The sequence below is a fragment of the Bubalus bubalis genome, chromosome 4 (assembly GCF_019923935.1).
Source record: "Bubalus bubalis isolate 160015118507 breed Murrah chromosome 4, NDDB_SH_1, whole genome shotgun sequence".
In the NCBI taxonomy this organism is placed as follows: Eukaryota; Metazoa; Chordata; class Mammalia; order Artiodactyla; family Bovidae; genus Bubalus; species Bubalus bubalis.
In genome coordinates this window covers 158,089,542-158,233,720 of record NC_059160.1, presented here as the reverse complement: position 1 = coordinate 158,233,720, position 144,179 = coordinate 158,089,542, and the positions used below count along the sequence as shown (strand labels likewise).

Here is a 144,179-nt window from a genome sequence, read left to right as displayed (position 1 = left end):
CTTTATCTGATAGGATCCTTACTTAATGCAGATTTCTGAGGTTTCCTTATATGAGAAATGGGATGCATAATTCTTTATCTTCTTGTTTTGAATCACATATTCGCCATCATTTGCACTTCCTTTGACTTTCATTATTTTTTATCTTCATCATCACTAGGGATCATGAGTGCTAATCACAATCTAATTTCTACTGTCAGCCATCACTGGGGACTACAATTATCGAAATAAATTCAGCAAATACCTATTGATTGGTATTGATATATCCATTATGAAGATGGAGAGCCTAGCAAGGTTTTGCAGCCTCAGGAGGATCAGGGAAGATGAGATGCAAACCCGTAAATAAAGGTATCAGAAAGGAGCTAAAGTAAAAAGCTTTTAGAGTTTAGAGAGGGAAAAGATTAAGTTTATTTTTGCCTGGAAAGATCAGGGAAGGCTTTCTGGAGTATGTGGCATTTGAATTGGGCTTTAAATACTGGCTTAAAGCCATTTAATGCGGAAGAGGCACATTCAGAAAGTATAGGCAGGCTCTAGGAACTGCCCAGCTTAAAGGTGTGTGCACAAGTGCATGTATGCACGCCTGTGTGTAAAGGGAACAGTGTAGATGAATCCAACAATCCCAGTTGGATTCTGACCGAAAACAAGACATTTCAGAGTTTATTAGTAAAGTCTATAAGAGAAAAGGGTTTCCAGGTGCTTTCGTGGTAAAGAATCCTGCCAATGCAGGAGACGCAGGTGACTTGGGCTTGATTCCTAGGTCGGGAAGATCCCCTGGAGGAGGAAATGGCAACCTACTCTAATATTCTTGCCTGGAAAATTCCATGGACAGAAAAGCTTGGTGGGGTGCAGTCTGTAGGGTCGCGAAGAGTTGGATACAAGTGAGCATGCACACATGAGAGAAAAATCATTCAAAGTTAGTAAGAAAAGCTTTACAGAGAAATGTCATGGTCACACAAGCTCTTCCTAGTTGGCAGCACCCTAGTGGGGAGCACACCTGTACCAGGCTGGCTCTGTGGGACAGGCTGCCACAGTGGCACAAAGCCCGCCTGGGGAGGTGCCCTGGGTGACCAGTGCTCCCGGCTATACCAGCAGACCTAACCCATGCTTCTTGGGGCTTTACATATGTCACCTCCTCATTGTGAGTCCTGCTCTGCCTTTCACTGGTGGGGTAGCCTGTGTGCCCTGATACTGAACTGAATCTCAGAGACACAGTTTTGGGTGAAGTAGAAAATAATAGCTTTATTGCTTTGCCAGGCAAAGGGGGGACACAGTGGGCTAATGACCTCAAACCTGTTTGTTCCAGCCTGAAAGTGGGCGTGAGGCGTTGTATAGTAATGGTTCAAAGAGGAGGGTGTGATCAGCTCATGGACATTCTTCTAACTGGTTGGTGCTGAGGTGAGTGGGAGTCAGCATCATCAACCTTCTGGTTTCTACTGGTCTGGGGTCTCTGTGCTAGCGGGCAGCATGCAATTAACTTCTTTCACCTGGCGGGGCTTTCGGGCTCTTCAAATCAAAGGTGCTGTTCCCTGTATCCCTCGAGGGGAAACCAGGATCCTGCCCCAAAGCTGCACGATTGTTTTTTGACACAGCCCAGCTTGTCTCAGCATTCCTCTTCCTTCCCTGATTAGCAACTCTGTGAACCTGCCCTTTGGAACTCAGGGAAGGTCACGTAGGCTGAATGAAGCCTATTTCCTGCCAAAAAGAAACTCCGGGGATAGAAAGACTTTTGTGCCCAAGAGCCCCACAATGTCCTGTTTGGCTTCGGTAGGGCTAGGCACCAATCCAGGACGGAGAGAGAGAGTTTTGCAGTTGAGTCTTGCTTGTGGTTTTATGCTAAAATCAGCAGAAGCTAGGTCAGGAGATCAGACTGTCGTGGTCTGTGGGTGGGTTGGAAAAGAATTTCCAGACGTGAGGCAGAGTGAGCGGAGAATTAAAGTTTATTAGAGTGGGAGATGCTGTTAGAACAGCGGGTTGGCTCAAGGGAGAGCTGACCTTGTAAGTGGGTCCTAGGTCCGTTTTTACAGCTAGCAGACAAGGAGCAGGGCAGGAGTCTTGCGAGTCATTTGCTGATTGGATGAGGTAGGTATACCCGGTGGGAGAAGAGTAAGGTAAATGCCTCTTTCTTATATGAGGTAGAAGGGGAGACAGGCCTTACAACTCAGGAGGGTTCAAAAATTCCACAACTGTTCCAACATGGCGGAAAGGGTGATAAGGGTCTGGTTTTTTTCCATTCCTGCATTCCAAGACACTTCTCGTTCACCTTGGGGCACCACACTTTTCATCCTGGGAAGTGAGTGAGCATGGGTGTGAATATGGGCTCCAGCGCTTAGAATCTGCCTGATTTCTGGCAAGTAGCTTAGTCTCTGTTTCAGTGTTGTCTCATCTGTAACATGGTGGGAGCCATACTGTTTTCTCTCTGTGTTAAGTTAATAGTATAAAGTGTTGAACAGGCTTGCTGACTTTTGTTTTCGCTGGTGCAACAGAGCATGGGGAGGAGCCTTGGAGGGAGGAGGGGCACTGACGGACCTGTGGATGGTCTTGCATGTCAGGCCAGGAAGCGAGGCAGGAGCCGTCCTTGCAGCAACAAAAGCTGGGCCTGGGTGAGCGTCTTTATTTCTGAGCTTGAGGTATTTCCAGCAGACTGGGAGTGAAGCTAATCCCTTTCTAGGTGCCGCAGGAAAACTGGGTCCCTCTCCCATGGTTTCTATGGTTACTGGAGGAGGGCTGTGGACACAGTGTCCTGCAGAAGCCTGTCATACAATGAAATGGCCAGCGATTGAACGAGTGGCTGGTGGGGGCATATATATGACTCCTAAGGACTCAGCATGTGCCAGAAAGTGTCCCTTCTAAGGCAGGTCACACAAGAGTGCCAGGGATTACAGGATACAAACACTTGTCTGGGGAGATAGGCTTGTCAAGCTTAAAAGCCCAAGACCGTGGTTAAAGGAGTAAGAAGTGAAAATTCAGGTTACTGTAAATCTTTGAGCCATTTTGTGCATCGTGAAGGTATTGCCTTAGTCAACACAAAAGGCTTACACTGCTGTTCTGAACAAGTTTTGCAGAGCAGAAAATGTAAAAAAGTAAGATTACCTCAGAGAAAATCAGTGCCCTGGAGCCTGCAGAGCTGCCCATCAACTGCAGCTCACTGGCCAGAATGAGCTTGGCCAGGATGAATTAGCCCAGGATGAATTAAGCTCCTGCAGTTCCTGCGGGCTGAGTCTGAGTGTCCCGGGAGAGAGCCAGCCCAGGGTTCAGCGGAAGGACTGGGAAGGGACTGAAAGCCTGGGAAAGCATTTGAGGTGAGCCGTTGGTGAACATATATACAAGGGCAGGAGAAAGTTCCCCATCAGTTCTGTCCTGGGTGAGCACAAGGCTCCCGGCCCCCAATCTCTTGCCCAGGAACCTCTCACGAGAAGATACCCGCCTTTAAAGAGTTCTTTATCCAGTGTTGACTCAAAACAATTGAGGGAGTGACAGCTTCTGAATATGACAAGAAGCCACATTGTCCAGTGGTTGCTATTTTGTTTTTTTCTAGGAGAATAATAAAATTTAGAAAAGTTGATGAGGGCTACTGCGTATTTTGCCTCCTTGTGAGGGTAGCACTAAGTAATGGTATCTGTCCAGCCATCTCAGCCTAAGAAGCTCTTGTCTAATCCAACCCTCTTATTACAGAAGAAAGATGTTCCAGAGAGAGGGAACAGTTTACCTGCAGGTTCTCAGCTCAGCCTGTAAGTGGCAGAGGTGAGACAGGTACCCAGGTTCTCCCAGGTTTCGATTTTAGCATCAAATACACTTACCACAGCAATGTGCTCTGATTCTCTAAGTTGTTTACATATTGTAATTGCCTTAATATTCTCTTCCCTTTATCTGTTTAGATAAGCACCAAAGATTATGGGTCTCATTCTGTACAAGCTGGCTGGCATCACTTGGGATATTGATATCACAGAAGGGAAATGGAAGTAGGTAGCAGCTTTGTTTTAAGTTCTTTATGTTTCCAAATGTCTCCAGTGATGAGCATTTGTTTGAAGAGAAAAGCGTACAGTAGGGCACAGAGCATCTTTCTTTCTATCAGGAAGATGCCAACAGCTCACAGCATCTTTCTTAGGGTACCTGACATTTCTCAGTTCAGTTCAGTCGCTCAGTCGTGTCCGGCTCTTTGTGACCCCGTGAATTGCAGCACGCCAGGCCTCACCGTCCATCACCAACTCCCGGAGTTCACTGAGACTCACATCCATCGAGTCAGTGATGCCATCCAGCCATCTCATCCTCTGTCGTCCCCTTCTCCTCCTGCCCCCAATCCCTCCCAGCATCAGAGTCTTTTCCAATGAGTCAACTCTTCGCATGAGGTGGCCAAAGTACTGGAGTTGCAGCTTTAGCATCATTCCTTCCAAAGAAATCCCAGGGCTGATCTCCTTCAGAATGGACTGGTTGGATCTCCTTGCAGTCCAAGGGACTCTCAGGAGTCTTCTCCAACACCACAGTTCAAAAGCATCAATTCTTTGGCGCTCAGCCTTCTTCACAGTCCAACTCTCATGACTTGGACAAATGAAGGACCTTAAACATTTTGTAGTACCATGATTCACCAAATGCATTACACTCATCAGTGGTTTGTGAGATGATTTTAAGTAGGATAAAGATCAGACCTTTTATTTTATTAGCAGGTATAAAAAGGTATTTATTTTAATGTGTGTAATAAATCTATAATGCAAAGATAATTAGTACAACAAACCTATAATGGTTTCTTGCTTAGAGTGAAGCTAGTTATAAAAGGAAGTTGATTTAAAGAAAAATGTTAAATAACAGTATAAGTTTAAGTGGTACTCAAATTTGGCAAAAATTAGAGCAGACATTACACATCTACATACACGTCTATAATTTGGGAAATACTCATTGAAGCCTTATATAACTTGTATGAATTGAACAGTTGTAACAGTCTGCAAAACTTGAAAGCACAACAAATGTAACCCACAGTTAACTTATAATCGAGACTTTTATTCCCATGAATGGGGGGAGCTTCATCTCAGCCCTTTCACAAATAGCAACTGTGATGCAGTGGTTTGCCCAGGTGGATTTGGAATTCTAGTCCCAGTGTGGTACCCTACGGCTGCCCTCATGCCACTGGCTTCCCCTGAAGGGCCTCCTTTGGTGATTGATTAGGGTTGGGAAGAGGGGAGAGGGGCTTCCTCTTGTCCCCCAGTGTTTCTCTTCTGGGGTTATCTCTACATGCTTAGTCAGCCCTGCCTGGTGCACCTGTGACGCAGGTGGTCTGCTCTGCCTACCTACACATCCTGGGTGTACAGCAGTTTCCCCTCCTACTCCATGAGTGTATACACACACACACACACACACACACCCTTCCTTCCTTCCAGTGAGTGTTCACACACAGACCTCAGAGAGAGTTTCTTTGCTGTTCTGAAAGGACCTTAGAGCCTCATGGAGGTTTTCTAAGTTGATTCATTCTGCTGGACCCAGGTGGGTCTGGGGTTGTCTGCCCGTCCTGTCTGGCTGCACCTTTCTGCTAACTTTCCTCTCTCGTTCTCACGTCTTGTGGGTACGAGATGCATCTGGGGGGGTTGCTACTGAGCTGGACTCTCTCTAATCACACGACTGCGGTCTCCCTAATGGGTGAGGGTGAAGGCACGGGGGCCCCATTCACAGTCTCCATGCGTTTCCTCTCTATCCATCCCTTTCCTCCTTGCCTTAGAGCTCTTCTTTCTTCTACCGGGCTCTCTAGGTGACATCCAGCCTCATGGCAATTAGCAATGAACAGGACAGAAGTGCTGCCTGCCCTCACTAAGCTTACATTCCACTGAAGCTAGAGATTCAAAAGACTGGAGAATTGACAAGTAATATAAAATAATACAAATTATGATAAAGTTTTGTAAAAGGAAGGAGGCTGAGATATAAGTAATGCTGCTGTGACTATCTCATGCCTCAAATTTTGCTCATTCTTCAGATTATGATAGATTCTTAAAAGTGGAATTGTCAGGAAAAAGGTGATCATTTTCCATCTTCTGAATACATATTTTCAAGGTTTCTTAGGTGGAGATTATAATTCAGAGAAGTTTAGGATTTTGGGGGTTGTGTGTCCCTAATATTTTGAGCTAGGAATTAAAGAAGGAAATAGTAATTAAAAAAACAATTGTGGGACTTCCCTGGTAGTCCAGTGGTTAAGAAGCTGACTGCCAGCGCAGGGGATATGGGTTTGATACCTGGTCTGGGACGACTCCACATGCCGCAGGGCAACTAAACCTGTGGGCTGCAGTTACTGAGCCCACGTGCTGCAACTGCCGAAGATCCTGCACCCTAGAGCCTGTGCGGGGCAAACGAGAAGACACTGCATTAAGCCCACACACTGTAACGAGAGTAGCCCCTGCTTGCTGCAACTAGAAAAGGCTCTGGCACAGCAACAGAGACCCAGCACAGCCAGAAATAAACAAATACAAAAACAGTTATGGGACTTCCCTGATAGACTAATGGTTAAGACTCTGTGTTGCAAATGGAGGGGGTGCAGGTTCGATCCCTGGCTGGAAAACTAAGATCTTACATGCCATGTGGCCCAGCCAAAAGAGTAAAAAAAAAAAAAAAAAAAAAAAAAAAAACACCCAAAAACTCACAAGATAAAACAATTTTGTATCAATCAAAGTCCAATAAGGAGACTGTAGCCACACAGTTATTTAAGTAAGAAAATTTTAATGTAAAGAGTTAACGATATCAGAGTCTTACCTACTAAGGAGTAAGAGCCATATAAAACACATGGATGACAGATAAAAGGGAAGAGTCACCATCCCTAGAGCTGTGACAGAGAGCTAAGGAATAAACGAATCTTGAAGAGATTCCCCATTAGGGCAGAAGTCTAGATCTCACTAGAGAGGGTGTGGCTGCGTCCACGGGGTGGTGAAATTTGCTGCGGTGTTGCACCTGAGGGACTCCCTGGCCACCTAACCTCTAGGGTACCAGGGGAAGTTGTCCCCAGAGATGTGCCTTGTGCAGAACTTGTCAGGGACCTACTTGTGAGTGGATGTTGCTGAGACTCTTGGGGGCAGAAGGGAGTGCAGTGTGAGTGCCTCTAGCCAGTGGCTGCCCTAAAGGAGCAAACTGGAGGGGATGACGCCAGAACCAGGAAGAGGAGGCCATTCCTCCTCCAGGCCCCGCCCAGTACCCTTCAGCAACAAAGTTTTACGTTTTGCCAGTTGATAGGGAGACAATGTCTCAGCATCCTAGGAGGCCAACAGAGGGTGGATTTGGATCTGAGAGGCAAATACATCAACTCCTGTTCTTCTTTGGTTGAAGATCACTTCTGGGACATTAATTCACCAGTACATTTGGCCACATCCTGTACAAGCCAGTGACATGTAGCTAGAGAAAGCCCTCAATTAATTGACCTGTGATAAGAAGTGCTGTTTGTACTGAACAGTAGATGCCCTGGGGATATGGATGTAGCAACCAAAGCATCTGCAGTGGATACTCATCACTCACAGTGTGTATATATTTTTTTTTAAAGTTTTTTTTTGATGTGGACCATTTTTAAAGGCTTTATTAAATATTGCTTCTGTTTTATATTTTGGTTTTTTGGCCATGAGCCATGTGGAAATCTTAGCTCCCCAACCGGGGATCAAATCTACACCCCAATGTGCTGGAAAGGGAAGTTTTAACCATTGGACCACCAGGAAAACCCCAGCACACACAGTATATATTTGCTCATCTATTTTCTGTATTGTCTGTATTTCCACTCTAGAATGTAGGCTCTATGAGGGCAGGAGTTTTGTCTGATTTATAGATTGCAGCCAGAACAATGTGGGATGCATAGTATAGGCTCAATTCATTTTTGGTGAATTAATGAATTTCCTGTGAATATCGGTGGCTTCAGTGTGCCTGGGGTATTACTTTATGGGCTTCCGAGGTCTCCTTCCCTGTTCTTGAGCTGGTAAACATAGACGCATCTGGAGCAATCTACACCTTCCTGTTCCAAACGACTGCGTGCACACCAGCTTTAAGTGGGTCAGGCAGAACACAGTTGCTAGTAACACAAAGCTTGACATCGCTCATTTTTCAAGGGTGGTTGCAAACCATAGCAGCCACACTGGCCCAAGCTCACTGGGCATATTTCCCTGCAAATGGGAGATGCTCATGACTGTTGCTGACAAGGGGAGGCAAACTTAGTGCAGACAGCCTTCCTCAAGGGAATTAACCCCATCTCCTCTCATCAGAATATTCTTATCTCCTCAGCTGTGAATGTTCAGGACTCTCTGCCCCTTCACTCCTTAAGGCATTCCACACTACTCTGGTTGCGTGTCAGACGAGCATTCGTACTCCACGTGTTTCATTTACTGTTTTGAGAGAGGTTCGATATTTCAGGATAATTTATTTTACTTTGGAATGAAAGTTTCTATATTTATCAATTTTGTCTAACATCAAGTTATCTTGGACTGTAATATAAAAGGTCACATTTTTAATCTTACCTTATACTTTTATACATCGAGATTTCTTTCTTTTTTTTTTTTTTTTAAATGCGATTCAGGGGCAGACCCAGAGTCAGGATCTGGACTTTGGCATCTAACTAGAGGTCCAGGTAACTCAGGTGGAGACAAGTACAGATTCCAAATTAAGCTGGTGATAAATTTAGAGAACAGCATCGAATTTATCACTGAGCCTGCAGTTGGGGCTTTTAAAATGATTGAGGGTATGAATGCATGATTCAAAACTAATCTCAGGAACCAATACAAAGCTCAGAAGCTTTATCAATGCTAGCTAGATCAATGGGGTTTGAGATGAAATATTATAAATCAAGTGTGAGCAGGTGTTAATCCAAATCCTGCCTCCAGCTTGGAAGGTTTTATGTGAGGTGAGAGAGTCTCAGGGAAGAAGTCACTGGAAGAAAAGACACTTTTTTTTTTTTTTCCCCCAGGGAGGGCAATGTCTCAGACGTAGGACCCTGGAATTCAGGAATCAAGTCTGTCAGAGAACATCCCCTTGTCTGCCCTGCAGTTCTGAAGGGTTTTCACTTCACCTTCTTCAGATTTAGATACCAGAGCATATGGGAACATAGAAACATGGTGTTTTCAGGGTCTGGCTAAGGACTGAAACTTTCAGTGTGATGTTTGGGAAGGCAGCTGGTGAGGTGGAAGGCTCACTGGTTGCGAGACTGTGAGGCCGTCCAAATGTCCACACGTGTTCCCCAGGCAGAGTGCTCTGGAGATGAAGAACGATGGCTCCTCGGCCTAGCAGATCCTCTGTGGCATGGTCTGCAGATGCCTGACCATGCCTCTAGCGGCAGGCCAGGTGCATGTCGGTCAGATGGGCCAGTCTCGGGGGCTGGAGCTTGCCCCAAGACGCTTCTCCTGGGATGCTGAGGGTGAAAAACGCCTCCAGGAAGTGCTTTTCCAAGTGTTTATTAAAGGAGCGTCTGGCTTTCATCTTCGAGGAGGCACCGTTTGTCAGTTCATCTTCCAGATTCTACTTCTCATTCTCTCCCATTCTTTCTCTCTCTCCCCTTTATATTTTCTGGGTACATTTATTGCAAGACTGCTATCCCCTTTTTTATTTTCACCATGAAATGATGGGGAAAAGTATGAATCAATTTTGGAGAACTTCAGACTACTTAAAACCCAGAGTGTGCTCCACGAAAGTGAAACAAAGAAACCAGAGGATCCAAAACACGCTCACATTGTAATAGCTGGTGAAAGATCAGGCTTACACACAGAGGTAAGATAACCAAATGCTTACGGCTGGTTCTTGCTGGAAGTGGTACCTGGGGCACGGCGCTGGGCTCTGCGGTCACAAAGCACAAAATCCCGGGGGATTTTGGAAAGCATCTGTTTACTCAATGGTTTCCTTCATCCAGGACTACCCTTTTAATTCATATATTAGACATGCCAGTGGGCTCCTGGGTACCAAAAGAATCACATGATTAAGGGGTGTTGGGCTCTATCAGAAGGAACACAGGCTTTGGAATGAGATCTGGATTGTTCAGTGGTTGGTTCTGTAATTTTCTTGACATATGACCCTGGGTTGGTCTTTGCATCAGTTTCTTGAGCTATAAGATTGGAATAAATATATCGGATTTGTAGAGGAGTATGTATATCTCCTAAAATAGTTACAAGTGGCTTAAGATATAAGGTGTCACCATAGTGGATCACATAGGACAGAGGTTAATCTGCACACTCATTCTTCAGTTGCAGACCCTCAGTAGTCCCCATAGGCATTTTATATATCAGCTACCTATTGCCATGTAAGAAAGCACTCAAAAGTTGGTGACTTAAAGCATAGGATTCTACAACCTGGACAAGGCTCAGTGGGGACAGCTCATTGCTGCTCCAGGTGGCAGGGGCTGGGGTCACTCACATAGCTACAGGCACTTGAAGCTTGGCTGGGCAGACACAATTGCTTTATTTACTCATCTGGTGCCTCTGCTGTGCTGAGTAGGACACCTTGGGGCTGGCCGGGTCCCTTTCTATGTGGTCTCTCCAGCAGGGTGGCCGACCTTAGTTGGTGGCTGAGAACTCCAGGAGAGCAAAAGAGAAAGCTGCCAGGCTCTTTAGGGCCTAGACCTGGAGCTGGCATGGCATCTCTCATGCCGCATTCTGCTGGATCAAGAAAGATCTCCCTGTAGCCCAGATTCAAGGGCAAAGGATATGCACTCCATGTCTTGATGGGAGGAGAAGCCAGAATTCATAGCCATCATTTAGCGATGACAATCATGGTATAAAATTAATCACTTTTCCCAGCTCTATCTTGACCACTGGCAGTGCATGTTGGCAAATCCTAAATTAGGAAGATATAATTGCTGACACCTGCCAGAGCAGAAACAGGTGCTATTAACAGCCCCAGAAATATGTCTGGGGTTCTGGGAGCAAGGTGGGGGAGCAAATCGTTTCTCCCTGAGCCGTCTTCCAAAAGTGGCACCTTTGCAAACATTTTGAATGTAATATGCTGACATAATGTTTGTTACAGCTGTGATGAAATGAAGCTGGAGGAAACCATTTAACAGCAGCACCTTAAGATATATAGATAATGTACTGAAAAGGTGACCACTGTCTGTACTTTCCTTCCTTATAAACAACGCAGACCTCTTTCCCTGCCCCCAGCTCCTGGATAAATATGGATTTCCTTAATACTAGGACCCACTATGCTTCTCACAGGGCCAGAACACCGTGGAAGCTGCTGTTGTGAGGTCATGTGTGCACATGCATGTACCTGTGTGTAAATGAGTGTGTATAGGCATGTGAGTGTGTGCATAAGCATGTAAAGATGAGTGTGTGAGTTGTGTGACCGTGTGGATGTGCACATAGGTATGAGTGTGTGTGAATGCAAATGTGTGCATGGGTGTGGAGACGGAGAGCACGCGAAAACCCAGAACTGGGCAAGGAAAGAGAGCACATGGAATCCTGACTCAAAGCCATGTGACGAGGAGCTGCCAGCCACTTGGAATGTCGCCTGGCTCCAAAGCCTGCAGCTCCTGCTGCTCATTGCTGATGGTGACACATTGGAGTCTTTTTAAGTGATTGAAAATAAATGATGTGATTCCTGCCAGCCCAGGATTGGCCGAGTCTGGAGAGTCTGCGGCCAGCGCTGGAGGGAAGGGAAGACACTGAAGGTGCGGGGGTGGGGGATGTTTGGGTTTGAGCAGGAGGGTTCCGTGAAGCAGGCACTGGGTTCAGAACCTGCCCTGCTCCCGCTCTATCCTCTTCATCCTGGCAGTGGGTATCCTTGAAGAGGGGAACATAGTGCGCTGTGAATTGGCATTTTTCTTTTGGTGTTTTGGAGCGCAGTTCCTGCCAGTCTCTGAAGACCCTATTGCATTCGTCCCAGGCTCAGACACATATTCCTGTTTCCTAACCACTGAACGTCCATCGATATAGAAGCTAGAAGGAGTAAAGAGATAAGAATCTTTATGTACCAGTTGTCTTTCTTTCTTTCTCCCCCTGCGACATCTCAATATCAGGATGAGATTTTGTCTTTGTAGCTTGGAAAAATAGTTTTCTCTCATCTTGGTTCCACTTTTAAATTCCATATATTTCTTTTTTTATTTTAAAGCTTAGGATGATTGATGGGTTTTCTGTGAAGGAAATAACAAAAAATAACTCACACAGCACTTTCATATACATACTTACTGTAGTACAGGGATATTTGAGAGGTAATTTCATGAATGATTTGTTAATGATTATTAACATGGATTTGAGTATGTACTTTGTGTCAAGCACTGTTCTAAATATCAGTACTATGTACATGCTGTTCTAACTTGCAGATGAGAAAAGCATGGCCCAGAGATAGCAGGCAACTCTTCATGGTCCCACTGACGGTAAGTAGTGCGGCAAGGTTCCATCCCAGGCTTTCTGTCACCATGAGCACCCAAGGCCTGGGTCAGTAGGCTCTGCTGTGTCAGTTAAGAGTGTGATCCAAATACTCAGCTGTCACTGGTCAGAGAGTAAACTTATTTTGACACTGCCATTCACCTTCCATTGGCTCTTGCCCCTAACTCTCTTCAAGTCCTGTCTTTTTCAGCATCAATGACTTTGATTATTTCAGGGAACCCCTCTGGTGCTCTCTTGTGTCCACGAATTAGCTCTAGTTGTTATTCTCTTGCTGGGACAGCCGAAATTAAAATCACTCACTTCCACTGCATATCCTAATGACTTAGCTTTAAGTTGAACATTAACACACAGGAAAAGCTACCGCTGCCAATGTGTGACTGCAGCCGCTTCCTTATTTGAGTTCCAAATCACCCTGTTAGGTGTGGCAGGATGTCATTATCACCCCCACCCCCGTTTTATAAATGGGAACCTGTGACTCAGTGAGGTTGTTTGTCTGGAAAGCCATAGCCGGTAAAGAGTGGCATTAGGTTGATCAGAGCTATTTGTTTTTGTTGTTTAGCCACTAAGTTGTGTCTGAAGTTTTGTGACCCAGATAGACTGTAGCCCACTAGACCCCTTTGTCCATGGGATTTCCCAGGCAAGAATATTTGAGTAGGTTGCCATTTCTTTTTCCAGGGGATCTTCCCGACTTGAGAGATGGGACCCACATCTCCTGCATTGGTGGGCGGATTCTTTACCACTGATGGGGGAAGCCCGAACAGAGCTATGATTGATCCCAAATGACCACATATTATGAATCTCTGGAAGCTCTCCCTTATTAATCCCTGGAAGTTCTCATATATACTTGCCACTATGGGTGTCCATAGCTTTGATGCCGGGAGCCAGCGTGAGGAACTCCGCCCGTGGCAAAGGTCATGAGGAAGGAGGCTCGGCATACACAAAGGCGGGATCGAGCCTCAGGAGTCCCCCTGGAAATTCTCGAGCATCTACCCCCCAAAACCAGAGTCTGCCTACTTTACTGCTTTGTGCTCTCACCTACACCTCTGACTTTACGGGGGGCTGTCCCCCACCACCATCTCTCTCTCTCTGAGAAAGAGTTAACTTACAGCTCCAGTTAATAAAGTTCCTGGGTGTGACAAGAGTGTTTTAGTTCACAAACTCCTTTGGGAGTTCTCTAGCCTGCCTGAACAGGTTCTTTCAGCCACATGTGATTGTTCAGAGCCTCCCAACCGTGAGAGGCATGAGATGTTCTAAACTTTCTAAATACAGATTACTTTGAGCAGTTAGAAGATTATTAGTATAGTATAGTGGGTTGATTAGAAATTATATTGGTGAAGGGTTTTCATTTATTGGGCCAATGTTTGCTGCTAAGTCTCCACATCCCCTGCCCTTATATACGTTAATGAATATAACTAGCATATAGGAGAAATAAGTATTAACCTTTGATATTAATCACATCAGACCTTAAGCTAAGCAAATTCTTTTCTTAATTAGAACCCACTGCACCCTCACCCTATAGGAATGCAACTTTATCTGGTGCCTTTGGAATGTGGTGCCTAGTTTAGGAATAAATCACCCCTGGAAGAATAAGTTTTCTGGTTGACTGACCATTATCACAAAGAAAGGGTCATAAAATGTTAGCAGGCTCCCTGGCCAGAAGATGATGTAACACCCCTAAGACCTTTGTATACATTTGTATGAAGCACCTGACTTTGATAAAAGTCAGGACTGCTGACCCCACGTGACTTTGTATTCCATGTGTATATAAGCGGACCCAAAAAATAAAGAAATGGATCAGTTCCTGGAAAGACTGGTCTCCTCATGTTGTTCTTTCTCTCACCTCCTGGCTGAATTCCCATCTGGACCGTGGAGGCTCGCCAAGCCTATTAATTTTGCCTGGGCTTCTAAGATCTGACCAGGGAGGCCTTAATGTCTCCTCTCCTTCAGGAGAACGGGAGGATGCCTGCGGCCTATGTGGGTGGTGCAAACTCCTTGTCTTGGAGTTTTATTGGTTTTCCATGTAAACCAAGTTATTCAGCCTCTTTTCTCCACTGAATTTTCTCACTAAGCTATCCCTATTTAACCACTCTTTATATCTCTAATTAACACTTAAGTAAGCTGTTGTCTCCTGATCGCTGACGCCATCCCCTCTTTGAGTTCCCTGGTCCACCAGGGCTGGACCCCAGCACTTTAACACTTATTTTTATGACAAAACGTGTTATCTGTATGGTAGAAAGAACTAACCCATTGAAACTAAGAAGCACTCTTCTGACTAACTCTTGATTCAAAGAGAAAATAAAATCAGTATGACAGAGTACTTACAAATGGACAGAAAAGAGAACAAAACATATGGGATAAGGCTAAAGATATGCAGAGAGGAAAACATGTTGTCCTTAGATGCTTTTATAACTTAAAGATTAAAAAATAAATGAAGTAAGTTTTCAGGAAGCTAGAAAATGATAGCAGAATAAGCTAGAAGAAAATGAGGGGTATAATATTTAGGAAATATAGAAGAAAAATAATAGGCATTATTAAAACTAAAAAAAAACAAAATAGGAAGCTCCTTGTGTGTTGGGGGGAAGAAGAGGAGAAGGAGAGGGAGAGATATTAGAAAGTGGCTATGACCAAAGCATAGAAAAATATTTCTAGACGTGTAAGAGAATGTTACATACAGCTTTATAGAAATACATTAAAAATGTATATAAAATGGACAATTTTCTGTGAAAACATGCATTACTAGTTTTGATTGAAGAAGAGACAGAAAACTGAAAGGGACCAATAATACAGGATAAATTGGAAACTTTAGTAAAAATCACCATTTAAAAAGGCACCAGGCTCAGATGAGTTTATCCTTGAAATATATTTGTGTATATATACATATATGTATATACATATATACGTATACATATATGTATATATACACATATATGTATATACATACATATACATATATATACACACATATATGTATATGTGTATATACATACATATACATACACATATGGAGAAGGCGATGGCACCCCGCTCCAGTACTCTTGCCTGGAAAATCCCATGGACAGAGGAGCCCGGTAGGCTGCAGTCCATGTGGTCGCTCAGAGTCGGACAGGACTGAGCGACTTCACTTTCACTTTTCACCTTCATGCATTGTAGAAGGAAATGGCAACCCACTCCAGTGTTCTTGCCTGGAGAATCCCAGGGACATGGGAGCCTGCCATGGTGGGCTGCCGTCTATGGGGTCGCACAGAGTCAGACACGACTGAAGCGACTTAGCAGGAGCAGCAGCACATACACATATATATGTGTACACACATATATACACATATATATATATACACACATATATGTATATATACATATATATATAGTTAACAGGACTTTTCTAGATAATAGGAGTTTTCTTTTTAGTTTATAAAGCTGGTGCAAGCTAATGACAACAGCTGAAAAAAATAACACAAGAGATAAAACTATACGCCAGTTTCACTCATGACTATATTAATAGATGTAAAACTTCCATCAGATCAGATCAGTCGCTCAGTCATGTCCAACTCTGCGACCCCATGAATTGCAGCACGGCAGGCCTCCCTGTCCATCACCAACTCCCGGAGTTCACTCAGACTCACGTCCATTGAGTCAGTGATGCCATCCAGCCATCTCATCCTCTGTTGTCCCCTTCTCCTCCTGCCCCCAATCCTTCCCAGCATCAGAGTCTTTTCCAATGAGTCAACTCTTCACATGAGGTGGCCAAAGTACTGGAGTTTCAGCTTTAGCATCATTCCTTCCAAAGAAATCCCAGGGCTGATCTCCTTCAGAATGGACTGGTTGGATCTCCTTGCAGTCCAAGGGACTCTCAAGAGTCTTCTCCAACACCACAGTTCAAAAGCATCAATTCTTTGGCGCTCAGCCTTCTTCACAGTCCAACTCTCACATACATACATGACCACAGGAAAAACCATAGCCTTGACTAGACGGACCTTTGTTGGCAAAGTAATGTCTCTGCTTTTGAATATGCTATCTAGGTTGGTCATAACTTTCTTTCCAAGCAGTAAGCGTCTTTTAATTTCATGGCTGCAGTCACCATCTGCAGTGATTTTGGAGCCCAGAAAAATAAAGTCTGACACTGTTTCCACTGTTTCCCCATCTATTTCTCATGAAGTGGTGGGACCAGATGCCATGATCTTCATTTTCTGAATGTTGAGCTTTAAGCCAACTTTTTCACTCTCCACTTTCACTTTCATCAAGAGGCTTTTGAGTTCCTCTTCACTTTCTGCCATAAGGGTGGTGTCATCTGCATATCTGAGGTTATTGATATTTCTCCTGGAAATCTTGATTCCAGCTTGTGTTTCTAATAGTCCAGTGTTTCTCACGATGTACTCTGCATATAAGTTAAATAAACAGGGTGGCAATATACAGCCTTGACAAACTCCTTTTCCTATTTGGAACCAGTCTGTTGTTCCATGTCCAGTTCTAACTGTTGCCTCATGACCTGCATACAAATTTCTCAAGAGGCAGATCAGGTGGTCTGGTGTTCCCATCTCTTGAAGAATTTTCCACAGTTTATTGTGATCCTCACAGTCAAAGGCTTTGGCATAGTCAATAAAGCAGAAATAGATGTTTTTCTGGAACTCTCTTGCTTTTTCCATGATCCAGTGGATGTTGGCAATTTGATCTCTGGTTCCTCTGCCTTTTCTAAAACCAACTTGAACATCAGGAAGTTCACAGTGCTAAATTATAAACCAGTTCTAACAACACATTAAAAGAATAATATATCAAAAATAAATAAGCACAGGAAACTATTAATATATTCAATAGCTGGTGATAAACCATAATGGAAAAAAATATAAAAAAAGAACATCTATGTGTGTAAAACTGAGTCACTTTGCTGTAAGGCAGAGTCTGGCACAACATTGTAAATCAACTATACTTATAAAAAAATAAGATTTCTTTTCTATCAGTACAAGGAAGTTTCAAAATTAAGAGATCTGTTAACATAATTCATTGTACCAACAAACTGTGACCATGTTCTTAATTCCAGAAAGCCATTTGATAAAATTTTGAAGAGCTAATTATAAAAAAAAAACAGAAAATGTAAAACCAAAATAAACCAAAAGGACCTAGCATAGGACATAGACTATTTACTAGAAACTAAGAATAATCGCTGCTGATACTACTGCTAAGTCGCTTCAGTCGTGTCTGACTCTGTGCGACCCCATAGATGGCAGCCCACCAGGCTCCCCCGTCCGTGGGATTCTCCAGGCAAGAACACTGGAGTGGGTTGCCATTTCCTTCTCGAATGCATGAAAGTGAAAAGTGAAAGTAAAGTCGCTCAGTCGTGTCCGACCCTCAGCGACCCCATGGACTGCAGCCTTCCAGGCTCCTCCATCCATGGGATTCTCCAGGCAAGAGTACTGGATTGGGGTGCCATTGTCTTCTCCAAGAATGATGGCTATACATGGTGAAATACCCAAGTCGATGTCCTTAGAATCATTCCCAGGACATGCTCGCCTGCTGTCCTCTCTGGCCAGACACCTTGCTTTAGATGCATTTTACATGCCAGTGACTCACAAGTGGAACTTTTGGTTTGAGCCTCTTTCTTTAGAGCAGATTGATAACTGACTACTCTGAATAGTCAGTTGAATGCCTTGTTGTTGTTCAGTCGCTAAGCATGTCTGACTCTTTGTGACCCCATGGAATGCAATATGCCAAGCTTCCCTGTCCTTCACTGTCTCCCAGAGTTTGCTCAAACTCATGTGCATTGAATCGGTGGTGCCAACCAACCATCTCATCCTTTGTCACCCCCTTCTCCTCCTTGAATGCCTTACAAGTGTTCTATGGCCACACTGGAGCTCTGGATCCCTGCTCCTCCTCTAAACTGATCCTCCCCTGCTGTTTTCTCATCTCAGTAAATGGCACCACTTTGACCAGAGCCCTCTCTGTCCCTCACCTTTTAATTTAATTTATTAGCCAATTCTGTCTTTTCTACTTTAAAAATGTATCTTAAAGCCATCTCCCCTAGAGATTAGGGGACTGGTGGGGAGATAATTAACTTAGAACACCCATATTTGCATTTTACAACTTGTTACATGCCTAGCTTTTGTAATTTGAGATCTAATAAAGTAAAAGGTAAAAGAAGAGAAAAAAAATCACTTTGACATTGAATCATGAAAAGTGCTTCTCATTGCCTTTTGAAGCCACATTTCTGAGAAAGCTTTCTGACTGGAATAATAAATTGTGCATGAAAAACATAGAAACTGAGGAGAGGGCAAGGTCACCATTGAAATGGAAAACTAAGCGACTCATGGCTTGAAAACTCTCCGAGTCACTGGCATTCCCCTGATTGTTGAGTGGAACAAATAACTCCCCAAACAAAATATACGTCAAGATTTCTTTGAGAATGCCACAAGTGCGGTTTCTTTCCTTTCTCCCTTTCCTCCTTTTCTGTCCCCCTTCTCTATCTCTCTCATAATTGGAGAGAATTTGTATCAGCCTATCAGGTAAGTGGTTTTCAAAAATGCAACAATGTTTTCAATATTGTACTATGAAATATGACTGTAATATTATATGCCATAAAGTTTTATAACACTGGTTCACTAGTGTATAGGCTAGACAACCATGAAGCAGTTGTATTGCTGCTGCTTATCATTGCTTCTAATTGCTGTTATCAATGCGTGAATACCTACAATAAATATGAGTTTCTTTTTCTCGTCATCTTTTAATTTTTGATGTCCAGTGTTAGTAATATGTATAACATCCATAGTTTGTATCATACAAGACAACATTTGTGTAGGTACTGACAGAAGATTCTTCCTGTAAATGGTGATGTAGGGTTAGGACATCCATAAATATGGTACAGTCCTATAAGTGTATCTTACATATGATTTTCCATTTTATTTTCTCTAGCTTACTTTATTGCAAGAGTACAGTATACAATACACATAAATTACAATATGGCTTCCAGTCAAAAGTCAAAGTCATTCACGAGTTTTTGATCGCATGGGGTGTCAGCGACCCTGACCCTTGCGTTGTTCAAAAGTCAACTGTATTGAAAATGAATTTGGATTGGGCTTGGTGTCCTGGTGCTCTCATGTTTTCTGATCTGAATTTCCCTTTTTGTCTCTTATGTTAACAGCAGGATTTTTGTTGTTTTGTTTTCTTTTTTGACTGTGCCACACCCACATGGCTTGCATGATCTTAGTTTCCTGACCAGGGGTTGAACCCAGTCCCTCAGAGAAAGCGTGGAGAGTCCTAACCCTTGTACCACCAAGGAATTCCCTGCAGAGATTCTTTTATTTACTGGTTTCTTTTAAGTGCTCAAACCCGTTCTCCCTAAGCGATCCCATTCTATCCTCTCCTTCTGCTTTTTTTTCTCTATAGTCTGTACACTAAGGATCAGGACTGGTGATTTCTACTTATAGCAGTGTAATTTCTGCATCTAATGACTCCTATTTTTGAAAGCATAATGATGTTTTTACCCTAGGAAAATTTCTGTTTGAAATTTCCATAAAGCAGAGCCCCCTAGGCCTGAGACCTGAGGACCAAGCAGGCACTCAGCCCAGAGAATACCATGTTGCCTTCACAAAGAGTTTCCACAACACTGGGCTTCCAGGTGGGCAGGTTAAGAGCCTGAATAAGATTTGTCTTGCAGGGAAGTCAGCATGAATAATTGAAGACACCTGCCTTGCTAAGCCCCCTGGTAGCACAGGAAAACTCAAAATAGCTGTAGTCTTGCACGAGGCTCCTCTTACACACGCTACTCATGGTCCCTGGAGACCCACACTGGCAGAAATGCCATTCAACAATCTTAAATGTGGGGAAAAAGCTACCAGTGGGTTTGCAAATGGGACCGTAGCAGAATTTCATTCACCATTTACTTTAGCAAGACATTTCTCAACTTCCACAGGTTACTACAAAACATAAACTGTAATAGTTTTTGTGTTTTCTCTCTCGAACCAAAAAATCAGTGGTTGTTATAATTGCTTGAAAATGTGAAGTTGCTTCTTAATAGGTATCAAGAGGCATTTCAGGGATCCCCAAGGATTGTGGCAGTATCCATCTGACGTTGAGCTAATCTCATATTCCTATTTTCTAGAACAGCCTCACAGAGTCTGGAGAAGTGAGGTGTCTTTCCCAAAATCACGTGGGGAAAGGAACGGCAAAGGAGGGGTATCAGTTGGGGCCACTTAGGAGATGGAGGCCGAATAGGAATTTGCAAAAGGAAGTTTCATATAAAGAATTATTTACTGCAATTTTAGTAAGGGGGATAGCAAAGAACTCTAAAATAACTCTTGGGCTCTGGGACAATACCCAGAGAAGACTAACTTAGAAGGGGAGAGGGACTCAGACCTCATTGGAGAGGATGTGGCTATAACCCACTGAATGGGAGAGAATTTCACCAGGTTGCCTGGGCCAGAACTGGTCTATAATTGACTCTGGAGCTATGGGCTATGGGCCGAGGCTGATAAACTGGAAATACCCACAGTGGGGAGCCAACCGCCCTAGACTGACAGGAAACTAACTGCTGGGATGCTGATGAAATTTCCTGGGAAGCTACCTATGGAGGGGTGCTGCTGAGCTCACCACAAGGAAACCAGCTGGGGCACCATGGAACTCACTGGGAATCCATTTGCTGGGCAGGAATGCAGCTGAAGTCTCCTTTAAAACTTCTGGGAAGCTACCTGAAACACCCTAGAACTCACTGGGATTCCATCTGCAGAGCTTCCACTTATGTTTGCTAGGGGAGAGCTTCATTTGGTGTCATGACTCCAGCCCCACATTACAAGAGCAAGAAGCAACAGCAGAAAAGGTTGCTCTTATCCCAGTGTTCCTACAGCGCGCTCTACTGTCAAAGGTTATTATTGTGCTGTAGGTGGAGGAGATAACACCAGCATCTCAGGTAGGGCAGTGATTTGAAGCTGAGAGTAAATGGTAGGCTGCATAGGGGACATCGAGGGTTTCCCAACTGACTCAGTGGTAAAGAATCTGCCTGCCAATGCAGGAGATGAGAAATCCCATGGACAGAGGAGCTGGCGAGCTACAGTCCATGGAGGTTGCAGAGAGTAAGACATAACCACGTGACTGAGTACTATAGGGGACATTGAGACTCAGTTCTTTTACCTTCTAGTGAGCTCACCCTTTTACTACATTATGTGGCTTGTATGTGTGTGTGTGTTAGTCATTCAGTTGTGCCCGACTCTTTGTGATCCCATGGACTGTAGCTCACCAGGCTCCTCTCTCCATGGGATTTTTCAGGCAAGAATACTGGAGTGGATAGCCATTCTCTTCTCCAGGGGACCTTCCTGAGCCAAGGATTGAACCTGGGTCTTCTGCACTGCAGGCAAAGTCTTTACCATGTGAGCCACCAGGGAAGCCCCTTATGTGGCACATCCTTTTATTTTATTTATTTCTTATTTTTGGCTGTGCTTGGTCTTTGTTGCTGCTTGGGCTTTCCTCTAGTTGTGGCGAGAGGGGAATACTCTGCAGTTGAGGTATGTGGGCTTCTCATTGTGTTGGCCTCTCTCATATTGAGGAGCACTGGCTCTAGGGCATGTGGTAGGTACAGCTTCCGGGTTCTAGAGCACAGGCTCAGTACTTGTGGCACATGGGTTTAGTTGCTCCACAGCACGTGGGATCTTCCTGGATCAGGGATGGAACCTGTGTCTCTTGTATTGGCATGCAGATTCTTCATCACTGAGCTACCAGGGAAGCCCAGCATGCCCTTAATGATGATTGTTCTTTTCTTCTATTTAATTATACACCAAGAGACAAAAATCATGATAGAATATTGGCATAGATATTGATAGACAAAAAGGGATCTAGAATTTATTCTAGATTTTATTACATTCTCTGATCTGAATACTTAGGGCAGTGATCAAAATTTAACACCAGAGGGAATTCCCTTGGTGGTCCAGTGGTTAGGACTCCACATTTTCACTGCCAAGGGCATGGATTCAATCCATGGTTAGGGAATTGACCACAAGCCATGTGGCATGGAAAAAAAATAGCACCAGCCACTTGGGCTCAGTTCTGCACTGACAAAGAAATACTAGGAGAATTGAGAGAATTAAATAGGAAATTCAGCCCCCATTTTTTCCCCCAACATCACAGTCAAAGCAAAGTAAAGGATCTGGGGGAGAATATCTGGTGAATTTGTCAAGTAGAGACCCTTACTGTTCAATAGACTATAACTAGCCATATGTGGCTTTTGACCACTTGATACATGGCTAATGCAATCAAGAAGCTAAATTTCTAATTCAGTTAATGAATTATAATTATTTAAATTAAAATTTTCAGAATGAAATTAAAAGATGTTTACTCCTTGTAAGGAATGTTATGACCAACCTAGACAGCATATTAAAAAGCAGAGACGTTAGTTTGTCAACAAAGGTCCGTCTAGTCAAGGCTAAGGTTTTTCCAGTGGTTACGTATGGATGTGAGAGTTGGATTATAAAGAAAGCTGAGTGCCAAAGAATTGATGCTTTTGAACTGTGGTGTTGGAGAAGACTCTTGAGAGTCCCTTGGACTGCAAGGAGATCCAACCAGTCCATCCTAAAGGAGATCAGTCTTGGGTGTTCATTGGAAGGACTGATGTTGAAGCTGAAACTCCAATATTTTGGCCACCTGATGCCAAAAGCTGACTTATTTGAAAAGACCCTGATGCTGGGAAAGATTGAGGGCAGGGGGAGAAGGGGATGAAAGAGGATAAGATGGTTGGATGGCATCACTGACTCAATGGACATGGGTTTGGGTGAACTCTGGGAGTTGGTGATGGACAAGGAGACCTGGCGTGCTGCGGTTCTTGGGGTCACAAAGAGTTGGACACGACTGAGTAACTGAACTGAACTGAAGTTAAAAATTTCAGAATGATATTTAATTCAGTTATTGAAAAACTTTTCAACTTTGAGGAACACATGGGAGGCTTTATGGGCTAGGCCTGAAGAGGGTGAACTTCATTTTTGCTCCCAATCCATTGGCTAGAAGTCAGTCAATTTTTCACGAGGGAAACTGTGCCCCTGAGGAAAAGGAAATCCCTTTGGTGGATGACTAGCCAGGGTCTGTCCCCTGAGGGTTAGATAGAATTAAACCCACCTGGGGTGCCAGAGCAAGGCCTTGTGTCGTTTAGAGCAGCAGTCCTCAACCTTTTTGGCACCAGGAACTGTCTTTGTTCACGATTTGTCCACAGAACCAGCAAGCGGGAAATGGTTTTGGGATGATTTAAGAGCATTGCATTTATTGTGTACCTTATTTCTACTAGTATTACATCAGCTCTGTCTCAGATCATCAGGCTTAGATCTAAGAATGTCCCAAGGACATTCTGAATGTTCTTACTATGGTGGTTTTGTAACTTACTGTGTGGTATACCCATATAACTCTATTTTTGATAACACTTTTATAATTTGCAGTCATTATGATTGCCTAATTTGAATAATTATTTGTTTCCTCTTTCATTCTCAAAAGTGTCTCAGTTTGGATGGTAAATTTTGTGGTCACCCTTGTTGGGAGTCCACTTCACATCCATTTTTTAGTTTCATCTCTCTGTGTTAATGGGCTCATTCCTTTCTCTCTCTTTGTTTCTTTCTAAGCTAAAATTCCAGGATGTCTGGCTCTAGGTCAGTGATGATACCATCGTGATTATCTGGGTTGTGAAGATCTTTTTTGTATAGTTCTTCTGTATATTCTTGCCACCTGTTCTTAATATCTTCTGCTTCTGTTAGGTCCATATCATTTCTGTCCTTTATTGAGCCTATCTTTGCATGAAATGTTTCCTTGGTATCTCTAATTTTCTTGAAGAGATCTCTAGTCTTTCCCATTCTATTGTTTTTCCTCTATTTCTTTGCATTGATCACTGAGGAAGGCTTTCTTATCTCTTCTTGCTATTCCTTGGAACTCTGCATTCAAATGGGTATATCTTTCCTTTTCTCCTTTGCTTTTCGCTTCTTTTCTTTTCACAGCTTTTGTAAGGCCTCCTCAGACAGCCATTTTGCTTTTTTGCATTTCTTTTTCTTGGGGATGGTCTTGTCAAGGCTATGGTTTTTCCAGTGGTCATGTATGGATGTGAGAGTTGGACTACAAAGAAAAATGAGTGCTGAAGAATTGATGCTTTTGAACTGTGGTGTTGGAGAAGACTCTTGAGAGTCCCTTGGACTGCAAGGAGATCCAACCAGTCCATCCTAAAGGAGATCAGTCCTGGGTGTTCATTGGAAGGACTGATGTTGAAACTGAACTCCAATATTTTGGCCACGTGATGTGAGGAGCTGACTCATTTGAAAAGACCCTGATGTTGGGAAAGATTTAAGGCAGGAGGAGAAGGGGACACTAGAGGATGAGATGCTTAGATGGCATCACTGATTCAGTGGACATGAGTTTGGGTAAACTCTGGGAGTTGGTGATGGACGGGGAGGCCTGTCGTGCTTTGGTTCATTGGGTTGCAAAGAGTCAGACACGACTGAGTGACTGAACTGAACTGAAGCTAAAATTCCTTAGATAATCTGTTTGGCCCAACTTGTGGGAATGCTGGCTTATTTGTCATTGGTGACCAAAGAATTGTCTACTCTTTTTTTTTTTTTAAATATTTTATGTATTTGGCTGTTCCTGGTCTTAGCTGCAACACGCAGGAACTTCAACCTTCATTGCGGCATGTGGGCTCTTTACCTGTGGCACATGAACTCTTAGTTGTGGTAGGTGGGATCTAGCTCCCTTCCTGGGAATCGAATCCAGGCCCCCTTCATTGGAGTGTGGAGTCTTAACCACTGGACTGGGGGAGCCCCTGAATTGGCTACTTTTGAGCCGAGAGCTTACACTAGGTCCAGTCAACTGTGGTGGTCGCATGTTGTGCAGGTGTCATGTGATAGAAAACATGTTTGTCCACAGAGAAGCACATTTCACTTAAAAAGTGATGTGGGCATCGTCATAAATTTGAATTTCTATGTAAAAGCACTTAAAAACTATCAAAACTTAGACTGAAAAATTGATACTTGAAAGCTGAAGCACTGATTACTGTTAATAATATCACTTAATAGAATTAATAGAATCACAGTCGTGCCCCCAGCATCTGTAAAAGTGCTGGATTCATATACTAGTTATTCAATAAATATATGTAATAAAAGAAACTAAGTAAAGTTTAGATGTTGGGCTCGGAAACAAGAAATTGCTGTCTGCCTTGGAGGAACTCGGACGCATTGTTCATCATATGTTGTTGCTCCATTGAGTAGTGATTCTGTGGAGTATGGCAGCAGGCTGAGTGTCAGCTGTGATGGAATTGGGGTAGCTGTGATCCATATTTGTCTTTTGTTTCAGGTTTGCTAAGTTACTTCAGTCGTGTCTGACTCTGTGCGACCCCATAGATGGCAGCCCACCAGGCTCCCCCGTCCCTGGGATTCTCCAGGCAAGAACACTGGAGTGGGTTGCCATTTCCTTCTCAAATGCATGAAAGTGAAAAGTGAAAGGGAAGTCACTCAGTCGTGTCTGACTCTTAGCAACCCCATGGACTGCAGCCTACCAGGATCCTCGATCCATGGGATTTTCCAAGCAAGAGTACTGGAGTGGGGTGCCATTGCCTTCTCTGTTGTTTGAGGTGTAGATTTCCTAAAAATCTGAAAACAGAGTCAAAAAATATCTTTTAAGAGCACCCTATAATCTGATCAGATCAGATCAGATGAGATCAGTCGCTCAGTCGTGTCCGACTCTTTGTGACCCCATGAATCACAGCACGCCAGGCCTCCCTGTCCATCACCAACTCCCGGAGTTCACTCAGACTCACGTCCATCGACTCAGTGATGCCATCCAGCCATCTCATCCTCTGTCGTCCCCTTCTCCTCCTGCCCCCAATCCCTCCCAGCATCAGAGTCTTTTCCAATGAGTCAACTCTTCACATGAGGTGGCCAAAGTACTGGAGTTTCAGCTTTAGCATCATTCCTTCCAAAGAAATCCCAGGGCTGATCTCCTTCAGAATGGACTGGTTGGATCTCCTTGCAGTCCAAGGGACTCTCAAGAGTCTTCTCCAACACCACAGTTCAAAAGCATCAATTCTTCGACACTCAGCCTTCTTCACAGTCCAACTCTCACATCCATACATGACCACAGGAAAAACCATAGCCTTGACTAGACGAACCTTTGTTGGCAAAGTAATGCCTCTGCTTTTGAATATGCTATCTAGGTTGGTCATAACTTTCCTTCCCAGGAGTAAGCATCTTTTAATTTCATGGCTGCAGTCACCATCTGTAGTGATTTTGGAGCCCAGAAAAATAAAGTCTGACACTGTTTCCACTGTTTCCCCATCTATTTCCCATGGTAATAAAGCCTAAACACCCACTTTGGCAAAAAGAGCAGCTTCTTCACAGTCTTGTCCATGCCCATCTCTGTAGCCCACTGTACCCCATTCTTTCTGTTGGCCTTCCTCTAGACAAGCTACTCCTAACTATTCATGTTACCTAAAAACTAGGTTTACCTCTTGGTGGGTGTAGAGCCAAAAGATACAATCAAGCCAAAGATTGGGAGAAAGAGGGATTTATTACTTGCAGCAAGTAAGGAGAACCCTGGGCTTCTTTCCCAAAGCAGTGTCTCCCTGAACAGCAAAATTGAAGGCATTTCAAACCAAGGGTACATGTGTATTCATGAAAAGGTCAACATCATCTTCCCTTAGGTTCCAGTTGATCTGGTCATGGAGAACTTGAGGTTAATATCATTAAAAGAGAACTAGGAGTCTTTACAACAAATACATTATCTTTTCTACTGTTGCTTCTCTTGCCTAATAGCAGGCAACATTCCTGCATTCTTTTATTCTCTTAAGATCATTAATTACTGAGACCTCTTCAAGGAAAACCACTGTGGCCAAGCTTAGTTTACAAAATAGCTTGGATCAGAAATGGCTTCTCTTATGTCAAGAAAGCCATGTCTGGTTCTCTTTCTTCAGGGGCCCCATACCGTATCTGCTTACACTCACAGTCGCCCAAACCAGCCAGGATTTTCCATGCCCCTGTGCTATTTCCTCTGCCTGGAGAGCCTTTTTCTTCACACTTGATGAGATCATGTTCTGTTTTTGATGCTCACCTCTCACATTAGGCTTCCCTCATAGCTCAGTTGGTAAAGAATCTGCCTGCAATGCAGGAGACCCCGGGTTGATTCCTGGGTCGGGAAGATCTGCTGGAGAAGGGATAGGCTACGCACTCCAGTATTCTTGGGCTTCCCTTGTGACTTAGCTGGTAAAGAATCTGCCTGAAATGTGGGAGACCTGGGTTCAATCCCTGGGTTGGGAAGATCTCCTGGAGAAGGGAAAGGCTACCCACGCCAGTATTCTGGCCTGGAGAATTCCATGGACTGTATAGTCCAAGGGGTCACAAAGAGTCGGACATGACTGAGTGACTAACACTTTCGCTTTCTTTGCTCTTCTTCAACAGAATTGGATTTCCTGCACCTGTGTTTCTCTCTTATTTTACCCATCCTGCTGTTACAAGATAACCTGGAAAAGCTTAGGTCTCCGTGGGTGACCCATGGGGTCAATTTGATTACATCATCAATTCCTTCTAAATACAGTTATATAGTGAAAAACATTGATGGCTCAGAGGAGGCTTTGTGAGGGGAGGCTCATAAGGTACCTTGCACAGCAAAAGTTATCCCTCCATCCCCTTTGAATGTCTTGGCTTCTTTCCCGTGTCTTAACCCAGGGAAACTCCCCTGCTCTCTGCTCTTCCTCCCTCATTTCTCTCCCACTGCTGATGTCTCTCTTCTTCCCTTCAGCTCTAGCCCTCTCTTGGCCACATGTGTTCAAGTCTTTCCTCTATATGTCGATCTTCCCTTCCAGATTGCTTTATCACTTTTTTAGTGTTTCAATGCAACCTTCTTCTCTTTTATAGCTTATGGGCTTCCCTAGTGGCTCAGCTGGCAAAGAATCTGCCTGCAGTGCAGGAGACTCGGGTTTGATCCCTGGGTTGGAAAGATCCCCTCGAGAAGGAAATGGCAACTCACTCCAGTAATCTTGCCTGGAGAATTCCATGGACAGAGAAAGCTGTTGGCATACAGTCCATACGTCACAAAGAGTCCAACATGACTGAGTGCCTAAGCATGGAAGATAATTTATCTAGACAATTCAATGCTATGCTATGCTATGCTAAGTCACTTCAGTCGTGTCCGACTCTGTGCGACCCCATAGACAGCAGCCCACCAGGCTCCCCCGTCCCTGGGATTCTCCAGGCAAGAACACTGGAGTGGGTTGCCATTTCCTTCTCCAATGCATGAAAGTGAAAAGTGAAAGTGAAGTCGCTCAGTCATGTCGGACTCTTAGCGACCCCATGGATTGCAGCCTAACAGGCTCCTCCATCCATGGGATTTTCCAAGCAAGAGTACTGGAGTGGGGTGCCACTGATTCAATTCAAAGTACCCCCCAAATTTCCACTTTGGTTTTACTTGCTTTATCTTTGGCCTGAATTAACACAGTGCCTTGGTTGGCATCCCTGTACATCTTGGAACCATAGAACCTGCTTGGGGAAGACTCTCAGGATGACCTTGCTCAGCATCAACTCTAGTGCTTCAACTCCCTCTGATGCATCCCTATTTGGTTGTCTTCTGCTGTAGACAAGTCATCACTTTTCAGCTTTGACGGGTGCACTTCCCTCCCACAGCTATTTTCAGCTTTAACGGGTGTCTGCTGAAGAGAGTATTCATGCAAAGGGCTTAGGGTAGGTCATGTGAAAATATGGGGAGGGTCACTGTGGTTGAAAATAATGTCATTCAGAAATATCTCAGTTCTCCCCTCCCCCCAGGCACATGGTAGGATGGGACTTCTTTACCCCCTTTGAAGAGAGGTGTTGCCATGTGACTGACTTTGGCCAATGAGACGTGAGTGGGAGGGACGTCTGCCACTTCCTGCTGCAGCTTGAGCAGCTGTGTTTCCTTCTGGCTGTGATGGTTGTGAAGCATGTGGGGAGACGAATCCTCTGCCAGCCTAGGGGCTAAAGTGATGCAAACTTCCCCTGCCCCTGACCTGCATTAAACGTGTGGTGTGAGTGAGAATTAATGCTTGTTACGTTAACCCTTGAGTTATGACTGCAGCTTAGCCTGACGGATACAGTCACCGATAATCAGGTTTGCCAGGTGAATACAATTCAACTCATTCTCAAAGTAATTTGATAGAATCACATTTTCCAATCTTCGGAGGCATACACAGAAGGTGTTGGATGGGATACTTTGGCTGACAGGATAGCTTCTGCTGACAGGAAATAAATTTGCTTTTGGCTCTCCTTTTGTCTCTTTTTGTTGGTAATCTTTTTCTAGGATGCAGTGCCTCTAAAGAGCCAGTGGATGTAAATCCTTGACATCGAAAGAGTTTGGAAGAAGCAGAGGAGAGCACTGCATTGCTGCTCCTTGGTGCTGAAATGATGTGCTCACTTTCTGGCAAGATTCAATTTCCCTTCAGGTGCCTGGGTCTCAACTCTTCTTCTTTCGCTTACACTCTTACCCTTTCTTTCTAAGTTGTGAACTCTGCGTTTGGAGGAACTTCATTTAACTTGGAGAAACATCATGTAGTAAAGGATGTATTCTTCACCATAAAAAAGCCCTGTATCAATGTTTGTAGTCTACATGTATGTATTTGAGCACTGGGTGGAAGTCTTATGATCAGTGCGGCCCATTGAGTCTTGCATTTGAATGCGAGCAGAGGCAGGACTGAAGTTGATAGAAGGGATGATGGGGAAATGAGCCCCCAGGGCCTCCATCTTACCCCCTCACAGTATCCGAAGGGCCAGAGGAAGGATGGCAATTACTCTCTTTGGCAATCCAATTGTCTGTCTTTGGAAAATGATAGGATGAAGAGTGGAAGGCAAAAATAATACCTTTCCTACTGCCCGGGTATAAAGAGCTATTTATGATCCCTGCTGTTTTTTAGGTTTGGCTTTTATTTTTTCTCTGCACTAAAGATTAAACCTTAGTGGAGGTTTGTAATAGAAGAAGGGGATGCTATAAAAAACAAAAATACTTGTAGACATCTGCAAACAGCTTTGTATTTGTCCCCTTCAAAGGAATCTCCTGGAGAGATTGTACACATATCTAAATAGCCTTGATGTATCACAGACTTTTAGAGCTGCTTTAAAAAAAAATCATTTTTCAAACCTTCTTTAATATGGTTCATTCATCCATTCCTTTAAAAAATATGTTGAATTCCTATTATGTGTTAAGTACAGTGATAGAACTTGAGAAATAATAATGAGCAAGTTGATCCTAGCTCCTCCAAGATTTTTACCAGTTATTTGGGGACCATCAGTTCAGTTCAGTCACTCAGTCATATCTGACTCTTTGTGACCCCATGAACTGCAGCACGCCAGGCCTCCCTGTCCATCACAAACTCCAGGAGTTTACCCAAACTCATGTCCTTTGTGTTGGTGATGCCATCCAACCATCTCATCCTCTGTTGTCCCCTTCTCCTCCTGCCCTCAATCTTTCCTAGCATCAGGGTCTTTTCAAATGAGTCAGCTCTTCACATCAGGTGGCCAAACATCAACATCAGTCCTTCTAATGAACACCCAGGGCTGATCTCCTTTAGGATGGACTGGTTGGATCTCCTTGCAGTCCAAGGGACTCTCAAGAGTCTTCTCCAACAGCAGTTCAAAAGCATTAATTCTTTGGTGCTTAGCTTTCTTCACAGTCCAACTCTCACATCCATACACAACTACTGGAAAAACCATAGCCTTGACTAGATGGACCTTTGTTGACAAAGCAGTATCTTTGCTTTTTAATATGCTGTCTAGGTTGGTCATAACTTTCCTTCCAAGGAGTAAACATCTTTTAATTTCATGGCTGCAGTTGCCATCTGCAGTGATTTTGGAGCCCCCCAAAATAAAGTCAGCCACTGTTTCCACTGTTTCCCTATCTATTTGCCATGAAGTGATAGGACCGGATGCCATGATCTTAGTTTTCTGAATGTTGAGTTTTAAGCCAACTTTTTCACTCTCCACTTTCACTTTCATTAAGAGGCTTTTTAGTTCCTCTTCACTTTCTGCCATAAGGGTGGTGTCATCTGCATATCTGAGGTTATTGATATTTCTCCCGGAAATCTTGATTCCAGCTTGTGCTTCGTCCAGCCCAGTGTTTCTCATGGTGAACTCTGCATATAAGTTAAATAAGCAGGGTGACAATATACAGCCTTGATATACTCCTTTTCCTATTTGGAACCAGTCTGTTGTTGCATGTCCAGTTCTAACTGTTGCTTCCTGACCTGTGTACAGATTTCTCAAGAGGCAGGTCAGGTGGTCTGGTATTCCCATCTCTTGAAGAATTTTCCACAGTTCATTGTGATCCACACAGTCAAAGGCTTTGGCATAGTCAATAAAGCAGAAATAGATGTTTTTCTGGAACTCTCTTGCTTTTTTGATGATCCAGTGGATGTTGGCAATTTGATCTCTGGTTCCTCTGCCTTTTCTAAATCCAGCTTGAAAATCAGGAAGTTCATGGTTCACTTATTACTGAAGCCTGGCTTGGAGAATTTTGAGCATTACTTTACTAGCATGTGAGATGAGTGCAATTGTGCGGTAGTTTGAGCATTCTTTGGCATTGCCTTTCTTTGGGATTGGAATGGAAACTGACCTTTTCCAGTCCTGTGGCCACTGCTGAGCTTTCCCAATTTGCTGGCATATTGAATGCAGCACTTTCACAGCATCATCTTTTAGGATTTGAAATAGCTCAACTGGAATTCCATCACCTCCACTAGCTTTGTTCATAGTGATGCTTCCTAAGGCCCACTTGACTCACATTCCAGGATGTCTGGCTCTAGGTGAGTGATCACACCATAGTGATTATCTGGGTCATGAAGATCTTTTTTGTACAGTTCTTCTGTGTATTCTTGCCACCTCTTCTTAATATCTTCTGCTTCCGTTAGGTCCATACCATTTCTGTCCTTTATTGAGCCCATCTTTGCATGAAATGTTCCCTTGGTATCTCTAATTTTCTTGAAGAGATCTCTAGTCTTTCCCATTCTATTGTTTTCCTCTATTTCTTTGCATTGATCACTGAGGAAGGCTTTCTTATCTCTCCTTGCTATTCCTTGGAACTCTGCATTCAAATGGGTATATCTTTCCTTTTCTCCTTTTCTTTTCACTTCTCTTCTTTTCACAGCTATTTGTAAGGCCTCCTCAGACAGCCATTTTGCTTTTTTGCATTTCTTTTTCTTGGGGATGGTCTTGATCCCTGTCCCCTGTACAATGTCACAAACCTTCATCTGTATAGGCAGTAAAGAAGGAGATTTCACTGTGGGTTTGACATTTGCAGAGTGTGCTATGGGGAAAAAAATAGGAAGGACACCCAATCTAGACTGATACATGGTCAAGGAAGGATTCCTGGAGCAAATGGCTCCTCAAATGAACTTTGAAGAAAGCAATAGGAGTTATGTGGACAGGAGGGAAGAGGAAGTGGGCTAAAGTCTGGAGGTAAGTGGTATGACCAATTTGGAGACCAGCAAATCATCTGCATGCCTCGAGATTATGGTGTGTAAGAGGAGTGGCGGGAAGGGAATTATGTTCAGTTTGAGGATCTATAACATCCAAGTGAAGATGTAGAGTAAACTTACATATACACATACACTTGTGTGTGTGTGTATATATATAGCAGTATCTGTATATCTATATGGAGGTAGACATACAGTTATTACATCAATGTTTAAAATCATGAATGTGGAAAAGATCACAGAGGGATTGACTATAGACAGAGATAAGGAGCAGTCTAGAGATGGGGACCTGGGGCATTTAAAGACCAAGAGGTGAAGGAGAAAGAGATTTGTATTTCTAGTAAGTGAACTTGGTTGTTCTGACTGACCCTTCTATTGAAAACAATACAAAATGCTGGATAAATTATGAAAAAAAAATCACCTTGCCCAATTTAAGGGCATTAAAGACCTGAAAAGATAGTCTAAAGTCTGTGAGAAGGTCTGAAGTTAGAAAGATAAATGCATTGTTGGAATGCAAAATCTGCAGGACTTTTCTGTTACTGCAAACTTGGGCTTTGGGTAGGTGACCTAAAGATCAGAGGAGACAGATGTCCAGCGTCCACTGCAGGTGAGATGTCTTAAAAGAGCCTTTTCCCTCATTATACTGAGACTCCCAAAGGGTAAATCTAAGGTATGGATAGTGTTTGTGTGCTAAGTCGCTTCAGTCATGTCTGACTCTTTGCCACCCTTTGGACTGTAGCCCACCAGGCTCCTCTGTCCATGAGATCTCGAGGCAAGAATACTGAAGTGGGTTGCCATGCCCTCCTCCGGGGATCTTCTTGACTCAGGGATCGAACCTGTGTATCTTACATCTTCTGCATTGGCAGGTGGGTTCTTTTTTTTTTTTTTTTTGGCAAGTGGGTTCTTTACCACTAGCACCACCTGGGAAGCCCAACGTAAGGATAATGTATAACCAAACCTAACTGCCTCCCTGTTATCCAATGACAGGGGTCTATGGAGAAGTTTGTTTTTCTACTAAAGAGAGTGGGAAACAAAGAAAGGAGTAAAGACAAAAAAGCCTCCTTGCTTTCCTGAAAAACTGTGACAGCAGATTGATCTTTGCGTGGATAGGCATCATGTATATACACACATCCTAGGTGGGCCAGTCCACCGCAGACTGTGAGGTTGGCTGAGAGCGGCCCTCTTCCCTGAGGATCTTTGAGAAGCAAGCTAAACGGGTCTCTGGGGAAGAGCACATTCATTTGAAACCTCACTTTATGTAAAAAATTTCTCAAAGGCAGTGTCCAGCACACACAGACGCTCACAAAGAAAGAAGGCAATGTAAGTGAGAACCAGCTAAAAAATAATTAAAAATCAAGTGTAGAAATAGATTACAAATAACTCAGATAACTATCAGGCACAGATTCTAAAGCAAATATGTGTCCTAGTTTAAAGAACTAAATGACAAGCTCAAACATATTAACAGAGAATAGGAATCTATGAAAATGACAGAGAAGAACTGCAAAAGAACTACATGGAACTTCCAAAAATAAAAAGTTTAATAATTAACATTAAAAATTCAGTGGATGTCTTTGGCCAGACTAGACTCACCAGACAATTAGTGAATTACCATATATATATCAGAAGAAACTAACCATAATGTAACATAGAAAGAAGGAAAGAACAGAAGTTGAATGTGCATGCTGTAATTTCTAGAGTAATCGCTGTGATGAACTGAATGTTTGTGTCCCTCCCCTACGAAGTTTATATGTTGAAGCCCTAACCCCCACTGTGACAGTAATTGAAGATGAGCTTGTAGGAAGTAGAGTTAGATTAGGTCATGAGGGTGGGGCCCTCATGATGGGATCAGTCACCTTTAAAAAGAAGAAGAAATCGCTTTTTCCACACACATGTACATGCACCCAGGAAAAGCCGTGTGAGGACATAATGAGAAGGAGCCATCTGCAACCCCAGGAGAGAGCTCTCCCTAGACAACAGTCCCGCCAGCACCTAGATCTTAGACTTCCCAGCTTCGTCGGCCTGAGAAAACTAAGACAGACCCTAAGAAATAGATCTCTTCACTCACAGAAGGGATAAAGGAGTGAAATGAAAATATTGTCAATCCATATGAATGCAAGAATGGAGAGAAAAGGAAGCATAAAACTGGTGGAACAAATACAGTGTGAAAAATAAGATGGTAGGTCCAAACTTCATAGCGTTAGAGTAAGTGTACTGATCATTCAAGTTAAAATACAAAGATGATCACAATGGATCTTAAAATTGCATGTAACATCATGTGATGCTTATAAGAGATATACCTAAAATGAAAAGATTTAGAAAATTCAAAAGTAAAAAAGATGGAGATACTAATCAAAAGAAAGTTGTTATAACTAAATTATTATCAGGTAAAATGGACTTCAGTGCTAAAAGTATTACTAGAAATAATGAGTGACTGCAAAATAATGTAGGTTTAGTTCACCAACATGATATGGAAATTTAAATTTCTTTTGGTTCTAATAATTTAGTTTCCCAATACATAAAGCATAAGTTGATGGACCTTCAAGTAGAATAGAAAAATACACAATCATGGTAGAGATTTAAATGTGTTTCTTAAGGAAGAAGTTGTTGCCATTAATTTAAGACTGCTGGTACATTTGGGGGAGAGAGAGAGGTTTTCATTAGGAGAAAGAGGTTTTCATTAGGTGAAGAGCTTCCGGAGTTCTAGAACATTCTATAATTTGGTTTAGGTGGTGATCACATAGTCATAGACTTTCCAACTATTTACTGAACCAAGCATATAGGCTTTGCTTACTTTTCTGCATGCATATTACATATCACTATAAAAATATTAAATGAAAAAAGAACAGATGAGCAACCTGCATTAGAATTGAGAACATGTGAATGATGTGATAAGAGGAAAACCTACAGAAGTGATGTCTCGGAAGCTAAGTACAGAAAACATGTCAAGGAAGATGGACCAAGAACTGTGTCACATGCTGTTGATAAGTCATTTAATGCAAAGACTGAGCGCTGACATCTGGATTCAACAGTGTAGATGCCATTGAAAACTTAGACATAATTGCTTTTAGAGAAGTAGGGACAAAACCTGATTTGAGTGGCTTGAGAAGAGATAGGAGAAAAATCAGAGATAGCCATTAGTTTGCCAGGGCTGCCAAACAAAGTACCACAGTGATTGAGACAATAGAAACGTATTATCTCACGGTTCTGGAGGGCTGGAAGTCTCAGATCAAGATGTCAGCAAGGGACTTCCCTGGTGGTCCAGTGGTTAAGAATCTGCTTTCTGGGGAAGGAGAGGGTGGGCCGTATTGAGAAAGCAGCCATCATGTGTAAATTAGATAGCTACTGGAAAGCTGCTATATAACACAGGGAGCCCAGCCTGTCACTCTCTGATGACCTAAAGGGGTAAGATGCAGGGAGAGGAGGGAGACTCAAGAAGGAGGGGATATATATATATATATATATTCACCTATGTATGTATATTTATAATTATGACTGATTCCCATTGGATGGCAGAAACCAACACAACATTGTAAAGAAATTTTCCTCCAATTAAAAAAAATTAAAAAGGAAACCCTGGTGGGAAGACATAGATTTGACATAGGGAACATGGGTTTGGGGACATAGGTTTGATCCCTGGTCAGGGAACTAAGATCCCACATACTGAGGGGCTACTGAGCCCATGTGCCACAACTAGAGAGAAGCCTGAGTGTGGTTGGTGTCTTCTGTAGTCCACGAGACAGAATCTGTTTCTCGCCTCTCTCCTAGCATCTGGGGTTTGCTGGCAATCTCTGGTGTTACCCTGATCTCTGCCTTCCTCTTTAAATGGCATTCTGCCTATGTGTGTGCTTCTGTGTCTGAGTGTGCCCTTTTTATAAGGACACCAGTCATATTGGATCAGGGGCCCATTCTACTCCAATATAGCAGCTTCCCAGGTGGTGCAGTGGTAAAAGAATCTGTCTGCTAATGCAGACAGATTGTGGATTCAATCCCTGGGTTGGGAAGATCCCTGGAGAAGAAAATGGCAACTCACTCCAGTGTTCTTGCCTGGAGAATTCCATATGGGCTACAGTCCTAGGGGTCTCAAAGAGTCAGACATGACTTAGCGACTGAGCATGCATGTCCTGCTCCAGTAGTTAATTGCATCTGCAAAGACCCTATTTCCATATAAGATTCATTCCAAGGTAGTGAGGGTTAAGACATCAACCTATGAATTTTGGGGGAACACAAATCAGCCTATAACAGCAAGTATAGGCAAACCCTAAGTGGGAAAAAGAAATGGAGTTTACTAGAAGGAGATATAAGTATGTATAAAGATGGGACAATGAGGAGCTTGTTTGTATGTTGGTTTCAATGACCCAGTAGAAAAGGGAAGAATTGGTGATTCAGGGTCAGGAGGGACAGTTACTCGAGAGATGTCCTTGAATGGGTAAAAGGGTATAGGATTTACTGACTAAGCAGAAGCATGGACCTGAGAGAGAACTTAGGACACCATATCCATAGTGATGGGGGAAGGCAGATAGACAGGCACGGATGGAGTGGATTGTTTAACAGGGCAGTGGGCTGCTGTGGAAGGTCTTCTGTTTGCTTCTATTTGTCAGGGAATGGAAGCAAGACCATCCACTGGTAGGAGGGAGAGGAAGTGGTGGATGGTTGTCCCGGGAGGAGAAGGTGTAAAATGATCCTAGAGGATAATGAAGTTTGGACGTGTAGTGTGATTGCTGGGGCACGCTCAGGACTGGCTTTAGATGATAGCTGGGATAGAGCACAATTAGTTTGCTTGTGGTTGGTCTCTAACCGTGGTTAACTGCGTGGGTGTGGGTTCAGGGTAGGCACAGAGCTGGACCTAACTAGGGGTTATTTTTGTCACGTGGAGAATAAAGAGTGAGAGAGCTGAAGGTGTTGAGGGAATTTGCAAGTGAGTGACGAAAGGATGGGCCAGTGAATCCAAGCTTGGGAAGGGAGAAATCAAGGACATAAGGTGTTAGGGACAGTGACAGTGGGGAGCAATCAGTGTAGTAGTGGGGTTAAAAGACTCTGGGATTTGAGGGACTACAAAATGGACTTTAAGATCACAACCCTTCTCTGTTCAGAATCCCCAGTGAGGATGCATCCTCATTGTAGAAGTCCTTCCCATGGCCCATCAGGGTGCCCTGCAAGATCTGCTTCCCCACCCTCTTTTCACATCTCCAGCCTTTTTTTGGGGTGGGGTGGGGAGGGTTTCCCTGGTGGCTCAGACGGTAAAGAATCCACTTGCCATGTGGGAGACCTGGGTTAGATCCCTGGGTTGGGAAGATCCCCTGGAGGAGGGCATGGCAACCTACTCCAGTATTCTTGCCTGGAGAGTCCTCATGGACAGAGGAGCCTGGACGCCCATGGGGTCCATGGAGTCGCAAAGACTGAGGGACTAAGCACAGCACACACAGCCTTTTTTTTTTTTTTAACTGCTCTCCCCATCAGTCCTCTTCAAACAACACTGCTCTACTCACTCTTCCTTGAACACCCCAGATGAGCTCCCATCTTGGGTCCTTCGCTTTTGCTGTGGCCTCTTTGAAGAACACTCTTCTTCTAGATATCTGCTTAGCTCAGTCCCACAGCACTCAGGTCTTTGCTCAGTGTGTGCAAAAGTCGCTCAGTTGTGTCAGACTCTCTGCAGCTCTGTGGACTGTAGCCTGCCAGGCTCCTCTGTCCATGGAGTACTCCAGGCAAGAACACTGGAGTGGGTTGCCATTCCCTTCTCCAAGGAATCTTCCCGTACCAGGGATTGAACCTGCAACTCTTGCATGGCAGGCAGATTCTTTCCTGTCTGAGCCACCAGGGAAGCCCAATCTTTGCTCAAAATATCTTTGTATGTATGTGTATACGTGGCTATCATTGGCCACTTTTTGACAACCTTAACTTCTCCAGTACTCCCTAATTCCTTTCCCTGCTTTATTTTTCCTTATAGCATTTATCACAAACTAATATAGTATGTTTTGTTTACCGTCTTCTGTCAACCTCATGTAAGTTTCATGAGGCCAGAGAGTTTTGCTCATTTTCATCCATTCTACATCACCCACATCTTGAACAGACCCATGGTACATAGTAATCCTTTGAATAAGAAAATGAAATACAGGGAATGATGAACAGAATGTAAAGCGTTTTAAAGATTCCTATTTTCTGTTAATATTTCTAAGCTTGCTATTTATTTCTTTAAAGTAGGAAGCATACCTGCTTTAGAATCTGTGCCTGATAATTATCACAATTATTTGTAGTCTTTCTCTAGTTTTTATTTATTTTTTATTGTTTCTCACTTACGTTATAGTTATGGAGACTGTTAGACAAAGTCTAGAGTAGGACTTGAGAATATATGGTAGGTGGTAAAGGACAAATCAGTGGAAAAGAAGAGATCAAGCACCTGAGAGATTGAAGAGATTTACTCCCCAGAACTTTGAAATCACTAGAAATTATAGTGAATAATTTTAGAGAGAGTGACAAGAAATGAGGAGAGAAAATTCAAGGGTGACAAAATCTGATGACGGTAATAGACATAATGCCGTGTTGTTTAATGGTGTGAGCCTCAAGGCTGGGTTTTTAGGGAAGAGAAAGGGAAGTTGGCTTAGAATCTGTAACGAAGAAGAAACAAGAATCCTACCCCAATGTCAGGCTCTGTGGTATGCAGCACGGAGCTGAGAAAATAACAAGCACTGGAGAGGCTTGCAGGGGAAGCCGGGTCCTTAGGGAGAACCATGTTTCAGTAACGCAGAAAAGTAAAGGGAACACTTAGAGAAAAGGTGATTGCAATGGGATTCTGCAGATGATGCATTGTGGTTGTATAGGTCATAGAGGAAAAGGCTCTGGAGTTGGAGTAGAATTATGATTAAACAGTTATGGGGAGAATCTGGGCAGTGAGGAGTCTGAGCATCGTGGACTTTCTGCAATGACTAGAAAAATGACTATATAAAACTTTGCTGGAATCAAGGCAGACTGGTGAAGCATTAAGGGCTGGAGGGTGGGGGAGGAAGGGAGAGGTGGTGGGATCTGGCTGGGACTGTTGTGTATGTGCTGGGATTTCCTCTTCTCTCCTGCCGGCGGTAGTGGGGAAGCTGGGGAGGAGTGGCCTTGCCTGGAGAAGGTAGAGTCAGAATAAATATTTTTTCCTTTTCTATTAGTTTTCTAGGGCCTCTGTAAGAAAATACCATAGACTGGGTAGCTTAAATGGAGCAATTTATTTTCTCATAGTTCTGGAGGCTCAGAGTCCAAGATCAAAATAGCAGCAGGGTGGTTTTGTTTTGAGTTTTCTCCCTCCTTGGCTCATAGATGGCTGTTTTCTTGCTATGTTCAGCCCTTGGCCTGTGCGTGTCTGTGTCCTAATCTCCTCTTCTCATGGGGACCCCAGAATATCGGGTCAGGGCCCATATGGCCTCATTTTGTCCTAAGTACCTCTTTAAAGGCACCTTCTCTGAATACAGTCCCATTTACAAGGCCTGAATGTGAATACAGTCACATTCACAGGAACTGGGGGGTTAGGACTCCAGTACCTAAGGGTGAATGAATTTAGGGTGGGGGGAACAACCGTATTTCAGACCCAAATACCCTTTCATTCTGGAATAAATACACAGCGTTCTAGGGGACTGTTTTGAGGTCATTACTGTTATTACTCCCTATGGAGAGAACGTTAATTGTTCACCCTTGCTCAAGGTCACATTGCCAGGGAAGATTCTGAAACTCACTTTATAGCATTAAGCCATTCCTGCATGCCCAGAACTTACGCTAAGTACCTGGAACACAGTGGAGTTAAAAAAAAAAGAGTTCACAAGTGCATGGTTTTGATTCCAAGTCATTTCTGTCTATTGCCCAAATGAAGTCTTCTGAAAACAGAAAAGAAAGTTTATCACCACTGAGGACAGATAGAAGATTCCAACATTTATTGATTATCAATACTTGAGCGACTTAAAAAAAAACTCTCTCCACATCTTTATTATATGAATATTTCTATTCCTGTTTTTACAGAAGAGGATATTGAGGTTGAGAGAAATTGAGAAGCTGCTGAATGTCACAGAGATAACAAGAGGCAGGGCTTGTGGTTTAAAACTCATACAGTTTCCAGTATACCAACCATGACATCATACATAGGCATTCTGTTTGTTCTGGACTAGTGTTCAGCTTGCAGGCAGCATAGAGAGGCCTTGTGAATATTAAGAAGAGTCGGGATGATGATTGGATAATTCACTTCCAAAACAGAATTTCTAAATTTGGGAATAAATGCACATTTCTCAACATGGTGACTTTGAAAGGAATGAGACTCATCTGGACCTCTTAAGATTTTATCTACTAAAAGAAAAACACTTTTTGTGTGGCTTCATTTACATACTTCTATTTATATTACTGTGAGCAGATCACTGTGATTTGAAAGGTACGTCCTTTCAAAAGGCTTCCATTACCTCTTAGTAATTAGTTCAGGGCTTTACAGGTGCAAAATAAAATGTATTAATATGTTTTATTTTTAACTGAGTATTTTTAGAAAGTGTCTTCCTTTTTTGTTTCCTCTAAAGAAATTCTCAGTCTATTTTATTAAGCCGAGAAAACCTTTCTCATTCTTTTCCCAAATCGGCCAATTTCAAGCTCTCAGAAGCTGGCGGGCATGGGTAAGGCTTTGCCATACCGGTGAGTCACAAAAGGACAAATTTATTTGCTTTGATTTTCAGAGACATCCAAGGGGGAAAGGGAAGGGAATGTTTGTTATTTATTACAGCTGACTCTAAATGTGGTTTCTGACTTTAACTTCCTGTCTCTGCTGACTGTACCTTCACGTTTCAGCGATCCTCCAAGGGAGGCTGTGGGCTCCTGGAGTTATCTGTCCATCAAAGCAAACGTCAGTTCCCAGAGGCCGAGTCTGAGCTCAGGCGTGTCCAGATGTCTCTATCCAGGCCCTTCTGATGGCGATGCTCTCATTCAACCACAGGCAGTCCTGTCAGTACAGCAGACACCTTGGACAGCGAAATACGACTATTCACTCTTGGCTCCACTGTGCTTAAATCTGGGAAGCTGAATATTGAGGCTGTGCCTCACTCCAGGTGGAATTAGGCTTCATAAGACATCGGGCCCCATTGATGGAGTAGGGGGCTGCACAGCACAGCATAGGTCTGGGTCCGCTGGATGGCCCTTCAGCTCTTCCCCAAATTTCTAGTTTCCCAGACTCTTTCTCCCTATTGGAACATTTAATCTACCGCCTTTAAAAAACTTTATTGAGGTAGAAAAAGCATGTACTACTAATGCATCCATTTAAAGTGTACAAGTCAGTGATCTTTGACAAATGTGTATACCTAGGAAATGACCACTGCGGTCGACATGCAGAAGCTTTTCATCACCCCCGAAATTTGCTAGTAACCGAAATTAGTTAGTAACCTTCTTCCACTTCTAGTCCCAGAAAATCTCCAATCTTTTTTTTTTTTTTTTTTTTTAATATTTACTTGTTTATTTGTCTGCACTGGAGCTTAGTTGCAGAACTTGGGGAATCTTGGTTGCGGCACTCGGGATCTTTGGTTGTGGCTTGCGAAGGTTTAGTTGTGGCATGTGAGATCTAGTTCCCTGAGCAGGGATCAGACCCCGCACTAGGATCTTGGAATCTTAGCCACTGGACCACCAGGCAAGTCCCCCTCTGATCTTTTTTTGTTATTATATATTAGGTGGCATTTTTCTAGAAGTTTATATAAATACAGTCATCCAGTTGGCATTCTTTTGTGCCTGGCTTTTCCACTGAGAATGATTTTGAGATTATTTAAGTCTACCATTTGATTTTATCTTTTGTATATTTCTTCTATTTCTTCTTCCTTTGTTCCTCCTTCCCTCCTGTCTTTCGGTTATTTAAATATGTTTTTCAGAATTTGAATTTATCTACTAGCTTTTAAGCTATATCTCTTTACATCATTTTTTAATGGCATCTTTAGGGATTGAACTATATGTTTGGCCAAGTTGTCAGCTTATTGCTGCGCAATTCCAAATCCATTCCTCACCTTTTTTTTTTTCCTGCTTTATGGAACTGGAGCTGGAACTCGTAGGTATTTCTCCTTTGACAGCTGGTGCAATGTTAGGCTTTGCCAACAGAGGGCAGTGGAGGGCTGCAAGTCTATGGCCAAGGTGAGGGCCGCTTTTCCTGGTTCTTGGTTGTCAGCATATTAATACTAAGAAGGTCCAGGGGGTGTTCACTCTCCAGAGAGCTTCTGCCACCCAGGAGGCCTCTTTTGCCGACAAGATCAGGCCCACCAGCATCCCAGCAGGCCATGTCCTATACACTAAGTCTAGCTTGTTTTCTTTTTTTAACCCTATAGTTGATTTATTTACAATGTTGTTTGTTTCAGATGTACAGCTTCTTTTTCCATTATAAGTTGTTGTGAGATATATTGAATGTAGTTCCCTGTGTTGTACAGTAAATTCTTATTATTTTATATATAGTAGTGTGTGTATGTTAATCCCAAACCCCTAATTTATCCCTCCGTCTCATCTTTCCATTTTAGTAACCAAAAGTTTGTTTTCTATATCTGTGAGTCTATTTCAACTTTACAAATAAGTTGATTTGTATAATTTTTTAAAGATTGTTCATATAAGAGATATCATATGATATTTGTTTTTCTCTGCCTCACTTCACTTAGCATGATCATCTCCAGGTCCCTCCATGTTGCTGCAAATGGCAATATTTCGTTGTCTGAAAAATCACTAATATTCTACTGCTTGTATCTATCTATCTCACATCTTTATCCATTCATCTGTTGATGGACATTTAGGTTGCTCCCATGTCATGGCTATTATGAATAGTCAGCCTGCTTTTACCTTTTGTGAAGCGATTTAGCAGGTTGTTCCAAAGACCAGCTGAGTCTCATATATGCTGGCAAATTTCTTTGCCTCTGGAAGGCTGCATGTTCCTGTGGTGGCCATAACCTCTTCAATGAGATCTTAATCTCAGCCTTGAAAGGAGGTAGGGCCCTTCCAAACTTGTAGTTCCTCCCTTCTATAAATTCTCTCAGCTCTAGAGGTAGTAGCTGTGTCCTGCATTTGCTGTTTCTTAAAGTACACTTTGGCACCTTTAAATAGTTAACCACATTTTGCTAATTAAAATTTTTTTCTGTTACATTTGCTCTTTTCAAATGCCTGGTATGGGTTCTGTCTCCTGACTGGATCCTGACTGATAAAATATCCTTAGCTGCTCAGAGGTACTGTTGTGCCATTTATTATGGAATGTAAAAACCCTGTAACTGGAGACGTCCATTTCCCAGCCCTATCTTTATGCTGGTGCCACATGCGTGGCTTCCACCTGTTCTGTAAACTGTACAAGGCAGTGTTGTATCTGCTTAACAGAAATTATGAGGAAAATAGTAGCCTTTTACGTTTCTTAGATGTTTACTATTATATTTAGATTCTTTTTATTCTTCTCCAAAGATCTAAATGTATCCTGTATCATTTCTCATAAGCCTCAGTAACTTTTTTTTTTTTTGCATTTCTTACAGTGTCGGTGTGTTTTTGTGTCAGATTCTCTTAGTTTTATGTTATTTATCCATGTCTTCCCGTTGCTTTCATTCTTGAGAGGTGTTTTTGTTGGATATAGAACTCTGGGTTGACAGTCTTCTGTCTTCCGTTGTTTTTGATGAGAAGTTTGCAGTCATTTGAGTTATTTATCTCTTTGAAGTCGATATGTTGATTTCCTTTAGCTGCTTTCAAGATTTTTACTTTTAATCTTTGTGGTTTTCAGCAGTTTTATATAACAAGCTTAAGCATAGTTTTCTTTGTATTTTTCCCATTAGGCATTGCTGAACTTTTTGAACCTGTAAATTTACATCTTTCACCAAATTTGTGAGGGCTACTAGCCAAGCTTCAAAGCAAGCCTGAGTCCCAGGTCTGTCTCTGTGTGGAGGTGGGGCAAAAGAATGGTGGGGATGCCAGAATGGAGGTCGAGCATTATTTCATATGTATTTTTTTTCTACTCCATTCCCTCTATTCCTTCTTTCTTGAGGTATATTATGCTCTTTGGGTTTTCCCAAAAGTCCCTAGGCTCCTTTAATTTTTTTTTATCAGTCATTTATGTCTCTCTTCATCAAATTAGATTCCTTTCTTTCTTTCCTTCTTCCTTTCATCTTCAAGGTCACTGACTCCTTTGTCATATCCATCCTGATATTAAGACCACCCATTAAGTTTTTAATTTTCAGATGTTACATTCTTCATTTCTAAAGTTTCCATTAGACTTTTTTATGTTTTATGTTCAGCTAAGATTTCTTTCATTGTGAGGGTATTTTCCTTTACTTCATTGATCATAGTAATAATAGGTGGCCTGAAGTCCAAATTTCAGTTCAATTTTCCACCCCTCCCCTCCTCCACCTTTTTTTTTTTTTTTAAACCTGGGATGTTTACAGCCTGTCTGTCATTAGTGATTCAGGAGTCAGCCAGAGAATGGGGCAGAGCTTACACACACACTGAGCTCCCCTTCTTTGGTCCTCCTCTTTCTGGAGTGCCCCCTCCTCACCAACCAGTGGCTGCGGCAGTCCTGGGCTCTTTTTCCCTTTGGACAGAGGGGTAACACGTTTCTTTCAGAAGCAGCTTCCTGCTGCTGTGACCACAGCTCACTCTAGGACCAAAGCCATAAAGATGGGGAGCTTACCTGGTGTCAGTCGCCTTCTTTCAAATTTCAGCTACCGCCAGCCTCTGTTCACCCTACAGAGGATTCAGGCAGTATTTTAGTTGTGTGCCCAGAATTTATATTAATTGTTTTCAGGAGAGTCAGTGTGCTGGGAAAATTCCATCACCTTACCAGAAGTAGGACTCCCTTGCCCATTGCTCGTCATTACCTGGGTAGTGGTCTGAATCTCAGTCCACAGACTGGGTATAGAAGAACTTGAGTTTTGTAGTTTTATTTCTATTTGGAATTCCCGATTTCAGCCCTTTCAGGGATTTCCTTCTTCCTGGTTTGCTCCACAATTCCAGGATCATATGACATAACACAGACGTTGGTCCAAACAGGTCTTTTGCTCCTGTGTGTGTAGTTTCATCGGGTCACTTGGCTTTCTGCTGCTTCTAACCACACAGGTGAGAGACTCTCTTAGTTCTTAGATGGACAAAGGAACCTCTCTCTCCCCTCTGTATGTGTACTCAGTTGCTTCAGTTGTGCCCGACTCTTTGTGACCCCATGGACTGTAGCCTGCCAGGCTCCTCTGTCCATAGAATTATCCTTGCAAGAGTACTGGAGTGGGTTGCCATTTCCTCCATCAGAGGATCTTCCTGACCCAGGGATCAAACCTTTATTTCCTGCATCTCCTGCATTGGCAGGTGAGTTCTTTACCAATAGCATCACCTGAGAAGCTGATAACTTCCCTTGTGGTGCTATTGGAAAGGAGATGCGGGTCATCTCCTCGCCCAGGATCCCTACACTTCTCTCTTCCTTGTCTCCTTTTCTTCAAGCACAAGATCAATCTTGGTCTAGTCTAGGATGAATTTTTCCTTTATGTTTTTTCAAGGCACACTATGTTTTCCTGTAATGTCTAAGATTTTTCCAAGTAATTTTAGGCTTTTGGATTTCAGAACCAAAAAGACATAAGAGCTACTTCTGATTCTTCCCTGCCAAACATCTCACCTGAGACTGCAAACTCAGAATTAACCAATGGATTTTGTAAACGACAACTTGAAGGCCAGGGAGGGAGAAAGTGTTGTAGGAAGAAATCCCATAGCTTGATAACCTCCAAATAATACTTAGGGGAACTATCTCATTCGTCACTGATTCTCCAGCCTGTGCTTCAGTGTCAGGCACATGATGATTTCCAAATAAATGTTTATTAAAGCAATTAGCTAATTTGCTGTGTAATATTGGGCAAGTCTCATGACTTCTAACCTCTGTTCTCTGAACTATAAAATGAAGATAATGATACTGATGTCACAGAGTCGTTGTAGGATTAAAGGAGATTAGGCCCTCTTCGTGAAGAGTTCTCTAATTGCAATGTCTCATTACTGTTATTATAAATGTTCATTGAGCTGAGATAGTGCTTGGCATCTTTGCCCAAACTCTGGGTGGTTCCAAGCAGACCTAGTCAACTGGAAACATGTGTTTATCTTTCTCCCAGAGAAGCTATGTAATTTCAATGTAATTTCAGTTTTTATTTTTGTACTCCAAATTATTTATCCTCCCAATGACAGTTTTTATGTCAGTTTCCTTGATGATTTCTAGATGATGAGAATCGATTTTGGATTAGATTCTACCCAGCAAGGAGTAATAAGTACAGGACTGAGAAGATGATGATGATGTTATATGTCATCTTAAAGGCATGCTTTGGCTATTTGCATATTTTAGTTAGAATTTAAACTGAGTTCTAATCACATGACATGTTAAGGCATACTTTCAATATACCTTTTAAGTGTTCATAGAAAATGGTTTCCAGGCTGCCTGATGAAGTAAAGATTGAATGACATATATATCTGGTTGTGTGTGTGTGTGAGAGTTGCTCAGTCGTGTCCGACTCTTTGTGACCTCATGGACTGTAGCCCTCCAGGCTGTTTTGTTCATGGGATTGTGAAAGTGAAAGTGAAGTTGCTCAGTCGTGTCCGACTCTTTGTGAACCCATGGACTGTAGCCTACCAGGCTTCTCTGTTCATGGGACTTTCCTGGCAATGGTACAGGAGTGGGTTGCCATTCTAAACCTCTGTAAATAGGCTAAGTGTTTAATAAGTGATGATGGTGTCTGTGAAAAGGACATCATTGGACTTCTCTGTGGTCTGGTGCTTAAAAATCCACCTGTCAGCGCAGGGGACACGAGGTTGGTCCCTGGTCTAGGAAGATTCCACACGCCGTGAGCAACTCAGCCTATGCACCACAGCTACTGAAGCTCAGGCGCCGAGAGCCCAGGCTTTGTGACAGGAGAAGCCGCTACAGATGAGAAGCCTTGGACCACAGCTAGAGCGTAGTCCCAGCTCTCTCACGTGTGGGGAAGACACAAGCCCACATGCAGTGAACATAAAAAAGGAAAAATAAAACATCAAAGGACTTATTTCTAAAGAAAAACAGCAATAGGAAGGGTTGGCTGGTACTCAGTGACCTGGCATCTTCCAAGGAGCTTGTAAGACGTGGCAGATTGCACATATGCCTCTGTCAAAGTCCTCGGGACAGCTGGACAGCAGCATGACAGGCACATACACCCTGGACAGATCTTGGGTTTCAACCATGGAGCAAGTCTAAGGCTGGGATTTGAGGCATGGAATGATGTGCACATGAATTCTTTGTCAGGTCTGCAGAAAGGGATATACAGTATCACAGTTGTTAGGGAAACTTCATGGTGATGATGGTTAACAATTCTATATTATATTTTTGAGAGTTGTTAAGAGAGTACATCTTAAATGGTTATTTGTGAAAAGATAAGGTGTTAACTAACCTTGTTGTTCAGTCGCTCAGTCATGTCCGACTCTCTGCAACCCCATGGACTGCAGCATGGCAGGCTTCCCTGTCCTTCCACCATCCCCTGGAGCCCGCTCAAACTCATGTTTATGGAGTCGGTGATGCCATCCAGCCATCTCGTCCTCTGCTGTCACCTTCTCCTCCAGCCTTCAATCTTGCCCAGCATCAGGGTCTTTTCCAATGAGCTGGCTCTTCACATCAGGTGGCCAAAGTATTGGAGCTTCAGCATCAGTCCTTCTAGTGAATATTCAGGGTTGATTTCCTTTAGGATTGACTGGTTTGATCTCCTTGCAGTCCAAGGGGCTCTCAAGAGTCTTCTCCAACACCACAGTTTGAAGGCATCAATTCTTTGGCACTCAGCCTTTTTTATTGCCCAGCTCTCACATCTGTACATGACTACTGGGAAATCCATAGCTTTGACCATATGGACCTTTGTTGGCAAAGTAATGTGTCTGCTTTATAATATGCTGTCTAGGTTTATCATAGCTTTTCTTCCAAGGAGCAAGCGTCTTTTAATTTCATGGCTGCAGTCACCATCTGCAGTGATTTTGGAGCCTAAGAAAATAAAGTCTGTCATTGTTTCCATTGTTTCCCCATCTATTTGCCATGAAGTGGTGGGACTGGATGCCATGACTTTCATTTTTTTTGAATATTGAGTTTTAAGCCAGCTTTTTCACTCTCCTCTTTCACCTTTATCAAGAGGCTGTTTAGTTCCTCTTTGCTTTTTGCCATGAGGGTGGTGTCATCTGCATATCTGAGGTTATTGATATTTCTCCTGGCAATCTTGATTCCTGGATGTGCTTCATCCCACCTGGCATGTTGCATGAGGTACTCTGCATGTAAGTTAGATAAACAGGGTGACAGTATACAGCCTTGACATACTTCTTTCCCTATTTGGAACCAGTCCGTTGTTCCATGTCTGGTTCTAACTGTTGCGTCTTGACCTGCATACAGGTTTCTCAGGAAGCCGGTAAGGTGGTCTGATATTTTCATCTCTTTACGAATTTTCCACAGTTTGTTGTGATCTACAGAGTCAAAGGCTTTAGTGTAGTCAGTGAAGTAGATGTTTTTCTGGAACTCTCTTGCTTTTTCAATGATCCAACGGATGTTGGCAATTTGATCTCTGGTTCCTCTGCCTTTTCTAAATCCAGCTTGTACATCTGGCAGTTCTCAGTTCACGTACTGTTAAAGCCTAGCTTGGAGGATTATGAGCATTACTTTGCTAGCATGTGAAATGTGTGCAGTTGTGTGGTAGTTTGAACATTCTTTGGCACTGCCCCTCTTTGGGATTGGAATGAAAGCTGAGCTTGGTGTGTAATCATTTTGCAATATATACGTTTATCAAATCATCGCATTATGCGCCTTAAGCTTGTGTATGTGTCCGTGTGCATACACGTGTGCTTAGTCGCTCAGCTGTGTCCCACTCTTTGTGATGCTTTGGGCGGTAGCCTGCCTGGCTCCTCTGTCCATAGAATTCTCCAGGCAAGGATACTGTAGTGGATTGCTATTTCCTCCTCCAGGGGATCTTCCTGACCCAGGGATTGAACCTGCGTCTCCTGTGTCTCCTTCATTGTAGGCAAATTCTTTACCAACTGAGCCATCAGGGAAGCCCTGTAAGTCAGTAATAATATTTCAACAAAGCTGGAGGAACAGCAAGCCCCAGGTTCCAAACATCTCTCCCTGGGACGGTGAGGCAAAATATTGGTGAGGATGCCACTAGGAGGTGATGTCACTGGTGGGAGGTCCATCTGAAGGCTTTCAGATTGCAATCCAGAGGACAAGGATATTCAGGTCCAGAAAATCCAGTCCCTGAAGGAACCAAGATGCCAAGGCAGGGACGTTGACTCTGGACAAGAGATTTTCCAGTTATTGGAGTTGTTCAATCAGTAAATATTTTTTGTTTACTTCCTATATGCTTGGATAAAAGAGAATGTTTATAATTCAGTAGCACCTTCCAAAATATTTTTCCTTTTGTATCATTAATGTTGTATCATATATATGATACATATATGTAACATAGCATAAGTGTGTATCAAATATTTTCACATATACAAATAGCATATAGCATATCTTATACATTATATATTATATGTATATATATATATATATATATATAAAATATACACCCACATACTTTTTTGAGGTGGGCTTTCTTGTATGTTTGGTGGCTCAGACAGTAAAGAATTCTGCAATGCAGGAGATCCGTGTTTGATTCCTAGGTCAGGAAGATTCCCTGGAAAAGGAAATGGCAACCCACTCCAGTATTCTTGCCTGGAGAATTCCATGGCAAAAGAGCCTGGCAGGCTACAGTCCATGATGTTGCAAAGAGTTGGATACAACTAATTGACTAACACTTTTCTGTATGCTATAGTATAGATTCTGCAGCCAGAGTGCATTCTATAGGGTTGATTCTGGTATCACTATCTAGGAGCTGTGTTTTCTTAGGAAAATTACTTCTGTGTTTCAGTCACTTTATTAGTAAAAGTGAAAAAATGACAGTACATACATCAGTAGGGTTGTTGGGGGGATGAATTGAATTATTTCATGTAGAGTTCTTAGAACAGAGCCCGATATGTGCTCAGCAACTGATATCTTTTCATTTACTATCATTTTGAGGGGCTGGGAAGTTGGGTACCAGGTCCATGAAGGGCCAATAAAGGTGATCATAGGTGATCCTGGGCAGTGATGAGTACAGGAAGCCAAGTAGAGGGAGTAAGCAGGATAAGAAAGAGGCTGTTGAGAGCCTAATAAGAGGGTGTCAAGGTCAAAATGCAGTAGATAAGGACAACTGGGGTCCTGGGCAGAAAGCGTGGCACTGGGGGATTGGGCATGGGTTCTGCGTGGGTTGCAAGACGATGTCTGTTTGGTAGGGTTCAGTATCTATAGATACTAAGATCAGGGGAATACACAGCAATATGGACCTAGTGTTGAGCCAATGAGGGGACACTTTACAGTCTTCCTGCCTGTGGATGGGCCAGGCCTGGTTGAGCTAAGACTGGGCTGTAAATCTGATTTGTGGTAGTAACTAACAAAAGTAACAGTCCTCCTACTGTTACTCATGATTACATTTATTGATGGTGTACTGTGAACTAGGAACTGTATTAACTGCTTCATTCACAACAACCTTATGGAGGGAATCTTATTATCCCTATTTTTCAAATGAGAACACTTAACACAGAGAAATTCAGGATCTTCTAAAGATTGCAGATTCATAAGTGGAGGGGCCAGGTTTGAATCTAGAATAGTCAGACCCCCACTCTTAAAGAGTTATCATACTGTCTCCTAAAAGTTAGGACAAAGCTCAGATATGCAGAGAGAAAGAGGCCAAGTACAGTGGAGTTGCACCCTTGGTGTATTTCGGTTGTAGGAACTCGACAACGTGAGCTTGGCAGAGAGAGGTCAGGAGGAGGTAGAAGGAGAGAAGGACAGGGCTAGAGCAGGTGGTTCAGCCCATCATTCCGTTCAGTGACTGTGACTCTGACCCAGACCCAAATGGGAGGCAAATCCCTCCCATCTGTCTTACCCCAGTGAGGAGCAGCAAAGAGCTGTGCTGAGAGTCTGTGTAACTTATCAAACTGAACATTGAGAGCGTGTGGTATGGTTCATTGTGTTTCCTATTTCCTATATATTTGAAAGTGGTGCCACATGGTAAATAGGAGCCGCTGTTCCTTCCCTGGAGCTCATTTTCTGATGACTCCTCCTGGGGGAAGCCTCTCACTGCATGGAACGTGAGGCCAGTGTCTAAATGCATGGTCATTGTACCACGTGGCCCTGACGTGCAGACTAAATGCTTCACCTTCAAGTCTAATGGGAAGAACAGCGAGGTCTTCCCAAACTAGAGGAAAAGTCAGCCAGGTTGGCATCACTGAGAGATGATGGTCTGGAGGTCTCCAACTTAGCATCTGCCTAGGGAATTTGGAAGAGCACTTGGGATTATTAGGACTTCCCTGGTGGCTCCGTGGTAAAGAATCCACCTGCCAGTGCAGAAGATGTGAGTTTGATCCCTGGGTAGGAAAGATGCCCTGGAAAAGGAAATGGCAACCCACTCCCATAGTCTTGCCTGAGAAATTCCATGGACAGAGGAGCCCAGTGGGCTTCAGTCCATGGAGTTGCAAAGGAGTAGGATATGACTTAGTGGCTAACAACAACAACATCAATTGTGATTTTAAGTGATCTTTCTTTGGTGCTGACTAACTGGGCTGGTGTCCCTCGAATTTGCCTCACCCCAGTGAGGAACAGGAAAGAGCTGTGCTGAGAGTGTAAGTAAATTATCAGACTGAACATTGAGAGCATGCAGTATGGTTCATTGTGTTTTCTATTTCCTGTATATTTGAAAGTGGAGCTCATTAGATTGCTGCCAGATTAGGGTCTTGGAATCCTTTGTTATTTGGATTGCAAACGTCCTGCTTGCATTTGGCTGAGTCTATCTCAGTATTTATTTTAGTTTAAATGTATTTGTGTGTGTGTGTGTATGAGAATTTTCCCTACACACAAAAGAAATAGAAGGTAGAAAATGCAGTAGCGATACCCACAAAACTCTCCTAGCGTTGTTCAGTGATGAGATAAGTAGAGAGGCACATGAAATTTCCCTTTCATTCGAGTTTTCCATTAACACAGAGGTTGACTTAGTTGCCAGTTTAAGTTCTCAGAAGCTTCAGCAGGTTACTTGTTATGGGTAAGTAACTATGGGTACTGTGGGTACGTTGGTAAGTACTATGGGTACCAGGAAGAGCTAGTCCCATGGCAGTAGAGAGGCTTGGGTCTATTCTCATGTGAAATTTTTTTTTTTTTTTTTTGAGGCCTAATGACATCAGGATTAAAACAACATCAGCTAATAATTGGACTCCAGCTATTGTCTTGAAAGTTTTGAACCAAATTAGTTTTGTCACCTGATGCGAAGAGCCGACTCATTGGAAAAGCCCCTGATGCTGGGAGGGATTGGGGGCAGGAGGAGAAGGGGACGGCAGAGGATGAGATGGTTGGGTGGCATCACCGACTCAATGGACATGAGTTTGGGTGGACTCTGGGAGACAGTGAAGGACAGGGAAGCCTGGTGTGCAGCAGTCCCTGGGGTCACAAAGAGTCGGACATGACTGAGCAACTGAACAACAAAGTTTTGTTGTAATCAGTGACAATGCCCGTTACGTGAGGAAACAGCTTTCCTCAAAAGCAGAAACAAACTCAAGATGCTGACAAGTTTTTGCTGAGATTGTTCTGGAAGTTGAACATGTGGTCTTGACTGCTCCTCCAGGGACTCAGCTTTCCGTGGGCATTTGTCCAACTAATTCCTGCTGTCATCATCATGGTGTGAGTGCCTGTGTGTGTGTGTACACGTATGTACACATTCGGTTGTGTTTGGGGTAGTCTCCATGGTGAGTCGGCCGTGTTAGACACCACGTGACCTAGCCTGTCTATTTCTCTGCTTGGTGACTATGCCATAGCCCTAATCTGCTGTCTACTCAGCGTCTTCCCCTTTCCTTTTATTCTGGTTTCCAGGCTGAGGGACCTTCGGCACCCGTGGTCAGTTGACTGGGCTGTGTGGGCTGACCATCAGGGACCTCTTTCTTCTACAGAAGCGTTCTGAGACAGTGCTTTCCACACTGTTCTTTCTCAGTCTTGTGTCAAGACAGGACCAGCGCCAGATCGTCAGTGCTGATGTAGGAGGACTGAGCCAGAGCAGGGCCTCCTGGTCATTGGGAAGTAGCAAGTAGGCGCGGGATACCAAAGCCTGGAGGTGTGGCTTGAGTAGAGTTGAGGTTGCTCCAGTTCACATTCTAGAGGATTGCTATAAGTGGGACCGGATCTGAGGGGACGAAGTCTGGATTGCCCTGTCAACAGAGCTGGTGGAATCAAGGTTTAGACCCGATTACAGGAGCTGGAGTATGACTGCTCAGCAAGGCAGAGCTCTTCTTGTGAACTGTGATCTATACTATTGGGTTCTTTTGAAAGACCAGGGGTTCTGATAGGCTGTTCTGAATACTTGGAATACAAATATGAACACACACACACACGTTTGCATCTCTTATTCTAAGTATCTGGGATGACGTGTCTATTGACCTTTAGTATGCAAGAAGCACAGTTCAGTCCAAAGAGAATTACAAAGAGATGTCTCAAGAAAAGATAAAGATCAGAGACTTATTTTCTTCTAAAAATTTACTTAAAAAAATTTTTTTTTTTTTGAGTGTGCCATGAAGCCTGTGGGATCTTAGTTTCCCAACTAGGAGCAAACTCGTGCCCTCCTTCAGGGGAAGCGTGGAGTCGTAACCACTGGACCACCAGAGAAGTCTTGTCCTAAAAATGTACTTTTATGTGGTGATTTTACCTCTCTGCCCATCGCTGTCTCTTCTACTGCAAATGGCAGCTAACAACCCATGCTGTCTGAAGTCCCTGGAATACACCAGCCATTATGTGTTATTAATTTAGATCTGATTAGAAGACCACAGATCGCCTGAGAACAGAAGGGACTGTTAGCCGTGCCGCTCCCTTCACTGCCCACAATGTGGGCAGGGGTGGGGCTTGAGCTCACCGTCAGAGAGGGTCGTGCATGTGGCTGCTGCGAGCCACTTCCCTTGATTTTTATCGTTCCCAGCCCTCTGGCCCCCAGCCAGGCTGGTTGGGTCTGAAGAGACAATCTATTACCCTGACTAAAGCCCCTTAAACTGTGACAAGAGTTGTGACAGAATCTTCCAGAAGTGGAGGGCGGCTAATCCCTTCTGTGTCTCCTGGGTTAGTCCTTTGGGGAATCCTAAGAGTAGTCTCAGGGCTTTCTTGCTCATGTATCTGGAAATCAAGCTCACAGAGCAAATTGGCAGGCTTGAAATATCCAGGATCAACACTAACGCACTGGGGAAACTTTCCTTCTGTGACTTTCCACTGACTCAAATAAAATACTCTTTTCATGTTATAGACATCTGTTAAACTAAAAGGCTCTATGAAACATTTTTGAGTACCAAAATCAAAGGCTCCATTCCCTTGGTATTAAAATAAAGACTATAACCCCCAATGGCTCAGTGAATCAAGGGGAGAGAAACTAGAGGAATATAGAAAAAAATCTGGGAAGAGGGAATGTGGGCAAGAGGGAAAAGAGACAGTACAGTGTTAGGGAAGGTGAAGGGGAGGGAGAGGATGTTAAAGACTTTAGCTAGAGGAGAGAAGAAAGCAGAAGAGCAGACCTGCGGGGTGGGGAGGCTTCCTTAGGCTCTGAATGGAGCCTTTTATGAGGTGCATTCTTTTGACACTGCCTGCTGTTCATTTTCGATGTGGGATTTGAATTTTCTGTTTCCTTATCTCTGAAATGCTAATTAACTGATTGCCCAGTATCTGTTCTGTAATTGCTCTTTATTCTTAAATCTTCTGAGGCACAGCCTTCAAGAAGGTGGCCCCTGTGGAGTGAAGTGGGGGAATGTTCACCTGGCCAAGAGGAAGGAGGCTGACTGCTGCGGACACCCAGGATGGAGCCTTGCTTACTTTCGTTTTAGAGGGGAGGGTACTATTCACTGAGTTCCCACTCCTCACTAGGGAAGTTCCTGTTCGCTTTTGTATCTTTTAGTCTTCACAGAACCCCTGTGAAGTTGCAAGTAAGGTTCAGAGGGGTCATCTAGCCAGTAAGTGACTGACCCAGTCTTGTGTCCACATCAGTCTGACAAACATCAAAACTTTTTCCATTCACCTGCACTCTCTCCCAGATGGATGTGAACATGTGTTTTAAAGAATGCTTATTGTGGTGGGACTTTGCTGGCAGTCCAGTGATTAAGAATATGCACTGGTGATGCAGGGGGTGTGGATTCGTTTGAACCCTAGTCAGGAAACAATGCTGTGCATTGTGACCAAAAAAAAAAAAAAAAAAAGAAAAGAAAAAAAGAATGCTTATTGTGGAAAATACATATATCTTCTGAAAAGACTGTAGATGATAAATCCTCCTTATTTTCCTATCATTTAGAACTAATCACTATTAAGACAATTCCTTGGTGGTTCAGACAGTAAAGAATCTGCCTGCATTTCAGGAGACCCAGGTTTGATCCCTGGGTTGGGAAGATCCTCTGGAGGACGAAATGGCAACCCTCTCCAGTATTTCTTGCCTGGAGAATCCCATGGACAGAGGAGGAGCCTGGTGAGCTACAGTCCATGGGTTCACACAGAGTCAGACATGACTGAGTGACATTTTTTTTTTCCTTTTCTAATGTAATTATTTTTGGTTATTTATTAGATTTTCTTTGGTGTTAATGTGTTAAAACAATTTCCACTTAATATTATTTAAATTTATGCATATTTTTAAGACATGGCAGCTAGAACCACAAATTATTTTAATACAATAGGGAAAACTAGGAAACGACTCCAGTTGTGAAATCAAAATTCTGAATTGACTGAATTAGACTTCTGAACCATTGTATGTGTATGTGTGTGTGTACAACGCAGTTGGCCCCAACTAGTTTGGCCCCAACTAGCTTCAACTAGTTTGCTGTTTCATAAGTTTATATTCTGAGTAAAATTTCTGCAGTTATTTTGCCTGAGATGTAAAAAGCAGTTGAAATTCTGTCAGAAGTTTTGGTTGATGGCCCTTTTCACTGAGAGAAGAGATTCATAATAGTCTTGCAGAGAATGACTTGGGAAATTAGGATTGTACAGAAGCCATGAAGATGTCAAAATCATTTGACACAGCACTACAATTTCTTGTATTTTTTGCCTAAGGAAATTAAGGACTCTATCCTCCCCCCACAAAAAAGAATGGCATGAACAAAGATGCTCATTTTACTTTATATTTAATAGAGATTAATTGGCAACAGCCTTTATGTCAAATAAGAGAAGATGGTCAAATAAAATATTTTAATTATCTACTCTATGGAATATTATGCAGCTGTTAAAGATGATAGCTGGACATAATGTGTCAGCAGACTAAAGATTAACCGAGTGCTAATAACCATAAAAACATTGATTTATTTAGTGCTTACTATGTGCTGTCATCCTCCACACATTATTTGATTTTCCACAAATCTCTGTCAGACATTAGTATTTTCCTTATCTTGAAGTTAAGGGAACTCAGGCTAAGAGAGATTCCTTGCCCATGGCTAAAAACTTGGTAAGTGGGAAGAATATTCTATTATTTGTATGTGCAAGTAAGGAAAGAAATGCAGGGAGAGAAGGGGTAAAAAGGACATTACGTGAATATGTAGCAGGGAGGTCACCTAAGAACGTCTTTATTGTTTCTTTCTTTCCTTTCTCTTGGCACCCTTCTGTTCCTGGAATTCCAGGCTCCTGTTCCTTTGTCCTCTACTGTGAATAAGAAAATTGTTCAGAAATCTGCAGCCCTTGTGCTAGAAGGCATTGTCAGCTACAAATTGGCACTTGCCAGGGGCACCTGCCATCTACCTCTAGGAGGATTAAATCATGTAGCTGCCGACCTTCAGCATCCAAGGAGAGAAGGTCAAGGTGGAGAGCAGAAACCAGGCCATCTGTGCTGTGGGGGAGGGGACTGGGGGCATTATCAGGCCTTCAGATAGATGTTTTCAGGGGCTGATTTTATGAGCCCAATTCTTGTATCTCATATCTAAACAAGCACTGAATTCATTCATGGTGACATCTGTTTCTCGTGACTAGCAGAAACTTTCTGCAAAGATATGTACTTGATTGCATGAACTCCCCCTTCACCAAAATACATATATGTTGACCTTCCCCTCTACCTCTTTGAAGGGGTTTCTCAGAGCTATCTGAAATGCTGTCTCCCGGGTTTTGGATAAAACTTAAATCACAACTCTCATGTCATGCACTTTTTATAAGCCAACAGCATGTGTGGTTAGTAACTCGCAACATCCTTAGGTAGGGACATTTCTCTATAAGTTGCCCTAGACAAGGATGGAAGTTGGGTGTAGAAACACCATGAAAAACGGGATTCTGTGGAAATGAACAACTATGTCACCTTTCTAAGATTTATCTCACAGCTTGTCCCAGAGGTATCTGTCCTCCTGAAAGAAATGCTCTGGGCAGTAGTCATAAAATAAAGCTTTTTATCTCACTGCTTCCCAGTCCATTTCTAGAGACACATAAACATTCAGGACAGTAGCCACAGGGGTTTGCACAGGTTGGCTTTAAGCCACATTGCCCTGGGGAAATAGAGATCCAAGGTTGCAATTCAGTTGTTTTTAAAGGAACATTATCTTCTCCAGGCAAGAGGCCACATATTGGTGAAACTGTTGTGTGTCTTCTCTCCTGATTAAATCAAAATCTCAGCAGAACAAATCAATCAGCTTTTCTCCCCTTTTAAACCATCACTGCTTCAACTTCGATTTTACTACCTCTCACCTGGATGACTTGCAAATATTATCCTTTTAGTTCTCCCTGCCCTGGTCTCTCTCTGGGCATTGAATCCTTCACATTGCTGCCAAAGGATCTTCCTAAAATGCAAATATGATACTGACAGCCTCTTGCTTAAATTCATTCAATGGTGCACCATTTATATATCATATAAGTGTCCTATCAAGGCATTGAGAAGCCTTCATGATCCCTGCCCATATTTTCAGCACCATTGCTAGTCACTTTTCCTCACGCTCCAAATATTTCAACCTTATTTGCCATCATTCCCAAACAATACTGTCCTGTATTTCAGACCCTTTGCAGATGGAGTTCATTTAGTCTAAATGACTAGACTAGAATGACTCATCTTTAACATCACTGCCTCTGAGATGCTTTCTTGCATTGTTAAATCCCAGGTAACCCTGAGCATTCTCATGTACCACTCAGGTTCTCAGAGGCAGACAACAGAATCCACTCTTAAGCAGGAATGGATTAATTGAGGACACTGGGAAGCTTCCTGAGTTGTTGGAAAGGCTAGAGAAGGGGCTCCAGACTCGCTTTCTCAGAAGCAGTTCCTAGGTACACGCCATGGTCTGGTTCTGGTAAAGAAGCTAATTTGTGCCCCTGGTCCCAGACCTGGCTGCCTCTGCTGCCACCTGTACTGCTGAATGGGTGCCTGGTACCCTTTCCTATTTTCCTATATAACTCACTTTCAAATCCGGGTCTTGTGTAGATATGTCTAATTGATAGGAACGAAGTCACAGGCTTATATTCTAGCAGCAAAAGAGAGTTGGAATGTTTTCATTTTTGATTTTACATTGAGAAGGCAGAATTCAAAGCTAGAACTAGAAATATAGTGAGAACTAGAAAAATATTGAAAAAATATTTAAAAGACGAGGAGGGGGCAGAATAAATGACAGAATTCTAGGGAGTCTCTCTTATAAACAATTCTTGCATTTCACTATCATTGTCTTTATACATGTGCATCCCTTGCTAGATCAACCATGAACTTGCATTAAGGTGATGTCTTACTTATTTCTGTATCCACAACCCTCCGGCACAGTGCCTGACATACCAGTTATTCTTTGTTGATTGCTAAAAGAATAGAGCTCTGAGAATTCCTTGTCTAAAACTTTTTGCATGGTTAATTGTATCAGATGTTTTAATCGAGTCTTGAAAGCTACAGCCTGTATCCTTTTAGGCTCTGAAAAGCAATAAAGCAAATCTTAACTCAAGCTGCAGGCGACAGGACTTTAAATACTATTTCACATTTGGCCTCTAGGAGCAAGACTGTAGCTTCTTCCAGAGTGCGTGTATTCAGTGCCACCTCATATGTCATGTGCCATAATATGCAAAGTGGGCCCTTCAGCAAATGACAGATCATCTTTACTGTTCTTTCCCTACCCTCTCAGCCCTCCTCTCTTCTTAACTGTATCATACTTTATTGTCCTCCAAGGACTTTTACACCTTTATGTATTTAATGACCACAGCTCCCTGTGTAGCTTTTATTTTCCCTATGTATTAGTTTGGTCAGAGGTTGGTTATCTACAGTCCCTGGGCCAAAACTAGCTTAAGCTTGTGTTTGTAAATAAAGTTTCATTCGAGGGTGTACAAGTCTTGGGCTTCCCAGGAGGCGCTAGTGGTAAAGAACCTGCCTGCCAATGTACGAGATGTAAGAGATGTGGGTTCGATCTCTGGGTCAGGTAGATCTCCTGGAGGAGGGCTTGGCAACCCACTCTGGTATTTTTGCCTTGGAAATTCCATGGATAGAAGAGCCTGGTGGGCCACAGTCTATGGGGGTCACAGAGTTGGATGTGACCAAAGCAACTTAACATGCGTGCACACACACAACACTGTCTTAGTAAGTTTGGGCTGCTAGAACAGAATACCATAGATTGAGTGTCTTAAATGACAAATTTATTTCTCACTGTCCTGGAAGCTGAGACATCCAAGATCAAGGTACTGGCAGATTTGGTGTCTGGTAAGAGCTTACATCCTGGATTGCAGATGGTCACCTTCTTGTTCTATCCTCCCATGACAGAAAGAGAGAGAGCACACACTTTTTTTCTTTTTCTCTTCTTATAAGTAAGGACATGAATCCCATTAATGAGGGCTATACCCTCATGACCTCATTTAAACCTTTTTACCTTCCTAAGGCCCCACCTCTAAATGCAATCATATTTGGGGTCAGAGCTTCAACATATGAATGTTAAAGATAGAAGGAAAAATTAAAATTTGTTTTCTAGAAAATAACTCTAGGGGAAATGTGGAGGTTATGGAAGAGAGATTAGTGGCTGCAAGACCAATTGGAAACCTCTTAGATAAAGTTCATCTGAAAGAAAGCAGCCTTGGAAGAGAGTGACAGATGAAAGAGAAGGAGGGGTTGAAATCACAAGCAGAAGTGATAGGATTTGGTGACCAGTTGGATAAGAGGCATAAAGAAGAGAGAAGAGTTGGAACTTCCCTAGTGGTTGAGACTCCATGATTTTAATGCAGGGGGCACTGGTTCAGTCCCTGGTTAGGGAACTAAGATCCTGTGTGTTGCATGGCATGGCCTAAATAAATAGACAAAATAAAGAGATATTTCAAAAGAGAGAGAGAAAAGAGTTAAAAATGAGTTTAAGTTTTCTAATATAAAGAATGAATAGTATTATTTAGAGTTTGTGTTTTGTTGAAACTTCTGTTTCCTAAAGTTTCACCTTGTTTTTGGCCCTTGTGGCTCCCCAAGGCCCTTGATCTACATTAGGACTCCTCAGAATTTGTTTTTCTCTTTATTCAGTTCAGTTCAGTTCAGTTCAGTTCAGTCGCTCAGTTGTGTCTGACTCTTTGCGACCCCATGAATCGCAGCACGCCAGGCCTCCCTGTCCGTCATCAACTCCCGGAGTTCACTCAAACTCATGTCCATTGAGTTGGTGATGCCATCCAGCCATCTCATCCTCTGTCATGTCCTTCTCCTCCTGCCCCCCAATCCCTCCCAGCATCAGAGTCTTTTCCAGAGTCTTTTGGCCACCTTTTCACAGAGGTGGCCAAAGTATTGGAGTTTCAGCTTTAGCATCAGTCCTTCCAATAAACACCCAAGACTGATCTCCTTTAAAATGGACTGGTTGGATCTCCTTGCAGTCCAGGGGATTCTCAAAAGTCTTCTCCAACACCACAGTTCAAAAACATCAATTCTTCGGCGCTCAGCTTTCTCTCTATTAGATTGCCTTATTCCCCATTATGACTGCTTGATTTCTCCGTATTTCACAACTCAAATTCCTGAGAATACAAATCGGATTAACTTAGCTTGTCCTGGTTTGAGCAGTGTGTTTTATACTAGGTTACCTCATAGGTCATCTACTGGATGTGGTTACAGGGTCAGGAGCCCAACTTAGTACAGTTGACAATGGGGGTTGAGGAAGAGGACCAATGGCTTTCTTTGTAGAAGCTGTGAGTGAGGCAGATTTTTGAAGGAGGGGCCAGGAATTCTGTAGCCCTTATCATTATAATTAGGTTGGGTGGAGCTCAACTTATCCTTCATCTTTCTAAGTCTCCTGTATCCATCATCATACATGGGACTGTGTATGTTGGCCTGGAGGGTACTGTAGAAGGATGGGGAGAGTAAGGATGAGGATATAAAGAAAAATTTCACTGAAATGATGGACCCTGTGGTCCAGGGCCATAGATATAAAAAAATGAAAGGAGAAAAGATCATGGTCCACAGATAAGTTACTACAGAGAAAAGACATGGAAGAAGTCTTGGCTAGTGGGAGAGAAGGACTAAGTTAGCAAGGATATGCAATGGCACCCCACCCCAGTACTCTTGCCTGGAAAATCCCATGGGCGGAGGAGCCTGGTAGGCTGCTGTCCATGGAGTCGCTAAGAGTCAGACACGACTGAGCGAATTCACTTTCACTTTTCACTTTCATGCCTTGGAGAAGAAAATGGCAACCCACTCCAGTGTTCTTGTCTGGAGGATCCCAGGGACGGGGGAGCCTGGTGGGCTGCTGTCTATGGGGTCACACAGAGTCGGACATGACTGAATCGACTTAGCAGCAGCAGCAGCAGCAAGGATATGACCTTTGAACTTAGAAATGAGAGCTTTAACAGTTCTAGATAAAGAAAATCCAAGATGTGGCCACAAGAGAAGGTCCCCAAAGTGGGAATAAAATGAATTTTTTTCATAGAGGAGGTCAGGATATCCTGATTTGAGTTGAGTTTTCCATATGCATGGTGTAGGTTAGGGAGATTGAGCATCCAAGTGGACGGTGAAGTTGTCCAGGATAATCAGATTATTCTGGATATGCAAATAATCAGGCTCCAACAAGGGGCAGGGCTGATTGGAACTGGGGGCATGGGAGGAGGGGATTTTGCTTGCATTGGAAGAGGAATCGTCAGAGTAGGCAAAGCAGCAGGAAGAGAACAATAATTTGCTCTGCTTAAATCTGCAACAGTCCTTCTGTAGCCCTGCAGCCAAACCATGAAATAATGCCCTTAAATAAGCAAAGCTGCTGGAAGAGCATCCCTTCTTTAGGATGGGACAATGGAGAAGGCTGTGTTGGTCAGGAATAACCAAGTGAAGGTGGTTTGGGAACCATTGAGGAAAAAGAATGAAAGTAAAGTAGTGGTTGGCTAGAATGACATATAAACTCCAAAGAAAGAATCTGGGTGAGATTTGGAGCTGTAGAGGGATGGGCGGAGAAGGCAATGGCACCCCACTCCAGTACTCTTGCCTGGAAAATCCCATGGACGGAGGAGCCTGGTAGGCTGCAGTCCCTGGGGTCGCTAAGAGTCGGACACGACTGAGTGACTTCACTTTCACTTTTCACTTTCCTGCATTGGAGAAGGAAATGGCAACCCACTCCAGTGTTCTTGCCTGGAGAATCCCAGGGACGGGGGAGCCTGGTGGGTTGCCGTCTATGGGGTTGCACAGAGTCGGACACGACTGAAGTGACTTAGCAGCAGCAGAGGGATGGGGGTGGAGTGAGAGAGGCTGGGAATAAATGATAGAACCCCCTGAGCTGTTATTATCTTTATAATCCTAAGCATGATAGATGTAAGGTCAGAGGGAAAAGAAGGCCCACTTACTTAGTCCTTGAGTCCCTCTCCCTGGAAGAAGAACCCATGGTTAGGACACAAGCAGAACGGGAGAAAGACAGTTGCTCTTTGGAGCCTCTTAGCAAGGGCTTCAGTGAGAATATGGGACAGACAAATAAATCTTTCTTTGCATCAGATGGGAGAGTAAGTGTAAATGAAGTTCTTTCTTTTTGCTCAAAGTCACCTCAACTTATCATGAGGGCAGTAGTGTGTAAAGGACACTTTGGAAAAACACCAAACATCATTTTTTTTAAAGATAAGTAAATCTAATTTATTGAGATGTTTCTGCGTGCTTGCAGATAAATCACATTATTGTATTTTATCAGCAGATGGGTGGGCAGTTGAACAGTGTGAAACTGGCAGCAAAAAGGAAAAGGTTCCTGGTATCTATGAAGAAGCCTTATTTTATGCAGGCTTCTGGACAGTGTCAGTCAAGTCTGTGCAGAGAAACACGGGGCAGTTACGCGAATTGAAACAGCTTGATGGGGAGCATTTGCACAGGGTGAGAGGGAGGGTGGCAAGGGAGGGAGGGAGGTCGAGGTGGGCAGGAGGTTGGGCATGTGGGGGATTCTGGTTTTTAGGGCAGACACTGGCCTGGATGCAAGTGCTGGCCTGTGGAGGGACGCAAAGCATGAGGGTCAACATGGTGCCTCTTCATTTAACTTTATTTATTTTTAATTGGAGTATAATTGCCTTACAATGTTGTGTTACTTTTGCTGTATGACAAAGTGAATCATCTGCAAGTATACACAGACCCTGTCCCTCCTGAGCCTCCCTCCCACCTGCCTCTCCATCCTACCCCTCTAGGTCATCACAGAGCCCCGAGCTGAGCTCCCTGCGCTCTACAGCAGTTGCCCACTAGCTCTCTGTTTTGCCCTTGGTCATGTATATATGTCAACGCGACTTCCTCAGTTCGTCCCACCCTCCTCTTCCTCCACTGTGCCCTGGTGCCTCTTCTTGAAACAGGCTTTGCAGCTACACTGCCTCCTTCCCATCCTGGATCTAGCACTTAGGACCTCAGTTGATCTTGGCTCCCTCCTGTGTAAAATATGGCTCATCATTTTAGTGACCACGTTTGATTGTTATGAGGATAACGTAAGATTAGTTATTAAAAGTCCTTAGAACAGTGTCTGATACACAGCCCGAGTATAATGTTACCAGTATGGTCATCTACCTTTTATGTGCTTTACAGTTGTCCCGGATCCTAACAGTCTGGTTCCACCTGTGTCCTCTAATGAGAGAGAATTAAGTCAGCAGTTTTCTCTACCACCAAGTCACAGTCACGCAGACACCAGCATGCTAGTGGAAAAGAAATGCCGAATTCCTACATGGAGAGTTCAGGTTGGTGAGATAACGCTGGGGTTGCCTAGGTTTTCACTCTTCCCTGGGATGCGAGGGCTTGGTTCCCATACCTTAGTGTCACTGATGTAGAAAGGCCCAAATGGGAGTTGTATAACCGAGTTACAGCTTCAGCTCTGCTATAACTGAGCTGGGTGCCCTTGGCCCAATTGCAGGCATGGTGGGCAGAGAGAGAGTAGCCTGGCATGAGAAGCCACAGAGCCCCTGCGGGGGAGGGTCAAATATTGTTCTTTGGTTCTGCCAAAATGTCCTGTGCAGCTTCTGATGTTGCTCTTCCCAGGATTTCCATAATTATGTTTATGCCTTTGTCTTGTCCACTAGAGTACTAGCTCCTCAAATATGAATAATAGTAATATTAACAGATATTCAGTCCCAGTATCTCTTTGATTCTAGTATCTTTTAGACCCTCCAGTATCTGGCACATGGTAAGCATCTATCAGATGTTCAGTAGATGACTAGATACAAGAATAAATGACCCCCCTTTTTTTTTTGAATCAAGCAGTTAGGGACTTTGAGCAAATTTCTTGGTCTTTCTGAGTCTAACCTGCTCATAATATCTGGCAATACTAGCTCCTCAATTGATTTCGTCTAACTGAAATGTCCTGTTTCACCAGCTGGAAGGTACAAAATAGGTTATGATGCATAATTATTCCCAGTTCTCTATCTCACAAATGGTACCACTATCCACCTACTTGCTCAAAATAAAAATGTTGGAGTCATCATGGATTCTTTAGTTTCTCTCACCCAGCATCCGAGAGCAAACCCTCTAAGCCCTTTGTGAGTCTGAATCTTTCTCTCTGTGTCCACTACCTCGACTCTTGTCCAAGCCACACTCATCTTACGTATGGATTGTTGCAGTTGTCTATTAAATAATCGCTGTCCTTTCACTCTTTCATGGCCATTCCTTTTTGGTCTTATGGATCCCAACCACCCCCAACCCCTTCTAGGAAAATGATGAATGGAATGTTGCGATGACCTGTTCAGCTGAAAGGCTGGGGGTGGAGGGAAGAAAAGGAAAGGGGTGTGTGTGTGTGTGTGTGTGTGTGTGTGTGTGTTTGGGGAACTTAGAGTGTTAGAAGGCGAGGAAACTTAAGAAAAGAAAGTTCCTATAATAGGCAGCGAGAGAAGGAATCCACAAATGGGAGCAGGCAGTCCCTGGGAAAGGGACAATTATGTGAGCAGGAGAAATGAGCTCCAGAGGTGAGCTCAGCCTGGGTGGGTCCATCATGATGTGCTCTGAATGGGCTGCAGAGGCCGCTCTGCTGGAACCACCCTGTTCATTCATCAGGCTCCATGTGTTTAACTGAGTAACTAATACTAAACATTTTCTGGATATAGGCTCTATTCTCCCACCCTCTTGATGGACAATAGGGCATGATAATAAATTTGTATTAAAAACATTCAGCCTCAAAAAGAAATGCAGCCAAGTCCCTGACCTTTTTTCCCTCCTAGGAGATTCATGCATCCTTGACATATTTACCAGCTGTCTTCCCAGCAAACCCTAAATTCTGTTTGTGGCAGTGGGGGGACCTTGTTGAACCTGAACCTTGCACTTTATGGGCAATTCCTGCCTCTATCATATGAGAATCTAATGCAGGGCTGCCCAGGGAGAGGACTTATGAGAGATTATTGGATATTTGAATACCCATCAGTGATCCTTTTTGAGATCTTGAAGAAGCATGATCTCTTTATTTGCAGTCCCATTGCTGTGAGATGATCAGGACTGAATTTCTACAGTTTCACATTGTGCTGTTGTACACATAGATTTCAAAAATCCTTCCAACTGGATATAATGTGTCAGCCCTGATCCTCTTACAGTGGAAGTGAAACACAAAGAAAAGCTAAATGGGATTCCCTGGTTGCAGACCTCGGCTTAGTGTGGGTAAGACTCTGGCCAAACATGAACTTCCCGTTTGCAGAGTATATTTAATTGAGAACTGTGCTTTATTTTGCTCCCTGAGCTAAACTGGCATCTGTACGAATGAAAAATATGAAAGCTTGTAGCTGCAGGCTTACGAGAATGCCAGAAAAAAGGAAAGAGAGATTGTGTTTATAAAACCACAGGGCTTGAGCTATTCTTCCCTTGCATGATCGTTCTCCCATTTCTTGGTCTTTCTTGGCTGGAATGCCAGGGCCAGTGATATTTGAGAGCCATCTGTACTGAGCCAGACGGCCAGGGGCACAGCCTCTCCTGCCCTCCTTTCTTGCTAATTTTACAAGCTCTAAATCAATCTACAAAATTTGTCTAGAGCCATAAGAAAGGAAATGGTTCATCCTTTCTCCTCTGGCTGACAATGGTGTCTGCCCTCTCTTCCCTTGGCCTCTCGTCAGAACCCGAGAGCTCGAAGTGTAATACCATTTCAATCTGTGCTTCTGGAACTTGGATCAGGCTCTACTGTTGAGTTGAAAGGCTTCAGTACCTGAGAACAATCTCAGGAATTAGGTAAAAAATAGTTCCCAGAGCATCTTTTCATGTGCCTCTTGACCATCTGTGTGTCTTCCTTGGAGAAATGTCTGTTTAGCTCTTCTGCCCGTTTTTTGATTGAGTTGTTGTTGGTTTTTTTTTTTTTTTTGATATTGAGCTGCATGAGCTGTTTGTATATTTTGGAGATTAATCCCTTGTCAGTTGCTTTGTTTGCAAATATTTTTTTTCCCCATTCTGAGGGCTTTTTCTTTTTGCCTAAAGTTTTCTTTGCTGTGCAAAAGCTTTTAAGCTTAATCAGGTCCCATTTGTTTATTTTTGTTTTTATTATTTTAGGAAGTAGGTCAAAAATGAACTCGCTGTGATTTATGTCAAAGAGTGTTTTTCCTTTTTCCTTCTAATAGTTCTGTAGTATCTGGTCTTACATTTAGGTATTTAATCCATTTTGGGTTTATTTTAGTATATGGTCTTAGGGAGTGTTCTAACTTCATTCTTTTACATAGAGTTGTTCTGTTTTCAACATCCCTAATTATTCAGTTCAGTTCAGTTCAGTCACTCAGTCATGTCCGACTCTTTGCGACCTCATGAATCGCAGCACGCCAGGCCTCCCTGTCCATCACCAACTCCTGGAGTTCACTCAAACTCATGTCCATTGAGTCAGTGATGCCATCCAGCCATCTCATCCTCTGTCGTCCCCTTCTCCTCCTGCCCCCAATCCCTCCAAGCATCAGAGTCTTTTCCAATGAGTCAACTTTTCGCATGAGGTGGCCAAAGTACTGGAGTTTCAGCTTCAACATCAGTCCTTCCAATGAACACCCAGGACTGATCTCCTTTAGGATGGACTGGTTGGATCTCCTTGCAGTCCAAGGGACTCTCAAGAGTCTTCTCCAACACCACAGTTCAAAAGCATCAATTCTTCGGCACTCAGCTTTCTTCACAGTCCAACTCTCACATCCATACATGACCACTGGAAAAACCATAGCCTTGACTAGACGAACCTTTGTTGGCAAAGTAATATCTCTGCTTTTGAATATGCTGTCTAGGTTGGTCATTACTTAGAAAAATGTAAATCAAAAATACAAAGAGATATCATCTCACACTTGTCAGAATGGCCATCATCAGAAAATCTACAAACAATAAATGCTGGAGGGGGTGTGTAGAAAAGGGAACCCTCTTGCACTGTAGGTGGGGCTGTAAATTGATGCAGTCAGTATAGACAACAGTGTGTTTTCAGTTGCTCAGTCGTGTCCAATTCCTTGTGGTCCCATGGACTGTAGCCCTCCAGGCTCCTCTGTACATGGGATTTTCCAGGCAAGAATATTGGAGTGGGTTGCCATGCTCTCCTCCAGGGGATCTTTCCAACGCAGGGATTGAACCTACCTCTCTCACGTCTCCTCTATTGCAAGTGGGTTCTTCACTGGTACCATCTGGGAAGCCTGGAGAACAGTATGGAGGCTCCTTAAAAAACAAAAATAGAACTACCATATGTCCCAGCAGTCCCACTACTGGGCATTTTCCCTAAGAAAATCATAATTCAAAAAAGACACATGCAGCCCAGTGTTCACGGCGGCACTCTTTACAATAGCCTCGACGTGGAAGCAACCTAGATGTTCATTGACAGATGAACAGATAAAGAAGATGTGGTACATACACACAATGGAATATTACTCAGGAATGGAATATTATTAAGAGGAATGAAATAGGGTCATTTGTAGAAATGTGGATGGATCTAGACAGCGTCATACAGAGTGAAGTAAGTCAGAAAGAGAAAAACAAATACTGTATATTAACATATGTATGTAGAATCTAGAACAATAGTAAAGATGAACATATCTGCAGGTCAGGAATAGAGATGCAGATGGAGAGAACAGATATGGACAAGGTGGTGGGGAGAAGGGGTGGAATGAAATGGGAGCTTGGGATTGATGTATACACAGCACTACCATGTGTAAAATAGATAGCTAGTGGGAAAGTGCTGTATAGCCCAGGGAGCTCAGCTCGGTGCTCTGTGATGACCTAGAGGGGTGGGATGGGGTGGGGGTCAGAGAGAGGCTCCAGAGGGAGGGAGCATATATATGTATGTTGTTCACTTACTCAGTGGTGTCCAACTCTTTGCAACCCTGTAGACTGCAGCATGCCAGGCTTCCCTGTCCTTCACTGTCTCCCAGAGTTTGCTCAAACTCATGTCCGTTGAATCAGTGATGCCATCCAACCATCTCATTCTCTGTCATCTCCTTCTCCTCCTGCCTTCAATCTTTCCCAGCGTCAGGGTCTTTTCCAATGAGTTGGCTCTTTGCATCAGGTGGCCAAAGTATTGGATCAGGATCAGTTCTTCCAATTAATATTCAGGATTGATTTCTTTTAGGATTGACTGGTTTCATCTCCTTTATCCAAGGGACTCTCAAGAGTCTTCTCCAACACCACAATTTGAAAGCATCAATTCTTCAGCACTCAGCCTTCTTGATGGCCCAACTGTCACCTACTTACATGACTCCTGGAAAAACCATAACTTTGACAATCTGGACCTTTATTGGCAAAGTGATGTCTCTGCTTTTTAATATGCTGTCTAGGTTGTTCATAGCTTTTCTTCCAAGGCAAGTGTCTTAATTTTATAGCTGCAGTCACCATCCACAGTGATTTTGGAGCCGAAGAAAATAAAGTCTGTTACTGTTTCCATTGTTTCCCCATCTATTTGCCATGAAATGATGACATTGGATGCCATGATCTTAGATTTTTGAGTGTTAAGTTTTAAGCCAGCTTTTTACTCTCTTCTTTCACCTTCTTCAAGAGGCTCTTTGGTTCCTCTTCACTTTCTGCAGCAAGAGTGGTGTCATCTGCATATCTGAGGTTATTGATACTTCTCTCGGCATTCTTGATTCCAGCTTGAGCTTCATCCAGCCCAGCATTTTGCTTGATGTACTCTGCACACAAGTTAAATAAGCAGAGTGACAATATACAGCCTTGACGTACTCCTTTCACAATTTTGAACCAATCTGTTGTTCCATGTCCGGTTCTAACTGTTGTTTTGTGACCTGCATACAGGTTTCTCAGGAGGCAGGTCAGGTGGTCTGGTATTCCCATTTTTTCCACAGTGTTTGTTGTGAGCCACACAGTCTAAAGCTTTAGTGTAGTCAATGAGGCATAAGTAGATACTTTTCTGTAATTCCCTTGCTTTTTTATGATCCAATGGATGTTGGCAGTTTGATCTCTGGTTCCTCTGCCTTTTCTAAATCCAGCTTGTACATCTGGAAATTCTTGGTTCATGTAGTGTTGAAGCCTAGCTTGAAGGATTTTGAACATTACCTTGCTAGCATGTGAAATGAGTTGAATTGTGCAGTGGTCTGAACATTCTTTAACATTGCCCTTCTTTGGGATTGGAATGAAAACTGACCTTTTCCATTTCTATGGCCACTGTTGAGTCAGTATACACATAGCTGATTCTCCTGTCTATACAGCAAAAACGAGCGCAATACTATATGGCAACTATACCCCAATTAAAAAAGTACTTCCCAGAATTTTGTGCTTAGAGTTGTAACTCTGCACTGAAGGACTATAGTTTTCCCGATTTTCTAGCATATAGAATTGCTTGGATACTTGAATTTCAGAATCAGTAGTGAGTTGGAGGTCATTTCATCTGACTTTGTAGAAGAAAATGCATCAATTGTAGAAATCTCTCCTCTTTTGCAAACTGGTGTCACTTCTCAGGCTTTAAATTTGAAAAAAAATAAATCCACAGTAAAGCAAGACTTTCCTCGTGGCACTCTTTCTTTCCCAGAAACCTCAGTGCTACAATAGGTGCAAGTAGTGATGGAAATCTGCCTTTCCTGCCCAGCATGCAAGAAACTGCCAGGGAAATATGCTGGTTCCATCATGCCCCGTTGAACTGTATTTTTTTAAGCTAATATGCTTTTCTGCAGCTCTCCACCTCAAAGGCCAATAGGGATTCCCGGAGATGAAGCTGAACGCTGACAGTCCATCTGCAGGGGAGGGAGAACTCTTTGATATTCATGTGCTGTGGCTCTTCTCCCTAGCAGAGCTCCCTGGCAGCCATTCCCAGCAGGGCTCAGGATTGTTTGGAGGCTACACGCTTTTGCTCTGTAAACAGGGAGGAGACATGAGGAAACTGCTTGTCCAGATGTGAATCAAGCCTCCTCCTCTGATCCTCGACCCTGCTCCATCTGTGACCTAATTATCCCTTCCTTTCTCACATGTGGCGCACCAGGCTTGGAGGAAGCCAGGCTGAGACCAGCAAAGGGAGCCTGCAGGTCATGGGCAGTTGGGCCAGCCTTCTTCTCCTTTCTCCTTTCCTCTCCCCATCCCCATCTTTTCTTTTTCACCACTGCATTCAAAAAGGCTGTGCAGTGAGAACACTGGGGAGCCAGACATCTTTAAAACATGCCCTTTGTAAGTCATCACTGTCTGTAGTCCTAATGCAAGGAGGACACGAGACAGAAGTGGTTGCCTGCTCTTAGAGCCCAGTCCTAGGAGGCTGCAGGCAAAGGGGAAAAGGGGCTCTCGTGCGTAGGGCAGACAAATGGCAGTTGCATTTCTTGAGGTGTGGGGCTGATCCCAGCAGCTGTTTAGACCCTCAGAGGGCTGTTGAGGATGTGCTGGAACCTCCAATCAAGCAGTTCTCCTGCTACGGCCGCTGGCTTTTTAAAAGCTGCCTGCCTGCTTGCCTAACATTTATTTCTATGGTGTTTTAACAATTAGGAAGACCTTCCATGTACATGACTGCACTTCATCTCATGGTAACCCATGAGAGGTATGGATTACAGTTAACCACTGTTTTATAGGCCAAAAAAGAACATCTTAGAAAGGATAAGTGCCATGCCCACAAGCAAACTCAGGAAGTTGCAAGAAGCCACACTGCTTGTGGTCTGGCTGGTCTTCCTGCTGTGCTCAGAGTTCACCATCCTCTGTCATATTTATAAAGCCTAAAGCAGTGGTCTCAAACTTGAGCATGTATCAGAAGGACCCAGAAGGCTTGTTCAAGCACCCTTTGCTGGTAGCCACCTCCAGGCTTTCTGAGGGCTGGGATGGGTCTGAAGGTTTGCATCTCTAAGAAGGTCCCAGGCTATGCTGATGCCGGTCCAGCAACCACACTTTGAGAACTGTTGGTGGCTAGAAAATCACCCTTCTGTAGTGTAAACCCATAGTTTGCTCATCTTGGGAGACCTATTTCCATGTCCATAAAGCAGTTGTAAGCTTCCCAGGTGGCTCAGTGCTAAAGAATCCTCCTGTCAAGCAGGAGACGTGTGTTTGATCCCTGGGTCAGGAAGATCCCCTAGAGAAGGAACTGGCAATCCGCTCCAGTATTCTTGCCTGGGAAATCCTATGGACAGAGGAGCCTGGCGGGCTACAGTCTTGGGGTAGCAGAGAGTCGGACATGATTTAGTAACTAACCCAGCACCATAGCAATGCAGTGTCACTGTGTTAGGCAAAGGTGTGGGGGCGTGGTGTAGGTTAGGAGCACCTGCGGAGGGTTACAGAGAGAACGTACGGTCACCAGGGGCTGAGGATGGGGGCAAGGGATAGGGAGTTTGAGATGGCCATGTACACACTGCTATATTTAAAAAGGATAACCAACAAGACTTACTGTATAGGACAGGGAACCCAATGTTCCATGTGATGTGGCAGTCTGGATGGGAGGGGAGTTTGGGGAGAATGGATACATGAATATGTGTGGCTGAGGCCCTTCCTGTGTGCCTGCAACTCTCACAACATTGTTAGTTGACTGTACTCCAGTATAAAATTAAAAGTTAAAAGAAAACACCTGTGGAAGCTGAACTGCTCATGAACGCCTCCTCTCTCGACTCAGTCTGCGCATTCCTCTCAAGCTTAGTAACTTCCAGAGGCATCATTTCCTCCAGGAAGCCATCCTGACCCTCACAGTTTGGGCTTCCCTGGAGGAAGATTCTGGGACAAAGATTTTGGTGCAATAGTTATTTGGTAAGTTCGGAAAATGCTAATACAAGGCAAGGTCTTTTCACCTCTGGAACAAAGCCCATTTCATTATAGGGGCATACATTAATTGGTGGGGATGTCTGTGAATAAACTTATAAAGGCATAATGTATGCACATATATTTCACCTTATTCTTTTAGTATCTGGAAATAGCTTAACAGCCTGCATGTTATTTATTTTGCAGTTTAAGAAAGGAAAGAATCCTGTGAAAAGAAAATATAGCACACTTGGGGTGTGAGGGTATGGGTACTCAAAGGATCACAGGCTAGGGATGGTGAGATGGGAAGACATGTGGGTGATGGAAGACCAAGTCTAAGTCCTGACTCACTGGTTCAGTTATGCTTTCCTCCCCTGGACCCTGTCAGAGTTGCTGTGCCTATGATATGCATTGGGGAGACAAAGATAAAAATCACAGTCTGTCCATATGCTAGAAGAACTCACAGACGAGTGGGGGAAGTAGATTCACAGACAGATGTGGTGAGATGCTAATTTTAAACTAACCATTTCTCTCTCTCATTCCTATTCTCCTTTGAACCTTTCTCTATTTAAGTTTAAGTAGCTAGGCTGGTCTGTGCTCATCCACTCAGGCAAAGAATATGACAATAAAAGGAAGAGAAAAAAAAGTCACTTTTTGGCTTCGGTTTTAAAGTTCCATCTTTTATTGCAAACAGAAAGGGCTCATAGTTGAGGAAAAATATTGGGGAGATAAAATGAAGATCCTTCAACTTCCACCACCCTTTAGACTAGAAAAGGAATATTTTGACTTGGAAGAAGAGAGTTGGAGAAGTCATAATACTGATGTTGCTGGATCCTGGAGTGATGGTACTGGAATCCTTCTAGTGGGTACAGTCCTGGGAAGGTGTCAGGACCCTTCCAAAAGGAGACACTCACTGGAAAATTATTATTATCATTATTGCATGCATTTGTGCTTAGTCACTTCAGTCATGTCTGACTCTTTGGAACCCTGTGGACTGCAGCCCTCCAAGCTCCTCAGTCCATGGGATTCTCCAGGAAAGAATACTGGAGTGGGTTGCCATGCCCTCCTCCAGGGGATCTTTCCAACCCAGGGATGAAACCGGTGTCTCCTGTGTCTCCTGCATTGCTGGCAGACTCTTTACCTACTGAGCCAACTGGGAAGCAACATTATCATTATTCAGTCCAGTTCAGTTCAGTGGCTCAGTCGTGTCCGACTCTTTGCGACCCCATGAATCGCAGCACGGCAGGCCTCTCTGTCCATCACCAACACCTGGAATTCACTCAAACTCACGTCCATTGAGTCGGTGATACCATCCAGCCATCTCATCCTCTGTCGTCCCCTTCTCCTCCTGCCCTCAATCTTTCCCAGCATCAGGGTGTTTTCCAATGAGTCAACTCTTCGCATGAGGTGGCCAAAGTATTGGAGTTTCAGCTTCAGCATTAGTCCTTCCAAAGAACACCCAGGACTGACCTCCTTTAGAATGGACTGGTTGGATCTCCTTGCAGTCCAAGGGACTCTCAAGAGTCTTCTCCAACACCACAGTTCAAAAGCATCAATTCTTTGACGCTCAACTTTCTTCACAGTCCAACTCTCACATCCATACATGACCACCGGAAAAACCATAGCCTTGACTAGATGGACCTTTGTTGGCAAAGTAATGCCTGTGCTTTTTAATATGCTGTCTAGGTTGGTCATAACTTTCCTTCCAAGGAGTGAGCGTCTTTTAATTTCATGGCTGCAGTCACCATCTGCAGTGATTTTGGAGCCCAGAAAAATAAAGTCTGTCACTGTTTCCACTGTTTGCCCATCTATTTGTCATGAAGTGATGGGACCAGATGCCATGATCTTTGTTTTCTGTATATTGAGCTTTAAGCCAACTTTTTCACTCTCCTCTTTCACTTTCATCAAGAGGCTTTTGAGTTCCTCTTCACTTTCTGCCATAAGGGTGGTGTCATCTGCATATCTGAGGTTATTGATATTTCTCCTGGCAATCTTGATTCCAGCTTGTGCTTCTTCCAGCCCAGCGTTTCTCATGATGTACTCTGCATAGAAGTTAAATAAGCAGGATGACAATATACAGCCTTGACGTACTCCTTTTCCTATTTGGAACCAGTCTGTTGTTCCATGTCCGGTTCTAACTGTTGCTTCCTGACCTGCATACAGGTTTCTCAAGAGGCAGGTCAGGTGGTCTGGTATTCCCATCTCTTTCAGAATTTTCCACAGTTTGTTGTGATCCACACAGTCAAATGCTTTGGCATAGTCAATAAAGCAGAAATAGATGTTTTTCTGGAACTCTCTTGCTTTTTTGATGATCCAGTGTATGTTGGCAATTTGATCTCTGGTTCCTCTGCCTTTTCTAAAACCAGCTAGTTTAATACTAATCATTATTATTTCATGCAGAATGATCTCAGACCCACATGGGCAAAGAGTGTTCAAAGAAATTGATGCTTTTCTTTCTACTGATAGTGACAACAAGATTGCAAGTTAATAGGTGTTCTGACAGGCGTGACCCTTGCCTCTGAAAAGTGTGAAATGCATAATTATATTTTCATGTTAACAAAGATTGAGAAGTGGTACTCTTTCATTTTTCCATTTTTGGTGGTGACTTCCACTAACCCCCAGCTGGCATTCTCTGGTGAGAAGTCATATAATGATGCTTCAGTCTGTGAGTTAGACATGAACTTGTGGGCAAACTAAAGCCGATCACTGCTGTCAAATTAATACAACTGGAATAGAAATACTACTTTGAGAGGAGAAATGGAAGTGCATAAGGGATTTTAGCAGTAAGATGGGTTTGTTTCTTTGTGCATAAAATGGCAGGGAGATAATGGAGAGAGGATCTGAGCCTCAAAAACATGGAGACAGACCTGGGGTAACCCAGGATCAACTCACTGGGACCAAAAATCTAGGTTCAGGCAGGAGGATGGACTTCTCAACTCACACGCAGAGATGACTTTGAGAACCTGAGATTCACTCTCATGAACTGCTTTGGCACTGTACAAGTTCCCTAGAAGTTATACCATCTTGAGCTGCAGTTGAGTTATACAAAAAGTAAAGAAAGTTACACTCACTTGATGTCTGAGTTTGTGGGCTGGGTTTCAAGCCTAATACACAGGTAAGTTACATTATGGAGCACAAGAGCCATGCAGACATGTATCTGATACAGCAGTAACCCAGATCCTCGGATAAGTCACCTTTCTGGAGGGGATATGGCTTGAACTAGGGATTGATAGATAAATGTAGATTTCATGATACTTTCATTTTTTAAAACACAGTCTTGCCAGTGCAGTTTTGCCAAATTCATTATTTTCCAGGACCACAAGCCTGTGATTAGTGAGAAGTTACTAGAGATTCATTTCGTACTTAATATTGTTCCCCCTTTTCTAATAATTCTATATATCTTTAAGGCCAAGATCAAGTCTTTCTTCTCAAAAACCTAGTTGGTATGCCCAGAACATGATAATCTTTCCCTTTCCTTTGGCTGTTTGGAAAGATTGTCAGTTTTGTACATTTTAACTCATTAGCACATGCATTATATAAACTTGATTTCAGATTAATTCATTTGAGTCATTCATATTTTTCTGGATTGATCGGAACTGGATTTGGATGTTTCATTGAGTAGATGTTCTCAAAGCTGGGACCAGTCAGGGGTCTACCTTTTTTTTTTTCTTTTGTTTTTAGTTTCTCTAATACATTGTACAGGAAATGCAGGGATCAAGACCATCCCTAAGAAAAAGAAATGCAAAAAGGCAAAATGGTTGTCTGAGGAGGCCTTACAAATAGCTGTGAATAGAAAAGAAATGAAAGGCAAAGGAGAAAAGGAAAGTTATACCCATTTGAATGAGAGTTCCAAAGAATAGCAAGAAGAGATAAGAAAGCCTTCCTCAGTGATCAATGCAAAGAAATAGAGGAAAACAATAGAATGGGAAAGTCTAGAGATCTCTTCAAGACAATTAGAGATACCAAGGGAATATTTCATACAAAGATGGGCACAATAAAGGAAGAAATGGTATGGACCTAACAGAAGCAGAAGATATTAAGAAGAGGTGGCAAGAATACACAGAAGAATTATACAAAAAAGATCTTCATGACCCAGATAATCACGATGGTGTGATCACTGACCTAGAGCTGGACATCCTGGAATGTGAAGTCAAGTGGGCCTTAGGAAGCATCACAATGAACAAAGCTAGTGGAGGTGATGGAATTCCAGTTGAGCTATTTCAAATCCTAAAAGCTGACGCTGTGAAAGTGCTGCATTCAGTATGCCAACAAATTTGGAAAACTCAGCAGTGGCTACAGGACTAGAAAAGGTCAGTTTTCATTCCAATCCCCAAGAAAGGCAATGCCAAAGAATGCTCAACTACTGCACAATTTCACTCATTTCACACGCTAGTAAAGTAATGCTCAAATTCTCCAAGCCAGGCTTCAACAGTACATGAACCATGAACTTCCAGATGTTCAAGCTGGATTTAGGAAAGGCAGAGGAGCCAGAGATCAAATTGCCAACATCTGTTGGATCATCAAAAAAGCAAAAGAGTTCCAGAAAAATATCTATTTCTGCTTTATTGACTATGCCAAAGCCTTTGACTGTGTGGACCACAGCAAATGGGAAAATTCTGAAAGAGATGGGAATACCAGACCACCTGACCTCCCTCTTGAGAAATCTGTATGCAGGCCAGGAAGCAACAGTTAGAACTGGATGTGGGAAAATGGACTGGTTCAAAATTGGGAAAGGAGCACGTCAAGGCTGTATATTGTCACTCTGCTTATTTAACTTATATGCAGAGTGCATATAGATCACTGGGAGAAATATCAATAACCTCAGATATGCAGATGACACCACCCTTATGGCAGAAAGTGAAGAGGAACTAAAGAGCCTCTTGATGAAAGTGAAAGAGGAGAGTGAAAAAGTTGGCTTAAAGCTCAACATTCAGAAAACTATGATCATGGCCACTGGTCCCATCACTTCATGGCAAATAGATGGGGAAACAGTGGAAACAGTGACAGACTTTATTTTTTGGGACTCTAAACTCACTGCAGATGGTGACTGCAGCCATGAAATTAAAAGACCCTTGCTCCTTGGAAGAAAAGTTATGATCAACCTAGACAGCATATTAAAAAGAAGAGACATTACTTTACCAATAAAGGTCCGTCTAGTCAAGGCTATAGATTTTTAGTCATGTATGGATATGAAAGCTGGACTACAAAGAAAGATGAGCACTGAAGAATTGATGCTTTTGAACTGTGGTGTTGGAGAAGACTCTTGAGAGTCCCTTGGACTGCAAGGAGATCCACCCAGTCCATCCTAAAAGAGATCAGTCCTGAATATTCATTGGAAGGACTGATGCTGAAGCTGAAACTCCAATACTTTGGCCACCTGATGTGAAGAGCTGACTCATTTGAAAAGACCCTGATGCTGGGAAAGATTGAAGGCAGGAATAGAAGGGGACAACAGAGGATGAGATGGTTGGATGGCATCACCGACTCAATGGACATGAGTTTCAGTAAACTCCGAAAGTTGTTGATGGACAGGGAAACCTGGCATGCTGCATGGGTTGCAAAAAGTCAGACTCAAATCAACAACTGAACTGAATTGAATGCTTACTAAGAACTTGTGTGTCTAGAAGCTGCTCTAAGAACTATGGAGACATTCTTGTAACTCTGTTCAGTGCAGCTGAACTATTATTATAGTTTCATATTCTGTATCATATTGTCATAGTTTGTATTATCTCTATACACTCAGAATGAGTGAAGAACACAACTGAAGAGGACAGTCTGAGCTAGGACAATTAATAAAAGGACAAGATGCATATGGTCCTAATCAGAGTAGAAGGAAAATGCCTGCTCTTTTATATGGTGGTAAAATTCCTATTGAGCGTAGCATTCATTGCGTTATTCCACACTCTACATACAGTGAGAAGCACATTGGTTTGAATTTTGTCTTGCAACTTGCTTGAATTAGGTAAGTTACTTAACCCCTATCGACTTCAGCTTCTCTATAATGTTAATAACAGGATTGTTGTAAGAATTAAATAACACACTCTTTGCAGAGGGCTGCACTTTGAATAGAAGGCAGTCAATGAACAGTAACTATTATTATCGTCATTAATTTAATACTAATCATTATTATTTCATGCAGCATGCTCTCAGACCCACATTGACAAAGGCTGCTCAAATAAATTGATGCTTTCCTTTTAACTGATGGTGACAACAAGATTGCAAGCCAGTATGTGTTCTTATTGGCATGATCCTCGCCTCTGAAAAACATAAAATGCATAATTATATCTTCATGCTAACAAAGATTGAGAAGTGGTACTCTTTCATTTTTCCATTTTTGGTGGTGAGCTCCACTGTCCCCCACCTGGCATTCTCTGGTGGAAGATTGCATAATGGTGCTTCAGTCTATGAGTTAGACGTGAACCTCTGGGCAAACCAGAACCAATCACTGCCATCAAATAGAAACAACTGCCTAAAAAGCACCAATTTGAGCTGGTGTGTGGTTTTTGTTTTTCAAGTACAATGTAAGGAGGATCTGGGGTGAGAACAAAGAAAACAAGTTGAAATTTAAGATTCAACACAGTATTGAAAAAAAGAATAAGAGGAGTAAAGGGGGTTATTTTACAATTTACCAAGATACAAGTCTCAGCAGCCAATGTTTCTTTAACCATAAAACAATTCCTTTGTAAAAGACTCTGTGGAATACATTCTTTTCCTTATTTCAGAGCCTTTGTTGTTGTTCGGTCACTAAGTCAGGTCCAACTCTCTGTGACCCCATGGACTGCAGCACACCAGGCGTCCCTCTCCTTCACTATCTCCCAGAGTTTGCTCAAACTCAAGTCCATTGAGTCGGTGATGCCACCCAACCATCTCATCCTCCGTCATACCCTTTTCCTCCTGTCCCCAAGCTTCCCCAGCATCTGGCTCTTTGTATCATGTGGACAAAGTATTGGAGCTTCAGCTTCAGCACAGTCCTTCCAGTGAAAGCTTATGTATGTTTTTAACCTGCTGCTGGGAAGTCATCCAGTTTAGTGATAGCTCTCCTTACCAGAGCTTTTTAAAAAATATTTATTTATCTGGCTCCGTTGGGTCTTAGTTGCAGCACTTGGGATCTTGGTTGAGTTATGTGGGACTTTCATTGGGCACACAGACTCTTTAGTTGCGGTGCGTGGGCTCGGTAGTTATGGCATGAGGGCTTAGTTGCCCCATGGCATGTGAGATCTTAGTTCCCTGATCAGGGATCGAATCCATGTCCCTGACATTGCAAAGCAATTTCTTAACCACTGAACCACAGGGAAGTCCCCTTACCAGAACTTTTTAATATCACACTTTCCCTAGTCTCTTTATAAAGTATGTGGCTATTGTCTTCTATCTTGAGTGAAGGTCTTATACTTCTTCTAAGGTAAACTGTTTCAATTTCTGTCTCATATCTTTTTTTGGGGGGGAGGAATAGGCAGAATCTAAATGGATAAACAGAATGATGCAATTTAAGTTAAAAGCTAAATAAGGCAGATGTAACAGAAGAATCAGTTCTCACTCTCTTCCTCTTTCTTTGTATTTATGGATACATACACATATTATTGTACATAATTCCCACATTACTAGCTACAGCATTAAGCTTAAAGCTGTAACCAAACGTAACTATCACTATTCTTCACTTTGCAGTGAAACATGAAGAAGGGACAGGCTAATTAATTCTTCCTCTTAAAAATGTCAGTGACCCCTTGAGAAGCTAGAATGGAGGCTGGGAACACAGAGCAGTGATGTGGCATCACGTTCCAGAATAAAAGACACACTTGGAACCGGAAGGAGGTGACTTGCCTCATCTATCTTGCTCACGCCTTCCAGACTCATCTCTTTACTCCCTTTCTTCCTGCCACACCAGACTTTTGCTGCTTCTCAAACATTTGGTGGGACGTCCCTTTTTACTGCTTCTTTGGTTTTGTGATTTCCTTTCCTGAACTTTTTCCTACCTTCTGCACCTGGGGGAAAAAAGTGCTTCTCCATGTAGTGATACAGAGAACATTTTGTTTTCTTGCAGGCAGAATGATGCTTCTCTTTTCTCAGCCCTGGTTTTTGTTGGGTTAACATTTTGATTAGCAGCCTGGAGTGCAGGGAGAGATGCTCCCAGGGTCTGCTGCATAACCAGTTATGATCCCCTGAAGGGCTTTCTCAGGAGGCTCTCTACAAACCTTGGCCTCTCTCTCTCTCTCTCTTTTTTTTTTTTTGCTGAGTTGGTGCACAAGCTGAGACTGGGAACTGATGACTTGGGATGTTGGAGAGATTAGAGGGGTGCGAGGGATGAGAGGGGAGAAATGATGCAGGTGGGACCTGGAGAAAAACTTGAGCAAGGAAAAGAAATATCTCACAGGGGTTTAAAAATTTGTGTTTACTCTTCTGTGCATGATTTAACACTGTCTCCATCTCTCCAACAAATCTTCAGTGTGAATTGCTAATACAATTGGCCCTACTCTTGGACTTTGGGCAAAACCTTTATATTAGGCTCAAGACTGAGAACTGAAGTTCCCTGTGGGAGTCTCACAACCTGTGAATGACTTCAGGAGTGAAGGCCTATCTTCCAGTGCCATCTCTTCCAGGCAGGCCTCCATGATAGCCCTATCATGGAGTTGATGTTTCTCCTCTGAGTGTTAAGCACTTTATTCATCAGCAAGCAGAGCTGAGTCCATGATCTGGGGTTATTAATTCATGTGTTTGGCTCACCCACTAGACTATGAGTTACTGGAAATCAGGGTGCTAGGCTTTTTTGATCCAGTATCCCTAGTATGGACTTGTATAGATCTAGAATTGGTGGCCAGTGAATGGTGGAAATGTGTTGTCTGGTCCACTTCTATATATGGCATCTTCAGGTGTGATTGCTTTTGGTATGGCATCATCCTGATGTAGTGTATTAAAGGAAGCTGTTCTAGGCACCTTTCAGGTCTTCCTTGCTGGGCCATCTGATGCAAGAATACTATTGGCTCAGGCTTTCCATAGTTTGACATTTTGCTTACAGGTTTAATAAGAATGTTCACCTTTCTCTGTAGCAGCTGGGAAGCTGTGTTTTTCTTAACTGCTGACCTTCTTACACCACTTGGGAATGTGACATCCATTTAGCCCAGAGGGTGTGTAGGCCAAGGATTTGGGATTATAACCAGGTCACCCTCTCTCTCAAAATAGCTTTGAAAAAGAATTCCTAAGCAAAATAACTACGAAGAACATTTCAGGACACAATAGGAATGAATTGAAGACAGAAATGAATATTTACCTATAAGTTGAGGACAAAGAAGGAGGGCCAGATAGTGGGTTTTTTTTTAACTTTTATTTTGTACTGGGGTATAGCTGATTAAAAAGCTTCCCTGGTGGCTCAGATGGTAAAGAATCTGCCTGCAATGTGGGAGACCTGGGTTCAATCCCTGGGTTGGGAAGAACCCCCGGAGGAGGGCATGGCAACCCACTCCAGTATTCTTGCCTGGAGAATCCCCAAGGACAGAGGAGCCCCGAGGGCTACAGTCCATGGGGTTGCAAAGAGTCAGACACAACTGGGTGACTGAACACACACATAGCTGATTAACAATGTTGTAATAGTTTCTGGTGGACAGCAAAGGGACTCACCCATGCATATACACGTATCCATTCTCCCCCAAGCTCCCCTCCCATCCAGGCTGCCACATAACATTGAACAGAGTTCCCTGTGCTATACAATAGGTCTTTGTTGATTATCCATTTTAAATAGAGCAGAGTATAGATGTCCATCCCAAACTCCCTAATTATTCCTTCCTCCCTTTCCTCCCCCCTGCCCCCATAATCATAAGTCCATTCTTTTAAGTCTGTGAGTCTGTTTCTATTTTGTAAATAAGGTCATTTGTATCATTCCTCTTTAGATTCTGCACATGAGGGATATCTCTTTCTCTGTCTGGCTTGTTTCACTCAGTATGACAGTCTCTAGGTCCATTCATGTTGCTGCAAATGGCATTATTTCATTCTTTTAAATGGCTTGGTAATATTCCATTGTATATACGTACCACATCCTTTTTATCCATTCCTCTGTTGATAGACATTTAGGTTGCTTCCATGTCTTGGCTATTGTAGACAGTGCAGTAATGAACACTGGGGTGACTGTATCCTTTCAAACCATGGTTTTCTCCAGATATATGCCTGAGGTGGGACTGCAGAGTCATGGTAGCTCTAATTTTAGATTTTTAAGGAACTTCCACACTGTTTTCCATAAAACCTGGGTGTTTGTTCTGTAGAATGGTACTTGCCGCTTGATTGAAGGATGAAAAGTTTGTGTGTGTGTGAGTGAGTGAGTGAAGGATGTGGGGGAGAATGTGTGTGAGAGGGAGTTTATGAGGTTAACTTTTCTGATCTCCTCCTCTATAAAATATCACCTTCTGGGGTGAGACTTTGGAGGGGGATATAGTTAGTTCATTTTCAAGCATACTAAATAGCTTCCTGCATGGCTAATTTGGGAGTTCTCTGATTCCATAATTTTTCTATCACGGTTCCATTCAGGAAATGACCATGGAAGGGTGAAAGTGTTAGTACAATTGTTAGATTCTTGGGCTTTGGAGCTATAGAGAGAGATCAGTCATGTTATACTTGTGTAAACAGTTGCCTTCAGGTTAAAGAGCAAAGTTCTTCACACTTGTATCACATTAGACAATGATGTCACGTGGGTACTTTATGGAGTTTGATATTAGGACAAACATTAATAATAAGTGTATTTTCCAGGTCCACTTTTCAATTCTGTGACCTTGTGTAAGTTACTTAGCTTCCGAGAGTCTCTGTTTCCCTGTCTGTACAGTGTGGAAAATGGTACCCTTCATACGATTGTGTGGGATGAACTGAGCTGAGGTGTATAGTACAGAAAGACCATGGTAAAGAGCAGTGATGATGATGTGGGTGTGGGTGATGGCAGTTGGGTCAGAGTCAGCTACTTGCTACCCTTTATCTTTATTTTGTTTTCTTCCCTTAGGAAAAGACGCCTGGTGTGTGTCAGGGTGGCCGTGTGCCCAGTGTCCATCACATTTGCCAGGCTCCCTTGAAGCTAGGTGTGAACGTGTGAACATTTCTGGCCACAAGGCAAGCTGAAGTTTGTGGGCAGAAGATTTTGGAAAGCTCCTTAAAGGAGAGACAGCCCATTTGTCCTTCCCTGCTTGCTCCTTCCTGGTGCCTGGCTTTCAGAGGTGATGGCAAGTGCTCCAGCAGCCATCTGGATCCTAAAGGAACCTTGACGATGGACGCTATGCTCGGAGGGTGACAGAGCAGACACATAACGCCGAGTTCCTGATTTACATTGTATCTCTTTACCAGAGCTTCTTTTAGGTGAGAGAATTGTCTCAGTCATATATTTTGTGTGTTTGTTTTTTTCATTTTATTAGCAAATTTAATTCTGATAGACAGTGATGATGAGGATTATTTCTTTTCAGAGTTCAAGAGGAGCATTTCTTTGGGGATTTTACAAAGATTGCATCTTTTTCAGTTGCTTTCCAACTGGGTCATCTGCTGGAGCAGGCCTCTGAGGTAAATGTTGGGATAAGGAAAAAATGGGGCTCTAAGAGGCCAGTCCAGGGAAAAATAAGATGTTTAGGAGAGCTCTGTACTTCCCAGCTGCGTCACCTTGGACAAGTCAGATAACAGCTCTAACTTCAGACTTTTACTTAAGAGCTGCAGCAGAAAGTGAGTGAGATCATTATTACATGATACTGTTCATAGTAATTATGCAAATAATGTTTCTTTTTACTGATTTACTAAAATAGACATTGAGAGGACCTGCCTCTTGGCCATCGAAAAGTAGGTGGAAATATTTTTACTTGTCTGAATTGGCATGCTTTGACAAATAAAAAGCTCACTGTTTCTTTCCTGCAATTTTTCACTCTGGTCATACTCTGCACTTTCTAATCTCCCGGATGCTTGTTTGTGGCTGCTGAGAAGCCTGGGCTTCCAGGCCCCAGGGGAGGTGGGGTGGCGAGGAGGGCAGAGAGGATGGATACCATCTTTCAACTTCCATTCCAGTGCCCCCGGAATGTCTCTGCCCATAGCAGAGCCGATGACTTTTCTTTTCCCCTGGGATGTTATGCTAAACACAATTACATGCAGCATTTGACAACAGAGCCAGTAATTTATGTGCTGCTTGAATGAAGAAGGAGAAGAGTAATCGAGATGAATATCAATGTGCTCTGAAAAGACACCACATTTCCCCATCTCTTCCAGGAATCTGGGACTGGTTATGGAAGGGAGGATGTTAACTGATCACTTGGTGGATTGAGTATTTATAAAACCCATCTGCCTTAGACTGATATGTAGGGAAGATGCATTATCTGTTCCCTGTTCCCATCCCAAGGATGACTTGGGGTTGGGATGGGGCTGAGTGGGGACAGAAGTTAGCATCAGATTGTCAGCTTGCAAATGGTTGATGAGACCTTGGCCCTGTGAAATCTTGAGACTGCTGTTACACCTCTTTGAATCTCAGTTTGTCATCTTTAAGTGGAGGATCAGAACCCTATGGTATTGGGTTGTTCTTAGGGTTAAATGAGATACATTACTTAGAGCACCTGGAGCAGTTGCTGATCTGGGACAAAGTAGGTGGTCCAGAATTCTATCCCTTCTTGTGATTGAAGGACTGAACCTCACTCCTGTCAGCCTTTGTGGCAATTTCTGTAAAGTTTTAACAGATCCTTCCATTACATTAAAAGAGGGCTACTGTACTCTTTAGCTTCTCTGTAAGCAAACATCATTTTGAGGAACTGGTGTGTGTGTGTGTGTAAATTCAGACATCTTACAGTTTCTATTTTCCATTGACAGTAAATAAAAAATAACCATTGCCATACTGTCATCTCTTTGCTAAACTGGAGTATAGTTGCTTTACAATATTGTTTAGTTTCTACTATACAGCGGGGCGAATCAACTATGTATATACATATATCCCATCTTTTTTGGATTTCCTTCCCACTTAGGTCACCACAGAGCATTGACTGAGTAGAGTCCCTGTGCTATACAATCAGATATCATTAGTTATCTGTTTTATACATAGTATCGATAGTGTGTATAAATCAATCCCAATCTTTCAGTTCATTCCATCCCCCTTCCCCCCTTGGTATCCAAATGTTTGTTCTCTATGTCTGTGTCTCTATTTCTGCTTTGCAAATAAGTTCATCTGTACCATTTTTCTAGATTACACATATATGCATTAATGCATGATATTTGCTTTTCTCTTTGTGACTTACTTCACGTTGTATAATAGTCTCTAGGTCCATCCATGTCTCTACAAATGAACCAGTTTCAATCCTCTTAATGGCTGAGTATATATTTTTTATACTCCATTTTTAATATTCCATTAAAAATGTGTGTACATGTATACACCACATTTTTAAAATCTATTCACCTGTTGATGGACATTTAGGTTGCTTCCATGTCTTAGCTATTGTAAACAATGCTGCAATAAACATTGGGATGCATGCATCTTTTAATATTATGGTTTTACCCAGGTATATGTCCAGGAGAGGGGATTGCTGGGCCATATGGTAGCTCTATTTTTAGTTTTTTAAGGAACCTCAAGACTGGTTCTCCACAGAGCCTGTGCCAATTTACGTTCCCACCAACAGTGCAAGAGGGCTCTTTTTTAGCATCTCTGTCAATGCAGGTGCTTCTTTTTCTTCCTGAACCAGACTCTGAGATCCAGGCCATTTTCCCCCAGTATCGGAGCTGGGTCTCTTTCCTCCCCATGTTACCTTCAAGGCAGATTGAGAAGTACTCCAGGTTAATTCAAGTCTCAGCTCTTCTCTTAGAAGGGTGACACATAGGGGCCTCGGATTTTATTTTCAGGAGAAAGAAACAATATTGTTGCCAAGACCTGGCCTGTTGTTCCTGTTTGGGGGTCCCAGGAAGGGCCTTTTACTATGTGTAACCCGTGGACACCAGTCCAGAAAAAATTCTTTTTGGAGAAAGCCTTCAAGAATAGACATTATCTTACTGTCCTTTCTCACTGGCTCCCAGAGCTCTTCACTGCTTTGCGCTCCTGGGTTGGGGCTTCCACTTCCCTTTAACTTCATCTGGCTCCTCATTTGGTTCCCTGGCTGATCCCCGCCCCCCACCCTACAGCCTGAGGCCTAGGAGTTTTCAGCTCTGCCCTTGTGAACCCATAGCTGTTCTCTACCCTCCAAGAAAGCTGAGGCACTGGCATAGATCCAGCCTTGCTGATGGCCTAGAATGCTGTTATTCCTCTGAGTGACCAGGATGATTGACGAGTGAGGCAACTGCAGTAGTCTGGCTTGTTTTCTTTTATGAGGAATTGGCCCCTGAGCATGTCTCCCTTTAACCTGGGGAAAGTCGGTGCTCATTTTCTGTTTCTTTTCATGGCTGTTTTGCCGCAGTCAGCACACAGCAGGTGCTTAGTCTCTGTCTGTAGCACAAAGTAGAATTGAAAACATCAGCTCATGTCCAGTGGCTTCAATCTATGCTTTGTCACTGGAGCCGGAGTTTCCCCAGACTCCTGCTCCCCAGTTCCTGGGCTGAAACCAAAGCTCTTGGACCTAGTGGTGGTATTGGCTGCCCAGAATCGCTGTGACTGATTCTGGCTCAACTGGCATGGCGCTTACACTCTGGTCAGCATTGGTTGTGTTCTCTACAGCCCCTGCAGCCTTGGGTTTGCCTGGCCTACCCCTCAGAATAGGCTGAGCATCCTGCTGAAAAGCCAGCAAGGAAGAGCCATCGCTCCATCTCACAGTGGTTCTCTTTTCCCCAGAGGTCATGTCTTCATCTCCCCTTCTTCTTGGCCACTCCTCATCTCATCCACTTCTTCAGGCTCAGTGTGATTGTTGTTCCAGTGTGCCTTTTTGGGCCTCCTCCGCGTGGCAGGAGAACCTAAGAAGCCTTAAAGGGCTGGGTCTTTGATGCCTCCTTTTCCTCTCTCTCCATCCTTACTTTACAGAGTGGTTTCTGGGAGTTAATGGAAAGGCCTGGGTAGAGCAGCTCTCTCCTGAATGTAGTAAAATGTTTAGAAATGTACAGAAGCTTTTTAAAGACAGGGTTAGAAATCACATGGTTGCAACATGCATCTCTTATGCTCATATTGTATTTATTCCAGTCAATCACGAACCTAATCAGTCAACCAACTCACCAATCCATCAGTTGGATAATAGAGATTTATTGAGCTTCTGATGTGAGCTCAGCCATGTTGTAAGCTTGGGGAACACAGAACAAGGGAAAGGCACAGCTTCCGCTCTGAGGCACTTACAATCCAGTTGAGGACAAAAGATAAACACTCATGTTGCTACAGAAAACCCCACAAGGCAGTTGTTAATTGCTTGCTGCATTCTCCGTGTGTGTACAACACCTGCCTTGGGGGAGGTATGTGGTGACATGAAGCCAGCTCAGGTTTGAGGATCAGAGAAACCAGGTTTGAATCCTGTTCCCCCTGTCTTCCTAGTTGTGAGTCTTTGCACTCTGAATCATTAGCTAAAAACATTTGTTGAAGACTTTTTGTGCACATCACCCAACTGCAAAGTGCTGGGGGATGGCAGGAGAAAGGCGAGGCGTGACGCCCACCCTTGAGCTGCAGTCTCAACAGAGGCAGCGAGACAAAACAGCAGATGACAACATCCTCCTCTGCGTTGGCCCTGGAATGGGTGAAGGGGAGCCTGTGACTGTGAACATATGCCCTGCCAGCTTCACACAGGGACAGGATTTATGGCTCCATAGTGTGCAATTGGAATTAAAGGCTCTCCCATTTATGATGTTTTCCCTGTATGTCAGGAAGCAAGCGAGCGATGACTGCGTGTGTGCACTTACTCCATGTCAGCTGCTGCTGCTTTCTCCCCTGCACTAGCACCTTAAATTCCATCATCTCTTCAGGATCAGGTGTGACTCAGCTCTTTTAAAAATTTTTATTGAAGTATATTTGATTTACAATGTTGTGTTAATTTCTGTTGTAAGGCAGAATGACTCAGTTATACACATGTGTTGCTGCTGCTGCTGCTAAGTCACTTCAGTCGTGTCTGACTCTGTGCGACCCCAGAGACGGCAGCCCACCAGGCTTCCCCGTCCCTGGGATTCTCCAGGCAAGAACACTGGAGTGGGTTGCCATTTCCTTCTCCAGTGCGTGAAAGTGAAAAGTGAAAGTGAAGTCACTCAGTCGTGTCTGACTCCTAGCGACCCCATGGACTGCAGCCCACCAGGCTCCTCCATCCATGGGATTTTCCAGGCAACAGTACTGGAGTGGGGTGCCATCGCCTTCTCTGGTACACAAGTGTATTAGTATTCAAATTATTTTCCATTATGGTTTATCACAGGATGTGGACTGAAGTTCCCTGTGTGATATCATAGGACCTTGTTGTTTATCCATCGTAGTGTGCATCCGCTAATCCCAAACTCACAGCCCTTCCCTTCCTCACGTCTCCTCCCCATTGGTGACCACAAATCTGTTCTCTATGTCTCTGAGTCCATTTCTGTCTTGTAGATCTGTTCATCTGTCTTGTAGTTTAGATTCCACGTTTAAGTGATATCATATGGTATCTCTTTGTCTTCTTGACTTTGTTTGCTTATTATGATATTCCCTGGGTCCATCCATGTTGCTGCAAATGGTATTATTTCATTCTTTTTTGCATCTGAGTAATATTCCATTGTGTATATGCACCACATCTTTATCCATTCATCTGTCGATGGACATTTAGGTTGCTTCTGTGTCTTGGCTATTGTAAACAGTGCTGATATGAGCATAGGGGTGCATGTATCTTTTTAAATTAGAGTTTATCTGGGTATATGCCCAGGAGTGGGATTGATCCTGCTGTTTTTTATGTGGAGAAGAAAATTATCGTTGAAAGAAGGAAAGCACATTGCTCAAGCTCAAAAACTAGTAAGTAGCTCAGATTCCAACTCACACCATTCAGACACCATCCCTAATTTTGCTGTTTTTCTGAGTCTTTACATCATTTCCAGATTAGGCAATGGAAAGCCAGATAGGTTAAGCACTTTCAGATGATCTTTACCCTGAGCTGGGATCCAGACCTGCATCTGTCTGGTTCTAAAGCCTAAGGCGGTTCTCATACATGAGCTTGAGGAATTGTGAGGAGAATCTGGAATGTGAAAGAAAGAGTTGCCATGTTTAAAAAAATCCAGCATAGCAATTAAATTGGAGGGATCTTTCATTACCCAGGACAAACCTAAGACAATCTAAACTGCTGCTTCTAAAATGTAATATGCATGCAGTTGCCAGGGGATCCTGTAAAAACTGCAGGTTTGGTCCAGTAAGTCTGTGGTTGGGCCTGGTACTCTGCATTTCTAACAAGCTCCAAGTGATGCTCAGCTACTGGTCTCTGAACCACATGTTGAGAGGCAAAAGTCTAAACCAGGTTTCTCAGTCTGGGCATTATTGACATTTTGGCCAGGATGCTCTTTGTCGTGGGGCTATTCTGTGCATTGCAGGATATTCAGCAGCAGCCCTGGCCTCTTCCCACTAGATGTCAGTAGCACCATCCCCCCCAGTATGACAACCAAAAATGTCTTCTGACATTGCCAAATGCACCTGCAGGGCCAAATCGCCCCCAGGTAAGAACCACAGCTCTAAACCAGTGGTTCTCGAACTTGCCTGCAGAGTGGAATCACCTTGGGAGCTTCAAAACTCCTGGTGCCTCTGTTCTACTCGGCAGATTGCAGTTTACTGGACCTGGAATGTGGCCTGGTTTTTGAAATGTTTAAAAGCTTCCCCAGGTTGTTCCAAAGTGCAGACAAGTTTGGCAGCGTCTAGTCTCAGCTCAAACTCTGGTCCAATCAGCTTCTCCCTCTTCTTTAGCTTTCAGGAAGCTGCCAGGCCCGATACTCCCAGCTGCCTATGGCTGACCAGACACCTGGTCCTGGGAAAAGAAGGGAGGTTTCCAGGCTTCACTCATCACACAGAGAGGCCAGCTCGGAGTTGGCGCGAATCCTCCAGTAAGGAAGAACAGAGAGACATTATGCAGGGCTGGAATATAGTTAGCCCCGTCCATCATGTTGTGAGGGCTGCTTTGCAAGCAAAAGTCTAGTGTTTCAGTTTCCAAAAATCCCATTTTGAGCTATGATCTCCCATAGGTGCCATAATGGCCACTGCCATGTTTGGCTCCTTTGCCTGCCTCCCTCAGACTTTTGAAAGAATCATCCTTTGTCCTTCTTCCACCCAGAGCCTAGAATAATAGCCTAATACCTGCCTGAAGTTTGGACTAAGCAGGTTCTTGAAGGCAGAGAATCTTTGCTAGGTAAGATCTCACCCAGTGGACCTTGGAAGGAATATCTATTTTTAGATTTCATTCCAGCTGATTATGTGTACTTGTGTGTGTTGTAGAACTCATCAAGCTACCTACAGCCGAGAATATTTTGCTGTGTGCTATCACATGCTGTGCGTGCTGATGAGACACACCCACACTGGGGGCCTTGGATAGGAATTCCGTAAGGACTCGCCCTTGTCAGATGGACTTCTCTGCATATGTGTGTCTGTGCTTAGTCACTCAAGTCATGTCTGACTATTTGTGGCCCTGTGGACTGCAGCCCGCCAGGCTACTGTCCATGGGGTTTTCCAGGCAAGGAGAGGAGGGGCTTCCCTGGTGGCACGAGTCACAAAGAACCCACCTGCCAATGCAGGAGGCAGACCTGGGTTCAATCCCTGGGTTGGTAAGATGCCCTGGAGGAAGGGATGGCAACCCACTCCAGTATTCTTGCTTGGAGGACCCATGGACAGAGGAGGCTGGTGGGCTACAGTCCATAGGGTCACACAGAGCTGGACATGACTAAAGTGAGTTAGCACGCACACAGGCATGGGAGAGTTATGACTGAATTTCAGTGGCTGGAACCCTAGATGAGAGAAGTTCATGTGCTCATCAATATATATGCCTGGAGCACTCTTCTTGGTGGCAGCCTGGTGCTATGAGACTTTGGGGACAGGCAGCCTGGGCTAGGTTCCCAGGTCCACTTTGAAATCAAAGTTACTAGCAAATTACCTAAATGCCCTAAGCCTCCATTTTCTTACTTGTAAACAGGAAGATTAAGAACACCTGTAGGTTTGTTATGACTATTACATGAGAAAATAATATAGTCAAGTGTTTACGAAGCACTGCTGCTAAGTTGCTTCAGTAGTGTCTGACTCTGTGCGACCCCATAGACGGCAGCCCACCAGGCTCCCCTGTCCCTGGGATTCTCCAGGCAAGAACACTGGAGTGGCTTGCCATTTCCTTCTCCAATGCATGAAAGTGAAAAGTGAAAGTGAAGCCGCTTAGTCGTGTCCGACTCTTAGCGACCCCATGGACTGCAGCCTACCAGGCTCCTCTGTCCATGGGATTTTCCAGGCAAGAGTACTGGAGTGGGGTGCCATTGCCTTCTCCGTATGAAGCACTACCATGTGTCAGAAACATGTGTCAACCCAATTTAATTGTCCTAACAAACGATCTTTATCATCATCCTTCCCATGAATTAAGGTTCACAGAGGCTGAGGAATTGACTTGAGCTCACACAGGAAGTAGTAATGCCAGGCAGACTGACCTTAGAGCACATGATTAAGTCCTCACACTCCACGGCTTATTGCTAAAGCACAGGCGTTGTTGGTGTTCTACAAACATTACTGTTCCCCTTTCTTAATCTGTGCAACACATTTATTTTCCTGATTACTAACTTTATCAGTGGGTTGGGTAAAGATAAAAGAAGTAGTTTAGTAGAAGGAGAGTTCGTGTATCCTTTGGATGTTAGAATCAAACACCTAGAGAACCAGACCAGGCCAAAGTGAGGGGCTGAATCTAACAGGCTAGACTTAGGGTACATAGCCTTCTCTTAGATATCGAAAACCACTGCAGAGATTCAGGAAAGAACATCAATTACTAAAAGGGGATTTAGGTTGAGAGCTAAATGTGAGTGATCTGTGTACCTAGATTATGGTAAATGGATTATAGAAGGACCCAGTAGTCCATGAGGTGGCTAGGACTTGGCCATCTGTCTACCATCTTCAGTTCAAGAAGGCTCTGAGAGCTCCATCCAAGCTGGCAGGCAGTTTGCAGCCCAGTTTTTCAGTCAAGTGCCCATGGATTCGCCAACACTCTTTTTTCCCTAAAGATCCAAAGTAATAAACTCAAACACATCATCTGATTTGGATTTTGAAGTGAAATTCCTCTGTCTGATTTGCCTGCCCGTGAGATAATGCACATTAAAACGGTAACCACGGCAGAGCCAACAACCATTTCTCGAGAGCCTGCTATGTCTTGAGCACTTCACTGGATGTTTGATGTGCATTATTTCATTTAGTTGCTCACGGCAACCTAATGTAGTGGGTCCTTGCTTCTCTGCTGTGTGTGTGTGATCAGTCGCTCAGTTGTGTCTGACTCTTTGCGACCCCATGGACTGTAGCCCTGGGATTCTCCAGGCAAGAATACTGGAGTGTGTTGCCTTGCCCTCCTCCAGAGATCTTCCTGACCCAGGGATCAAACCCACATTTGCTGCATTGGCAGGAGGATTCTTTACCATTGAGCCACCTGCTTCTCTGTTATGGAGGAGGAAACAGGCTCAGAGGGATTATATAATTTCCCCAAGGTCATCTGCATAGTAAAAGGAATTGGAATATAAAAGGAAATACATCCAGAAGGGGTACTGCAGGAAGAATTGGCTGTCTTAGGACCTTGATCCGTGGATTGTTTAATGGGCCCCCGGACAGCAGAATCCTGGCTCTGTTGGGATCAGTGAATGCCTACGGTGGCCAAGGCCCTGGAGATTGCTTTACACAGTGTTTCTGAGTGAGGCTCTGTGCTCACAGCACATCCCAGGCTGCCTGAGATAGATTTTCTATCCCAGTGTGTGAAAGCGTCTCCTAGATGTTATTGTCACCTGCTCAGTGATAAAAGGGGTGATTTCCATAGTTTTCCCAGCATGTGGAAAATGGGATAGTGACACATGTGATAAAGCTCAGAAAGGCCTCATGTTCCAAGTTTCTGCCTCATCTTTTTTTTTCAGTTCATCTAAACAGGTTCAGACCTGCTCCCATTTTGCATTTATCAGATCATAACACGGAGGTGAAAATTTAGCTGCTGTAACTTAGCAGGTTGCGCTGAATCTTGCCAATAGAGCATAAGGGTCCCCAAGAATTACAGTGTTCAGGGTCGTCCCCGTGTTTAGTCACAAACTCTGAGCTACTATTTTCTGATCAAAACTCTGTTCTTTGTTCTTGGCCTGGAGGGATTTGTGCAGTTTTGGGGGTGCAGGCCTCAGGTAGGAGCATTTACATTTGCCTGTCAAGTTCCTTCTTGTTTTGGGGTCTCTGGGGAGTACCCTGCTATTTCCTTTCTCCCTTTCCTATGGGGCATTGAAAGATACCCAGATTTGCTCACTGATTTACTTTTTGACTTGGGGCAAAATTACCCTTGAAACAGTATTAATAAATTACTTAATAGTCCTGGGTCTTTGTTTTTCTATGGAAAATTGGGAACTTATTTCCTTTAGCAAAAATGTCCATTCCACTCTAGGCATTGGGTGTTTCAGGGCCAAACACCAGAAGTATCCTGGTGAGCAAATTTAGACTCGGTCCCTGCCCTTCCAGGGTGGAGATCTCATGGTCCAGAGAGTTTGGAATGGGTGCCACCTAGTACTTGCCACGGCTCAGTTGCATCAGCTCAGTTGTCCCTCATGATCCCAACCCCATAAGGCAGGTATTAGCACCTCCATTGAAGAGATGAGGTGCTGAGGTGGTAAGCGACATGCCCAGCCTTACACAGCAATAAGCTCTACAACCCAACCTCAGATCTGGTTCTGGGTGCCACCAAAGTTCACCGGTTCTCTAGCCTCTGATCTGCTTGTTTAAGAGGAAGGAAGCTAATGTTTACTGAATGCCCCTTAAATCACAGCACTCTTAAGGATGTCACCTAATTCATGCTCACATCGACTTTTGAAGGAGGATTTTCCCGTCCATTGCGTGGATGAAGGGCCTCAGATTCAGACATTCCCAGGGGCTTACTCTGCCTCACACATGGCTTCAGCCAGCTCAGTCTCCAGAGTTCACTGCTGGGCCTTCTGCTCCCTGAGCTCTGGCTCTGTGAGTCTGTGAAAGAGCTCCCCTTGCATCACGGTAAGCTGACTGCTTCTGTTTACTACTTACCTTCCTGCGGCTCAACCATCCATCCTGGAAACCTTATCTGTTCCCATTTGGTCAATGGCCTCTCCTCCCAACCAGCCCTTGGTAGATGGTCAGTGAATATTGGCTAACTAACTAAATTAATACTAATGATCATCCTCCAGGAAGCAGGGTTCCCTCCAGTGTCAAATGTTCTGGTTTTTATCCTAGAAAGCTAACACCAGTTCCTCCTGAGCTGGCATGATAAGAATAAAAGTAACCAGCTTCTTACAAAATATTTGAAAGCTGCTTCAGTCAAGAGAGCCTGCATTCATATGTGAGGCTTTGTTTATGGAATAAACAGGGCTACCAACAATAGGTTCTGGTCTGATTTAAGCAAACACCATCCTTGCAGGAGTGAATTTGTATTGACATGCAACTTGGTGAACCCTGGCTTGGTAGTTTGGGGTGTTCCCCTAACTTCACACTGACCCTGAGGGCAATCAGATGGCGAGGGCAGCATCTAGGACTTTGCTCACATCAACTCTGGATTCCAAAGGACACCTCTCCCCAGAGGCTCTTCAGAGGACCACAGGACCTGAGCAGTGGCTATTGATAGCAGGGAGGAAAAGGGTCCAAGTATCACAGGGACCTGAAAGCTGGGTGTGAGCGGGCAAGATTCTCCGTCCACAGGAACAATCATTTGCAGGTTAATTCTTTCCTTAACAGGCTTCTTATGTGGTGCTAGTGGTAAAGAACCCACCTGCCAGTGCAGGAAACATAAGAGCAACCGTCATTCCTTCCCACTCTCTGCCATCCTACCTTGCTGTGAACTCCCAAGTTTAAGTGAAAAATAGTGCTCAAAGCAAAGGAACCATGCCATATCTTAACAGCAGTGTGCTGTGCCCTTAACATACAGACTCTGAAGTCTGCTTTCCCAGGACATAAGGGTTTCCGGAGCTTCACAGCTGTTAGCAGAGATGGCCAAACATTTGTTTCATTTAATTGTACAGTCCGGATTCTTAGTGCTCACTGACAGCCCATTAAAAGAAGCTGCACCTGCATTTATTAAAGGAGACAGAAGGAAAATTCCAGGTCTCAGTGCCCTAACAGCCAGGCGGAGGGCTGGACTCTTAGCAGAAGCTGAAAATGGGCTGATAAGGAGAGCAGGGCCAAGAAGCTGGTAAGCAGAGCACTGAGTGAGTGCTGAGGGACTCTACTGAGCACCCAGGTTTTTCAGGGGATGCAGAAGCAATAATAAATCCACCCTACATTTCTTTGCTATTTAATCATCACAGCTATATCATAAGACAGGCATTGCAAGCACCATTTTCCAGATCACAAACAGAGGTCCCATGCAGTTAACTTGCCTTTGGAAACTATAGCAGAGTCTGGACACAGACCCTGGTCTGTTTGATTCCACATCTTGATGAAACTGTATTCAGGTGTGTGCTCTGTGCCAGACTGTGCTTTAGGTACAGGTTGTACGGAGAGGGTGAGACCCCATCCCTGGCCTCAAGGAGTTTCTGGTCTAAAGGACAGCCTATAGGGTTACCATGTGATGACACAGCAGGACAGGGAGCGCAGAGAGGTCTGCCAGGCCCGCGGTGGAGTGTGCGCCTGAGTCTGCTGGGTGGGGTCCCAGAAGACAGGGTCTTGAAAGACACTTGGATGTCTGCTGTGTGGCCAGGGTCAGCTGCAGGAAGGGCCCTTTAGGCTTTTAGACAAAGTTTGCAAGCAAGGTCACAGAGGCATGAGAAGGGCTGGGACCAGGCACAAGTGTAAGCATAGAGCATTCCAGCCAAAGCAAACAGCAGATGTAAGGGCTCTGATTAATTTCATTTATCAGCTTAATTTATACGTTTTAAAATTATGTTTTGAAGAAGTAATGTACACATAAGGTACACAAAGTATATTTTCTTCACTTACCAGTTTCTTTCTTTAATTAAATTTAATTGAAGGATAATTGCTTTACAATATTGTGTTGGTTTCTGCCAAACATCCACATGAGTCAGCCATAGGTGTACATATGTCCCCTCCCTCTTGAACTTCCCTCCTGCTGCCCTCCCTACCCCAGCCCTCTAGGTTGTTACAGAGTCCCAGTTTGAGTTCTCTGAGTCACACAGCAAATTCCCATTGGCTCTCTATTTTATATATGGAAATATATATGTATTATATATATGTGTATATATATATGTATGGAAAGTATATGTTTCCATGTTACTGTCAACATACATCCCACCCTCTCTTTCCTCCCCGCCCTCTGTGTCCATAAGTCTCTTCTCTATGTCTGTGTCTCTATTGCTGCTCTGCAAATTGGTTCATCAGTACCATCTGTCTAGATTCTATATATATGTGTTAATATACAATATTTGTTTTTCTTCTTCTGATGTACTTCACTCTCTATAGTAGACTCTAGGTTCATCTACCTCATTAGAACTGAATCAAATGCATTCCTTTTAACAGCTGAGTAATATTCCATCATATATATGTACCACAGCTTCTTTATCCATTCATCTGTCAGTGGACATCTAGGTTGCTTCCATGTTCCAGCTATTGCAAAAAGTGCTGCAATGAACTTTGGGGTACATGTGTCTTTTTAAATTTTGGTGTCCTCAGGGTATATATATATGCCAGGAGTGGGATTGCTGGGTTATAAGATAGTTTTATTCCTAGTTTTTAAAGGAATCTCCGTATTGCCTTCCATAGTGGCTGCTATCAATTTACATTCCCACAAACAGTGCAAGAGTGTTCCCTTTCTCCACACCCTCTCCAGCATTTATTGTTTGTAGATTTTTTGATGATGGCCATTCTGACTGGTGTGAAGTAATATCTCATTGTAGTTTTGATTTGTATTTCTCTAATAATGAGCTATGTCTTCACTTTCCAGGTTCTTGTACATCTTTACAAAGATGTTCCAGCGTAATAAAACATATATATATGTATATATATATACACACACACACACATACACATATATATGTGATACATACCCCCTTCTAAAAACACTCGTAAAATACCCCCTTCTAAAAACATTTCATGGACGATGCCTGTATTCTTGGAAGGGATTTGGAGGTCTGGTTTCACTTCATGTTTTTGGCTTATCATCACACAGACCCCATTGCTCACTGTGACCCTGGCACATGAGCCTTCTTCCAGTCCTTAGGACATTCTCCTTATCTCACAGAGACTTTGCTCGTGTTATCCCGTTTGGAATTCTCCTTCTTCCTCCTCTGCCTCACCTTAATCTCCTTCTGACAGAGTCCTTGATGCATCCTTAGTAAGGACTTATTTACTAAAACTTCAACCTCCCTCTCTTCTCTCCTCCACCAGATCCTAGTTAAATTTGCTTGCTGCAGTCAACATGGCTTTCTTTTGGTTCTTCACATGCACCGATCACCTTGTCATCATCGGCCTTGGTATCAGCTGTTTCTGATCCCAGGATGCTCTTCCTCTTGGTGATTTCATGGCCGGCATCACTCAGATCTCCATTTGAACTTGATCACAGAGGCTTTCCCTTGCCACCTTGCCTAAAGCAGCTACCTGCTCTGTCTCTCTCCTATTACTCTTAGTTCTCTGTGGATATTTTTTTTGATTGACTGATTTGATTGATCTCTCCCACTCCACCCCAAATATAAGCTCTGAGAGAGAAGAAAATTGTCTATAATTTTCATCCTGTATTCCTAGTGCCTGGAGCACAAGGTACCTGATGTCTGTTAAGCGAATAAAGGCATTATATATTTGTGAGCACAGAAGTGCAGGATGAAAGTGGTGCTTAAGGAAGACTACAGATCAATAAAATTCAGGGCAATCAAGGACAGCTTAGATGTAGAACTATCAGAGAAAGGAAACTAGAGGAGAGCACATTCATGGTGTTTCTGCCAGTTACAGCCCCTCTGCCAATTCAATCAGAATCTGTGAGGGTGGGGTCCCCATATCAGTATATTTTACAAGCTCCCCAGGAGTTTCTTGTATCAGCAGGGCTGAGAACAACTGAATTAGGTGACATATACCTGTCCTGACCACTGAAATAGAGTGCCAGCTCCATAGGCAGTTTAAAATTAATTTTATAGTAGTTATGATAAAGTGGAAAAAGAGGTGAAATTAATTTTTAGAATATATTTTATTCCACTATATATCAAAAATATTATTTCAGCCCATCATAAATATATAAATTATCAATGAGATATTTTATGCTCTTTTTTTTTCAAATATTTATTTATTTGGCTGTGCCGGGTCTTAGCTGTGGCACCCAGGGTCTTCAGTCTTTGTCGTGGCGTGCAGGGTATTTAGTTGTGGCATGAGAACACTTAGTTGCGGCATGTGGGATCTAATTCCTGGACCAGAGATTGAACCTGGGCCCCTATTTTGCGAGTGTGAAGTCTTAGCCACTGGACCACCAGGGAAGTCCCCTACATTTTTTTCTTTTTATAATTAAGAAGTTTTCAAAATCAGTTTGTAGCTTATACTTATGGACTTCCCTGGTGGCTCAGATGGTAAAGAATTTGCCTGCAATGCAGGAGACCTTGATTTGATCCTAGGGACAGGTAGGTAGATATCCCTTGGAGAAGAGAATGTCTACTTAACTCCAGTATGCTTGCCTGGAGAATTCCATGGACAGAGGAGCCTGGTGGGCTGCAATTTGGATTAGCTACATTTTCAGAGGTCAGTAGCCACATGAGGTTTCTGTGGGTTAAGTCACTTCAGTTGCGTCTGACTCTTGGCAACCCCATGGACTGTAGCCCACCAGGCTCCTCTGTCCATGGGATTTTCTAGGCAAGAATACTGGAGTGGGTTGCTATGCTCTTCTCCAGCGGATCTTCCTAACCCAGGGATTGAACTTGCATCTCTTACATCTCCTGCATTGGCAGGTGGGTTCTTTACAACTAGTGCCACCTGGGAAGCCCCACATGAGGTTAGGGATGTGATATTACCTGGCATAGAGCCACAGATCGCTTCTGGTCTGTGTGTGCTAAGTTGCTTTAGTTGTGTCCAACTCTGCGACCCCATGGACTGAAGCCTGCCAGGCTCCCTTGTCCATGGGATTCTCCAGACTAGAATACTGGAGTGGGTTGCCATTCTCTTCTCCAGGAGATCTTCCTGACCCCAGGATTGAACCCAGGACTCTTACAAAGTCTTCCTCATTGGCAGGCCAATTCTTTACCTCTAGCACCACTTGGGAAGTTCTCTGATCTGGCATCTGATAAGTGATTCCGAGCACAGCTCTGTGATCTTGAAACCCAAAACAGCCTAGCATGTTTTGGGAATTGCATTTCTTTCTTGATCTTACTGATATCTGTGTTCTTTCAAGATCTGCCTTCTCTTGGCTCTGGATTCATTTCTTTTCAAGCTGTCTGTTGGTACCTGAAAATCCCCAGGCTGGATCAAAGCTCTCCTGCTAATCTGTGGGGAGGTTTCTTGTCTTCCGTGAATAAGACACGGGATCTGATTTTTAGCCAGTGGATGTCACTGTTTACTCAAGGAGGGTCCTCAGAAGAGGAGGCAGTCTAATCCAGTGACAAATATGAAAACAGAAGTCATTGTCTCCTTGTCTTCTGTCTTAGTGTTTCCTTTCTAATTTGGAGGAGTGACAGCTTTTTAGGAAGAGAACTGCAGGTGGTCCTGGCTGGTTCACCAGTATCGTCCAGAGGAGTCCATTGGTCTTGGAGATTCAGAGTCCCAGTTAATAAAAGACATCGTCCAAAACGACAAGGCAATCATCAACCAAGTTAATTGTAGTCAGAAAACTTCTTGATTTTCCCTTTTAAAAAAAGGAGATCTGTATTTCTATAAAGCAGAGGTCACAGTCAGCCTGCAGCCAAGCCTGGCCCACAGCTGGGTGACTCACATTGTGTTTGGAAAACCATTGAGCCAGCGTTTACACTGGAGGGGATTTCACACAAACGTTTGAATTTCTAACTGTGCCTGAAATGTTAGCTGTGCCACATTAGATTCACACCCCGCAAAGCCACAGCTGGGATGACAATCAGTTGTCTTTTAAATGGCCATATCCTGTTCATTGTCCACAGTCCTCACCATTCCCTAGTACCTCCCAAATCAGGTCACTTCACCCATTCGAATTGGCACCCTGTTAGCATTTTTGTTTCTTGGAGTAAATACATACACAGGTATCAACTTTTAATTTTGATTGCACTGGTTTTTTATTGCAGCATGCAGACTTTCTCTAGTTATGGTGTGTGGGCTTAGTTGCCCTTCTAAAAAGTTTATTTATTTATTTGGCTGTGTCAAATCTTTACTGAGGCATGCAGGCTTAATTGCAGTGGGCAGGCTTACTTACCCCATGGCCTGTGGGATCTTAGTTCCCCAACCAGGAATTGCACCCGTGTCCCCTGCATTGAAAGGCAAATTTTTAATAACTGGACCACCAGGGAAGTCCCCATAGGTATCAGTTTTTGTAGGCATCTAAAGGATGAGATGATTTGGAAACAAAGGTGATGTGATGTTTTCCAGCTTTAGGTTTGGGGCTGGAGAGTTCTTGGCTCATGGTAGGATTAGTGGCCTATTGCCTGCACCCACCTCTTCAAGATTACAGAGGGCTCAGGTGGTCAAGAGCTCCCTACTGTAGACCAGGGGCTGGGAAGTGAATGCAAAACCAGTTAGAGAAGGTAGGACCTTTGATGTCACTCTTGAGTGAGGTGATGAAGATTGACCCCATTGTCCTCTCCTGACCTTGACTGCAGCAAGTGCAGACTGAACTCCTCTTTCACCTTTTCCAAAGCATGGGTCTCACATTTGAATGGGTACCAGCCTCCTCTGGAGTACGTGTTAATCACAAGCTGGACCTAAGCCTGCAGACTTGTCATTCAAAGGGTCTAGTAGGACTTGAGGATTCACATTCCTAACAACTATCAGGTGTTGCTGCTGCTGCTGAACCTGTGACCACACTTCCAGGACACTGGTGAGATTGTGTAAAAGGCAAGAGGGGGTGTGTGTGTGTGTGTGTGTGTGTGTGTGTATGTTGATACATTGAAAACAGCCTCTTGATTTCCTTTCCAGAACCTGTGTCTGATACAAAGGCCATCACATTAGCAAAGGCAGAGAAGAATGAGCTCAGGCACAAGCAGTGCAGTGGATAAAGTTCTGGCTTTTTCCTTGTCAGTGTGTTAGAGATGCTTCTCAAGACAGAAGACAAATACCACTGGGTGGCTTCTAACTTGGGCTGATTACCTGAAAGTGGATGAGATAACCTTTTTCTTAAAAGAAAGACAAGACAGCAACTGCAGGCCCACCTTTTGCTGCTTCTGACAGCACCGTGAAGAGATGGAGGAGGCGCTTTGGAGCAGTGGGAGTTGACATTTACCGAGCTCTGTGTTCTCTGTTATAGGCTTACCTGCACATCTCACTCAATTCTCCAGCCATGCCAGGAGGAGATAGATATTATATATATTTGCATTTTATTGTTGAGTGAACTGCCTCAGAGTTGTTAAGTAGCTTTGCTAGAGCCACACAGCTAGTGGGTGATTGCCAAGATTCGAGCAAACCAGGCTCATACAATCCTACAGTTGCAACTCCGAACCAATGGGACACAAGCCAGCATGGGGTTTGAAGTGTAGGGATACCACTTAGAAGCTACAGAAAAGATAAATTAGTTTGTTTCTTTGTGTCTTTAGCTTCTGCTACAAATTGGAAGTAACACTACTACTTCCTAGACTGTTGTAAGAATCCAATCTGGTAAAGTCTGTATATCATCTGACACCTCCTTGTTTCAATATAAGGTGCTCAGTGATTTGTCCTATGTGAAAAGTGAAAGTCGCTCAGTCGTGTCCGACACTTTGTGACCCCATGGACTGTAGTGCATGGAATTCTTTAGGCCAGAATACTGGAGTGGGTACCTTTCCCTTCTCCAGAGGATCTTCCCAACCCAGAGATCGAACCCAGGTCTCCCGCATTGGTGGCGGATTTTTTACCGGCTGAGCCACAGGGAAGTCCTATGTAGAATTTGCCCTGTACCTCAAAGCATCCATTCGGCATTTACTGTGTACCTGTTATGTGCCCTGTGAACAATCAGATGTGGTCCCTGCAGGATGGTGACAGGGAGCAGCTACAGGCTGATGATCTTGCTGTCAGCTCTCCCTCTCCAAAAGCAAGTCTCCCAGGGCCCAAGTTCAACATGCTCCTCAACCTTGGTTTTTCTCAGAGAGAAAAAGCCCTATTTCAGTTGAGAGTGCCATTCACCTTTATTCTTTTGAACCAATGGCCTACCTGTCTCCATATATCTCTTTCAGACATCAAACTCCTTATTTCAACAGGCTCCAGGTCCTAGGGTGTTCTACCTGGAGAATCCCTTGAATCCTGGTGTGGTGGTGGAAGTAGTTTAGTAGCTAAGTCCTATTCAACTCTTGGTGACCCCATGGACTGTAGCCCACCAGGCTCCTCTGTCCATGGGATTCTCCATGGAAGAATACTGGAGTGGGTTGCCATTTCCTTGCTAAGTAGGAGTGGGTTGCCATCCGCTTGCTAAGTAGGAGACACAGGTTTGATCCCTGGGTCTGTGTCTGCTACTTAGCAAGTGGATTCTTTACTGCTGAATCACAAATCCTGATGACTTGTGTCTAGTTCAGTCTATTCACTCCTTGACTGGGTCTTCTCTGCCTTCTAAGTGGGGCTCCTTTTATGCTTATCTCGATCCTCCCAATAGACTCCATGTGACTGGCAGAATGAGCATTCTCAATATATCTCTGAGCCCATTGCTACCTCTTCAGGTTCTCAGCACCTCCTCCCTGCCCTCAGGCCCTCTCTAGCCTTTGGGATGCCCAGCCTGCCATCTCTTCTGGCCTCCTGGCATTATCTTCTTCTCATTCTTTAGCAACCCCTGGGAACCTGTCCTCTTACCGCATCGCCTTGGGCCTCCAGGGGTTTGCTCAGGAAGCTCTCTCTGTTGGGAATACCCCACATACCCATTCACTTGGCTCATTCTTACTCATCTTTTCTAACCCATCTCAGGAAATTGCCTTCTCAGAAAGCCTTTCCAGCTCCCAAGTTTGAGCAAATTCTTCCTGCTGTGCTCTGTAGTCTTTGCTCAGCCTCCTTTGTACACCATTACTTATTTGCAGCTATCTCTTCCACCAGATTGGAAGCTTCAGACATGTCTTTATTTTTGCATTCAAGTTGAGAGCAAGCAGCCATGGCCTGGATCCCTAAGGTCTGGGAATGTGGAATTGGGTCAGGGAGCTGGGTTGGGTTGAGCGGAAACCTCCTGGATTGTGGGGAGGGCAAGGTCTGGAGCTTTCACATTTGTGGCATCCTGCGCCTATGAGCAGGACAGTTCTGCATGAAGGGCCCCTAGGGTACCTTTGAAGCTGCAGGGCTCGGTGGCTTAAATAGCTGCAGAAGAAGTCAGCATCTTTATTTCAAGACCTTTCTCTCTGACATTTCTCTCCGTAAATGCCACTTCTACTGAGCCACGTGGAGACATAGGTCCAGGGAGACTTGACCTATTCAGAGCCTGGTTATCAATCAGAGGGACGTTGAGGTGATACTGCTTCTCTGCTGGGGGTCTTTGGACAGCAGCAGACATCAGCTGGGGTCTGCTGCTATCCTGCCCGGTCTCACTCTGCCTGTTTGCTGGCGGTCTCCCTCCTCAGGCTCTGTCTGTGCACAGAGACAAACTATTAATTAAGCCAGGACCTTCTTTCACTCCGTTCCTCCCTCCAGCTCCTCCTCCCCAGCAGGCATGTGAACTGGCCCTTTGCAGCTCAGTGAGGATGCTGGCAATAGCATTGTGACAGCTTAGGGCTGGAGGCAGCCAGGGAGGGGGATGATGTGCTTTACCGCAGGGACTCTTGATTCCTTATCTCTGTTGGGCTCTAGAAGCTCTGAGAAAAAGCTGAAGGCTTCCTTCTTTTCAGAGACCTGTGAAATGTTGGTGCAGTTGTCTGACAGGGGTTTTAGTGTCTACAACCTGGGAAAAATGGCGGGAGGACTCCCTGTAGAGAACTAGTGAGGGTAATGGGGATAACTTTTCAAATGGTCATTTCTTTTTCCTTGAAAGCAGCTCCTTGCTGGTTTGTAACCTGTTAACAGGACCAAAGATGACACCTATTGAAGAGTGAATCAGCTTCTAACTGCGCTTCCTCTTTATTTGATTCTTTATCAACCTGTGATATGGTAGGTGGGGGAACGGGGCATGGACCGCAGGCAGTGCACTCTGTCCTTTACAGATGAGGAAACTGAGGCACAGAGGGATCACCTGTTACTTATGAGGTTATCCTTCATATTGCCAAGCGCTTTGCAGGGTGTAGAAAATTAGCATGTAAATGCGTGCATTTACATTCTTAAAATAATTACGTTCTTATAACAAGAGTACAAGGTAAATAAGGGAAATGTGAATAATGACATTGACAAGGACTATTACAGGTTTTTATATGCTAGGTGCCATTCTACATGATTGTTAGATCTCAGTGGACAGTGACTTTGTGTTAACTGGTATCATGCTCTACTTGTCCAGGACTTAACTAAGTCTCAGATAAATTAAATAAATTGTCTGTGTGACATACCAGGTCGGTATCAGAACTGGGATAAGAACTCAGGCTACCACATCTTCTACTGCTCATCAAACTTTGTGTGCTTGAGTTTCCTTCTAAAATCTTCTCTGAACTTCTTAGTCTCTGAATATGAGCAGGGACTTCAATTATTGCAGAAGGAGTGCTGAGGTCCAGCCCCGGCTGATCCAGGGAGTTCGAAGGGGAGATGGCGTCCACAATTTAATTAAATATTAATCAAAGATATAAAGAGTAATAGAATGAGGATAGCTCAGCAGGAAAATTCAGTGGAGAAAAGAGGCTGAAAAACTTGGTTTACATGGAAAGCTAATAAAATTCCAAGGCAAGGAATTTACGTCACCTATGTAGGCCGCAGGTGTCCTCCCGTTCTCCCGAAGGAGAGGAGACACTAAGGCCTCCCCGGTCAGATCTTAGAAGCCCAGGCATAATTAGTAGGCTTGACGAGCCTCCATGCCCCAGATGGGAATTCAGCCAGAAGATGAGAGAAAGAACGACATGGGGAGACCAGTCGTTCTAGGAACTGATCCCATTTTTTATTTTTCCAGGGTCTGTTTTTATACACTGAGATGTTATACAAAAGTCATGTGGGGTCAGCAGTCCTGACTTTTATTAAAGTCAGGTGCTTCATACAAATGTATACAGAGGTCTTAGGGGTGTTACATCATCTTCTGGCCAGGGGGCCTGCTGACAATTTATGACCCGCTCCCTGTGACAGCAGTCAGTCAACCGGGACACTTATTTCTCCAGGGGTGATTATTCTTAAAACAGACGCCACCTTCCGAAGGTACCAGAATGGTTGCATTTTTATAGGGTGAGGGTGTAGTGGGTTTTAATTAAGGAAAGAATTTGTTTAGCCTAAGGTCTAACGTGGTTAATATCAAAGGTTAATACTTATTTCTTCTATATATTCATTAATGTGTATAAGGGCAGGGGCTGTGGAGACTTAGCAGCAAACATTGGCTCAACAAATGAAAAACCCTTCACCAATACAATTTCTAATCAACCCACTGATACTAATAGTTTTCTAACTTCTCTAAAGAACCTGTTTTTAGAAGGTTTAAAGCATCTCGTGCCTCTCACGGTTGGGAGGCTGTGAACAATCACATGTGGCCGGACAAGCCTGTCAGGCAGGCTAGAGAACCTTCAGAGGAGTTTGTAGGTTGAAACACTCCTGTCACACCCAGAAATTATTAACTGGAGCTCCCTCTTTTTCAGAGAGAGGTGGTAGGGGACAGCCCCCTAAAAGTCAGAGGTGTAGGTGAGAGCACAAAGCAGTAAAGTAGGCAGACTCTGGTTTTGGGGGTAGGTGCTCGAGAATTTCCAGGGGGACTCCTGAGGCTTGATCCCGCCTTTGCGTATGCCGAGCCTCCTTCCTCATGACCTTTGCCCTGGGCGGAGCTCCTCACGCCGGCTCCCGGCAAAGGAGGACCCCTTGTCCCCACACTGCCAGCAAGCTGGTGAGGCGTGTTCAGGGTGCCTGAGACAGGAAAGCTCTGTGTCCATTCTTGAAAACCCCAAATGTAGATAGAACTCCCCAAGGTAATAGTAGATAAATGTCCCCATTGAGCATTCTGCTCCTGGAAATACTTCAGTTTTTCACCCAGACTTCTGGTTCCCAGGTTTGGTTTCTGGGATTTAACAATTTGTAAGCATCTAAGCCAGTCATGCTAAGTGGCTTCAGTCGTGTCTGACTCTGTGTGATGCTATGGACTTTTACATTCCCAGGCTCATCTGTCCCTGGGATTCTCCAGGCAAGAATATGGGAGTGGGTTGCCATGCCTTCCTCCAGAGGATCTTTGTGACAAAGGTCCATATAATCAAAGCTATGGCTTTTCCAGTAGTCTTGTATGAATGTGGGAGTTGGACCATAAAGAAGACTGAGCACTGAATAATTGATGCTTTTGAACTGTGGTGCTGGAGAAGACTCTTGAGAATCCCCTGGACAGCAAGGAAATCAAACCAGTCAATCCTAAAGGAAATTAACTCTGAATATTCATTGGAAGGACTGATGCTGAAGCTCCAATTCTTTGGCCACCTGATGTGAAGAGCTGACACTTTGGAAAAGACCCTGATGCTGGGAAAGATCGAGGGCAAGAGGAGAAGAGGATGACAGAGGACGAAATGGTTGGATGGCATCACTGACTCAATGGACATGAGTTTGAGGAAACTCAGGGAGATGGTGAAGGACAGGGAAGCCTGGCACTCTGCAGTCCATGGGGGCGCAAAGAGTCGGACACAACTTAGCAACTGAACAACAATGACAAGTCAGTCGTGTTATACTCGCAACTTCATTTTTAACTCAAGATTCAGAATTTTCTCTGTTACATCATATTATCCTGAACTTATAAATGAGGACTTTGGAGATGCAGAGAAGTTAAATGATATGCTTAAGGTCACATGGCCTGTTAAGTCTGTAAGTTGCATAGCAGGGGTTTGAATCTCAGCCTGGTTGACCGCAGAACCCCCTAAATTATCCACTTTAATATGCTACAGAGGAGTCAAAAAGCCTGAAGGCAGATTATGGTGACATCATACAGTGCCTTTGAGCAAGTCAGAAAAAGGTGCCTCCACTGAGCATAGAAATTAGAAAAAGGAACCAGTTCCAGGCACAGCCCTGGGAAATGTGACTCAGGAAGTCAAGCCTTGTGAGAAGATAAAGGCTTTCCTTCCTTCTGCCTCAGGGCACACTGCTACCCTGAGGGGTGGGCTGGATTTCAGCCCCACTGACCTGCCTAGCAAGGGCATATATGCCCTGCACAGCCTCTAAACTGGACAGGATGGTTCCTTCCAGAGTCCCAGCCTGTGGAGGTCAGAGATGAAAGGGTCTTGCTTTTTTTTACATCTGGGTGTCCAGGCATCTGAATATTGTAGCCAAAAGCACATGCTCTGCATCTGAAGGCCTGGGTTTGAATTCTGCTTCAGCTCCTTCCAAGCCCCCCAACAGGAATAAGCCACACAGCCGTCTATGCTTCAGTTTCCCTCAAAGCGTTGTTATAAGGATTAAGTAAGACATTGCTTGTTATGTGTGGACCTGGCACCAGCCTTACCAGCTCTCAGGGTTTGTAGGCGATAACTAGGAGAGTTGCCTGGAGGCTCCTCTCAAATCCATCACCAATGCTTTGCAACGAGCCTGCCTCCCAGGCTCTCTTTGCATCAGCTGCTTTGCCATGGTAATCAGAGGCCCATGAGGATCTAATTAGAGTCAGATAAACAAATCAGGAAAAGAACAAGACATTGATTATTGGCAAGTACACCCCAGGTAAAGTCATCACGAGTCTCAGCTCTCTTCTAAGGTACAAAGCACAGGTGGAAGTATGCCAGAAATGAGAGCTCTTCTGCACCCATCCCCACTCCTATTCATCCTTCCACACCCCAGCTTAGAGCTCTCATCGTGGAGGTCTCCCTGACCCCTTAGGTACAATAAATCCCTGGTTCCACTGGGGGACATTTTCGCATGCATCTGACGCCTACTCATTCATTTGCTGATTCATTCGTTCAGTTTTTTTTACGCAAGTAGGACACCAGCACCTACTATGTGGAAGCCGCAGTGGCAGGTGTGGGGGGCTGTTCATGGGGGAGGACTCTGTTTTTTCCTTTTTTTTTTTTTTTGTCGTTTTTGGTTCCTGGGTGTCTTTGGCAGGACACCTCATTCTGTTTCTGCATCCAGTTGAAACACTGGCTCAGGCTCACCCCTGAGCTTCGGGTGACCTTATTGCAGAGTTGGCTTCCTTCACCAGCTGTTTCTGTTTTTGTGTTTTTTTTTTCCCTTCTCTTTCTCTCCAGACACATAACACACAGAGCTAGGAGAGCAGCTGCACTAAAGCCTTCCCAGCTGGGGAAGCCCTAACATCCAGGTAGTCTACTACCTGGGCTCCCCTCTCCAGCTCCTGGAGTAACTTCTGCACGTAGCTGAGCATGACTGGAGGAGCTGTGTATCGAGAGTGACCACCTTCCTGGCACCATTTCCCACCCAGGAAGTGGCAGGGACCAGGAGCTGCAGATAGAGGGCAGGCGGGCATAGGAGCCAGCGAGGCAATGCTGGGGATTCAGACCTGAGGCTCCCTGGACTGGGGAGGGGGCAGTAGTGGAGAGTGAGGGCCTTGACCTTCAGGCCTGATTTCACCACCTGCTCCTCAGATGTTAGTGCTTCCCTAGTTGGGGAGGCTTTAGTGCAGCTGCTCTCCTGGCTCTGTTATGTATCTGGAGAGAAAGAGAATGGAAAAAACCCACAAAAACAGAAACAGCTGGTGAAGGAAGCCAACTCTGCAATAAGGTCATCCCTGAAGCAACCAATAGACTTGACCCTTAAGGAACATTCCACCATCTCAGTACCAGATAGTCAGCAACCATTGTGTGCTGCAGAATACAGAGAGGTGCTGGAGAGAAGGCAGCTCCAGGAGAGTTCTTAGGGCTGGGTGGGCGGAGAATTCCTGCATGCGGTCAGGAGGTCAGGATTTTCATTAGAAATTCCTTGTGAGGGAGAGCACCAAGGACAGAGGCTGGTGGAGAAAGGCCATTTGGGAAAGTCCAGGAAAGCAGCAGTATGATGTGGTAATAACTGCCCGGGATGAAATCTCATCTTATTGTGCAAATTTCTCTGGTAGCGCGGTGGTAAGGAATCTGCCTGCCAATGCAGGAGACACAGGTTCCATCCCTGATCCAGGAAGATCCCACATCCGCAGAGCAACTAAGCCTGTGAGCCACAACTACTGACCCTGAGCTCCAGAGCCTGGGAGCTGCAGCTTATGAGCCTGTGTCCTGCAACTGCTGAAGCCCACGTGCCCAAGAGCCCATGCTCCACAACAGAAGCAGCCACGGCAATGAGAGGCCTGCGCACTGCAAGGAAGAGTAACCCCCACTTGCAGCAACGAGAGAAAAGCCTATGCAGCAAGGAAGAGCCAGCACAGCCAAAAACAAATATAAGTCAAAGAAGTTATAAAATTTAAAAATTTTTCATGAACTGAGCCCTTGCAGTCCCAGCTTCACTCTTGTTCACAGTAGCAAACAGGTGGTTTGAATCCCAGCTCTGCACTTACTAGAGATGGGCTCCTGAGCAAATTATTTACTGTCTCTGGAAAGGAAGTTTGTACTTCTGCAAAATGGGGATTGCTTTAGCTGTGGGGGTTTAGACACAATGTGTATAATGTGTCTTGCACAGTGCCTGGCAGGGAATAGCCATGATTAAGTAAAATGTAGCTATTAGACTTTTTGGAAGACTAGAATGGTGGTGGTGATGTAATGTAACACTAGCTGCTGGAAAAAGGAAATCCCATAGTTTTGGCTGCATACTGCTACTGCTACTTTTAAGTCACTTCAGTCCTGTCCGACTCTGTGTGACCTCATAGACAGTAGCCAAAACAATGGAAATCTGTTTCCTGCACATGTAACAGTCCAATGCATGATTGGTGGCCATAGGGTGGTTTTCCTCCATAGGTTGATCCAGGGACCCAGATTCTTTGCATCATGATGCTCTGTCATCCACTAAGACTTCAGAGTCCATGTTGGCAGAGGGGAATGAGAGTGGAGAAAGTGCCCCGCTTCCTGAAAATCCTGACTTGGTTGTAATCTGTGGCATTCCTGTCCACATCACATGGCTAAGACCCAGTCACGTGGCCACCCCCTCGTGACAAGGAGGGAGCCTCACCAATGACCAGCTGGGAGTTCCCTTCCAGGGCTAACTTTACACTGTTGAAGGAGGTGCACGCATTATTGGTGGGTAGTTGGTTTTCTGTGCTCCAGTGACATGAATGATGATGATCGATGGTTTAGAATGACATAGATGCCTTAGGAGAGTGCTGATCCTAGCCAGGTCAATTAGCAGCCTACCAGGCTCCTCCGTCCATGGGATTCTCCAGGCAAGAGTGCTGGAGTGGGGTGCCACTGCCTTCTCCGATAGAAGGGGTGGTGGCTACCTAATCGATTACGTAAGGCCTCGCTACTCCAGGTGTGGTGGCTCACCAGCAGTGGCATCAGTAGCAAGCTTGTTTGACGTGCAGAATTTCAAGCATCACCCCAGACTTCAGGGGTCAGAATCTGCATTTACAATCCCCCCTGCCACCATCCCATCCAGCGCAGATTCTGATTTAGGAGAGCTAGGATTGAGCTTGGGATTCTGATTGTTTCTTAACAACTTCTCAGGTAATGCAGATGTTGCCGGTTCATGGATTATACCTTGAGTAACAAACATGCAGAGGATGCCAACTTCAGAAGCTCAACTTCCCCCTCAGCAAGATAGGGTTTTTCAGTGGCTCTGTGGAAATGGGGGGCCTCTCACTCTCCAGTCGTTGTGTAGAGGGCGATCATCTACCCTGCATGGGTAGCATTTCTCTAAGAAGGTTAAGTAGGATCCTGCTTTGTCTGAGAAAGGAGGAAATCCAGAGACCACCCACGGAAACCATGCAGCTGTGTGTTTATGATATCTGGTGGCTGAGCAGAGAGACGTTTTCAGATGTGTGGTTAGCATCCATCTCTGGTGGACATGTGTCTCTGTCCAGCTGAGATTTCCTTGCAATTGTCTGCAGCGAGCAGCGTTAGTTAATAAAGCCTGGGCGAGAGTCACACAGGTAATCACCTTCTCTCCCTTCACCGCCCCCCGTCCCTGTGACAGTTCATTCTTTTGGAAAAATTCATTAACCTACAGTAACACTTTTCACTGGTGACAGCTCTTAAGTAAAAGCAGCCTCACACGTCTTACTTTTCACAGACTGGTCTCGCAGCTCCCTGAGAATCACACACATTTCAGAAGAACAAAAAATAGCCTTGACTTGGTATCAGTGCTGAAGCCCTGTGGCTGCCTAAAAGTAATTCTGGTCTGTATTGCACACTGATGGTCAAAGCATCTCAGAAATTGTAGAGTGGAGAGTGGAAGGGGTGAAATGTACACGTATCACCTACTATGTGCTGTGCTCTTTATTTTTCCAGCGTACCTTCTTCATCTTCAAAACCATCCACAAATAGGGAGGGAACTGGTGTTTATTAAAATCTACTGGGCGCTCTGCTTTATGCTAGGTATTGTCTGTCACATCTGCCATCTAATTTAACCTGCAACCCCAAAGAGTAAACATAATTGTTATTTTCTAAATGAGGAAGGTGAAGGTTGGAGAGTGATTAAGTAAACCCCAGAGCCAATATTTAAACCCAACTCCTTCCATGCCAAGCTCACACTCTTCCAACCTCATTGCAGGGTCACTGTTGGTGAGATCCAAGTCATGGACTTTTGGAGTGGTGGGTTGCTCTTCTCTAGTTTCCAAATCCATGAGATTGCTCAGCTTAGGGGTCAAGGGCAGTCTAGTAGGGCAGCCAAGAGTGTGAGCTTTGAGTCAAATCCATCTGTATTTAATTCTCAGCTCAGCTGGGAGTTGTAATCAAATTGCTTAACCTCCCAGAGGCTCAGTTTCCTCAGCTGGAAAATGGGTATAAAAACAGTGCTATTCTCAGATGGGGTTTCCCTGGGGGCTCAGTTGCTAAGATTCCGGCTGCAATGTAGGAGACCTGTGTTCGATCCCTGGATATGGAAGATCCCTTGGAGAAGGAAATGGCAATCAACTCTAGTATTCTTGCCTGGAGAATCCCATGGGCAGAGGAGCCTGGTGGGCTACAGTCCATGGGGTTGCAAAGAGTTGGACACCACTTAGCCACTAAACCACCACCCTCAGAGAAAGAATATGAGGAACAATGAGACAATAATACAAGTTTTAGTGTGACTCCAGATACACTACATAACAAGTGTTTGTGAAAGAAAATGAAAGTGTTCGTTGCTCAGTTGTGCCAGACTCTTTGCGACTCCATGGATTGTAGCCCAGGGAGACTTCTCTGTCCATGGAATTCTCCTTGCAGGAATACTGGAGTGGATTGCCATTCCCTTCTCTAGGGGATCTTCCCAACCCAGGGATCAAATCTGAGTCTCCCCCATTGCAGGTAGATTCTTCATTGTCTGAGCCACCAGGGGGTGTTTGGTAAATGCTAATTATCATTACTAATATTAATATACGTAGAGTCAAGTTACTTTTCGCTGAAAAGGACAGACATCACTCATCCCAGATCACATGAATGTAGGGTGGGGCTGTTGCAAAGCTGTGAAGAGCAGCCAGATTGGAAAGTCAGATACTGAGGCTCCTCTTTCCATCTTCTCTGGGCTCACATGTCATCCTCACCTCTGCTTCTCTTGTTGGATCTGGATCTTCTATCTGTTGACCAGAAACCTCTATTCACTTCTTAAAAAAAAAATCATGTATTTATTTGGCTGTACAGGGTCATAGTTTCAGCACATGGGGCTTTCAGTCTTCATTGCGGATGTGGGATCTTTAGCTGTGGCATGTGAACTCTTGGTTGCGTCTAGTTTCCTGACCAGGGATTGAACCTGGACTCTCTGCATTGGAAGTGTGGAGTCTTAGGCACTGCACCACCAGGAAAGTCCCTCTTCTGTTCCCTTCTTTTGCTCAACACTATTTCAAATAAGACTTCAGAAGCTCTGAATATCAGTCACCTCAGATATACAGATGACACCACCCTTATGGCAGAAAGTGAAGAGGAACTAAAAGGCCTCTTGATGAAAGTGAAAGAGGAGAGTGAAAAAGTTGGCTTAAAGCTCAACATTCAGAAAACGAAGATCATGGCATCTGGTCCCATCACTTCATGGGAAATAGATGGGGAAAAAGTGGAAACAGTGTCAGACTTTATTTTTTGGGGCTTCAAAATCACTGCAGATGGTGATTTCAGCCATGAAATTAAAAGATGCTTACTCCTTGGAAGGAAAGTTATGACCAGCCTAGATAGCATATTGAAAAGCAGAGACATTACTTTGCCAATAAAGGTCCGTTAGTCAAGGCTATGGTTTTTCCAGTGGTCATGTATGGATATGAGAGTTGGACTGTGAAGCAAGCTGAGTGCCGAAGAATTGATGCTTTTGAACTGTGGTGTTGAAGAAGACTCTTGAGAGTCCCTTGGACTGCAAGGAGATCCAACCAGTCCATTCTGAAGGAGATCAGCCCTGGGATTTCTTTGGAAGGAATGATGCTAAAGCTGAAACTCCAGTACTTTGGCCACCTCATGCGAAGAGTTGACTCATTGGAAAAGACTCTGATGCTGGGAGGGATTGGGGGCAGGAAGAGAAGGGGACGACAGAGGATGAGATGGCTGGATGGCATCAATGACTCGGTGGACATGAGTCTCAGTGAACTCCGGGAGTTGGAGATGGACAGGGAGGCCTGGTGTGCTGCAATTCATGGGGTCACAAAGAATCGGACACAACTGAGTGACTGAACTGAACTAAACTGAAGCTCTGAGTGTGCATACCATTTCATCCTAGACCCCTGCCATCTACAATAGACTTAAAGATTCCCAGGACATAATTTAAAACTCATGAGAGAGTACCATGCTAGTTAAAGGCCAAGAAACAGATAGACATCTACAGTCTGAGGTCTGTTGGCCAAAAAATGTTGGGAAGGATAGTTTCATGTGTTTGGACCTATTAGAAGAAGGACTGCCCTGTGCTTCAAGCCTTAAGTGACCTCTTTTGGATTTTAGCTTCTGCATTGTGTGGGCAGGCCTTGATAGGTGTTTTTCTGTTTCTTTCTGTCTCTTATGCCTTTAGACATAATTGCTGCTATTTTTCATTAAAGAAGAATTATCTTAGAGAAAATTAGTTTCTCAACCCTTTGCTGTTTTCAGGGCCTGAAAGTCATTGGCACATTCTAGAGCCAAGATTTTGTCTTTTTGTTTCAGGATATTATTCACTGGAAATTATGAGCAAACCAACCCAGTTCATTGAAGAACCTCCCCAATACATTCCCCAAACCCTGATAGGGTTAGTTACTTATCTGTGACATGGTTATTATGAGCTTTGAATGGGAGTTTAAGCAGATAGTTTGGGAGTTAGGATAAGAATCCAGATGGATCCAGAATCTATCCTTCTACCTAGGGTGACTTGGGGCTAGAAACAGATTGGGACTCCTTGTAGAGTTTTCAGAATTGGTTGTAAATGATTATTTATTCATTCATACATTTAATAAATAATATTTACTGAATATTTATGCTGTGCCATTATAGTAGAGAGAGTAATGCTCTCAAAATATATTTATGGTTTCTTAGAAATCCAGAACAGTTTAAAGTTAGTTGGGGCTAGAGGCTCCTCTTGGTCAAGGATCTATACATGGGCATATTCCTCTGGGGCCAAAATATTCAATTACTGGCACAAGACCTTTCTGCATAGCAGCAGCCTCAGTGATTGAGGAGCTATATATTCCATATTGTATAACTTCAATAGAAGGATGGGTCTTCTGTCTCCTGGGTTCCTGAGGGATTATGTGCACCAGAGCCCCTCACGTACTCTTGTTGGGCTCATGGCACAAGTAATAAAGAAGTAGAGCTTTATTGTATTACGTTATTGACTTTTGAAGTTTGAAGATTTGGTTCTGTGGCCTCACCTCACCTCCGCTGCATAATTCAGCTAGGCATTGTGTTAAAGGATGAGGTTCAACCAAGAATAAAATAATTGTAATTCTTATGGAGTTGTAGTATAGTCAGGGAGACAAAAATTATTCAAACCATCATGCAAATAAAAACTATGAAAGTGATATAGAATGTGTCAGGTGTGTATGACGAAATGTTCATGCTCTTTCTTTACAGAACAGGGGCTCAGTCAACCTTGGCACGACCTTGTGGCATCGCCATAAATCGGGAGTGGAAAAGTCCTCCTTGCATTGCTATGAAGATATAGCTGCAAAAAGCGAATCAACTTGACTTATGGATACAATGCTCGTGCTCAGAGAGGGGAGTTTCATGAAAGGGCTTCCATTTTCTGAATTAATAATTGTATTAATAATCCTGATAATAATAGTGATAATTAAATGTCAGGCTGGGTGAACAGTATCAATAAATCTTTGCTGTCTTTGAGCTTATCAACTAGTAGGTAGGTTTTACTCTTGAGGAAACTGTGACTTGGAGAGTACAAGGGATGTGAAATCAAGAGGGGGAGAAGAGGGGACCAAATGCCAGAAGCACAAATAACTCCTGCCAAGTCCTGCCCCTACGGCTAGGGACAATTTCTAGGGAATAGGAAGTTGTTAGGTACATGTCCCAAGAGAGCTGACTATTTTTCTCTTTTGTAAAGTATGGCTGTTTGTGTTTGCTCAGTGTTTCTATACAGCTCCCAAACATATGACTGATCTGCATGTATGTACTTAGTTCATTGAGAAAGGGCCTGCCTGACAGGCTGCAGAGTCTCCCTGAGACCGGCAGCTGGTCATGTGGACATGATTAGTGATAGCACTTGCAGGATGAGAGGTGTTTATGCAGCTCCTTAGTGAGGATAACTCAGCCTTGTCTCCTGCAGTACTTAGCACAGTGCCTAGTAAATACTAAATGACAGAATATAGGACATTGTGCTTACAAAGCATTTATGGGGGAAAAAAGCAGGTATTGGATTTTTGTTATATTATTTTTTCATTAATCTGATGCATCCTGTTGATTCACCTTAATAGGATACTGTGATGAGTAATTTTATTTGTCAACATGGCTGAGCCATAATGTCCAATCAGATCAGATCAGATCAGTCGTGTCTGACTCTTTGCGACCCCATGAATCGCAGCATGTCCAAATATGAGGTCAAACATTATTCTAAGTGTTTCATCAGCTATGCTTTTATATGAAGCTAACAATTAAATTGGTAAACTTTGAATGAAGCAGATTGCCCTTCATAACATGGGTGAGCCTCATTCAGTCAGTTGAAGACCTGAATAGAGCAAATGACTGACCTTCTCCGAGTAAAAGGGAATTCTACAGCAGATGGGCTTCTGACTTTCATTGCACATTACCTGTTTCCTGGGTAGCCTGATAGCCCATCTTGCAGATTTTGCACTTGTCAGCCTCCATAATTGCGTGAACCAATTACTTAAAATGAATCTTCTGTATATGTACAAATCTCACTTTTTGGCTCTGGTTCTCTGGAGAACCCTAACTAATACAGATACTCATTTATTTAACCCCCTGATTTATTTAATGCCTACTAAATGCCAGGTACTGATGGCAAAACAAAGAAGAATAAGCCATGCTATTTGCCTTTAAGCTCTATCTGTTCATCATTTATTGAGAAAATGTTGACTATATCCTATGTTGCAGGCCCTGTTCCAGGCACTTGACATTTAACAGTAACAAAACAGACCTGAATTCTTTCCCTCTTGAGAGCTGGGGGATAATAATAGGCAGGCAATAAATAAAGTACATAAGTAAAAATTTTAAAAATATATAATCTGTTAGATGATGATAATGTAGACATGTCTGACCTTGACTGGGTGCCCCACTGGGCTCCTCTGTCCATGGGGATTCTCCGGGCAAGAATACTGGAATGGGTTGCTATGCCCTCCTCCAGGGGATCTTACGAACCCAGGGATCATACTAAGGTCTCCCACATTGCGGGCAGATTCTTAACCAGCTGAGCTACCAGGGAAGCCCAATTTAACAAGGGTGGTCTGGGAAGGTTTTTCTGATAAGACAGTATTTGAGAAGAGACCCAAAAGATGCCCAGAAGTGGATCATGGGTTGTCTCAGAGTAGAGGGCCCCAGACTGCATACAAAGGCCCCCTACTAGGAGCCTCTTGGCCTAAGCAGGAAGAGAAGGAAGACTGGTGTGGCTAAAGTGGAGTGAACCCAGCACAAGAAGAGGCCAGAGGGATTATGCATCGGGTCGTGTAGAGTCTTTGCACCATTGTAAGAATTTTGTCCTTTTTTCTGGTTAAGGTGGGAAGTCATTCAGAGATGTTAAACAATGGCAGGACATTTAAGTAGAGGGATGCTTTGAAAGCTCATTCTGGTTGATGTGGGAGAACAATACAGGGATCACAGGCAGAAGAGGGACTTCACTCAGGAAGCTATTGTGATAATGCTAGTGTGACTTGATGTTGGCTTGGATCAAGGTACAATGGAGGTGGTGGTAAGGAGTGGTTGGGTTATGGCTGTATTTTGAAGGTAGAGCTGATAGGACTTGATGATGGATTAGTTGTGGTGTATGGGAGACAAGGAGTCAAAAATGGGTCCAGGGTTTTGGTTGGACCAAATTCAAACAGTGGAGTTATCATTTATGGAGAGGAATAAAGGAAAATGAAGGTTGGGATGGTCTAGAAGCACAGAGTAAACTGGGGGAGGTCAGCTGGTATTTCCAAAATTCATGGGTTAATTCCTGATCAAGGACTCTAGTTTTTCTTCTTTAAGGAGAATAGCCAGCCACGTGGCTAATCCTGAATCTTAAACTAGGATTTCCTATTTCTACGTATTTCCTAGGATATATGAAAATGGCTGTAGCAATTCAGGTCTTTAAATTCTGCCTCTGTAGAATATTTACATCTCCCGAGTCTTGGGGATGATGTTTAGTGATGATTAGACTCAGCATCATAATTAAGGGCCAGAACTGTTGAGTCGGTCTTTTTGAGATTGCATCTTTACTATCCACCAGCTCTGTGACTTTGTCTCCCATCCTCCTGTGTCCCACTTTCCTCATTTATGACCCCAGCGTTACAATAGGCTGGTGATAAGTGATAGTAGCTGCTTAGTTTAGTGACGGAATGTGCTAGTGCCTGGAGCCTTGCCTGGCATGCAGTGAGTTCTCGGCAGCTGCTGGCTGCTGTTAATACTGTTATGAGCATTATTCCTTATAGTTCTGGGTAGTTTGTACATCTGTTTAAAAATTTGTCTTTTAGTCAGTTTCACACCTGTGGTTTAGAATAAAAGAGGACGCCCCCTGACCCTCTCGCCCTGTCACATAAAAGGCATAAGCCTGTTCCCAGCCACTTATGTCGGTGAGTACTGTGGTCTTGGAGAAACTTCATTCAGACTAAGGGAAGCATCCTCCATTGCGCCCTCCCTCGTATGTTTTCTCCTTTCTGAAAATAAGATGTAAGAAGCTTTTCTTTCCCATGTGGCTTTGAGTGCCAATTTTAAGCTCAGTCATAGAAACCTTAGTACATGCAATCTGTATATTTGATCCTTTTCCTTTCATCTGAATATTCTCTGTTTTTATTAACCTTTATTAAAAAAAATATAAGAATAGCTAACATTTACGAATGTTAAAGGCTAATGCAGTGCCTGACACGTGGTTAGTCTTTACATGCTATTCCCTTTGCATGCTTTAAATGCTTAAGGAGCACTTTCTCCAAGCAGCAAACTCCATTTCCCTGTGTGATAGGAACTCAAAGGATATTAACTCAAAGGTGCTGAGTTCAAGCACAGCACTGTCATTGCCAACTCTGTGAACCTGGTCAAACCACCACGCTTTTATAGTTTCTTCCTCTTTTATGCGTCTAAAAGAAAGCATTGCACACTTGGCTTGGAGGAAACATTTTGAGAAAGGCCTTTTGATGGGATCAAAATACAGTATTTCTCTTTGTTGTATTGAGAAGTGTTTACAGTATATCATCCTGTCCCTTCCCCTCTCATGCCTCACCTTGTCTCAGGTTCCCATTGTGTGTGTATGCTGGGGGAGGTGAGAGTGGGAGGAGGCTGTAGGTCACAGGGTCAGGCTCAGAAATGGGGATAAGATCTCTGTTTTTCACTTAATTTGACAATTAAAACAGTTATTAGTGGCTTATCTTTAAAGTATGTCAAGACCTTTTTCATCAAAATAGTAGCATCAAAGAGTTTGCAACAAAGTCAGCATAATAGAATGTTTTGTGTCCATCCATCCAGCTCACAGGGTTGTACAAGGATATGAGAATAAAACAGATATCTATAGGACAAAGCTTTGTACACTAAGTTGCTGTGTAAGTGCTAAGTGTTGTGGTTGTAAACCAGCGTGTCTTTGCTTCAAAGCAATTTCATTTGTGATCCACTATGTATGCAGTAGCCTCACCTCTCTAAGTTGGCAGGATGTGGAGAAAATTAACAATAAGTATGATGTGGGGTAAATCAAGGACAGCTCCCACGAGAAGGTGAGCCGTGGGCCAGGTCTCCAAGGTGGTGATTCACACGGATCTGCAGAAACAAGGGTGTGAAGAGCTCTGGGGGCTAGAAGTGAGAACTGGCAAGCTGGGAGCAGAGCTGGGCCATCAGGGCCTTCCAGTCTTCGTTGCCGACAGAAGCACCTCTTGCTTTTTGTGAGAGAATATGAATGAGTTCTGTTAGTTCAGCTATGCAGGAAGAGCTCTCCCTCTGTGATCGATCCCCGCACTGTCAGCAGGCAACTGAGATGTTTGAAGCGGATGGGCAGCCAGCCCTTCTTCCTGCACCTGCCTCTGCCTCCCTAGTCAAGACCTGATAGACACCTGCTCCGCCCACAGATCAGCAGTCTGGCCATATCCAGTTGGGGAGAGAAGAGTGTTTTCTATTCTCATTATTATTTTTTTTTTTAGCCACTCACGCTATCATGCTTTGTAAGCACCCTTAGATTTCAGAGAGTAAATCATTAATATCCAATTTGGGGAAGTCAGTCGTATGTAACTGCAGCATTGGCAAAGTAAATGGAAAGTGGAAGGCTAGGAGCAGGGCATTAATTATTCTGTGCTGCAGACAGAACATGGGCAGGTGTTTATGGGTTCCATCTAGCCGCTGCCACGGCTGTGCTGGCTCTAATCAGTGAGATTCATGTCTATGGGGGCACTTCTTCCTGTGCCCTGCCAAACAGCCTCTAGCTCCAGCAATTCACGTTACTGTGAATTCAGAAAAAATAGAATCTCTACTGATAACATTTCACGAGGGGACAGCATCTTAGAAAGCCACATCCCTTCACTTTGGGCAAGTTTTGTTAGAATAACCTTTCTGGATGTTTCTCAAATACATACTGCAGAGAATATGATTATGTTTAACGGAGGCGGAGGGAAGGGCAGGTGGATAAACTGGGAGACTGGAAATGACATGTATATGCTACTATATATAAAACAGGTAACTGATAAGGACCTACTGTATAGCACAGGGAACTCTACTCAATACTCTTTAATGACCTACATGGGAAAAGAATGTAAAAAAGAGTCCATGAGGTCACAAAGGGTAGGACATGACTGAGCAACTTTCACAAAAAAGAGTGTATATATGTATAACCAATATATTAATATATGTATAACAGGCTTTCCTGGTGGCTCAGTGGCAAGGCATCTACCTGCCAATGCAGGAGATGGGGGATCAATCCCTGGGTCAGGGAGATCCTCTGGAGAAGGAAATGGTAACCCATTCCAGCGTCCTTGCCTGGGAAATCACATGGACAGAGGCATCTGGCAGGCTACAGTCCATGGTTTCGCAAAAGCGTCGGACATGACTTAGCGACTAAACAACAGCAGCAACAGATTCATTTTTCTGTACACAACATTATAAATCAACTATACTCCAACACAAATGTAAAACAGAGAACATGAGGCTGCACATCACCGATGGAGTTAGAGCAAGCGGGTCTGGGATGAGGATTTCCCCAGCTCGTGTGTGTGGTGTTAGTTGCTCAGTCATGTCTGACTCTTTGTGACCCCATGAACTGTAGCCCGCCAAGCTCCTCTGTCCATGGAATTCTCCAGGCAGGAATACTGGAGTGGGTTGCTATTCCCTTCTCCAGGGGATCTTCTCAACCCAGGGATCAAACCCATGTCTCCTGCGTTGTAGGCAGATTCTTTGCTATCTGAGCCACCCAGGGTAAACCCCTCCCCAGCTTACATGGGGATTAATAAATATACCCTTGAGTGAGTATTAAATAATGAGAACTTAAAAAATTGGTCCTAAGATCATTGAATCCAAACCCTTTTCTTACTTTGACATCTTCTGTCCTCTGATTGGGACCTCATGATTCTCTGTCTGTCTGTCTTCTGACTTTTGTCTGGCAATTTCCACTCTCAATTCAACAACTGCCATTAATATGAAAGCTGCCTTGCGTATGGCATTATTTGGATGTTATTGCACTGAAAGGGCTCTCCAGTAGGGGTGAGGACAGTCAGGATCACAGAAGGCAAAGAGGGAAGACACTGCTTCTCTGGCATGTGAAGTCTTGGGCTCAGGAAGTGGGAATCCTGAGGGCACTCTTCGGAATGGTGCTGGGGCCGTGGCTCCATATCGTTGCCTTGAAGGTCTGGTTCCCGGGCTGTGTGGGTTGAGGCTGACTGGCTTCTGCACAAGAGACAAGATGGTTTTGCGGGCCTAAGGCCTGGCTGGCCAGCTCCCATTTTTAAGGAGGTATACTGTTTTTCTTTCTTTCATCCATATCTTTTCCGGGGCTGCAAAGGCAGTCTCATATTCAGTGAATAGTTGGGCTGGACATGGACAGATCCACTGCATTGTATCATTCCATGATGATTCTGTGTATTTAGAAAGCAGAACAAAACAACACTTTGCTGGGTAAATACAGTGTGTGCTCCTAGAAAGAGGACCACAGAATTTATTGAAATTACAGACACATGTGCATGCACACACACATACCCACACATGTTGCTTCTAATTATTAGCTTCAAGAACAAAATTATATTTTCTTACTTGATCTAGCAGAGGAAAACTTAATATGATTTTATTTCATTTCTCTCTATATTTTCTACTCCATCCTTCTCTTTCCTATCACATTTCCTTGAATTTTTTCATAGGGTTTGGGATTTTAGATTGAGATTATGAACAAATTGATTTCTTTATAATGGCAATAACCAGTGATATCCTGGACACAAATGTAAGCACTTTACACTTAATCCTTACAGCAAGATTTACTTTTGACATTTTCAGTAAGCTTTGTAACCATATGAACAAAAATTATTTGGACAACTTGTTTTGGTAATCTATTGTTCCTTTATTGTATGTCTTCCCCAGTTCTGATTTTTCTCATTTTGATTCATCTCTTGGCAACGTGGGGCATGTCTTTTTTCAGGAAGTATGACACACTCGCTGAGCACATTTGGAGCAGCTGAGACTGTGTCTGTTGTTCTTGTACGTGAATGAGAGTTTGTCAGGATCCGAATTCTAAGTCCTCAATCTAGACCCTCAAAAATCACAAAGAATTAATTCATTCACTTAGGATTTAAGGGAAGATGTCATCATTCAATCTGATATTTGTTTCTTTGAAGTAGTATACTGTATCTTGTAGAGTGTTTACATTTTTTTCTTTACCTTTGAAATGGAAAAATATGTAATTGATTTTAAAAAATATTATGTATTTATTTATTTATGGCTGTGCTGGGTCTTTGTTGGGCTTTCCTGGTGGCTCAGATAGTAAAGAATTTGCCTGCAATGCACAAGACCTGGGTTCTATCCTTTGGTTGGGAGGATCCCCTGGAGAAGGGAATGTCTCCCACTCCAGTATTCTTGGGCTTCCCTGGTAACTCCGACAGTAAAGAATCCACCTGCAATGCGGGAGACCTGGGTATGATCCCTGGTTTAGGAAGATCCCCTGGAGGAGGGCATGGCAACCCACTCCAGTATTCTTGCCTGGAGAATCCCTATGGACAGAGGAGCCTGGTGGCCTACAGTCCATAGGGTTGCAGAGAGTTGAACACGACTCTGTTGCTGCGTGCAGGCTTTCTCTAGTTTCAGTGAAGGAGGGCTGCTTTTCGTTGTGGTGCACAGGCTTCTCATTGCAGTGGCTTCTCTTGTTGCTTCCCTCATAGCTCAGTTGGTAAAGAATCCACCTGCAATGCAGGAGACCCCGGTTTCGATTCCTGGGTTGGGAAGATCCTCTGGAGAAGGGATAGGCTACCCACTCCAGTATTCTTGGGCTTCCCTTGTGGCTCAGCTGGTTAGGAATCCGCCTGCAATTTGGGAGACCTGGGTTTGATCCCTGGGTTGGGAAGATCCCCTGGAGAAGGGAAAGGGTAGGCACTCCAGTATTCTGGCCTGGAGAATTCCATGGACTAGTCCATGGGGTTGCAAAGAGTTGGACATGGCTGAATGACTTTCACTTTCACTTTCTCTTGTTGCAGAGCACATGCTGTAGGGCCCATAGGCTTAATAGTTGTGGTGCACAGGCTTAGTTGCCCCAAGACATGTGGAATCTTCCAGGACCAGAGACTGAACAATGTCCCCTGCATTGCCAGGCAGATTATTAACCACTGGACCACCAGGGAAGTCCTGAAATGGAAAAAATAAACACATAAAAGGAACCAGGAGAGTCAAGGTGTGACCATCATTCTATCATTTTGGCCTTTCAGCCAAGATCCCTTTAGATTTTCTGACTCAAGTTGGCACTGAGCGGGCAGATAGTTGGGGTTTTCCCACATGACTGTAAAGGGAGGAGACAGGTAAAGGGGATAAGGACTCTGCATGGGAGCAATTATAATGATGAATTTGAAACCTAGGTTGGACTAAGCATATATATAAACATTGGGGCCCATTGAATTAGTGTTTTTGTTTTTTCAAATGTATACCCAGGAGTGGAATTTGCTGGGTCATATGGTAGTTCTATTTTTAGCTTTTTTTTTTTTTTTTTTTGAGAAATCTCCATACTGTTTTCCACAGTGGCTGTACCAACTTACATTCCTACCAATAATGTATGAGAGTTCCCTTTTTTTTTTTACATCCTCACCAACATTTGTTGTTTCTTTTTGATAATAGCTATTCTGACAGGTGTGAAGTGATAACTCATTGTGGTTTTGATTTGCATTTCCCTGATGATTAGTGATGTTAAGCATCATTTCATGAACCTATTGACCATCTGTATTTCCTCTTTGGAAAAATGTCTATTTAATTCTACCCAATTTTTAATAAGTTGGTTTTTTTTTTTGATGTTGCTTTGTATGAACTGTTTATATACATCGGATTCCCCTCACTCTTTTTAAAGAATCAGGGTATATATCCTTGTCTTCCAAGTCCTCTTTGCTCTAAGAGACACTTGTATCATTAGACATAGCCGATGGTGATACAATTTAATTTTGGTAAGCTGCCAGTTCTCATTGTTACTTAACTATTGATGCAAGACATGAGAACTATTGACTACACGAAAATCAATTCCAGGTTGACCTATCCACAACTGATGTAGTATCAATGGGTTACTTTCTTCTGAAAAGAAATTACTTTTTCTTTCTTCCCTATGTAACCTGTTGCCTCTATTGACTACACACACTTTCAAACACTGACATCATCAATTTACTGCTGTATTTCACACTGAGTGTGTGAGGAAAAAAAATCTCAACATAGCAGAGATTAGTTTCCTATGCATTCAAAATGAGATCTAAATAAGCAAGACTTACAAGGGAAATGACCGTGTTTATCTTGTTCATTCTTCACATTTTATCTCACTTAAGGAGGATGAAAATCAAATTCTTTTTGCCTTCTGACGTGCAGTGTGGCCTGCACAGCCCGTGACAGTTATGGATGTGAGGACAGGGGCTTTTAAATGTCATCAGTTCAGCCAAATACCAGAGCTTTCTGTTTGTTTCAACAGACAGAATAGATGCCTGATAAAGATGCTAACAAAACATCAAACAAATGAGCCTGCCATTGGAAGGGAGTGGGATCACTGGAATTTATGACATATCTGTGATATGTCAGTTGACAGTTCTCTTACTTTTTAAAAAAAATTTTTTTATGTATGGTTGTACTGGGTCTTTGTTGCTGTGTGGGCTTTTCTCTAGCCGTGGCTAGTGGGGGCTACTCTCTAGCTGTGGTGCTTGGACTTCTCATTGCAATGACTTCTCTTTTTGCAGAGCACAGGCTCTAGGGTCTGCAGGCTTCAGTAACCGTGGTTCCCCGGGTTCTAGAGCATAGGCTCAGTAGTTGTGGTGCATGGGCTCAGTTGCTCTGCACCACGTGGGATCCTTCACAGCAGGGATTGGACAGGTGTATCCTGCTTGACAGGCAGATTCTTTACCACGGAGCCACCAGGAAGGTCCCAGTTCTCTACTTTTATTTGTCATTTTGGCAGATGAAATGAAAACCCCATGTAGTGTATTTCTCATGGAATGAAACTGAGACACAGAGAGATTCACGATATTGGTTCTATGTTTTAAGTCATGGACAAAGCCAAGCTGGCTTGGCTAAGGCATGTGCTTTTTTCAGTTCTTGTGTATTATTTTCTAGGTTCCCATATATTCCACAATGTCAAGATCTAGCTGCACAATGAAAATGGATGTTTGAGTGAGGTTTACATACAGCTCCCTTCATCATTTGGGCTTCCCAGGTGGCTCAGTGGTAAAGAATCCACCTGCCAGTGCAAGAGATGTGGGTTCAATCTCTGGGTTGGGAAGATCCCCTGGAGAAGGAAATGGCAACCTACTCCAGTATTCTTGCCTGGAAATTCCATGGACAGAGGAGCCTGGTGGACTATAGTCCATGGGGTCAAAAAGAGTTGGGCATGACTTAGTGACTAAACAACAACCACACCCGTCATTTGAGGCAAGATGCATTCTTAGACTGGTCTTCCTTTGGATGCCATGGGGAAGAAGACTTGGCATTTTGAAGGACTTGAGTATAATACATCTTTCTCTGCTGGAGTCCGCTGGTATTTCTCTTCATCCTAGTTCCTAGGTGTGTTCTGATGCTTCTACTCTTAGCCTTCACTCATGAGAAGTGGTGTGTGTGTGTGTGTGTGTGTGTTTTGGGGGCAGCGTGGAAATGAAAAGCATTGATATATTTAGCATTTTTGGCAGATTAGCTAACCATTCACCCACAGGCATTAAAATTGACATTTTCGGATGAGACAATAAATCCTAACCTCTATCTGAATAACCTTTTAGTGGTTTCTTTGTGGATAGATGAATTGGAATATTGAAGAGAAAAATAATGTGTGTCTTGACTTCTTAAAAGCTGTTTTCTGTTCCCAGCAGATAATGTGTACCGTTTTACCCTCTTCCATCCAGATCTGCCTGATCTGAAGTTTTGAAACCATATTTATATTGCTATGATTATTTTCTAGACAGCATCCCTCTGACCCAGATGTGCAATGGGAGTAACTTTTGGCCTGTTGGGAAATGGTAGTATCATGCCAGTAACCTTTTATCCCTGGAGTTGGCTGAAAGCCTGGGATTTGTAGGACGAATGTAATTTTCTAATAAAATACTTGGCTTAAATACACATGGGGCAGTTGCCAAATATGTTGGCAGTTCTACTTGTTATCCAGAGAGGTTATATCTCCACAACAGCCATTTCCCTCCCAAACTTGGTCCTATTTACCTTAGCAGCATGGGATATCTACCCAGATAAGGGATATAGAAGATATAATTCATGCTTTCTAAGTCTATCTAAATAACATACTAGTGAACCCCTTTCCTTCCTACCTTCCCTAAATATCAGTATATAAAGAGTACATGCTGGGAACTAGAAATTCGGAGACTAGGAAGACCCAATGTGAGCTTAGATAATGGGCACATAAAACACTGGTTCGGTTCAGTTCAGTCACTCAGTCGTGTCCGACTCTTTGCGACCCCATGAATCGCAGCACGCCAGGCCTCCCTGTCCATCACCAACTCCTGAAGTTCACTCAGACTCACGTCCATCGAGTCAGTGATGCCATCCAGCCATCTCATCCTCTGTCGTCCCCTTCTCCTCCTGCCCCCAGTCCCTCCCAGCATCAGGGTCTTTTCCAATGAGTCAACTCTTTGCAAGAGGTGGCCAAAGTATTGGAGTTTCAGCTTCAGCATCATTCCTTCCGAAAAGAACATCCAGGACTGATCTCCTTTAGAATGGACTGGCTGTATCTCCTTGCAGTCTAAGGGACTCTCAAGAGTCTTCTCCAACACCACAGTTCAAAAGCATCAATTCTTTGGTGCTCAGCTTTAGAACACAATAAAAATCATTACAGGTAAAGGGCATCTGGGAAAGTCTTATAAGAGATATTATCTGGGGCAAATTTGGAGAATGGGGATGGATTTTCTACACTGAGAAGGCAGGAGAAAGGCACATGAGGCAGAAGAGGGTTAAGAAAGAGTTTGACTTAGTTGGTAAAGAGTAGTTGGGATCAAGTTCACATAAGAATGTGGAGGATAACAGCAGGAAGTGAGGTGACATAATGTGTTGGGGCTATTTAAGGCCATAAACCCTAAATGCAGGATGAGGAGTCTGAATTTTATCCTAAGGTGATGGGAGCCATTGAAGGTTTTCAATAAGAAGAGTGTCATGGGAATATTTGTATTTTAGAATAGAAGCTAGTGATGTATTGAGGGTAGATTGAGCCAGTTAAGGATGAAGAGGGACTAGGGGACAGGATTCCAAGTTGAGGCTGTTTGAGCAGCCTAGCTGAGCACCTAAATTAGGTAACTGGTGATAAGAATAAAGGGGAGAAATATGTTCAGGTGGCATTTTGGAGACTGAATGGTCGGGACTTAGTTACTGACTATGGGCTGGGGATGTGGGAAATGCTAGGAATGGTCCCCAGTTTCTAATTGGACAACTGAAGGCATGGAGGTGACCTTGAAGGAGCACAGGAAGAGGAGCGGTTTGTTGAGGGGATGCGGGAGGATAAGGGCGTGCTACTCTGGAGGCACTGCCTTCTCTAATGCTGGTAACCTTGAATGAAGAACCAATTTCCTCCAGGAAGATGCCAGTGAAGTTCTCCCTGCTTTCACATTGGCCTTTTAGGGCTCACCAGGATGGTGCTATGTGAAGAGCTGTGTCATCCTGAGTTCTCCATCCTCACAGATGCAAGTACAGCTAATCAGTAGCATCAGAGATCCACAAGCAGCAGCACGGGGTGTTTGCAGCTCAGGCTGAATGACCAGGGCAGGCCAGAACTTTCTCTAATGCAGTGTGGCAGTGGTATCAGGCCAAAGCTTACTGTTAATAAATCAGCTTTGTCATCAAGCCATAATCACTCAGTATTCAAAAAAATCAACCTTCAACAGCTTCTAAGTCTAAGCCAAATGCCCAGAGCCATTATGTGGACTCTCCCCTGATGACAGTCTGCATTCCCCAGTGCCTGGCATTGTCACTGGTGATTAGAACACTGACGATGTACTGGACAAGGTGTCTTCTTGGGGAGTCACCCCGCAACTGTTTGGGTGAAGAGAAGTGGTGAGCAAGGCAAACAGGTAGGGACTGGCTGGCCAAAAAGATAGAAAGATAGAATGGAAACTCTGAAACTTTGTTGAACCAACATAGCAAAAAGGAGAAATACATTTTTCCTAAATACAAACTTCTGCTTTATGCAAGTCATCTCAGTGGAAACTATTTATACTGGCTAGTTTCTTTAAGAATGCCTACAGTGTGTGAAGAAAGCAATGTCCCAGGGTTGGTGAAATGTCCTCATGATGTCTTTGACCATTTTTTGAGAGTCAAGAAATGTAAAGGGAAAGTAATAGAGAATGGTGTCCTGGGTCCCCCATTAGGAATCATTAAGCTTCTTGGGGGCCAACCATGACTTGATAGGTCCTGCTGTCTCCCAGTTGACAAAATCATGAAAGGAAGAAGAGTGAATGATGGACCAGGCAAGACCCGTGAAGCCAGTGGTGTGTGGCTTTCCTCTCTCTTCTCTGCACTCATTGTCATTGGTGCACAAAGAAGCTTTGCAGTTTTCTGGCCCAGGGCCAGCGCATCCCATCAAATTTTATCCGTATTCTCTGTGTAAGGAGAAAATTACAAGGCACAAAATTGAAGGCAGGAGCAATTAATGTGAAATATGCACAGCTAAATAAGCTATTTAAATATATGGCTACAGATTCCCAGGTCTGTCCACTGGGATAGGGGCCAGCTATAGAGCCCCCAGCCAAGGTTCCAGAACTGGCTTCCAGGCAGATATCTCAGTGCAAAGCCCCAGAGGGGCTGTCAGGAGATGCCTGTGTGTTACTTTTATGAAGAGTTTATGAGGCTCAGTGGTGGAGATTTTCTGGGCTGATTTGGGTGGGCAGACAGAATGCTGAAACTTAAGGTGAAGCATTCATTTCTCTTCAGTTCTCCAGATGGAGTTAAATTTGGCCAGAGAGGCATAACACTTGGTAGATTGAATGTGAGCATTAGTGAAGATTGGATTCTTGGCTTTTTGATGATCAAAGGAGTCTCTGAATGGGCCAGTTGTCCCTCATTCTGAATATCAGGTGAAGATAGAACAAAACAGGCCTGTAAATATTCCCCTTTCCTGGAGACTTTTATGGTGATGTTGCAGCATTGCATGACTCAAATATTTGTAGGGATTTTTTCAGACTTAGACTAAAAGCTGGAAGAAGACTAGGAAACTGGGTTGGCTCGACCAGCTGAGATCGTGATTACAACTGCTGACTTGGAAATTTTCCTAGATACATGATGATAAAGGAAATAATTTATCATTCCCCACCCCCCCACCCCCCCACCGCCTCCCCCAGGAAATTCCTTGGAGTCCATGAACTTGTTTATTTTTTCACCATACTAAAAATCTGTCCTATTCCAAAAAGATACAGTTCTTTAGATGATTGCCTTTTAGATTATTTGAAAGCAAAGAATCTTTGAGTTTAAAAATCACTTAAAATACAGGAAATCTGATGACTCATTGTGAAGTTGACCTCTTTGTTTCCTGGCACAGTCCTGGATTCAACTGAAGAATAAATGAACTATTTTAGGATTACTATAAAATTGTCATTAATAAAAGAAAGGATTCTGACTTAGAAATATCTCATCTCAACCTCTCTATATAAAAAAGATATTCTTCAAAAAACTTTAAAAAAAAGTTCATCTCTGGGAATCCTTTGTAGAAATTTTATAGAGAGATAAAGTACATTAAAATGAAAGTCAAAGTCTTTATTATTAGCATGAGGACCTTAAGCCAACAACTTAAGCTTCTTGGCTTCCATCTTCTCATCTGTATAATGAGAAAGGTAGGTGGCATGATCTCTAAGGGCTGGTTTCTATCCACTGCCTATCCCTTTACAACCATAGCTGCTGAAGACTTACTCAGATGTGCAAGACGTGTCCTGGGACCAGCAGCATCTGGATCACTCTGCAGGTGCTTATAGGAAATGCAGAATCTTGGCCTTCATGCTAGACCTACTAAATCCAAATCTGCACATTAGTAAGAACTCGGGGTGGTTCATACACCTTAGAAAATTGCTGGTCTACAACCTGCAGGTTCCTATCTTTGTACTCTAGCATTCTTGCTGATCTTGCTGTACTACTTTATTTACAGTTTTTTGGGCTGCACCACTGGCTTGTATGATTTTAGTTCCCTGACCGGAGCTTGAACTTGGGCCATGGCAGTGAAAGTGCCAAGTCCTAACCACTGGACTTCCAGGGTATTCCTGCTGCACCAGTTTTTTGACTGAGCATATCCCTTTCCTCTGTATCTTCCCTTTCTTTCTCCCTCCCTCGTATACATTTTAGGGTCCATCCTCAAACAGACTGAGCTCCTGGAAGAGGGTACCATCACCTGAGTCTTGATTACCCTTTGACTCAAGTCAACTGTATGTAATTCATGTCTTGGGTAACTGATAATGTTTGTTGTCTCCATAAAGCCTTTTTGTGTGGTTATAGATAACTACTTATCTGATTGACTCTTATATAGTTACCAGTATATCAACATATTGATTAATTTGTTGCCCAGAGTAGACAAAACAGACAGGGCTTCTATCTAAATTGCCAGCTTTACAGCTACCAGGAAATGTTGCATGTTACAAATGCTTCTAAAAGAACATATTTACCTTTTTTCGCTGTAAACCTTCACATACATCAGACACTTTAATAACACACAATATCTTCATCCAAAGTTCACTTAGGAGTGTATATTGCCATGACTGAGTTGTTCCATGAGTTTAAGATTAATTACTGTGTGAATTCCAGCTCTGAGAACCTACCACAGTGTTCCGGTTTCAAGGACAGACATTACCAGACAATTACGCTATGATTATATGGTAGTTGATTTTCAGTTTTCAAGGTCAGGATTAATAGAATAAATATAGTGTAAACACAACATTGGCATTTCGACCCCCCCTTTTTTTTCCTACTGAAAGGGAAAATAATGTTTTTCCCTTGAGCTTGCTGAGCCAGCTGACTTTGTGCAGACAAAGGCCCCCTCCTGTTATCAGCTTTTGTTGGAAATGGGAGAAGCAGCTGCTGGACCAGAGCAGGCTTAGCTCCCACTGTCAGAGTGGGACAGCTATTAGCGTGGGGACAGTGCTCTTTTGCTTGTTAAGTTCAAATTGATAGCATGAAGAATTTGTGTATGATGGAAAAGAAGAGGAGACTCGTGCCCAAGTAGGGAAGGGTGCATAAGGCAATACATTTTTAAGATGAGAAACTTAATCACAATTAAGATTAGGGTAGTCAGAACTTCCAAGAGGAGAGTGAGCTTTCTTGCTTACCCTGTATCAGGGGTTGACAGCCTGTGCCCCATGAGTCAAATCTTGGCAGCTGCCTCTTTTTAAAAAATAAAGCTTTTAAACTTTGGATTACAGCCATCCTCATTCATTTGCATATTATCTATGGCTGTTTTCATGTTACAAAGACAGTACTAAGAAATTCCAACAAAGACCTTAGAGCCTGCAAAGCCTAACTATCTTGTCCTTTACAGAAAAATTTTGCTGAGTTATACTCCATTTTATTCCTGACTTTTAAATATTATGGGGGAAGGGAGTGTTGCTGAATTTCAGTTAGGATTATCATTTATGATTAAACTTCATCCTACTATAATATAAACTTGGTTTCTGAACAGTGGTCAAAATAACTTGATTAAAAAAATGGGCAAATGAATAGATATTTCTCCAAAGAGGACATGCAAATGGCCAACAGATATAGGAAATGGTGTTCAGCGCCATTAATTACCAGGGAAAGGCATATTAAAACTGTATTGAAATACTACTTCACACCTGTTAGGATTGGCTATTATCATAAAAGGAAAGATAACAAGCATTGGCGAGGATGTGAAGAAATTGGAAGCTTTGTGCACTGCTGGTGAGAACGCACAGCGGTGTCGCTACTATGGAAAACAGTGTGGCGCTTTCTCAAAAAATTGAAATTAGAATCATTGTGTGATCCAGCAATCCCACTTCTGGATGTATAGCCAAAGTGATTGAAGTCAGAATCTCAAAGAGATCTCTGCAGTCTTATGTTACTGCAATGTTATTTATAATTCTTAAGATATGGAAACAACTCAAGTAATCATCAATGGGTGAATGGATAAAAAATGTGGTATATAGATACAACGGACGGTTATTCAGCCTTAACAGGAAATCCTGACACTTGCAGCATTGTGAATAAAGCTTGAGGATGAACTTTTCCCTAAGTGAAATAAGTCAGACAGAGAAAGACAAGGATCGCATGATTCCACTTATATGAGGTGTTTACAATAGTAAAACTTATCAAAGCAGAGATGACGATAGTGGTTGCCGGTGGCTGGGGTATTGGGGAAATAGCAAGTAGCTGTGCAAAGGACATTAAGTTGAGGCAGACAGATAAGCTCTAGAGACTGACTGTTACACAGTGCCTATAGTTAACAGTACGGTACTGTGCATTTTGAATTTTGTTAAGAGAGTAGATCTTACTACAAAAATGAGAAGTAAAAACAAAGAGGACACAAGGGAACTTTGGGAGGTCTTGGATCTGTCTGTTACTTTGGTTGTGGTGATGGTATCGTGGGTGCTTGTGTATGTCCAAACTCGTCAGATTCTACACATTTAAATAGCATAGTTCTTTTATATCAATTATACTTCTATAAAACTCTTAGAAAAGGAAAAAAGTTAAGTAGAATCTCTGACAGATGTTTCCAGTTTTTTGGTCCATCACATTTTGCACTGAGCCCTGCAGGAGATTGGGTGATGTCTGCTTCCCATCTTTCTTTACAATGATTTAGCTTGAGGAAAGCATGGAAGGAAAGTGTTATAACATCCTGGAGGAAATCATGTATGGCAGGAATTGTTTCCAATGTTTCACTTTGCTGACTCTTGAGTCTCAAAGCCTCTTTCTTAGCCAATACCTATTCTGAGTATTCGTAACAGATCTATTGACATTAACGTGAACTGGAGAATAACCTGTAGAATACCCCTTCATTATTATTGGACAACTAGCAAATAGGTGGGGAAACAGTGGAAACAGTGGCTGACTTTATTTTTGGGGCTCCAAAATCACTGCAGATGGTGACCGCAGCCATGAAATTAAAAGACGCTTACTCCTTGGAAGGAAAGTTATGACCAACCTAGACAGCATATTAAAAAGTAGAGACATTACTTTGTCAGTAAAGGTCTGTCTAGTCAAGGCTATGGTGTTTCCAGCAGTCATGTATGGATGTGAGAGTTGGGCTATAAAGAAAGCTGAGCTCCGAAGAATTGATGCTTTTGAACTGTGGTGCTGGAGAAGACTCTTGAGAGTCCCTTGGACTGCAAGGAGATCCAACCAGTCCATCCTAGAGGAGATCAGTCCTGGGTGTTCATTGGAAGGACTGATGTTGAAGCTGAAACTCCAATACTTTGGCCACCTGATGCAGAGAGCTGACTCATTTGAAAAGACCCTGATGTTGGGAAAGATTGAGGGCAGGAGGAGAAGGGGACGACAGAGGATGAGATGGTTGGATGGTATCACTGACTCAACGGACATGAGTTTGGGTAAACTCTGGGAGTTGGTGATGGACAGGGAGGCCTGGCGTGCTGCGGTTCATGGGGTAGCAAAGAGTCGGACATGACTGAGCGACTGAACTGAACCATTCGTCTTACACTTCTTTTTTAAAAAGTTTTATTGGAGTACAGTTGGCTGACAATGTCATGTCAGTTTCAGATGTACAGGAAAGTGAATCAGTTATACATTTTTTTTTTTGCATTTTTGATGATTGTGATCAATGCTCAAGGGCAAGTTTATGTGAATGTGAATTCAGGTTCACATGTGAATGGCAAGAAGGTCAAAGGGGCTAGCTTCATGAGTACCTCAAGTAGCATAAATGAGATTACAAGGTAATGCTTTTAACTAATTTATAAATGCTATACAAACAAACTTTTCAAGGATCTGGTATATACTAATTACAAATGAATTCTTATGCACTTTTTACACAGATTCCCTAAGAATAACTGTGTCTTTTTTAAAAAAAAAGTATGGTTTTATTGGCTTAAATTAAAGCAATAAGATGGTTGCTTTAAAAGTATAGTGTATCTGAACTAAAAGTGGGATGAGCTGGTATTAGGTGCCTCAGGATGTGAAACAAAAATACAGCACCTATGACATATTCCCATCTAAAAAATTCAACCTGAATCTAGTCCAATTTCTAGGAATTACGGGATAAAAAGAAACAAGTTAAACAATGTCAAAAGGAAGCAACTGCTTGAATCCAGAAATGCGGGGGGACAATCTACAAGACACATAACCCAATTTTCTAACAAATCAACATTAAAAAATAAAAAGGAGGAGGACTGAGAGAGAGTAACAGGGATTTAAGTAACACAACAACCAAATGCCAAGCAGACTCTCTGGATCCTAACTGGAACAAACCAGCTTTGAGACAACCTGACTTAACATTTAAGAATAATCTTGCTTGCTTTTATTAAGTCTAGTAATGGGCATTTAAAAAATCCTAATCGGTTAGAGATTTGAACTTACTATTTTAAAAAGAAGAAAATACACACACAGATTTTTAGGAGATTTTGAGTTATCAGAGCTTCTACTAGACGATTTAAAGACAAGGTCTGTCTTCCACCACCAAATTCAAAAGAGAATCACAAAGTCATACAGATGTTACTGATCGTTTTCAAAATACCCACGTTCTTTCTCTCCTCCTTTTTCCTTTGTTTATCGCAGAGCTTACAGGGAAATTCAAATGTTTCTGTCAGTTTGGTTTATTGTGGTCCTCGGTTTCTTTGGCCATAAACACAAGTGCGGTAGATAACTCCCTGCTGGCCTTGGGGTCATCAGCAAAATCACAGAAAAAGATTGGAAGGACTTGGAAAGCCCATATTATAGACTAAGAAACTGAGGCTCTGAGACAACTGAGTGATTTTCGAGGTTACTCTCCTAATTCCCAGCAGCACCAAGCAAGCACCCATGGCCTGGAATGTCTTCCTTACACCAACAGGGAGGCGTTCACTGGTCACTTCCCGTGCTCCTTCCTCACGTGGGAAATGTAAACATCTGTGCGTGAACAATCGGGCCACACTCCCAACATGTCCACCCAGCACTGGCCGCGTTCTTGGGTTCCAATGATTTTTTTCACAGGTGATGGGGATTTCTTTTCCAACTCCTCCTTCCCGTTCGTGGATCGGGTATCCTCTTTGTTTTGGTTTGCTGAATTTTGGGTTGCAGGCTTACTGCTCAAAGGCAAGTTTATACCCAAGTTGGGAGGCCTTTCGATACTTTTCAACGTTCCATGCATAGACTTGATATGGCCCATCATGAGTTGCTTCTGTGCATATAAAAGAGAACAGTCTGGACACTTGAAGACAGACACCTTCTGGTTTTTGATGTGTTGGTCAAAGTAGCGATACAGCAGGGTTTGCAGGGTAAATACGGTGTTGCACATGGAACACTTATATTAATTTTGGTTCTTCTATCTTGATGCCAGGATGCTGGCAGACTTAAATGCCATTGGACAAATGGGACACTTGTAGAAGACTTCACAGTGAGAACCTTGAATGTGAGACTTCAGTAAGGCCACATCAGAGTACACAGCATTGCAATGCACACATCGGAAACCCACTCTCCACGTGCAGTGCAGACAGTTCTTGGTGATGTGGGTCTGGACGTGAGCAGACCTGCAGATGGCTCCGCACTCAGGGCAGGTGTAGGGAGATTTGTGCTGATGGATTCTCTGGTGAGACGCGTAACTGCCCTGGTTAGGAAGCAGCATCTGGCAGACAGTGCAAGTCTTTTCTCCACTTGTATCTGCAGCCTGCTGGAAATGGGTGGCCAGTGACGTCTCATCCTGGAAAACTTTGTTACACTCCAAACATTTCAGACTGTACCTGCAGAGCTTGGAGGGGTCTTCATCTATAGGCATGGCTGGAATGAAGGGTGTGCTGGTAGGGGCTGATATGACTGTCCTGGTTATGCCAGACTGGATTTTGGTGACAGTGTGTGTGCAGACTCCCACAGAGCTCGGAAGGGTGGACGATGAGGCCGGAGAATTGCTTGATGGAGAAACAATCATTTGATCTGCCGGGACTGGCTTCGAGATCCAGTGAGAGCACTGCGTCACCATGCCCTTCTCCTTGGAGTCAGTGATACATTTATATATATCCATTCTTTTTCAGGTTCTTTTCCCATATAGGTTATTACAGAATATTGAATACAGTTCCCTGTGCCATGCGGTAGGTCCTTGTTAGTTATCTGTTTTGTATACAGTAGTGTGTCTATGTCAATCCCACTCTCCCCTTCAGTAACCAGAAGTCATGTCATGTGTGCACGTGTGCTCAGCTGTGCTGACTCTTTGTGACGCCCTTGGACTGTAGCCCAGGCTCCCTTGTCCATGGGATTTTCCAGGCAAGTGGGAGAGGTTGCCACTGGAGTAGTTGCCCTTTCCTCCTCCAAGGGATCTTCCCAACTGAGGGATCAAGCCTGAATCTCCTGCACCTCCTGCACTGCAGGCAGATACTTTACTGCTGAGCCACTGGGGAAGCCCATGTCATCTTATACTTTTTAATTCTAGTGCTAATACCAGTAACTAGCATTATTGGAAACAATCTCCAATATCCTGAAATAAAGAGTCTTATTAAAATAAAGAGTGTTGTTTAGTGTATTTATTAGCCTAGTCAGGGAAACCAGAAAAGGAGAATAATATATCTCCCTAAGACTCAAGGAAGAAGCCCAAGCTTCATCATCAATACCCAAAGCTTAAATTCTACTTAAACTATTCCTTGATATTTGTTATGGGCGATTTCCACAATATTTACCTACTATGTTGGTGTTAAAATAGCATTCTTTCCCTCGATAAATGGCTGTGTACTTCGTGCGTGTTAAAATATGTTATTGCTACAGTGAGAGGCGACTGAGAGTAGAAAGCAACCTTTCAATCATGTCCTGTGAAATTCAAGGTTCTACTGCAGTGTCGGGTTGCTAAATGTCTGTACTAATTATGTTATGATAAGCATCCAAATTCAGATTCTCTGGGTGAAAAATAACAAAACTCTGATAAGTGTCTGGAACAAAGTTGAAGGAGAGAAATAAATCCCAGCAAACACTTTTAAAGGAATAGTAATTTCTTTTCCTTTCCTTTTTGTTTTCTGTTATTTTTTTTGGTTAAATTTAAATTTTAATCTAGATCCATAAGGTCTAGATTTTCCCACATCTTAAAAAAAGGCAAAGGTATAGAATTTGGAAAGAGCAGTCTTTGGAATCATAGCAGGTTTTGACTCCTAGCTCAATAGCTGGCAGGCTTCTGTGGCGGCCCAGATGGTAAAAAATTTACCTGCAATGCAGGAGACCTAGGTTCAGTCCCTGGGTTGGGAAGATCCCCTGGAGAAGGGAACCCATTCCAGTATTCTTGCTTGGAGAATTCCATTGACAGGGGAGCCAGGTGGGCCACAGTCCATGCGGTTGCAAAGAGTTGGACATGACTGAGCAACTAACACACTTTCCATAGCTGGCACACAAGTTGATTAATTTTAGACAAGTTCATTGATTTGAGCATCTGTTTTCTTCATCTATTACAGTAACAACCCTATGTGTGAATGTATGTGGAATGCATGAAACTCCATGCGCTATCCTGCGCATTAGTACTAATAGTTTAGGAAATTACTAATAGGTTAATCGCTTAAAATTTTTTTAAAACTCTGTCTATCCTAATCCTTAAAGGGCTGTATTATTCCATCTTGTTTTGAGTCAGAGAAGCAGAGCTGGCTGCCATTTTCATTGAAGTGACTTATTTGCAAATCTGGATGGATGTTTTTAAAACTAAACTACTAAAGGATTCAGAGTAGTGAGAAATGAAATGAAATCATGGTCTAATTCCTTTCCACCAGATACAGTTTATCTGCTTCCCCAGATCCATGTGATGCAAGAGGACTGCCTGCCTCTTGGGCCCAAGCTGTTGTCCTTGAAACCCTTGGCCAATGTTTTTAGCACTTTATTTCCTGAGATCCCAGGTTGGCTTTGCCTCTGCACACAAAGACTGGATTCCTCTACTGCTATGGCAACTCCAGTGCCAGGTCCAGCTTAACCAGATACACAGGTTGGCTGCTCAGAGGATGGCGGAGGTGGGGGGGGGGGGGGGAGGGTGGGGTGCGTGATACAACCCGGAAGTGAGGAGAAGTCAGTGCCCTCTGGGGTGGCTTTAACCAATAACATTCTCAGAACTTAGTAATGAGTCCCCTGATAAATCAGTAACCTGATGCTCCAAGACAGTGAGTCTCCAAGGCTTTCCAGAGATGTGTCAGATAATCCAGAAACAGGCTGGGTTTTCTTATTTTTTGCATTGGGAGACATGTTTATGTTTTTATTACATCATCTCTTTATATAGGTATAAAATCCCTTATGAAAAATAAGAGTTGTGAAGATAATTTTAACTCTATTAAGATAGGGCAAAAATTATACACAATAATTAGGAAGTTTAGGGTGATAAATGGAATAAAGTAGAACCAGTGAGTCTACCAAAAGCAGAGCCAGGCTGGCTTCTAAGTTTTTTTAATCCAGTCTTAAAGTCTGTCTGTCACTGCACACTTGCATTCTGTATAGGGTGTGCAGAGTGATGCAGTACCCTATAAAGCAGGGATTGGTGGCAAACATTTTTTTATAAAGGGCTAGATGGCAAATATTTTTGGCTTTGAAGGCCATGAGGTCTCTGTTGCAGCTATTCAACTTTGCTATTTCAGTACAAAAACAGCTGCAGATCACATATCAGCAAACAGACATAACTGTGTTTAGGATCAAATACATGATATGAACGACCTTGTTCAAAATGACTATGCAAAGCTCTTTTCTTTTTTTTCCCCAAGAATGATCAAGAATTTCAAAACATCAAAAGCAGTGCACTCAACTAAAATAGGGCCCTTCTAAGTGTGGGGCCCTTGTGACTATGCAGGTTACACACCTATGAAGCAAGACTTGACTGTGCTCAAATAAAACGTTATTCGCTAAAACAAGTGATGGGCTAGATTAGGCCCACACACAAGGTTACTGGACCCAACTATAGAAAACCAACTGATAGCACGTATCTTTGCTTGATCAAGAGGGTCCTCAGTGAAGTGCATGCTATTGATTTGCTTACTCAGCCATTCCTCAATTTTCCCATTTATATGCCATTTGCTGGGCCTTGACGTATAATTGCCCTGGCCCTAGAAGCTAATAGGCCTACAGCAATGCTTTCTGCACTAAGTACATCCCATGCTGCTCTTTCCTGGTTACCTCTGGGAAGACAAAAAAGGCCTTTTTGTTTCGGTTCTTTTTTACTCCTGGTAACTTTATGTTGACTTTCCCTGGAAGTGTCCTTGACTTCTGAAACACCTTCAAAGACCACTTTTGAAATAAACACATAGTGATCCTTTCAGAAGCCTGTCAGCTTTTGATTAACTCTTGCTGACTTTCTAAGAGCATGTCTTGTCACTTTTCTTGAGTTTTCAAGGGAGGCCTTTGTAGCGTCTGGAATATTTTTTTTTTAAATCTGTTTTCACGTCCCCAAATTAGAACCAGGCTCCTAGTGAGTCCCTGGGCCAGGCCTGCAGGTTTCTGTTACAGCCCACTTGGTTTATTGTCCTGGCTTAATGACTCAAGAGTCTGTCTCTGGGTAGATGTGGGATTTTAAAAACTCCATGATGTTATTAGTAGCAGTGCTACCTAGAAAATGGATTTCGCCTGTATAATTGGAATGGACAACTGCCTTTTCTTCCCATTTCTTATCTTTGGGATTTGCTTTTCTATGAGGCAAGAAGTAGGTTCATAGGATGTGAGGACATTGAACAAAAATATGTATTTTACAGGAAACTCCAAAGTCTATTACACAAAGTATGTAGCCATAAGTAAAGAGCTCGTATTGGGCCTGGGTTGATCCATGCATGCCTGGGAGAAGGCACCTCAGGCTTGTCTTCTTCCAGCCTGATTCCCAAGCTAAGTGGCATGATAAACAATCAAACAAATGAACAAACAAATGAATAAGCAAAACAAGAAAAAAAAGAATGATAGGGACATTGGAATAAATTGTCTTCCCTCTTAGTCAATGGCAGAGTGGCCTTCCAAATGTGGATGATGTAATTCCAACTATCTGAAATAACATTGAAATAAGATATTGGAAGAAATAATAAAGATACTGGCAGGGTGCATCTCCTGGATTGGGGGCTGAGAAATATACCATCTGCAGGTGGTCCTTCATTTGCTCAGACTGCTCAGACTGCTCCTGAGAGGCAGGCTTACTTGGTCAAGCTGATCAGGGAGAGAATCCACGTCTCTCCTGCCACAGTCATGCAGGGTCCAGCAGAGGGACCTGGAGATGAAACATCAGGCTGGATGACAGCATCTCATTCATGTGGGGGATTGTAGCCTGCCTATGAGGTTATGGCATGATTAACACAAGTGACTGTATGCTAGCTTTGCTCACTGTTGAGGCAGAAACACCACAGCGCTGCTGCCTGGGTCAGACTGGGAACCCAGGGAATAGAGCCAATATCTGAGACAATGCTCAGCAATAGCGCAAAGAAATAGCTCTGAATTCCAGGGGGAACTTGCAGAGCTGCGACAAGGTGCATTTGCAAGTCAATCTGTGAGCCGGGTTAGAGATGTTATTACATTTGTAGCCCCTAGACACCCTGGATACAGAGGACGTAAATCTCCTCTGGCTGCTTGGTCGCTCTGGGTGTTTCTGCAGTGGACAACTTCTCGCTCTCTGAGGCTTTTTAATTTGATTACAGAGAGATCTGAGAGCAGAGAGATGGGACGCAGGATTACTTACAGGTTTTAGACAGACATCATTTGCCTGCATTTGTAAGCCCACATCATGGCAGGTAGCAGGCCAGAGTGGAGCACACTCTGTATATTTGCCTTCTTATCTTGGAGCCATGGACGTGATGGCCATTTTACATCAGTAAGTTGCTGCAGGGAAATACTATTCATTTTAGGGGTGATGAGCAGGCTTGATGAGTACACTCCTCAACTCTGTCTTCCGGGAGGAGCGACCTCGTCATTATCTTCTTTGTGTCACTGGAAATCAGGGATCTGACGTGATGGAGGGTCAGAACAACTGTGTTGCCTGGGGCTTGTACAACCAGCGAGGCACAGAGCTGGCCAATAAGCCGATGCTGGTGGGGAGAGAAGGCAGCACGTGAGGGTGTGTGGCGGCACTCCTCCCTTTTGGAGCCGTGACCTTCAGGAACTTTACCTCCTGGCACTCCTGACTTTATCATGCTTTTATTTCCCCTTCTCCTTTATAGCCCCACATCTCATTTTGAGATTGTCTGGGATTTTGGTTTCAGATAGTAATTTGTTAACTTGATTTTTGAATCAGTGGTTACTTAACTACAAGTTTGAGTGATTTCTTTGTTTTCCTTTGTTTCTTGCATCTCAGCATTTTTCTAGTTGTATTCATTTTTTTCTATTGTGTACTGAGTTCTTTCAGAGAAGTTCCATGAGGAGATAATCATATGAATTCTTGTATGCCCAGATGTATCTATATTTTGCTTCCCTCTTGAATATTATTTTGGCTGGTGATAGGAGTTTAGTTTCAAAATACTTTTCCTCAGGGTTTTGAAGACTTGCCTTAAAAAATTTGGTATCTGATATTTCCAGTGAGAAGTCTAATGTCATTCTGATTTTTATTCCACTCTGGGCGACAAATGAAAAAATATGTGGATGTTTTGAGGGTTTATATGTGTGTGTGTATATATATATGTGTGTGTGTGTGTGTGTATATATATATATATATATATATATTCTGAAGCAACACCACTGAGTTCTAGATACGTGTCTTTTCAACCTGCTTATTAGCATGTGGTGACAACCTGTAGTCTGACTATAAACACTTTCAGTCCTGAGAAAATTTATTTTTATTTATTTGATGACTCCATTCTCTTTGCATTCTCTTTTTGAAACTTCTACTAGACTGACACTAAAACTTTTACCTATATTCTCCATAGTTCAATTATTCCAGCCCCCTTATTTTCCCTTTCTTTCTAGTGGTATTACTATGTGACAAACCACTGGAAAATTTAGTGGCGTAAAATGATGACATTTTATTTTCTGTTTTGATTCTGGGTTGACGAGGCTGTGTTCCTGCCCTGTGCTGGGTCACCCAGGTGGTGGCCTGGGTGAAGCTTTGCTTCCCCGAAGCTTCTCTTTCTGTGTGGCGTTATGCTCAGGAGGTTCTCCACTTGGTCCTTATTTTCCACACAGTAGCCTAGACTTCCTTTTGATATGGCAGCTTAGAACATTCTAAGCAGAGAAAGCTCTGTTTGCGTCAACCCTGATAAGGTTCCATGGGGCAAAGCAAACCAAAAGCCAAGACTGAGTCAGTGTCTGAAGTTACTTTACAAGGGTATAAATGCTGAGAGGTAGCGTTTTTAAAGAGGCTAACAAGTCAATCAAAGTTAGGATGCTGATAACACTTTTTTTCTCTCTCTTTTAACTTTTATATTGGAGTAGAGTGGATTCACAATGTTGTGATAGTTTTAGGGGGATAGCAAAGGGACTCAGCCATACATACACATGTATCCATTCTCT

General features: G+C 43.4%; 1 long non-coding RNA gene across 2 annotated transcripts; it reads left to right on the top strand.

Annotated features, from left to right (window-relative positions):
* Nucleotides 1-73,104: 73,104 nt before the first annotated feature.
* On the top strand, nucleotides 73,105-116,692 carry LOC112584709. Of its 2 annotated transcripts, none has more exons than XR_006550879.2 (3): nucleotides 73,105-73,232; nucleotides 84,196-84,545; nucleotides 116,421-116,692. It is a non-coding gene; the product is annotated as an uncharacterized LOC112584709 (long non-coding RNA). The 2 variants fall into 2 exon arrangements; XR_006550878.2 differs by lacking the exon at nucleotides 116,421-116,692 and adding an exon at nucleotides 84,650-85,079.
* Nucleotides 116,693-144,179: the final 27,487 nt, after the last annotated feature.